General features: G+C 43.0%; 8 protein-coding genes and 1 long non-coding RNA gene across 20 annotated transcripts; 6 read left to right on the forward strand and 3 right to left on the reverse strand.

Annotated features, from left to right (window-relative positions):
* Positions 1-6,234: 6,234 nt before the first annotated feature.
* Positions 6,235-16,199, reverse strand: LOC118399038 (adaptin ear-binding coat-associated protein 1-like). The gene is made up of 8 exons (XM_035794798.2): positions 15,923-16,199; positions 14,970-15,070; positions 13,137-13,241; positions 11,506-11,587; positions 11,159-11,267; positions 10,845-10,992; positions 9,307-9,403; positions 6,235-9,171 (listed from the first exon to the last, which is right to left on the reverse strand). The coding sequence occupies exons 1-8, from the start codon at positions 16,015-16,017 to the stop codon at positions 9,117-9,119; spliced, it is 792 nt and encodes a 263-aa protein (XP_035650691.1). The 5' UTR covers positions 16,018-16,199; the 3' UTR covers positions 6,235-9,116.
* Positions 16,200-16,522: 323 nt separating this feature from the next.
* Positions 16,523-30,111, forward strand: LOC118399260 (epsin-1-like). Of its 3 annotated transcripts, none has more exons than XM_035795188.2 (11): positions 16,523-16,573; positions 17,243-17,388; positions 17,556-17,657; positions 18,501-18,656; positions 21,894-22,022; positions 23,054-23,174; positions 23,358-23,539; positions 23,693-24,743; positions 26,159-26,311; positions 26,793-26,930; positions 28,275-30,111. In XM_035795188.2, the coding sequence occupies exons 3-11, from the start codon at positions 17,589-17,591 to the stop codon at positions 28,706-28,708; spliced, it is 2,433 nt and encodes an 810-aa protein (XP_035651081.2). In that variant the 5' UTR covers positions 16,523-16,573; positions 17,243-17,388; positions 17,556-17,588; the 3' UTR covers positions 28,709-30,111. The 3 variants fall into 3 exon arrangements, with proteins under 3 accessions (XP_035651081.2, XP_035651084.2, XP_035651085.2); XM_035795191.2 differs by having other exon boundaries at positions 17,264-17,388; XM_035795192.2 differs by lacking the exon at positions 28,275-30,111 and adding an exon at positions 26,473-26,494 and having other exon boundaries at positions 26,793-26,926.
* A 600-nt stretch (positions 30,112-30,711) lies between these two features.
* Positions 30,712-42,216, forward strand: LOC118399039 (germ cell-specific gene 1-like protein). Of its 3 annotated transcripts, none has more exons than XM_035794799.2 (7): positions 30,712-31,081; positions 34,426-34,990; positions 35,832-36,026; positions 37,239-37,286; positions 37,440-37,598; positions 37,758-37,869; positions 39,789-42,216. In XM_035794799.2, exons 2-7 carry the CDS (start codon positions 34,795-34,797, stop codon positions 40,198-40,200), a joined length of 1,122 nt encoding a protein of 373 aa, XP_035650692.1. In that variant the 5' UTR covers positions 30,712-31,081; positions 34,426-34,794; the 3' UTR covers positions 40,201-42,216. The 3 variants fall into 3 exon arrangements, with proteins under 3 accessions (XP_035650692.1, XP_035650694.1, XP_052327955.1); XM_052471995.1 differs by lacking the exon at positions 30,712-31,081 and adding an exon at positions 31,465-32,957; XM_035794801.2 differs by lacking the exon at positions 34,426-34,990.
* A 59-nt stretch (positions 42,217-42,275) lies between these two features.
* Positions 42,276-52,516, reverse strand: LOC118399041 (visinin-like). The gene is made up of 4 exons (XM_035794803.2): positions 52,092-52,516; positions 49,829-50,393; positions 45,348-45,459; positions 42,276-45,233 (listed from the first exon to the last, which is right to left on the reverse strand). Exons 2-4 carry the CDS (start codon positions 50,207-50,209, stop codon positions 45,145-45,147), a joined length of 582 nt encoding a protein of 193 aa, XP_035650696.1. The 5' UTR covers positions 50,210-50,393; positions 52,092-52,516; the 3' UTR covers positions 42,276-45,144.
* Positions 52,517-62,771: 10,255 nt separating this feature from the next.
* LOC118399261 (transmembrane protein 238-like) lies at positions 62,772-64,984 on the reverse strand. 4 transcript variants are annotated; one of them, XM_035795193.2, is made up of 3 exons: positions 64,803-64,984; positions 63,420-63,772; positions 62,772-63,194 (listed from the first exon to the last, which is right to left on the reverse strand). In XM_035795193.2, the coding sequence occupies exons 1-2, from the start codon at positions 64,894-64,896 to the stop codon at positions 63,447-63,449; spliced, it is 420 nt and encodes a 139-aa protein (XP_035651086.1). In that variant the 5' UTR covers positions 64,897-64,984; the 3' UTR covers positions 62,772-63,194; positions 63,420-63,446. The 4 variants fall into 4 exon arrangements, with proteins under 4 accessions (XP_035651086.1, XP_052327960.1, XP_052327959.1 ...); XM_052472000.1 differs by lacking the exon at positions 64,803-64,984 and adding an exon at positions 64,487-64,580; XM_052471999.1 differs by lacking the exon at positions 64,803-64,984 and adding an exon at positions 64,181-64,293.
* A 1,944-nt stretch (positions 64,985-66,928) lies between these two features.
* Positions 66,929-80,069, forward strand: LOC118398942 (splicing factor U2AF 65 kDa subunit-like). Its single transcript, XM_052471833.1, has 9 exons — positions 66,929-66,974; positions 67,556-67,685; positions 67,840-67,875; positions 68,094-68,203; positions 75,767-75,921; positions 76,053-76,175; positions 78,344-78,430; positions 78,896-79,117; positions 79,499-80,069. The coding sequence occupies exons 1-9, from the start codon at positions 66,929-66,931 to the stop codon at positions 79,631-79,633; spliced, it is 1,044 nt and encodes a 347-aa protein (XP_052327793.1). The 3' UTR covers positions 79,634-80,069.
* A 3,347-nt stretch (positions 80,070-83,416) lies between these two features.
* Positions 83,417-100,279, forward strand: LOC118399262 (CCR4-NOT transcription complex subunit 3-like). 4 transcript variants are annotated; one of them, XM_035795195.2, is made up of 18 exons: positions 83,417-83,581; positions 86,534-86,600; positions 87,223-87,290; positions 87,900-87,974; positions 88,359-88,448; positions 91,747-91,875; positions 92,411-92,506; positions 93,937-94,156; positions 94,600-94,772; positions 95,134-95,190; positions 95,294-96,245; positions 96,454-96,559; positions 96,683-96,824; positions 96,997-97,093; positions 97,432-97,633; positions 97,864-97,996; positions 98,197-98,322; positions 98,584-100,279. In XM_035795195.2, exons 2-18 carry the CDS (start codon positions 86,576-86,578, stop codon positions 98,680-98,682), a joined length of 2,790 nt encoding a protein of 929 aa, XP_035651088.2. In that variant the 5' UTR covers positions 83,417-83,581; positions 86,534-86,575; the 3' UTR covers positions 98,683-100,279. The 4 variants fall into 4 exon arrangements, with proteins under 4 accessions (XP_035651088.2, XP_035651090.2, XP_035651089.2 ...); XM_035795197.2 differs by having other exon boundaries at positions 94,645-94,772; XM_035795196.2 differs by having other exon boundaries at positions 93,943-94,156.
* Positions 100,280-103,256: 2,977 nt separating this feature from the next.
* LOC118399265 (uncharacterized) lies at positions 103,257-107,531 on the forward strand. The gene is made up of 3 exons (XR_004828800.2): positions 103,257-103,616; positions 104,014-104,096; positions 107,374-107,531. It is a non-coding gene; the product is annotated as an uncharacterized LOC118399265 (long non-coding RNA).
* A 58-nt stretch (positions 107,532-107,589) lies between these two features.
* LOC118399264 (protein shisa-7-like) lies at positions 107,590-117,802 on the forward strand. 2 transcript variants are annotated; one of them, XM_035795199.2, is made up of 5 exons: positions 107,590-111,195; positions 111,495-111,649; positions 111,979-112,044; positions 112,790-112,981; positions 113,504-117,802. In XM_035795199.2, exons 1-5 carry the CDS (start codon positions 110,462-110,464, stop codon positions 114,358-114,360), a joined length of 2,004 nt encoding a protein of 667 aa, XP_035651092.1. In that variant the 5' UTR covers positions 107,590-110,461; the 3' UTR covers positions 114,361-117,802. The 2 variants fall into 2 exon arrangements, with proteins under 2 accessions (XP_035651092.1, XP_035651093.1); XM_035795200.2 differs by lacking the exon at positions 111,979-112,044.
* Positions 117,803-124,320: the final 6,518 nt, after the last annotated feature.

Consider the following 124,320-nt stretch of genomic DNA (forward strand, 5'->3'; position numbering starts at 1 on the left):
TTAACAAAAAGCTGCGAATTTTCGCAGCTTCCCTAAGAGGTTTTAAGGGAAAGGCGTGCTGCTCTGTTTTGAGCCAGCTGCAGCTTTGCTAGGTCTTTCTTTGTTGCACTTGACCATATTACTGGTAGGATAATATCACCGTGTAGGTTACTATGTGTGTTATGCACTCGGATTGGTTGAACTTCTTTTTATTATTTCAGATGATTGGAGCAAAATCGTTGTGCAATATTCACCACTTTCTCAACTTAGAAAACAGTACAGAAATTCAACAGCTATGGGTTTGAGTGATCTTGACTCAGTACATCCCAAAGAGCAGTACAGCAGTACAGTACATCCCAAAGATGTACTGTCCTTACAAACAACTGATTTCATGATCAACCTTCCCAAGTCCTCCCATGTCACCCTGCTCCTCAGCACACTCCACTGGCATCCAGTCGAAGAACACAGCCACAACAAACTGAAAAATGTATTTTTTATTTTTACATTTTTTTTTCTTCTTCAAATTTTCAAACAGACCATTTATATTTTCCAACGGGGCTATACATTTGGGGTTTTTTCTCGCCTGAGTAGCCTCGTTTCACTGCCAAAAATTAAATTAAACCACTTTGTGAAATACAGGTAGCCTAGTCAAATAATTAACATCCAATCACATTAACCGTTACTCTCTCACTGGAATTCCACTAATATTACTAGTATGTAGCCAAATGTAGCTTCTGCTCATGTTGGCGCAAAAGCCATGACAGGGAGACATAGTGGAGTGGTAAACGCGCGTGCAAGCAGTTGCTCTCGACACCACTTGGGTACACTGCAGCATCCACCTAGAGGCCCTTGCTGCCAAGGGAATGCCTGACAGCTTGAATGACGTTTTGGATACTACAGTGAAAATGGTTAACTTTGTTACAGCAAGGCCCCTGAACTCTCGTGTATTTTCTGCACTATGCAATGATATGGGAAGCGACCATGTAACACTTTTACAACATACAGAAGTGGAGTTATGTGCATCCTTTCAAGCACACCCTTCTCATTAACCTGTGGTTATTCACAATTTACGAACAAAAAGGTTTTATACATAAGATGGTTAAATAAAGATTATTTTTATATTATTATTTGTGCCATGGTCCTATAAGAGCTCTTTGTCACTTCCCACGAGCCGGATTGTGACAAAAACGCACACCCATTCTTACGTTTAATAAATGTATCGTATAGTGTGTGTGTGACAGACTTACAATGATGGCAAAAAAACAACATTTGAGAGTGCGCTGACCCTGGTGCTAGAGGCGGTACACAGCTGGAGGTTGAATGTTTAATGCGGTACGGGACTATAAAAAAATTGGGAACCACTGCACTACAAGACCATGATACTTGCCTACGGAGCAGCAAGAACCTCCCCTCCCTACCTTCAGGCTATGCTCAAACCCAACACCCCAGCCTCAGCACTCCGTTCTGCCACCTCTAGTCTCTTGGTCGTCCCACCCCTACGGGGGTCAGCTCCCACTCAGACCAGTCAAATCTCTTCAATGGTGGAGTGAGCTTCTCCCTTAAACTAGGACAGCAGAGTCTATGCCCGTCTTCTGAATATTATTATTATTACAACTGAAACCCTACTTCTTCAAAGAGTATCTCAAATAAGTCTTTTTTATGCAGTTGTCAATTTCCTACGAGCACTGACTTTGCGGATTACTTCCATATTGGAGGCAAAATGTACTTACTACAGCTGTGATATGTGGTTTTTATCCCCTAGCTATCTTCAGATGAATGCACTTACTGTAAGTTGCTTTGGATAAAAACGTCTGCTAAATGACAAAAATGTCCAAGTGTTAAGTTCTGGGCCACAACACCTGATCCCCTTGTAAAACACTGAGGTTGAAGCCCCCAATGCCCGATAGTCCTAAAAATCACCACAGTGCAGCCCAGATGGGTAAACTTATGTGTAAAATGAACGCTATGTAGGTCACCCTACATGGGTTGTCCTTTGCGTGAATCCAAGAGTAAAAACCCCGGCTTTAGGAGCAAAACAAGGGGCCGAAAATGGCGTCAGGAAAGGGGCACCAGCCAGTAACCAATATATATGGACGGATAAAATACTCATCATCTGGCAGGCTAACAGCACCAGGTTATAACCCACTTGGCCAAAACTCGTCAAACTCGTTAATAATGTCTCGTTAACGGCTCGGCAGTTTAATTAGGGTATTACATGTGAGAAGGAGAGGGGGCTGGGTTGGAGGGGGGGGGCGAGAAGGATCGCTGCACAGCTCCAATACACTATTCCAACCGCGGCGCACTCCTGACATTTCACCTGATACGGAGTCATTAATGGTGTGTGCTGTATGCTGAATTATGTGTGTGTCAGAGTGAGAGGGGGGAGGTGCAAGAAAGAAATGCATTTTTAGGTACATTGAAAATGTATTTTCTCGTGGCCACAACATCAGATCCCATGCTAACTAAATTAAAACCGATCGGACTCGTTTTTTGGCTCAGAGTTTCATTAATAGACATGTATTAAATGTTGACATACAATTTTACAAGACACATAAGGCGTCAGCCTCTCATGGGCAAGTTAATATTAGCATCCAGTAACTACAAGCCTGTTAATGGACCTAGCACAAGACTAGTGCAGCCTGGCACTCTGTGGCCTGATACCTGAACCACCGACTGCCTTCGACCAGACCTGTGTTTGTGAGCAAACTTCAAAAATGATGGATGGAGGAGAAGAGAGAATTGGAATCAGAACTAGAATCTCATGTGCTTGTGTGGCACATGGGGAAGCATGAAACGTAGTCCTCAGCCTGAAGTGGCCCCACTTGCACTCGGGAATAGCTAGCTATTCGAGTGGTGCTGATTGCTAAGACACTTCAAGAGGGTGGTCACGTGTGCTAGCAAGGCAGAAGTCCCGAGTTCGTGCCAGGTATGGGCCAAATAGGGAGGAAGTGGTACTTGCTAGGCAAGTAATGTGATGTCCTTTACACTTGTATAAAAATGCAAAAACTCTCAAATATAATTTGAAATAAAAGGATGATGTAATAAAGCTACTTTTCAAAAAATGCTACGCAGTCATGTCCTCCTGAAAGAGACTTTTATAATGTGTGTCAAATGTGTTTCAAAGATATTCTCAGAATAAATGGGGCTCTGAAAACACCTACATCAAACGCCTAAAGCGAAATACCGCACATTTATCCCAAAACTGTTTTGCGAAATAGACTACGACCTAGGTAAGTGGAATTGTGTTTTAAGAGGGCAATATCCTCTGTCACAACTAACCACTGCCACCAACCACTAACATTACAACTTTATATAATGTAGGTCGGCGTAAGTCCCCAGTTAGCATGCTTCAAATTTGATGTCCAAATAAATCGCTGAAGTTCAATTCAAATTAAGTGACTTTTTGATGATTTGTGCATGAACTGTAAAGCATGCTAACTGGGGAACATGGACTTACATGGCTTTTGGTTACAAAATGCTAATATCAGCCATTGGTGGCAGTGGCTAGTTTAACAAAACCAAAGTATGGATTGCAGTCATTTCTTGTGCATACAGACAGTGGACAAAGTTAACAGATATGCTACATTTCCAATTTGGCTGAATTATCCCTTGAAATGTGAAAACTGTACAGATATTTGACACTGAGCATCCAGACCCTCTTGGTATTTTCGGAATATGTCATCTTCAAAGCATTGACAGACTAATAGCATAGCAAGCCCCATTCCTCAGAACTAGGAGCACATGTGTATGAGCCACGTGTTGCCAATTGATCCGTGGGAACAATCTCCAGGGACGGGTGGGGGAATGGAGACAGATGGATGAGGGTCAGTGGAAGACTGTACCTGTTCTCCTTTTTCCATCTCTCTCATTAGTCGTGTTATCCATCCATATCCGTCTATCGTTTGCTCTGTCAGCTAAAAGCGACCAGCCATGGAGAGATGATGCCCCACCCTCTGCCTGGGTCACATCAAGGCGGCAGGTAGCCGAGCGGTTAAGAGCATTGGGCCAGTAACCGGAAGGTCGCTGGTTTGACATACTTTTTCCCTGTCAAGGGATATAGGAACGTAAATGTACAACTTTAAATATGAAATGTCCTCATTTTTGTCCTTTATTTTGGGAAGCCATGTTTACCAACACCTTTGACATACAGCCCACACCTTGAAGGTAAAACATTGTCTTCATTTGAATGAACAGGCGAAACAACAAAATACAAATCTAACTTTCAAACATCACATTTTGAGATTTAAAAATGGTCAAACTATAAACACAATCCCGGAGCCATCTAGGTGAAAAGTCTGTCGCTGTGCCCTTGAGCAAGGCACTTAACCCTAATTGCTCCTTAAAGTTTCTCTGGATGAGAGCATCTGCTAAATGACTCAAATGTAATGTAAAAAATGTATATGTAATCCTGTTTGGCCCTGTCCGGGGGTGTCCTCGGATGGGGCCACAGTGTCTCCTGACCCCTCCTGTCTCAGCCTCCAGTATTTATGCTGCAGTAGTTTATGTGTCGGGGGGCTAGGGTCAGTTTGTTATATCTGGAGTACTTCTCCTGTCCTATTCGGTGTCCTGTGTGAATCTAAGTGTGCGTTCTCTAATTCTCTCCTTCTCTCTTTCTTTCTCTCTCTCGGAGGACCTGAGCCCTAGGACCATGCCCCAGGACTACCTGACATGATGACTCCTTGCTGTCCCCAGTCCACCTGGCCATGCTGCTGCTCCAGTTTCAACTGGCCTGGGCCCTAGGACCATGTCCCAGGACTACCTGACATGATGACTCCTTGCTGTCCCCAGTCCACCTGGCCATGCTGCTGCTCCAGTTTCAACTGTTCTGCCTTACTATTATTCAACCATGCTGGTCATTTATGAACATTTGAACATCTTGGCCACGTTCTGTTATAATCTCCACCCGGCACAGCCAGAAGAGGACTGGCCACCCCACATATGCTCTCTCTAATTCTCTCTTTCTTTCTCTCTCTCGGAGGACCTGAGCCCTAGGACCGTGCCCCAGGACTACCTGACATGATGGCTCCTTGCTGTCCCCAGTCCACCTGACTGTGCTGCTGCTCCAGTTTCAACTGTTCTGCCTTATTATTATTCGACCATGCTGGTCATTTATGAACATCTTGGTCATGTTCTGTTATAATCTCTACCCGGCACAGCCAGAAGAGGACTGGCCACCCCACATAGCCCGGTTCCTCTCTAGGTTTCTTCCTAGGTTTTGGCCTTTCTAGGGAGTTTTTCCTAGCCACCGTGCTTTTACACCTGCATTGTTTGCTGTTTGGGGTTTCTGTAGCTCAGTTTAGAGCATGGCGCTTGTGCCAGGGTAGTGGGTTTTCCCGGGATCACCCATACGTGAATGTATGCACACATGACTGTAAGTCGCTTTGGATAAAAGCGTCTGCTAAATGGCATATATTATTATTATTATATTAGGCTGGGTTTCTGTACAGCACTTTGAGATATCAGCTGATGTACGAAGGGCTATATAAATACATTTGATTTGAAATTTGATTTGATATATCACCAGCAGCCAGTCATGGAGTCACGCTGACCCCCTTTCTCTCTACCACTTCTCTCTCTCTCGCTCTCACACTCGCTCTCTTCATTTACTTCCTGCCTCTGCCTGGCTCGTGTCAGTCTTATCTGTCTGTCCACGGTGTTCTTCACGTTATGTCCCCTTTGCCCATGTCCCCCTGACCCGGTTGTGTCAACTTGGTATTTGTGACGAATGTGTCGGGTCTGTTAACTTATCAACCTCGTGCTTCAGATAATGTCAGGTCGTTTTACGTGGGGATCGGCGTCTGCCTGTGTTTGCCTTCAAGTCCCTGGTACAGTATGTAGGTGTGAGTAGATGTACTGAGGCTGGGGTGTCAGGTTAAAAAGCAGAGCATGGGAAAAAAGCAGTTGAATGTGGCTCCGTGGTGGTCAGCGTTGGGCTGTCCCCCTAGTGGTAGAAGTTGAGAGTTACACTAACTATTTACACTTCATGTAAATGTACAACTTCCAAATTTTAATGTCCTAATTTTTGGAATGTCTTTTGTATTTTTGGAAGACATGTTTTTCGAACACCGTTGACATACATAAAAGGCAAAACACTGTCTACACTCTCATGAAGAGCGGAAATAACAAAATACAAAAGTCGTATTTTGAGATTGAAAAAAATGACTAACGCAATTACTTTAGTTTTTTGACCCTCTTCATCAAAGTATAACCTTTTCTACCATGCATCATCCATATGAAGGCACAAAGACGCACGACTCCCGTTGAAGGTTTTTATTGCCACTTTCAGACGTCATGAGTAATGACGACTGAGGCAATAAATCATAATTACGCGTCTGGTGAAATTACAGTAGCTGTGGAATGACAGAGCCATCTGAAACCGTATTATGGGGAAGGTAAACAAACACTTTTGACATGAGGCAACGTATTCAATCACAGCAGCGTTCATCGATGTACAACACAGCACATCCTCGACAACAATAGTTGCAGTTGTTACACATTCATATTACTCTGTGTTAGACAATCATCACTTCACAGCCTGGTTGCCAGATTGGAGGAGTAGGCGGACACAGATCTGGCATCGCAGGCTACTTCTTTAAAACTCATACAAATTAAACATTGAAAAGCACTTTTGCGAATATCATTAGTTTTACACCTACAGTTGAAGTCGGAGGTTCACATACACTTAGGTTGGAGTCATTAAAACTTGTTTTTCAACTCCACAAATTTCTTGTTAACAAACTATAGTTTTGGCAAGTCGGTTAGGACATCTACTTTGTGCATGACACAAGTCATTTTTCCAGGCAGATGATTTCACTTATACTTCACTGTATCACAATCCCAGTGGGTCAGACGTTTACATACACTAATTTGACTGTGCCTTTAAACAGCTTGGAAAATTCCTGAAAATTATGTCATGGCTTTAGAAGCTTCTGATGGGCTAATTGACATCATTTCAGTCACTTTGAGGTGAATGGATTTCAAGGCCTATCTTGACATTTCAAGTGCTTCTTTGCTTGACATCATGGGAAAATCAAAAGAAATCAGCCAAGACCTCAGAAAAAGAATTGTAGACCTCCACAAGTCTGGTTCATCCTTGGGAACAATTTCCAAACGCCTGAAAGTACCACGTTCATCTGTATCAACAATAGTACGCAAGTATAAACACCATGGAGTCACGCAACTGTTATACCGCTCAGGAAGGAGACGCGTTCTGTCTCCTAGAAATGAACGTACTTTGGCGCGAAAAGTGCAAATCAATCCCAGAACAACAGCAAAGGACCTTGTGAAGATGCTGGAGGAAACAGGTACAAAAGTGTCTATATCCACAGTAAAACAAGTCCTATATCGACATAACCTGAAAGGCCGATCAGCAAGGAAGAAGCCACTGCTCCAAAACCGCCATAAAAAAGCCAGACTACGGTTTGCAACTGCACATGGGGACAAAGCTCATATTTTTTGGAGAAATGACCTCTGCTCTGATGAAACAAAAATAGATCTGTTTGGCCATAATGACCATTGTTATGTTTGGAGGAAAAAGGGGGAGGCTTGCAAGCCAAAGAACACCATCCCAACCGTGAAGCATGGTGGTGGCAGCATCATGTTGTGTGGGTGCTTTGCTGCAGAAGGGACTGGTGCACTTCACAAAATAGATGGCATCATGATGAAAGAAAATTATGTGGATATATTGAAGCAACACCTCAAGATATCAGTCAGGAAGTTAAAGCTTGGTTGCAAATGGTTCTTCCAAATGGACAATGACCCCAAGCATACTTCTAAAGTTGTGGCAAAATGGCTTAAGGACAACAAAGTCAAGGTATTGGAGTGGCCATCACAAAGCCATGACCTCAATCCTATAGACAATATGTGGGCAGAACTGAAAAAGCGTGTGCAAGCAAGGAGGCCTACAAACCTGACTCAGTTACAGTAGCTCTGTCAAGAAGAATGGGCCAAAATTCACCCAACTTATTGTGGGAAGCTTGTGGAAAGCTACCCGAAACGTTTGACCCAAGTAAAAAACTTTAAAGGCAACAAAACCAAATACTAATTGAGTGTATGTAAACTTCTGACTCACTGGGAATGTGATGAAAGAAATAAAAGCTGAAATAAATAATTATCTACTATTATACTGACATTTCACATTCTTCAAATAAAGTGGTGATCCTAACTGACCTAAGACAGGGAATTTTTACAAGGAGTAAATGTCAGGAATTGTGAAAAACTGAGTTTAAATGTATTTGGCTAAGGTGTATGTAAACATCCGACTTCAACTGTATGTTCTTTTCATTACAAGTAGGGATTTTTACCCATTTCCATCCAAAGTACACTACATCACAACTACCTACTTACAAATGGACTGTAGAGGGCTGTGTCAAGTCCTCTGCAGCAAAGTTAACAAGAATACATGCTCTTCCGTCTTTAAAACAGGCCAAGTGTGAGGCAGTCAGTACAATGGAAACAGATAAGTTCATCAATATGAGCCCTATTCCAGTTCTTCCCCTTCTCCCAAAAAAAGCCTATAGTTTGCATGCAATCACAAGGAATATGATCGATTCCCTCCAGCCAATGCATACGCTCATCCAATGCTTTAAAATCATTGAGGGGGAGTGAACGATTGCACACTGAGGAGAACGGGGGCGGGGGAAAAAATTGGGCGAGTGTCTGAGCCATTCCTTTTCACAATTATTTACTACGAATGTCGTTCCCTATTATGATCAGAGGCAAACCCTATGGGAAAGATTGTCGTTCCCTATGGGTTCCCCTCTCTAAGAATCAAGTATGTAGGGATGTTTAGGTAAACACTAACAAGAGGTTACCGGGTAAAAAACAGTACTGTAAAATTGCTGCTACTGAAGATCCTATCATCATAGCCCTTAGGATATATTGCAGACCTACCATAAAGCTCATATGACCAAATATTGAATATTTGCATTATTATCCCGAATATTACTTCATTATTATTATTTTTTGTTACTTTGGGAGGAGATTGTAGTGTACGTCCATTCTTAGATTTGATGAAGACTTTCTAGACGTACATGGTGTTCTTCGTCTCTTGCTCTTTGCTTTGACTGTGTTTGTAGCGACGGAGGGAGGCGTTGCGTTCAGCGGTGGAGACCAAGGAGAAAGGCGATGATGTGGACTCAAAACCGGCCCCAATTCGGCGTGTGCTCTTGTCGCGATGTTGGAGGGAGCGAACTGAAGATAAAGAGACTATTTTTACAGTCTGATTGACTCATAGCAATGCTGGTATGACAGTATATCAGTATGTCGTAGCATAACAAGACAAAAAAGATCAAATAAGCTCCGTCACAGACAGTTCTAACAAGTTACCTTGCAGGGGAGGAGAAGTCTCCCCAAAGATCACTGCTGGGGTTGGATGATTGGACCACAGTGTTGGAGTTACTACTGTCCAGATCTAGCAAACAGCCTAGAGAAAGAGAGAGAGAGAGAGAGAAAAACTTCTGAAATGTTTGTGTTTATGTTTATGTTCATTTGTGATTGCCAAAGCAAGTGAAATAAACAATGGTAACATGTTTTCCATGCCAATAAAGTCCCTTTGAATTGAGAGAGAGAGACACACGACAGAGAGAGACAGAGAGAGAAAATTAACAATCAAAGCTACACTACATGGCCAAAAGCTATACTACAGGTACACTACATGCTCGTCAGACATCTCATTTCAAAATCATGGGCATTAATATGGATTTTGTCTGCTATAACAGCCTCCACTCTTCTGGGAAGGCTTCCCACTAGATGTTGGAACATTGCTGTGGAGACTTGCTTCCATTGAGCAACGATAGCATTAGTGAGGTCGGGCACTGATGTTGGGCGATTATAGGCCTGGCTCGCAGTCGGTGTTCCAATTCATCCCAAAAGGTGTTCAATGGAGTTGAGGTCAGGGCTCTGTGCAGGCCAGTCAAGTTCTTCCACACCGATTTCAACAAACCATTTCCGTATGGATCTCACTTTGTGCACAGGGGCATTGTCATGCTGAAACAGAAAAGGGCCTTCCCCAACCTGTTGCCACAAAGTAGGAAGCACAGAATCGTCTAGAATACCATTGTATGCTGTAGCGTTAAGATTTCCCTTCACTGGAACTAAGGGGCCTAGCCCGGACCGTGAAAAGCAGCCCCAGATCATTATTACTCCTCCACTATGCATTGGGGCAGGTAGTGTTCTCCTGGCATCCGCTATAACTCAGATTTGTCCGTCGGACTGCCAGATGGTGAAGCGTGATTCATCACCCCAGAGAATGCCTTTCCACTGCTTCAATTCTGTCCAGTTTTAAACCACTGCAGCTGACACTGGGTATTGCGCATGGTGATATTAGGCTTTTGTGAGGCAGCTCGGCCATGGAAACCCCTTTCATGAAGCTCCCCATGAACAGTTCTTGTGCTAACGTTGCTTCCAGGAGGCGGTTTGGAACTTGGTAGCGAGTGTTGCAACCGAGGACAGACGATTTTTATGTGCTAGGTGGTTCAGCACTCGGCGGTCCCGTTCTGTGAGCTTGTGTGGTTTACCACCTCGCGGATGAGCCGGTTTTGCTCCTAGACGTTTCCACTTCACAATAATAGCACTTACAGTTGACCGGGGCAGCTCTAGCAGGGCAGAAATTTGACCAACTGACTTGTTGGTAAGGTGGCATCCTTTGAAGGTGCTACGTTGAAAGTCATACTGCGGGTCAATCTACTGCCAATGATTGTCTATGGAGATTGTATGGCTGTGTGATCGATTTTATACACCTGTCAGCAATGGGAGTGGCTGAAATAGCCGAATCCACTAATGTGGCCATGTAGTTTACCAATCAAAGCTTTATTTAGCTATAGAGAAGTTTATCAAGGCTTTATTGACTGTTTTAACTGGTGTACCCGTATCTGAGCCTCCTGTTTGAGGCACAGTGTTGTGATTGGAGAAGGCAGAGGAAGGAGGAGGAGCCATCTTTCCTTTTCGTGGCGGCGGTAGGAGACCGAGCCCACCTGCCCCCTGTGGGCGTGGCTTATCCCTCTTTTTGCCTTGCTTGAAGAGAAAGGATGAGAGAGAAAAAAATATTGGAATTCTGAAGGAATATTGGTGTTGGGGAAAAGCCAAATGGCAATCCCAAACAGACCCCAGCGGCAAAGGCTAGGATTTTGTTATACAATTTCTACAAGAATGATCTAGTTCAATTGTGCTAGGTCTTTACCCCAATATTAAGGGTGATGGTTTGTCCGTCTTTAAATCCCAAGTCCAGCTTTGGTCCCAAAGCTGCACCCTGAGGGTTTTTGCTGATCTCATTCTCTTGTTTCACCCACCTGTAACACACACAATATTGACTGCACTGACACAGGAAAAAGCACTGTAACATCAGCTGTTTTGAAAACTGCAGCATCTGGAACAAGCGAACTCAATGACACGTTGTTTTGGCTGGCAACTTCTGCTGCAGACAGACCACAGTACGTGTGTTTGTTATTAGTGGGAGATGGTGATGCAGCAATGTGTGAGTGCCTTGATAGTCACACTGTCCCTGGAGTGACCCCTTCCATCACTTACTTAAAGTGGTCCTGCAAAGACACGTTGAAGTCAAAAGAGTCCCCTCTGTCCGCGAATCCAACGCCAATAAAAGCACTGCGGCCTGGGAGAGTAGGTTGACATAGCTGTATGAGTTCACTGACATCGAGCTGAAGTGCAGGACCAGTCAAAAGTTTAGACACACCTTCTCATTCCAGGGTTTCCTTTATTTTGACTATTTTCTACATTGTAGAATAATAGTGAAGACATCAAAACTATGAAATAACACATATGGAATCATGTAGTAACCAAAAAAAGTGTTTAAACAAATCAAAATATATTTTATATTTGAGATTCTTCAAAGTAGCCACCCTTTGCCTTGATGACAGCTTTGCACACTATTGGCATTCTCTCATGCTTTTCAATTAACAGGTGTGCCTTGTTAAAAGTTAATTTGTGGAATTTCGTTCCTCCTTAATGCGTTTGAGAAGATAGCCCTATTTGGTATACAGAAGATATCCCTAGTTGGTGAAAGACCAAGTCCATACAGCTCAAAGAGAAACGACAGTCCATCATTACTTTAAGACCTGGTCAGTCAATCTGGAACATTTCAAGAACTTTGAAAGTTTCTTCAAGAGCAGTCGCAAAAAAACCATCAAGCGCTATGATGAAACTTGCTCTCATGAGGACCACCACAGGAAAGGATGATCCAAAGTTATCTCTGCTGCAGAGGATAAGTTCATTAGAGTTACCAGCCTCAGATATTGCAGCCCAACTAAATGCTTCACAAGAGTTCAAGTAACAGACACATCTCCACATCAATTGTCCAGAGGAGACTGCGTGAATCAGACCTTCATGGTCGAATTGCTGCAAAGAAACCACTACTAAAAGGACACCAATAATAAGAAGAGACCTGCTTGGGCCAAGAAACACAAGTAATGGACATTAGACCGGTGGAAATCTGTCCTTGATTAATCCGAATTTGAGAATTTCTGTTCCAACTGCTGTGTCTTTGTGAGACGCAGAGTAGGTGAACGGATGATCTCTGCCTGTGTTGTTCCCACCGTGAAGCATGGAAGAGGAGGTGTGATGGTGCTTTGCTGGTGACACTGTTTGTGATTTATTTAGAATTCAAGGCACACTTAACCAGCATGGCTACCACAGTAGGAAAAGCAGCCAACAAGTGTTCAGCATATGTGGTAACTCCTTCAAGAATAAAAGAAAAGCATTCCAGGTGAAGGTGGTTGAAAGCCAAGAGTGTGCAAAGCTGTCACCAAGGCAAAGGCTGACTACTGAAGAATCTCAAATATAAAAATATCTTTGGATTTGTTTAACACTTTTTTGGTTACTACATGATTCCATATGTGTTATGTCATCGTTTTTGAAGACTTCACTTTTATTCTACATGATAGAAATGGTCAAAATAAAGAAAAACCCTTGAATGAGTTGGCGTGTGCAGACTTTTGACTGGTACTGTAAGTGTAGAGTAAATTTACATTTGAGGAGAGCTGACAAACTCTATGAACGCACTGTGATCAGAAAGAATATGTTGACATAGACTGATGAGAGTACTAAAACCTGATAGAGGAGGCTGACATAACACTATATGACTTGTGTAAAAGGCTGACATAGCTATGAACACACAGTGAGGAGTTTTTCACTCATACACACACCATTGTCATCCTGTATTCGCAAGACAAAGTAGCGACTGGAGTCGCTTACGGTTTCAACTGCGATGCCGGGATACTCAGTGACAGGGGCCTGAGCAAACAGCTCCCCTGCAGGATGGCAGGAGAAACACATAATCATAATAATAAACCACACAGATATGCTGTATGAAGTTAATTTGACTAGCTACACTGGGGAGAACAAGTATTTGATACACTGCCGATTTTGCAGGTTTTCCTACTTACAAAGCATGTAGAGGTCTGTAATTTTTATCATAGGTACACTTCAACTGTGAGAGACGGTATACAAAAATCCAGAAAATCACATTGTATGATTTTTAGTAATTAATTTGCATTTTATTGCATGACATAAGTATTTGATACATCAGAAAAGCAGAACTTAATATTTGGTACAGAAACCTTTGTTTGCAGTTACAGAGATCATACGTTTCCTGTAGTTCTTGACCAGGTTTGCACACACTGCAGCAGGGATTTTGGCCCACTCCTCCATACAGACCTTCTCCAGATCCTTCAGGTTTCAGGTTTCACTCCAGGACCTTGAGATGCTTCTTACGGGGCCACTCCTTAGTTGCCCTGGCTGTGTGTTTTGGGTCGTTGTCATGCTGGAAGACCCAGCCACGACCCATCTTCAATGCTCTTTCTGAGGGAAGGAGGTTGTTGGCCAAGATCTCACGATACATGGCCCCATCCATCATCCCCTCAATACAGTGCAGTCGTCCTGTCCCCTTTGCAGAAAAGCATCCCCAAAGAATGATGTTTCCACCTCCATGCTTCACGGTTGGGATGGTGTTCTTGGGGTTGTACTCATCCTTCTTCTTCCTCCAAACACGGCGAGTGGAGTTTACACCAAAAAGCTCTATTTTTGTCTCATCAGACCACATGACCTCCCATTCCTCCTCCGGATCATCCAGATGGTCATTGGCAAACTTCAGATGGGCCTGGACATGCGCTGGCTTGAGCAGGGGGACCTTGCGTGCGCTGCAGTATTTTAATCCATGACGGCGTAGTGTGTTACTAATGGTTTTCTATGAGACTGTAGTCCCAGCTCTCTTCAGGTCATTGACCAGGTCCTGCTGTGTAGTTCTGGGCTGATCCCTCACCTTCCTCATGATCATTGATGCCCCACGAGGTGAGATCTTGCATGAATCCCCAGACCGAAGGTGATTGACCGTCATCTTGAACTTATTCCATTTTCTAATAATTGCGCCAACAGTTGTTGCCTTCTCACCAAGCTGCTTGCCTATTGTCCTGCAGCCCATCCCAGCCTTGTGCAGGTCTACAATTTTATCCCTGATGTCCTTACACAGCTCTCTGGTCTTGACCATTGTGGAGAGGTTGGAGTCTGTTTGATTGAGTGTGTGGACAGGTGTCTTTTCTACAGGTAATGAGTTCCAACAGGTGCAGTTAATACAGGTAATGAGTGGAGAACAGGAGGGATTCTTAAAGAAAAACTAACAGGTCTGTGAGAGCCGGATTTCTTACTGGTTGGTAGGTGATCAAATACTTATGTGATTTTCTGTATTTGTTTTTCAACTTCACAGTTGAAGTGTACCTATGATAAAAATTACAGACCTCTACATGCTTTGTAAGTTGGGAAACCTGCAAAATCGGCAGTGTATCAAATACTTGTTCTCCCCACTGTACATTGAAAGGACCCTGATGAGCAATGTTGGGACAAAGGGGCACCTGTGCCACACACACACACACACACACACACACACACACACACACACACACACACACACACACACACACACACACACACACACACACACACACACACACACACACACACACACGGTTTCATGACTCTCACACCTGAGACTTTGTCTTCCAGTTTGATGTAGGCCACTTTCCCCTTCGCCGTTATCCGCATGCGCCCTGACCAATCGGGAACATCCAGCTTCCAGTCTGCTGCCCTACAGGAAATACCCAGGTCAGAGGTAGCCAATAACAAGGCAAAACAGGGAGTAGGTCAGAAGGTCAGTAAACAGTGCCTATTCCAACTGTTCTCAGACCAGCTGTTGTAACAAATAGTACTGTACAATATGGAGAGAATTCTGAATTGACCCAATTGTCTTGCTCTTATAGTTCCTGAAGGTGGAAGCAAGACTATTATGAAGATCACAAACCCCAATTAATAGCATATCAGATAAGGTTCGGTTTTAGAGAATTTCAATTCAAACCATTTGGCCTACAGTTAACTGGGCCACACACATAACCAGACTGAAAACAGTAGTCTGCTGAAACTACTCTACTTTCTCTCTCGCAGCTGGCACTCTTCGCTTGAGATGCCATTAATATACATTGGTTTCATTATTTGAGCTATTCTGTAATCAATTTTACTATCATAATAGGACTGGTGTATAATGATCGAGAGCCTTGTATTATAGGCCCAATGATATCAGGCTATTTATCACCTAATATACATCCATATAACATTTGCTGTCAATACATTTTATGGTTAAACTATGCTGATAAACAGCACACGCAAATACACATATCATGCCCATTCACTGTCGATTCATCCGCACTGATAGTGCCAGCCTTGCGAGAGTAACATCAATATTACCAATGGAGCGGAATAATTAGAGAGTCGTAGGCCTACGCAAAACAAATATTAAACACACGTCGACTCCTGTTAACATCCACTTAGCGCTCAGACAGATAGGCGCACACACACGATGCAGCACTATGACCACAGATAGAACCACCGGCACCGCGGTTTTTTGTCCATCACCCCAAATATCGGCCAACCCTTTATATTTTACCTGTATCCACGATTTGTAGCCCTCGGTGGTATTCGATAAACGTTGACGTCGGGTTTAACGCAAAGGATCGACTCGTATTCGCCCTCGGTCGACATCTTGATGTAAATTCAATTGATGTGTGGCTTATTTATAGTTCCTTTCGGTTTTTGCGAGTGGCCTATATACTCACAATACGGCGATGACGTGATGGGGATTCCAGAGCGGAGTTTGTGCTCCATCAATGGGTGCATTGACCCTGCGCACATCCCCCAATGTTTTAAGGCAGCATCCCTCTTCCAATAAGATGTATAATAGGCTAGATGTGTAAGCATCCAATAGATGGCATTGGTAAATATGTCAAACAGCTGTTCATGTATACTTTTGAGACCCAGAAAATGCTCAATAAACACATACTTTATGAGAAACAGGCAAGACTGCTCCCAAGAATAATCAGTACATTTGTGGACAAAACAAAGAAGCAAACATAGTATTTGTTTCAGTCTCAATAGAGACAATGTTACATCATTGCCACGTTGTTTAATTTTATTGACAACAATGTAACGTTCTCGTGATTATTAAGTAGGGGGAGTGCTCTTTTAGACAGGTCAGGTGCGGATTGCAGACGGAAGCGGAAATTGTAGTTCTTTGCAGATCCCTGAAAGCATCCCGAAGGTTCGTATTCCTTTCAAATACACGCAAAATCATATGAAAAATGGATACCCAATGGAAGCATGTTATTTTAAAGGTGTCCGTTGTCCTTAGAAGTTTACCAAAGCTATATTTTCCAAGCTGTCGTTGTTATTGGGCGGCTGTCATTGATAGCGCTAACTGGTTAGATTGCTTGCTACGCTAAAGCTTGGAGGAAAACAATATTCGACAGCCATGAAGATGCACTGACGTTGGCTAGCTACGGTAGCTGTCCATGGTTCTGAATCGTGATGCAGACACTAGCTTGGTTGATCTATCGCAATTACTGTTCTTCAATAAGAATATTGCCAAGTAGCATGCTAAATCGACAGTAGCCTACTCGGGTGCATAGCTAATCTGTGGCACTGTAGATCCTGGATTTGGTCGGCATTACATTGGCGTTGCATGAAGCTAGCTAGCCTCTAAGCTAGTTTAGCCTTTTTGCTAACGTGAATGGTGTTGATTTGGTTACAATCATGACGATGTCTAGTTACTAGGCTACCTTTGGCATTTTTCTGTTTGGTATTTACATTTAAAAACACAAAGCTAACCATTGCATAACTGGGTGGTACAATTTGTGGCATGCCACTGGGCAAATGTGAAGTTGCTTCTTCAATAGCCTATAGCTGTGTCATTGCTTTGCTCCCTTTTTAGGATATTTCCCCCCCCCCCCAGATCTGTGTGTGCTGGGACCCAATGTTGTCGTGGAGAGAGACGAACAGAATGAGCATCCAGTGAGAGCAGATCGAAAGAGAGACCCACTTCTTTGACATCACCCCCAGTCAGTTGTATTTCAATAGGTAAGCAGAGGTATAAGCAGCATGATTTGGGTTAAGTGCCAAGCAGCTTCTCCTGTGTTACAGATGCGTACATGTCTGGTGTTACGCGAGGCAAGACAGAAGCGTCATGGTTAATATTTGAGTGAAAGGTGTGTGTACATGCTCTTACTAGTCTTTATGCTGACTAGGTCCTTGTGGTTTGAGACACCCCATCAGGCACCATGACGTCCTCTATGCTACGCCGGCAATTGAAGAACCTCGTTCAGAACTTCTCTGAGGCTGAGGTCAAGGTAAAGGATATGATTTACTTTCCACCTCGTCTTTCCCCATTTTCCTTTACCCTTCACTCTCTCTTTTCTTGCTCTCTGTCCTTTGTTCTCAGACTTCCTCTTGATTTGTCTCATCTTCCTCTCACACTACTACCTTTCGTACTTCCCTTCATCTTCACTCTATCCCTCTCTTTCTCTACTCTAAATGCTGTACCACGGGTGGGTCGTTTTACCTTGCAAGGGCCAGTGTGGGTTCAGGCTTTTGTGCCAGCCAATTAGTAGCACACATTCAGTCCTGGATCAAGGCTTTAATTTAGTAGAATCAAGCTAGTACTGCTTGGCTCGGGCAAAAGCCTGCATCCACACTGGCCCGTGTAGGGTAAGAATGGCCACTCCTGCTGTTCAATTGACACTGTCAGCATTCTGAAGTGCCTTTGCAGCATCGTTCTGAAATAAGACACACCCTCTGTAGCAGAGCATGGGTAAGTCCTCCATCTGCTACCCCTGTCTGTAACACCAGTGACTCTATCACCAGTCTTTTCCTACAATTATATAGTACAAGTTTGGTGCCAGAAGGCCTGGATGGTATTTGGTATTTTATAAGGATCCCCATTAGCTGTTGCAAAAGCAGCAGCTACTCTTCCTGGGGTCCACACAAAATATGAAACATATTACAGAATGACATTATACAGAACATCATTAGACAAGAACAGCTCAAGGACAGAACTATATAAAAAAAAAAAATGTAAAGGCACACGTAGCCTACATATCGATGCATACACACAAACTATCTAGGTCAAGTAGGGGAGCCTTTGTTCTCCGTCTGGAAAATAATCTGTGTTAACACTGCTGTATGCCTGTCAGGTGAGGGAGGCCACCTCCAATGACCCCTGGGGCCCCTCCAGCTCGCAGATGGCCGACATCTCGGACCTCACCTACAATGTGGTGGCCTGCAACGAGATCATGACCATGCTGTGGAAACGCCTCAAAGACGACAAGAACTGGAGGCACATCTACAAGGTGAGGCCAAAAGGGGTATGATCACACATATTTATAGTTCGAAAGATTTAGATAGATTGTGTATACAAGAATTTAATCTACAGATTAGTACATCTACTCATCATAACGTCAAAGTTGTTCGTACTGTATGGCTCACTGGCTGTATGCATACTTTACTCTTTATTCTGAAACTTTATTCTGAATAATTGATGCGCTATCCTGCTGAACAGCTCAGTTCATCAACCAGTGCTGGATAGAACCCCACCTCTCTCTTTTTCCGTCACATCAAATGATTTATTTATCTTGTCTTTGGTGGGGTGGATTGCTATGACGCATTGAGTTTGAGTTACTGATATCAATCACTTCAGTGTGGGTACCTTTCAGAGATGACAATGTCGATATCAAGCCTTTGTATATGAATTGTGCGTTTATATTTCTGTTCAGTCCATGTTTCCTGTAATATAATGTTCTCTTATTCAAGTAGGTTGGTGGTTTTTGTTGTTGAGAGCTTTGTAAAATGTAGCCGATATATATTTTAAAAAAAAAACATTATTCCTCTTACTGTGAAAATATTATTTTATATTATTTGACACTTTCTTCTTCATTTTTGTTTCTTTTGCCACAAATCAGATACAAATACATTTCGTCTACAGTATTTATATTGGCATCGGACATACACGGTACCAGTCAAGGGTTTTTCATTATTTTGACTATTTTCTACATTGTAGAATAATACGGAAGATATATAAACTATGAAATAACACATAATGAATCATATAGTAACAAAAATAAGTGTTAAACAAATCTAAAACATATTTTGATTCTTCAAAGTAGCCAGCCTTTGCCTTGATGACAGCTTTGCACATTCTTGGCATTCTCTCAACCAGCTTTATGAGGAATGCTTTTCCAACAGTCTTGAAGCAGTTCCCACATATGCTGAGCACTTGATGGATGCTTTTCCTTCACTCTGTGGTCCAACTCATCCCAAACCATCTCAATTGGGTTGAGGTCGGATGATTTTGGAGGCCAGGTCATCTGATGCATCACACTCCTTGGTAAAATAGCCTTTACACAGCCTGGTGGTGTGTTTAGGGTCATTGTCCTATTGAGAAACAAATGACAATCCCACTAAGCGCATACCAGATGGGATGGTGTATCGCTGCAAAATGCAGTTTAAAGAGTAGTTTAAAGTCCGGGTACAGGAGGTCGCTTGGGTCGAAAATGATTTTTTGAGCCTTGCGGAGGGCCCTGACCTTAAAGATCTCATCCAGGCCTGTCTGTTTGACTCCAAGTACCATATTTCTCTGGCTGACAGTGGCATTGCCAAACCAACAAACAATACAAAAAGTAAAATACTCTCAATGAAATATTTGTAAAACAGAGTCAGTATAGTACAATTAACATTAAAAGATCTCAGCTTTTTGAGAAAGTACAGTCTCTGTTGACTCTTTTTGTAGATCAGGTCTGTACATTTACTCCACTGAAGCTTATTGTCCAAGAGGACACACAGATATTTGTATTCCTCTACAATCTCTATGTTCTGACCTCTGATAGATGTTGCAGAGGTAGGTGTTGTATGCTTCCTGAAGTCTATGCACATCTCTTTGGTCTTATTGGTATTGAGGACCATGTGTGAGTGGTCACACCACTCACACATGTCATTTAGGACCGGGCCATGGTGCTCCTCGTCATCATGCAACAGGCTGATCAAGGCAGTGTCATCAGCAAACTTAACGAGGTGTCTGTCAGGATGGGAACTAGTACAAATATGTACAAGATGTACAGGAGTGGGGACAAAACACATCCCTGAGGAGAGCCTGTGTTGGTGGTGCGTATGTCCCACACGTGGGGATCCATCTTGACCCGCTGTGACCGTTGGCTCAGGATGTCCAACAGCCACAAAACCAGCCCCCCATCTAAGGAGAAGTCCCAAATGTGTCTCTGCCAGAATGTAAGGCTGGAGGCAGAAGAAAAGCCAACAAACAAAACCCTGACATGTGATTTGGCATCCTGTCGATGTCTGTAGACCATGTTGAGGAGTGTAAGAATGGCATCATCTGCTGGGCTGACAGGCAAACTGAAATGGGTCGAGGAGCTTCTGGGTGACGCTGAGAATATGACTTTTCACAATTTTCTTAACGCATTTCATTGCTAAGGATGTCAAGGAGACAAGACGGTAGTCATTCAGCACAGAGGGATTAGATGCTTTAGGAATTGTTCTATTTATTGAGTTTTTCCACAATACTGGTACGTGTTGCTGGTCAAGCAACTCCGCTTCTCACAAAGACACAACGGTTGGAACCAAAATTCTTAACTTTGGACTCATCAGACCAAAGGACAGATTTCCACCAGTCTAATGTCCATTGCTATTGTTTCTTGGCCCATGCAAGTCTCTTCTTCTTATTGGTGTCCTTTTAGTAGTGGTTTCTTTGCAGAAAATAGACCATGAAGGCCGGATTCACGCAGTCTCCTCTGAACAGTTGATGTTGAGATGTGTCTGTTACTTGAACTCTGTGAAGCATTTATTTGGGCTGCAATGTCTAAAGCTGGTAACACTAATGAACATATCCCCTGCAGCAGAGGTAACTCTGGGTCTTCCTTTCCTGTGGCGGTCCTCATGAGAGCCAGTTCCGTCTTGATGATTTTTGCGACTGCACTTTCGAAGTTCTTGAAATTTCCCAGATTGACTAACCTTCATGTCTTAAAAAAATGATGGGCTGTTGTTTCTCTCTTCTTATTTGAGCTGTTCTTGCAATAATATGGATTTGATCTTTTACCAAATAGGGCTATCTTCTGTATGCCACCCCTACCTTGTCACAACACAACTGATTGCCTCAAACGCATTAAAAAGGAAAGAAATTACACAAATTACACTTTTTTTGGTTACTACATGATTTCATGTTTTATTTCATCGTTTTGATTTCTTCACTATTATTCTACAATGTAAAAAATAAAGAAAAACCCTGCAATGAGTGGGTGTGTCCAAACTTTTGACTGGTACTGTATGTTTTGTCATCTTTCTCAACTTTTACAATCCGCTTGTAATTTCATACAAACACTCCCCTCTTCGCCATATCTTTCTGGCACATCTTGGCTTTCACTATGGTGCATTTTAATGGATGATTGTATTTATTTTCCTGCTGACGATTGCTCCATGCAGGGATCAAGTTTCAGAGAGTGTTTTTAAAGGAGTAGGGGATGATCGTCTTGATTCCCTATTTATTTTTTTATTTTTTTACTCCCATCCCCCAACTGCAGTCGTTGACCCTGCTGGAGAACCTGTTAAAGACGGGCTCAGACCGCGTTCTGAATACGATGAAGGACAACATCTACATTGTGAAAGCGCTAACAGAGTTCCGTTTCCAGGACAAGGATGGGAAAGATCAGGTACTAAAGCTAAATGCATGTTTGTCCCACCAACTCCTCTGATATGCAGTTTCCATCTCCAAGGTATTACTTTTGAAGCTTCCCCACTTGAGAAATGAACTGTGAGCGAATTTACGTATTCATAATTACCATTGGCATACCTTTTATCTCCAGATTGTCTCTTCATTGCTCTAACCGAACGGATAATGTTAAAATGCATCAGAATCTCTCGTGGCTTCACGTTAAAAACAAATTACTATCTAGTCTTCTGATTTTCTTAAGGAATGCTATATTTAAAATACAAAAAACACAGTATTTCTCAGTCCAATTAGTACATACTAGCAACACACGCATAACCACCAAACCAGACAGGCAAATTCAGCGCAGCTTAAACAACTCAAGCCAAGGACAAATCGTCTTAAATCTACAGTTTTATGTAGCGCTATAGCTAAATGGAACTTTTTATCAATCCATATTTCTCAGGCAAAGTAAATCCACCTTCAAGAAAAAAATAAAAGAACATCGAATGTGATAGACCATATCACTGGACAGGAAGTAGAAAGTATCAACTGAATGTTAAATGTGTTTCCTGTCAGGTATTTTAATTATCTGTATTGTCTACTTGTTGAATGTTTGTGAAGTCTTGATTTGTGGTTGTTTGTAATGTCTTGTTAATTGGTGTTGGACCCCAGGAAGATTAGCTAGCGTTGTGGCGTTAGCTAATGGGGATCCTAATAAAAATGACAAAACTAGCATAACATTTATGATTAGTACATTCAGAAAATCTCCAGTGAAAGTGCTTTGTCGAACAGGAATAGGTGTAAACTGGCCCGGGGGAAACCAGTCCAATAAGTGAGTGAGGCTTGGAAGTATCTGGCTCTACTAACATCTAAGCTAACACAGTGCTTTGCCATTCATACACTGACCACTTCTTTTCTGATATTGAGCTTTCCCATACTAATTTGGCACAGTTACACTTAGGGAGCCCCGTGCTCCGGAAAGAGAGCTGTCTAGCGGTACGTACTAATGTCTGCTCATGCTATCTTTCACAGGGGGTGAACGTGAGGGAGAAGGCCAAGGTAGTACTGGTTCTTATGGAGGACGACGAGAAACTAAAGGAAGAGCGAGAGTCTGCGCTCAAGACCAGAGACAAGATCTCAAAGAACGCCACTGGTGAGCATTAGAGAGCACAGACTCCACATTAGAGAGACTTCATTTGATTAATTTCTCTTAAAAACATTCCCGGAGAATCTCACAGGAAGCAATTTCTTCAATTGAAACCTGAATTGACCCCCAACCCTGCTTGACATAATAATGTATTTTATCATGCTATATCTTATCGTGCTCTTCCCACAGCCTCCTCGGACGACCCCAACGACCCCAAGGACCCCAACTACAAGCCAGTGTATGTCCCAGGAGCCACCGGGCTCCCCTCCCTGGCCAACATACCGTCTGTGGCTGATCTCGCCGCCAGCTTTGAGGCCAAGAAGCAAGAAAAACTGAGACTAGAGGCCCAGAAAAAAGAGGAGGAACGAAGGGTTAGTTTTACACTTCAATAGTCTGATTTCTCCCTTTATTTGGACTCAAAGACGCCTTCAGTAAATGATTGTACACTTAGGACAATTTTGGATCATCGACCAAATAAATGTGTGTTTGACATCATGATTGTCCAATCACTTATGTAATTGCAGTCAAAGATGACCAAGGAAGAGCTTGATTGGGAGGATGCCGCCAAAGCAGGAAAAGTTGCTGATTCCTTTTGCGGGGCAGATGCGCCATCAGAGGAGGATGCATGGGGTGCAGCAGCAAAGACACCCGCTCCTGATCCTTGGGGGGTGGCGTCCAAAGCTCCATCCGAGGATGCATGGGGCGGATCATCCAAAGCTCCATCCGAGGATGCATGGGGTGCACCATCTAATGCTACAACAGAAGAAGCAGATCCTTTTGCGGCACCAGCCAGTGCCCCAACAGAAGGTTCAGATCCTTTTGCGGCTACAATAGATGGTTCGGATCCATTTTCTGCACCATCCAATGCATCATCTAAAGTTGAAGCTGATCCGTTTGGGGCACCAAAAGATGATCCCTTTTCAGCACCATCCAATACACCAAAAGATGGTTCCGATCTGTTTGGGGCACCAAAAGATGATCCCTTTTCAGCACCATCCAATACACCAAAAGATGGTTCCGATCTGTTTGGGGCACCAAAAGATGATCCCTTTTCAGCACCATCCAATACACCAAAAGGTGGTTCTGATCTGTTTGGGGCACCAAAAGATGATCCCTTTTCAGCACCATCCAATACACCAAAAGGTGGATCTGATCCGTTTGGGGGACCAAAAGATGATCCCTTTTCAGCACCATCCAATACACCAAAAGGTGGTCCTGATCCGTTTGGGGCACCAAAAGATGATCCCTTTTCAGGACCATCTAATATGTCTAAAGATGGAGCCGATCCATTTGGGGCACCAACAGAGGATCCATTTTCGGCACCATCCAATATGCCAAAAGACAATTCCGATCCTTTTGGGGCCCCATTGAATACCCCAACGAAAGGTGCTGATCCTTTTAGGGCACCATCCAGTCCACCAACCGAGGCTTCAGATGCATGGGGTGCTCCATCCAATCCACCGTCCGAAAAGAAGGCTGATCCCTGGGGAGACGAGGGAACCACAGCTGCCTCTCCCCCCGCAGATCCATTTGGCGATAGCCCGAAGGCTGATGATGACGCATGGGGACCACCAGGTAAGGAGTAATGTTATTTTTTTTGTAATGTTTATTTCACCTTTATTTAACCAGGTAAGCTAGTTGAGAACAAGTTCTCATTTACAACTGCGACCTGGCCAAGATGAAGCAAAGCAGTGCGACAGAAACAACAACACTGACAACACAGAGTTACATGGAATAAACAAGCGTACAGTCAACACAATAGGAAAAAAAGAAAGTCTATATACATTGTGTGCAAATGGCATGAGAAGGTATGGCAATAAATAGGCCATAGTAGCAAAGTAGCAGATTAACACTGGAGTGATAGATGAGCAGATGATGGTGTGTAAGTAGTGATACTGGTGTGCAAAAGAGCAGCAAAGTAAATAAAAACTATGGGGATGAGGTAGGTAGATTTTGGTGGGCTATTTACAGATGGACTATGTACAGCTGCAGCGATCGGTTAGCTGCTCAGATAGCTGATGTTTAAATTTAGTGAGGGAAATGTAAGTCTCCAGCTTCAGCGATTTTTGCAATTCGTTCCAGTCACTGGCAGCAGAGAACTGGAAGGAAAGGCGGCCAAATGTGGTGTTGACTTTGGGGATGACCAGTGAGATATACCTGCTGGAGCGCGTGGTACGACTGGGTGTTGTTATCGTGACCAGTGAGCTAAAATAAGGCGGAGCTTTACCTAGCATAGACTTGTAGATGACCTGGAGCCAGTGGGTCTGGCGACAAATATGTAGCAAGGGCCAGCCGACTAGAGCATACAGGTCGCAATGGTGTGTGGTATAAGGCGCTTTGGTAACAAAACGGATGGCACTGTGATAGACTGCATCCAATTTGCTGAGTAGAGTATTGGAAGCTATTTTGTAGATGGCTATTTTGATTTTGGATTGGAGATGTTTGATATGAGTCTGGAATGAGAGTTTACAGTCTAGCCAGACACCTAGGTATTTGTAGTTGTCCACGTATTCTAGGTCAGAACTGCCAGAGTAGTGATGCTAGTCGGGCGGGCAGGCGGGTGCGGTCAGTGAACGGTTGAAAAGCATGCATTTGGTTTTGCTAGCATTTAAGAGCATTTGGAGGCCACGGAAGGAGTGTTGTATGGCATTGAAGCTCGGTTGGAGGTTAGTTAACAGTGTCCAAAGAAGGGCCAGATGTATACAGAATGGTGTCGTCTGCATAGAGGTGGATCAGGGAATCACTCGCAGCAAGAGCGACATTGTTAATATATACAGAGAAAAGAGTCGGTCCGAGAATTGAACCCTGTGGGACCCCCATAGACTGCCAGAGGTCAGGACAACAGGCCCTCCGATTTTACACAGAGAACTCTGTCTGAGTAGTAGTTGGTGAACTACTGGTAACGGTTATAACCTTGTGACATCATCACACATGCTCTTAATACAGATTTTGGCTCAATCCTAAAGTTAACCCCTTCCCCTTTCCTCCAGCATCGACTCCGCCCACCGCCAGTGACCCTTGGGGTGCAACTGCTGCTCCCACAGACACAGCATCGACAAGTGACCCCTGGGGAGATGGAGGAGCTTCCACCACTACAGACACTATGAACTCTGACCCATGGGGAGCTCCAAGTAATGGCACAGGTAATGTACTGTAGTAATGTATGCTTCCTAAAGGCCTCCAAGCTCTGAGGAAGGCGTCTGAAACACGCCGCAATGTAAGCCTGTCTTTTTGTCCTGGCAATAAGCCTCAAACATCCTTGCATGCAGATATCTGAGTGCTCCTTTTTCTTTCTCTGGGCTAGTCGGCAATTGATGTGTCCTGGGGTAAGATGTTTTTTTTGGATTCCTAAGTCCCTTAGTTAAACGCTGTATTCCCTTTTTCAGTCAAGCATGTTCGGTTACGCTCACAGATTCCATTCATGTTTTTCTTTGTGTGCTAGCACTCCATCCGTCTTCCCTCTGTCTGTCTCCAACAACTATACTTAACACATCCTTGTCTGGTGAAACCCATCCTTGCTCATATTTATACTTCCCACCCATAGGCAATGATTCCTCTAGGGTTTGGCGAAATCTTCAAGGTCTCTTATTGTATATCACAATAATATTTGCTCTCTCTCTACAGACAATGGAGCCGCCGCAGACGAAAACAACAAATCGCCAGCTTCGTTCCTTGGCGCAGGAGCTTCACTCGTGAACATGGACTCACTCCTCTCCTCCGAACCCAAACAACCCCCCCTCAACGTCCTTGCCAAGCAACAAAGTAAGGACGGGTAAACGAAAGAGAGACCAGGGGAGAGAGAGAGGGAATATATATTTATCCATTCATTTAAAGCAGTGCTTGTGATTCAGTGTTTTGACTAGGTCTTCCTACCCCTATAGTGGATAACTGTTGTGTGGGTCAGCATCGGTAGTTGTAGTCACTTACAGTACCAGTCAAAAGTTTGGACACACCTACTCATTCAAGGGTTTTTCTTTATTTTTACTATTTTCTACATTGTAGAATAATAGTGAAGACATCAAAACTATGAAATAACACATATAGAAGAATCATGTAGTAACCCAAAAAAAGTGATAGGCAAATCAAAATATATGATATATTTTAGATTTTTCAAAGTAGCCACCCTTTGCCTTGATGACAGCTTTGCACTCTCTTGGCATTCTCTCAACCAGCTTCACCTGGAATGCTTTTCTAACAGTCTTGAAGGAGTTCCCACATATGTTGAGGACTTGTTGGCTGCTTTTCCTTCACTCTGTGGTCCAACTCATCCCAAACCATCTCAATTGGGTTGAGGTTGTGTGATTTGTTGAGGCCAGGTCATCTGATGCAGCACTCCATCACTCTTCTTCTTGGTCAAATAGCCCTTACACAGCCTGAGGTGTGTTGGTTCATTGTCCTATTGAAAAGCAAATGATAGTACCCCTAAACGCAAACCAGATGGGATGGCGTATCACAGCAGAATGCTGTGGTAGCCATGCTGGTAAAGTGTGCCTTGAATTCTAAATAAATCACTGACAGTGTCACCAGCAAAGCACCCCCACACCTGTGACTGTCCTCATGAGAGCCAGTTTCATCATTGCACTTGATGGTTTTTTGCGACTGCACTTGAAGAAACTTTCAAAGTTCTTGACACAACACAGCTGATTGGCTCAAACACATTAAGAAGAAAAGAAATGCCACAAAATAACTTTGATCAAGGCACACCTGTTAATTTAAATGCATTCCAGGTGACTACCTCATGAAGCTGGTTGAGAGAATGCCAAGAGTATACAAAGCTGTCAAGGCAAAGCGTGGCTACTTTGAAGAATCTCAAATATAAAATATATTTTGATTTGTTTAACCCTTGTTTTTGGTTACTACATGTTTCCATATGTATTATTTCATAGTTTTGATGTCTTCACTATTATTCTACAATGTAGAAAATAGTCAAGTAAAGAAAAATCCTGGAATGAGTAGGTGTGTCAACTTGACTGGGACTGTATATATTTTAAATATGTAACCTTTTCACTCCTCCCTCTGTTCTACACTCTCTTGGAATGTTTTGTACTGTGTATCCCTCCTCCTCCCTCTCTTGCCACATTTCTTTTGCCTTTCCTAATTTCCCAGGCGTTTTACAAGGCCCAGGCCCTATGGGCAGAGTCACGTCCATTGCTGGCGTGTCTCGTACTACAATCCCCCCAAACTCCAGCCTTTTTGGTTCCACCGCTATGTCCTACGGTGTTACCCACCCCAGCTTTCGGTCCCCCAACCCCATGCTGGGGACTCCTTTATCCCAGCTATCATCCCATTCCCTGGGCATGCCTCGTCCTGGCCTGGCTATGCCTGCAATGGGTCCTCAGATGGCACCCCCTTGTTTTGGAGCTGTGATGGTACAACCCAATTGTCTGGGGGTGATTCCTCCGTCAGGTCACTCTGCAGTGGCCCACTTGGGAGCTTCCACTCCTCCAATGGGACGCGGGGTCCCTTTGCAGCCACACATGGTTTTGGACACCGGGATGGGAGAGCCTCTTCAACAGAACAACAATCCTTTCCTTTTTTGAAAAGCTACAACCTGCCCAGCTCACCCTCCTCAACCCCAATATCTACAATGGTTAATATAATGTACATGTCCAATTTAGGTGTATGCAACAATATGTAAGAAATTAAGCAAGGCAAAATATAAGTATTTTGAAATTATTTTTCATGGAAAAACATTCCATTTTGGTTGATTCGATTTTCATTTAGGTTCTTTCAAGAGTGGGGAACTTAGCGGGGATCGTAGGAGTTAGATCCATTTAGGTCTTGTGTGATTTTGCTCTTGTGCTGTTCGTTTTCAGTTACGCTGACCAGGTTATTATCAATGCTCGCGTTCTTTATGCTTGACTCAAAAGGCTCTGAGAGGGATGGACGGAGGGTTAAGAAGACCTGATAGCAATATTTGTACAATCATTACAAAAGCCTACAGTGGGACACGTACCCATAAAGAACAGGATGCTAGTAGAGACGCTTTCAGGAAGTGTGTGTGTGTGTGTGTGTGTGTGTGAGCGGGCATGTTTTGTGTGAAGATGAGGTGAGGTCCTTCAGCAAAAGTAACCATAGCAACAGTAACTTTTTAAAGTTCTATTGTATTTTTTAAATTAATTTATTATCCTATTTCTTGTATTTATTTATTTATTTATTAAACGATTTGTTTGTTTCTTGAACACTTGGCCTCCAACAGACACTTTCGAAAAACAAACTAGAGTCATATTCAAATTCATTCATATGACATTACTGACAGCAAACACCAAAGTTGTCATTTTCCCCTGGGTTTCTTGAGTTGAACAGTGACTTTGGTTGGAAAAGGTCAAATCCAATTGGATAGAACCCTAATCATCCACATTATCATCCAATAACCAATAGTGGCTTTATTTCCCTTTTATCATTTTATACACATGTATATGTCTACTTATTTTCTTGTGTTCGGGAACAAACACATTGTATACAAATGAAAGCTGGATTTGTCATCCTTTTTTTCTGTCCTGCGAAGCTATCTGTCAGTTGAAAGTTTTTTTTTTTTGTCAAATATTTGTATTGAAAGACAACATTCCATGCATACAGTACTGTTAATGTATATCTATTCAGTGAGTTTTCATCGTAAGACCCATTTGGATGCTTGTCATTCTGTATTTTTGCATTCCTTCTTTGGCCTCAAACGAAACGGTCGAAGTACAACAAGACGGCGCACAACGTGAAGCGAAATGAAAGTGGGACTGGAAGTCAAACAAATGAATTTATCTGAATCGTAGTGCAAGTGTATTAGTATAGCTACGATAAATGTTATCATAGCTACTATTATAATTACATTTTTGTATGATCAATCTTTATTTTATTGTGTATGTCAAGGCTGTGATGTAAACTGTGACAGTACACATTTGAGAAATAAAATGATTCAATTCCTGAGAGCTCAGCTCTGACTACAGTATCTGCAAATTCTCTCTTTGTTGGCATTGCTTATGTTTTAAGGCGACTCCATCAATCAATGCCTGTTATCTCTTTGAATGAGGTGTATGGTCTATGCGCAATCAACACTTGTCTCAATCCGTATCATAGTGATGGTAGTTATTACAAATGGCCACAAGAGGGCTGGCGACACATCTGTAACTCCAGTACAGTGAGTCTGTGTTATATACCGTATATATATTTTTAGTTTGCACATACATGCTTGTGCGCCACTAGACTAAAACCCAAATAAATAAAAAATTCATTCGCCCACTTCACTCTTCCAGCCCCTCCGAAATCGGGATGATTCAAACTAATTGGTGGACATCATTTGCGGAACTGCTGTTTGATGGGGAGTGAGCTAAACGGAGTGGAGATTGCTGGGTTGAAGGGACATTGGGTGGATCAGAGTTGATGAGGGGCTGAGTGGTGAGTGCATACTGTAAATTCTCTAATTCTACTCCTCATTCAGAATATGGGCATGTCCCAAAGGAAAGTTTGCGTGTTGACTCATCATCCGGGTCACGATGGGGATTCCCCAGAGGGGAACAGACTGTGTGAAATCTCATGTAATCAGAGGGGTCAGAGCAGTACAGCACATCAGTACAGTACAACAAGTGACACAGTGGGTTCACGTCTAAAGCCATAACGTTAATCATTATGTAGTGAACTGCTAAGTATGATAATGGATTTGCCTAAAGTGGAGTGGAAGAAGGGGACGGAGAGGGAGGGAGGGAGAGAGAATGTGAGGGATGGATGGATGGATAGATATAGGGAGCAAAGAGAGAGAAAGTAACAGATGGGCGCGTGAGGATTAAGTCAAATCTGGGTGTATTTCTGTTAGAAACTCACCCAAGAAAGACGAGCGAGGGAGGGAGAAAAGGTGAAGAAAGTGAATATGGTAGAGAGGACAAAGGAGCGTAGAGAGTCGATGTCTCTGAAGGCCTTATACGGTAAGTTGTTTTCTTTAATTCGTTCATTCACAAACATCTGTTCGGTAACTTTCATGCATGCGTTGTACAACCGTAATGGGTGGACAAGGACTCAATGGAAAGCCCGCTATTATGCAGTACATAGGGAAAATACAATGGGTACGGCAATTGGAAATCATATCTAGGCACAGGTATTACAAGAAATTAAACCTATCTACCTATGATAGCCGACAAGTAGCCCACAGGAAGTGTGGAAAGTAGATTTTATCTTGGGGAGCTAGTTTTCTACAGCTTCATATGTACTGTAGCACCATCTGAATTACATGGGAAGGAAAAGTGGTACTGCGTGTGTGATTGTGTGCCGGCTGTGTCATATTTAATCATATTGTTGGACAATGGGGATAGGAGATTTTCTTTGGTTTACCCGTTAAATTTATGCAGTCCCTGGACTGCCCCAAATCTTTTACAGTTTCGAGCGAAGCAATACAATAGTGTCAGAGTATCTGGAGTGTATATGTATGAGACTCTTCGAAAGGACCGATTGATTGACAGTTTGAAAAAATAAATAGTTGAAATGCTTACAGATTTAAATAATTTGAAAATTGAAGGGCTTGTAATTTGATATTTCGGGGGTAAATTGACCAAGTTTGAAGGATATTCCAAATGTTGGAATATTTTGGTATCACGATGGGATAAATTAAATGCATTACTTTTCTGGATGAACTTCCAAATGCCTTATATGGGTGTCACGAGGGAGCAGTCTGACAAACTCCCGGTCTTACTGTCACGAGGAATCATCTCTTGTCATTATTTTGTGTTGCAATTGACAAACCAATCTGGCAAAAGGATTCCAAATAGGTTATTCGGGTTGTCCTCATAGGAGAACCCTTTTTGGTTACATTTTTGTAATATAGCATACGCTCTTATAGAGAGCGATTTACAGTCGTGACTGCATACATTTTCATACTTTTTTTTGTACTGGTCCCCTGTGGGAATCAAACCCACAACCCTAGCATTGCAAGCGCCATGCTCTTGTAACGGATGTGAAACGGCTAGCTTAGTTAGCGGTGCGCGCTAAATAGCGTTTCAATCGGTTACCTCACTTGCTCTGAGACCTTGAAGTAGTAGTTCCCCTTGCTCTGCAAGGGCCGCGTCTTTTGTGGAGCGATGGGTAACGATGCTTCGAGGGTGACTGTTGTCGATGTGTGCAGAGGGTTCCTGGTTCGCGCCCGGGTATGGGCGAGGGGGACGGACGTAAAGTTATTATGTTACACTCTACCAACTGAGTCACCCAGGGAGAAACTTTTTTTTGGTTCTTTGTGGAAAGGGACCTCCATTGAACCAAAAAGGGCTTCTTCAAAGGGTTCTCCTATGGGGACAACTGAAGAAGCATTTGAGCTTCTAGATTGCACTTTTTCCCCCCTATGTGTGTATAGTGGTAATGTGTGCAGATGGACTGATGCAGATGTTGCCAGATGAAATAAAAAAAACATACAAGCATCACATCTGTGATTCTGCTATCTTTGTCAGACTGCTATTCTACATAAAGACCATATCAACACAGATGGATGGATCTTTCGATTACTATTCTCTGAGGTGACCAATAATGATTCATGGAAATGAGACAGGCATCATTAAACCATCCCTATATTATGATGATGATGATTGTGATGATGCCGAAGATTGTGATTATCGAGATTGCTATGAGGATGACCACGGTGACGATGATAGGACGATGATTCTGTGGGTGATTGTGATGATTGCAAAAGATTGTGACGATGAAGAGAAATGACAAAGATTGCTGTGGCGATGATGATGATGACGATGATGATCATGGTGTCACGTTCTTTCAAAATCGAACCCAGAAGCAAACCAGGACAAGGAGAGTAGGAAGAAGGTGAGTATTTATTTACAAGTGAATGTGAATGGGTAGATATATCCAGGTTGGCGTAGCGGGCAGCGGTGGTGAGTTGATGGGAGTAAATAGGTGGATCCAATGGGGTAGCGGAATACTCCGACGACCAGGCGGGAATGGGGTAAATGATCCGGGTGAGTAACTGAAGACAGAACAAACGGAGGTAAGTTTAAGGCAAGCAATACGTAAAAAACAACAAAACAAATTCTATCCAATTTGAGGCGGATACTATGGCACAACATACTGTTCATGGCTAACGATCCGGCAGGGAATGGATGTCAGGTCAGAGCTTTTGAAGGGGAGAGGTGATGATCAGGACAGGTGTGCAGATTACTGATGGGATACAGGTGCGGGTGAACATTGATCTCCCAACAAGCTAATTCGCCCGGCAACCAGACAGGGTGCGTTCCAGGACACCGGAAACACACTCCAGGACAGAAACACAGGCAAACACAGACTCAGGAAGCGGGATTCGTGACACATGGACTGTTGACAAAGTCCACATAGTCCAAAGTATGTGTGTAATCTCAAACTTTTCTGACTATATGGATTACATCGTTGTCTAAACCTATTGCCATGTAATGTGAAATGTTTCTATATAAAGGAGATTACAGTGAACAGTGATTCCTGACAGATTCTGCTGTAGTTTGTTGCCCCTTAATTACTCCTCCCAATACTAATCCAAATTATTTGTCTTGCTCTATAGCTGTTTGGACAGACGTTACGATCGTGAGGTCGAATGGGATTACCCAGATTTACAGGGAGATTAACACAGATTACGGGCCAACAGAGAGGTAGATTGAGAGATTGGACTAATCATTACATCAAATCACAATCTTCCTAAGAAAGCCGAGATGCACGGGAAGAACAGAATATGTCCTGAGAAAGAGGAGACAGGAGAGAAGGATTGGGGGTTGTATAAAACGTGGTGAAATTGAAGCGTTTATCTTCCAGGACACAACTGTATAACAGCGAACACATGACAATTCCACGTCATGAAACTGGAAACATGGGATGTAGCATTCAGACGAAAAAAATAAGAAAATGTAAGAAAAATGCATTCATTCAATTTTTTTCTTCCCAAATCCAAAGATGAAAAGCTCTCTGCCTGATTGCCTCAGTTCAATGACTGCTTTGATTTACCTCGTTAATCATCACAAGTCGTTATCGAGGGACCACCGCTGGATCAGCCTGTAAAGGGTGGAGGAATATCGAGAGGACTCGTTAGAGTAGAGCATGACAGAGGCTAGAGGCTAGCTAGCCCTCATCCGCATCCAATCCATCTGTCTCGCTCAACCGCAAGTAAATCTTGTAAATTTCATTGTCCCCTGATCCTGTGTTTTATCTATTTCTTCTTCCTCTTTTCTTCTTCTTCATTCCCTCCCTTTATCCTGCCTCTGCCTAATCTCCTCTTCTCCTCTCATCCCTCCATCCCATCATTTGCTCACAGTTTCTTAATCCCACTCCCCAAAACCATCCCTCTGTCAATCCCCGTCCCCACTCCCATTTCTCCACTCTATATCTCTCCATTCCATTCCCCTCATTGAGTCCCCCCCCCCACAGTTCCCTCCTCAGCATTGTCAATGCCCTCACTCTAGCTGGTCTCTCCTCAGTCCTCTGTCATCCCTGCGTCCGTCCTCTAACCAGCACCCTCACCCTCCTTCGTTTCACCATCCTTCGTCTCAAGCTCCTCTTGAGACACCCCGTCTCTCCCCGTCTCTCGCTTCTCTTTCCAGCCTGTCTCCCACCTCTCTGTCTCTCTATAGGAGGGGCATCATTTCTTCTCGCAGTGGCCCTCGCTCCACTCCCATAAGCCACCATGCTGGAGAGCATGTCACGATGCAACCGCTCCCTGCTCTCCCTTTCCCTGACCTCGCTGGCCCTGGCACTGTCCATCCTGGCCTTCTGCACCTCGTACTGGTGCGAGGGGACCCACAAGGTTGTCAAACCCCTCTGCCTCTCCCCGGTCAAGTTGAAGAACTGCGGGCAGAACAACAGCCAGCCCTACACCACAGGTGGGGAACTAATTCACCTCTTCGCCCTGTGCCAGAACGAATCTGGAGCCCAGTGACTAATGATTTGTTTCCCTCACTCTATACTTGAGGACTCGCCCCTGTTGAACCTCCCCTGTTGAACATGAATCCTGAAACTGACAATTATGAGTTTTTAGATTTGTCAGGGGAACCCTTAGCAAAAAAAAAGTCCACCTATCCCTTTTTCGCCATCGCTCTCTGAGCAATCTACTGTATATCAACAGAAAGCAACCAGAGGTCTGTTGACATAGTCTACATAGTCCAATGTATCTATGTAATCTCAAACTTTGTTGACTGCCTGGATTACATCGTTGTCTAAGCCTATTGCCATGTAAATGTGCAATTTTTCTACATAAGGGAGATTACGTCAAGAGCAGTGATTTCTGACGGATTTTGATGTAGATTGTTGCCCCTTCATTCCATTGACACTAGGGAGCACTTTTGACCTCTGTCCCTGCAGAATATTAAATGGTGGTCTTGCTATGCCTTTGAGGAACATGGCTGGAAGATGTGTGTTTCTGGAGTTTATTGTACGGCGTGTAGACTAGACACATACAGTACCAGTCAAAAGATTGGACATACCTACTCATTCAATGTTTTTTTTCATTTTTCATTTTCACAACTATGAAATAACACATATGGAATCACGTAGTAACCGATAAAGTGTTAAACAAATCTATATATGTGTTATAGGTGAGATTCTTGGCATTCTCTTAAGAAGCAGCGTCACCTGGAATGCTTCTCCAACAGGTACTCTATATCTCACCTAAAACTGTCAAAATATTCCTGTCCCAACTATCCCCTTTCCCTCTGTTGTCCTCAGAGAGTCCCACTCTGGACCCCAAGAAGCCGGCAAACAACGTCACCTTGTCGCCCCAGGAAAAGGAAGAGCAGGCGAGGCGTCGGAAAAAGGCCCTCGCCAACGCGGTGCACTACATCTGGGAGACGGGCGAGGACAAGTACATGCTGCGCTACTTCCACACAGGTTTCTGGTTGTCCTGCGAGGCACACAATGAGGGTGAGCATTGGGCTAGACATTGAGGTCTTTATCCAGACCGTTGTTTGAATATGCTTTACACTTATAGAAAGAGGGGTTAAGTAGGCTTCATCCCAAGAACCTAATGATGCCTGGTCCTTGTTATGTAAGATCCAATCTCCTCAATGAATGCACTTGTTACGACTGTGATACAATATGTGATATGTGGTTGTTTCACCTTGCTATAAGGAATGCATGCACTAATTGTAAGTCTCTCTGGATAAGAGCGTCTTCTAAATGACTAAAATGTCAAATGTAAATGTAAATGAATCCCTCGCCTTAGCCAGTAGTTGTTTGACACAGAGAACTTGATTGGAACAGTGAATAAAACACGAGATAGCTCTTGTTTTAGGCTGTTGATCTACAGAACCTTCATTCGAGTCCAGTCTTAGGGTCGGACCTAGGACTGAGCCTTGTGGAACCCTAATAATGACCGGACACTAGTGATTAGAATGCACTATAACGTTGATATATCTATCAGCAATTGCCATTGTGCCTTTGAATATGGCTGTTTTGCTATTCCACTATCAATCTCTGCAAGTCTGGTTGCTTTAAGACCATACTCATCCACTGATCTGGGATTGTCCCTCATTTTTATTTTTATTTTTTATTTTACCTTTATTTAACTAGGCAAGTCGGTTAAGAACAAATTCTTATTTTCAATGACGGCCTCGGAACAGTGGGTTAACTGCCTGTTCAGGGGCGTTGGACTAGCAACCTTCCGGTTACTAGTCCAACGCTCTAACCACTAGGCTACCCTGCCGCCCCTCATCAGCCGAGGCTATGAAGAAGTAAATAATCAGGAGCGGGTGCTTTGTTAATAACTGAATCGTCTTTAATGTCAGCCATGTAAAGTCAAGTGTCAGTGAAGGCTAACTTAAAAGGAATATCTTCCCATATCACCTCAGGAATCATTTGCTAGATCACTGTAGAGAGAGGAGAGTTAAGAGCTTTGGTCTTGACCCTAAGATAGAAAACATCTGGTGGATTTCTCTCTCTCTTCTCAATGTGGCTTATTTTACTTCCCGAAAGCCCATGCCAATTGGAGCACTGTCTTAAGATCTCAGAACAGCCACTCAAGGGATCTCTTGTTAAATCAGTACGTCCATTTTCTTGACAAGGCCCTAAAAGATACATTTGAATATACTAAATTAAATTGGATTTGTAACTAATCACATTCTATTTGTCCTATAGAGGAGAGGTGCCGAAGCTTCATTGAATTGACTCCAGGAGAGACGCAAGGTTTGTGCTCGTTCAAAGTACATATACTGTAGGTGCTGCTTATACGCCAACATTACATTTCAAATAAGAACTGTAATGCCAACTTTTTATCTCTCTACCTCTGTCCAATCTTAATTCTCTCTCTCTCTCTCTCTTTCGCTCTCTCTCTGACAGGGGTGCTGTGGCTGTCAGTAGTATCAGAGTTTGCGTACATAGGCCTGTTGGCCATGGGCTTTCTCCTCATGTGGGTGGAGGTGCTGTGTCTCTGTGCCCGTAAGGAGATGTACGCTCTCAAGATCAACGCATTTGCCGCTATATGCACGGTCCTTTCAGGTGAGACTGCCACCACTGGCAGAACTTTCTCTTATCACCAAAATGATACATGCCAAGGCTATGAATACTCTGTAAACATACCCAAAAGATAAAGCATTGATTATTCGATGTTAGTCTAATAAAATCGGGGATTGTCAGCAAATACCTTTTCTCTCTTAGGTCTGATGGGAATGGTGGCTCATATGATGTACACCACAGTGTTCCAGTTGACTGTAAGCATTGGGCCAAAAGATTGGAGACCACAAACCTGGGACTACGGCTGGTCATTTGCGTAAGTATCTCCTTAGGCATCGTTCACCCAAGTGACAAAATTGCTTATTTGTTCCCTTAACCCTGAAAGCAGTCTTTGGACATGGAGAGACTGCAATCCATGGTTTGGTTTGTTTGTCTTGGCACGGTCTCCATTTTCGAACCACTAATCAATGGAAAACAGTGGGTCCAGAAGGATTGGAACTCTTGATAAAGAGGAGCAAAAAAAGCCTGTATAAAATAAATACATATACTGAGCTATATTTTATGCTATTTTTATTTTTTAAATCATTTATATTTTATACTAACACAATTTCTCAGAGAAAGAGATGTTGTTTAACTAGTAAAATATCTCAAAAACATAGGAGTCAAAATGATTGGATCCACTGTTTTCAATACTCCAGCATCCTACACCTTGCAAAGATGACACTGAAACTAAGGATACTGAAGATAATGACACTGAGATGTTTTTATAAAATGTTTTTATGAGATTGGAGAACACATCGGGAGGGATCTTAGACCATTCCTCCATACACAATCTTCCCAGATCCATGATATCCTTTGTCTACACTTATGCACTACCCTCACCAATTCAAACAGCAGGTTTTCAATGGGTTTTAAATCGGGAGACCGAGATGACCATTGCGAAATTATGATTTTGTGGTCAATGAACCTTTTCTTTGTGGATTTTGATGTGTGCGTGGCCAAATACCTTTATTTTCGTGTCATTTGACCATAGCACCGGTTCCAATCTAATTGCCAATAGCATTTAGCAAACTCCAGTAGGTGCTGTGGTCAGATGACATTAAAATAGAGCTCTTTGGCCATGCACACTGTCACGATTGTCGTATGGAGTAGACCAAAGTGGTTAGAATACATTCTTCTTTATTTAATGAAGAACACGAAGAACACGAAGAACAAAAAAACGATTAAGACGACCGTGACCGCTATATAAACACTGTGCTAACATATAACATAGACAATAACCCACAAAATACCCAAAGAAGATGGTTCCCAATCAGAGACAACGATAAACACCTGCCTCTAATTGAGAACCAATCTAGGAAACCATAGACCTATATCAACACCTAGATAGAAACAACCCCATAAATCAACAAAACCCCTAGACAGTATAAACACCCTAGATGAGACAAAAACACACTCGTCACACCCTGACCTAACCAAAATCTATAAAGAAAACAAAGAATACTCAGGTCAGGGCGTGACACACACCAATGGTGAGTTTGGCCCTCGAAAAACAATGCATGCAGAAAATACCTGATTCTCACTGTAAAATATGGTGGTGTATCTTTGATAATATGGGGCTATTTTGCTTCCACTGGTCCTGGGGCCCTTGTTAAGGTCAACGGCATCATGAACTTTACCAAGTACCAGATATTTTAGCCAAAAACCCGTCTCTGCTAGGAGGCTGAATCTTGGCCACAAGTGGATCTTCCAGCAAGACAATAACCCCAAGCACACATCGAAATCCACAAAGAAATGGCTAAAAAAATCAACATTTTGCAATGGCCATCTCAGTTTCTGGACTTGAACTGCATTGAAAATGTGTGGTTTGAATTGAAGAGGGAAGTCCAATTGTACTGTACAGACAATATCAAGGATCTGAAAATATTCTGTACGTAGGAAGGGTCTTCTCCAATCTAAAAAAAAACATTTTAGAAAAAGGGGAGGGTGCTGGAGTATTGAAAACAATATATTTGTTTCATTACTTGTTAAACAAAATATTTTTCTCTGCTCAATTGTATTAGTATAAAATAATTGTGTTTGTACAAAATAATGGATCCCTTTATCAAGGACCTTCCGGACCTCACTGTATGTATCCGATATTAGCATCTTTTAAACTTCCTAGGCCATATTTACAGCCTATCTATAACCAATGACCACTACAGCCCTACCATCCTTTCTCTCTTTTACCTCCAGTCTGGCCTGGATCTCCTTCAGCTGCTGCATGGCGGCAGCTGTCTTCACCCTCAACTCCTACACCAAGACGCTGATAGAGATGAAGCACCGCGCCCGTGTTCGTCTGGAGGAGGCCCGGGCGGCCATCCAGGCACCCTCCTATGACGAGGTGCTGCAGGCGGACGGCGGCATCTACTCAGTCAGCAGCCTGCTCCAGCACTGCCATCAGGGGGCGTTGAACGACCCCATGTGTGGGGGAAGGGGGCCGCTGGTGGGCCCGGGGGTTCCAGACCCCAGAGGGCTGGTAGTGATGGCTGGTGGCTGTGGGACAGAGGGGTGCGAGGACTGCGAGAGGGAGATGGACGAGATTGAGGACGCCCTAGACAGGGAAGAGAGGGAGGAGATGGAGAGAGAGGACTGTGAGAGGTGCTGAGGGAAGGGAGGAGGAGGCGTTAAAAAGAGGTTCTGGCCATCTGAAACTTGTTTTTTCTTTTTTAAAACTGTGAAATGGACTGTTCTTGATTTCAGTAATTTCAGTGATAACTATTTCAGTACCTCCATCCATGCATTAAATCTGAGTAGCTAAAGCTCTGTAAAACCAAACACAGAGAGCGAAATGTATTGTCCGGGTAGAGGTCAATATAGACAATCACTAAGAAATGCCTGGCATTGGTCACATTTAACATGTACAATATAGCTCACTTTTATTCTATGTCTTTATGTTAACCCTGTTATTACTATCATGATATTGATCGTAACTGTTCATCATTGGCGGCAGCGTAGCCTAGTGGTTAGAGTGTTGGACTAGTAACCGAAAGGTTGCAAGATTGAATCCCCGAGCTGACAAAGGTACACAATCTGTCGTTCTGCCCCTGAACAAGGCAGTTAAACCACTGTTCCTAGGCCGTCATTGAAAATTAGAATTGGTTCTTAACTGACTTGCCTAGTTAAATAAAGGTAAAATAAAATAAGTAAAAATCATGTCAGTTTTCATGTCATGTCAGTTCTTCTAAATAAAGTGGACAGATCCTGGGAATTGTCTGTTGGGACAACTGTCTCAATATCTCCAGTTGATGTCCAAAAATAGAGGATTTTATCTTGTAGTTAAATGAAGAGTGATTCAAAGATTACATTCAAAAACACAGGGAGCTTTGGAGGTTAAGACAGATGCTTTCAAATGCAGAAGATTATGTCAATAATCTCCCCAGTCACAGGTGCAAGAGAGATAGAGAGATAGAGAGATAGAGTCTATGCCTTCGCCATGGTGAATCACTAAAACAATAAAGAAATACACTACGGAAAAGAAGGAGCAGCGCGTCAGAAAACAGCTCAATGTAATTGAAGAATCCATAGACTCTAACCACTTCTGGGAAAATTGTTATCTAAAATTGTTATCTTGGCCCTATAACAAAGAACAAACAGCAAAAAAACATATACATGATCAAATACAAATCTTAGAATCAACTATTAAAGACTACCAGAACCCACTGGATTCTCCAATTACATTGAATGAACTACAAAATACAAACCCTCCAACTCAAAAAGGCCTGTGGTGTTGATGGTATGAAAACGAAATGAAAGAATATACAGAACAAATTCCAATTGACTATACTTTAACATCATCCTTCGCTCTGGCGTCTTCCCCAATATTTGGAACCAAGGACTGATCACCCCAATCCACGAAAGTGGAGACAAATTTGAACCCAATAACTGCCGTGGGATATGCACCAACAGCAACCTTGGAAAGATCCTCTGTATTATCAGTAACAGAGGAGGGCCTACAGCAGCACCTAGACCTACTGCACAGATTCTGTCAGACCTGGGCCCTGACAGTAAATCTCCGTAAGACAAAAATAATGCTGGTCCAAAAAAAGGTCCAGTCGCCACAAATCCAAATTCCATCTAGACGCCGTTGCCCTAGAGCACACAAAAAACTATACGTACCTCGGCCTAAACATCAGCGCCACAGGTAACTTCCACAAAGCTGTGAACGAGCTGAGACAAGGCAAGGAGGGCCTTCTATGCCATCAAATGAAACATACAATTTGACTCTGTTCACAAACACAAATAGCCCCACGACAGCAACACAATTAAACCAACCAAATCATGAGAAAGCAAAAATATAATTATTTGACACATTGGAAAGAATTTACAAAACAGAGCATGCTAGAATGCTATTTGGCCCTAAGCAGAGAGTACACAGTGGCAGAATACCTGACCACCATGACTGACCCAAACTTAAGGAAAACTTTGACTATGTACAGACTCAATGAGCATAGCCTTGCTATTGAGAAAGGCCACCGTAGGCAGACCTGGCTCTCAAGAGAAGACAGGCTTTATTTTCCCTTTTGTACTTTAACTATTTGCACATCGTTACAACACTGTAGACATATGACATTTGAACTTTTGTTTATTATCTACTTCACTTGCTTTGGTAATGTTAACATGTGTTTCCCAACTTAAGGAAAACTTTGACTATGTACAGACTAGGCAGACCTGGCTCTCAAGAGAAGACAGGCTTTATTTTCCCTTTTGTACTTTAACTATTTGCACATCGTTACAACACTGTAGACATATGACATTTGAACTTTTGTTTATTATCTACTTCACTTGCTTTGGTAATGTTAACATATGTTTCCCAACTTAAGGAAAACTTTGACTATGTACAGACTCAATGAGCATAGCCTTGCTATTGAGAAAGGCCACCGTAGGCAGACCTGGCTCTCAAGAGAAGACAGGCTTTATTTTCCCTTTTGTACTTTAACTATTTGCACATCGTTACAACACTGTAGACATATGACATTTGAACTTTTGTTTATTATCTACTTCACTTGCTTTGGTAATGTTAACATATGTTTCCCATGACAATAAAGCCCTTGAATTGAATTGTGAGAAAGAAAGAAAGAAAGAAAGAAAGAAAGAAAGAAAGAAAGAAAGAAAGAGCGGTTGGAACTAAGGAAGGATGGATTGATGAATGTGACAGCCATCTCTTCAAGCATGTAGGATTATTCAGATGTATGTGGTAAATGATAGAGCATTTAAATTAAAACAAAATGGTAGCCTATAAGATCGTGACAATACTGTGTGGAATGTCTTTGGCAAGAGTTTACATTTTGTATGGATTGATTTTAAATGTAATGTTGACATTTCCAACCAGAAAATAGACATTTCTATGAATAATGTATCAAACATAAAAAACAACAACATTTTCTTGAAGTGGAATGCTTTATTTCACAATACTACTTTTTGAATCAAAACAGCAAAACAAATTGTGTACAAAAACAGAGGGGGGAAGCACAAATCACACAAATAATCAAAAACAAAGAACACAATCATCTGATAGACAGATTTGATGTTGTCTTGCTACACAACCTATCTTTCTAAGAACTATTAAAAGGGCAATTTTTATCTAATGAAACTTGAAGGTAATGGAATCTAAAGTTTATGACAACTCTTTCATAAAGTCAGTATCTTATCAAAATAAAAGGTATGTGTATTAAATGAGTGAGACTTCAAATGCTGCTAGAACCGTTCTCAAAAGACAGAGTAAACACTAGTGATCTTCCTGTCCGGGTTGGCGCCCCCCCCTTGGGTTTGTGCCGTGGGGGAGATCTTCGTGGGCTATACTCAGCCTTGTCTCAGGATGGTAAGTTGGTGGTTGAAGTATCCCTCTGGTGGTGTGGGGGCTGTGCTTTGGCAAAGTGTGTGTGTGTGTATGGGGGGGTTATATCCTGCCTGTTTGGCCCTGTCTGGGGCTATCATCAGACAGGGTCACAGTGTCTCCCGACTCCTCCTATGTCAGCCTCCAGTATTTAAGCTGCAATAGTTTATGTGTCGGGGGTGTCAGTCTGTTATATCTGGAGTATTTTTCCTGTCTTATCCTGTGTCCTGTGTGAATTTAGGTATGCTCTCTCTAATTGTCTCCCTCTTTCTTTCTCTTTCTTTCTCTCAGAGTATCTGGGCCCTAGGACCATGCCTCAGGACTACCTGGCCTGATGACTCCTTGCTGTCCCCAGTCCACCTGGTCGTGCTGTTGCTCCAGTCTCAACTGTTCTGCCTGCGGCTATGGAACCCTTACCTGTTCACCGGACGTGCTACATGTCCCAGACCTGTCTCCACCCGGCACAGCCAGAAGAGGACTGGCCACCCCTCATAGCCTGGTTCCTCTCTAGGTTTCTTCCTAGGTTATGGCCATTCTAGGGAGTTTTTCCTAGCCACCGTGCTTCTACATCTGCAATGCTTGATGTTTGGGGTTTTAGGCTGGGTTTCTGTACAGCACTTTGTAACATCAGCTGATGTAAGAAGGGCTTTATGATTGATTGATTGATAGTTCAGCAATAATTTCAGTGCAAGCATTAGCACTTTGATAACGTTTGTGTCTATCATTTTCAGAGGATAATATTAAGACAAAGAAACAAATTGAAACTCACAATCCTTAACCTTCAATAACAGGGGCAAACTCTGAGTGAAGTATTTTAAAAAGTTTACTTCGAAAAGAGGAGATTTCATGAGGTAAATGCCATAAAGAATTGTATCATAGTTGGCATTGTGTGAGTCTACAGTATTTAGCCCTTGACCTTTATATTAGATTGTGTCTGTCGGTATCAAGATCAAGGTCTTTCTGTCAACAGGGACCAAGTTACATTTTAAACACAATCTCTAAAAGGTCCTAAAACATTATCCTAAGTTTGCACTACCTTTGCTATTATTGCTTTATTGGTACACATATCAAAATATTTAACAAATTATTAGCTAATGAGTAGCACGTCTGGTATGAAGTATTATCAACAGATTACTCATTGCTTGCTTTCATTTTCTAAACCCCTCTTAATACTCTTTACCCTTTCTCAAAACATTCCAAAGCTAAACATCAAGTCCCAAAAATATACAGTATATAGTAAAAACAATACCAGTATATAGTAAAAACAATACCAGTATATAGTAAAAACAGTACCAGTATACAGTATATCGTAAAAACAGTACCAGTATACAGTAAAAACAGTACCAGCATACAGTATATTGTAAGAACAATACCAGTATACAGTATGTAGTAAAAAGTAATGTACCGTGTAGCTCAGTTGGTAGAGCATAGTGCTTGCAACGCCAGGGTTGCGGGTTCATTGTATGTTTTTAGAATCACGCGCAGCTAAAGTATTTGGAGGAAAACATACTATTTGAACCGAAGTCCGATAAACATTGAAGTTAGACTGGGATTAAAACAAAATACTTTCTGCATTATGATGGGTAAGTTGAGGATAGGGGTGGGGAATGTGGAATGTAGGAGCCTGATCCCAGATCTGTTTGTGCTGTCTTGTCAACTCCTATGGTCAACTCTTACGGTCATGTCCTATGACCATAGGACTTTATTAGCAGAGGGTTACTTGTTGGCAGGTTCATATTGAATGAGGCGAAGCGCATCCTCATTGTCCATCACACCCTTGATGAACTCTCCTTCTGCAACTCGCTCTGAGGTGGAGAGAGAGAGCAAGAGGAAGAAACAGATAGGAATCATCCTCATCATCAGGTTTATATTACAGTTCAAATGTCAAATCACATTAAACAAGACGTTCTTCTCCTCACCATTGTCTTCTTTCTCAAAGAATGTCCAGAGTTTGTTGGCCCTCTTCTCCGGTGTGTTCTCGTCATTGGGCAGCTCAGCTTGTTCATCCTTGGGAATTAGCTTGAAAATAGCCTGTTGGGTACATAAAAATGGCATACCTTCAATCCCTGAATCTCTTATTAGAGACATGCTTCTATTTGAGCCAGGTGTTTATTTCCTTTATACTCAATAAAATGTTGAAAAGACTACCACACTGTTTATTGTGACAAGTAGGACCCGTATAAACATTGTAATAACAAATCCGCCGCAGATCAGACTTGCAACGACTAGACTGCCTATCATATGCACCCCATTTCGCGTTTCAACCCCATGGAGAACGGTACCGGTGATATTGCATTTTCTTTTTGGTGGCACAATGGCTAGCAACAATGACAGAATTTTGTACACATTTTTTTTAATGACCATGGGAATATCGGAGCTGTGTCCATGCTAATCTCGTAAACAATTCATTTCAACCTGGTGTTTATTTGAAGCAGGTGTTCAATTGCTGAAATGTGTTTTCGATGCCCGGCTATTTAAAAAAGGGACAGACGGCTATTTGAGATTCAACGTTTAATTGAAGTTTTATATGTCACTTTCATCGGCTATTCTGTAACACGGGAGATTCACTGACAAATATGTAAAGCAAATTTCTGCCGACTACGCCAAAATGTCAAGTTCAATCATGTTGTCCAACACAAATAACTACTATTATGGAACCATTTTTATCCACATTCACTTTAGGAACTAATAGGGGTGGGGAATGTGGCGTGCGGCGTGTTGGTGTGAAGTGTTTGTGAAAGGATGCCATGGATATTCTCTCACCCTATATAAACTACAAACACCAGATCACTGCAGTGAGAATATATCCTTAGAACACCCCAATCCTGTTCTTTCTAATCTTCTCATGAAATCATATTCCAGGGCTGATTATTTTAAACAGGCGATTACTGTGGAACATTGATGTTTGTACTACGAAAATGATCCAATGATAATCTGTAATGTAAGGCTAAAGAAAATGTATCGCTCCGAAGCAGTCAAAAACACATACTGAACACATACTTTCCTGAACGATGTAAATGTATGAAATACTCAGGTACCATTCACATAGAAATAAACATGTATTTGCGTTCTGTGAATATACAGTGCCTTCGGAAAGTATTCAGACCGTTTGACTTTTCCACATTTTGTTATGTTACAGCCTAGTTCTAAAATTGATTAAATAAAACCATTTCCTCAGTAATTTACCCACAACACCCCGTAATAAAAAACAGAAATACCTTATTTACATATGTATTCAGACCCTTTGCTATAAGACTCGAAATTGAGCTCAGATGCATCCTGTTTCCATTGATCATCCTTGAGATGTTTCTACAACTCGACTCCACAAATCCAAATTCAATTGATTAGATATGATTTGGAAAGGCACACACCTGTCTATATAAGGTCCCACAGTTGACAGTGCATGTCAGAGCAGAAACCAAGCCATGAGGTCGAACAAATTGTCCGTAGAGTTCCGAGATAGGGTTGTGTTGAGGCACAAATGTCTGCAGCATTGAAGGTCCCGAAGAACACAGTGGCCTCCATCATTCTTAAATGGAAGAAGTTTGGAACCACCAAGACTCTTCCTAGAGCTGGCCGCCAGGCCACACTGAGCAATCGGGGGAGAAGGGCGTTGGTCAGGGATGTGACCAAGAACCCGAGGGTCACTCTGACACAGCTCTAGAGTTCCTCTGTGGAGATGGGAGAACCTTCCAGAACCATCTCTGCAGCACTCCACCAATCTGGCCTTTATAGTAGAGTGGCCAGACAGAAGCCACTCCTCAGTAAAAGGCACATGAAAGCCCGCTTGGAGTTTGCCAAAAGGCACCTAAAGACTCTCAGACTATGAGAAACAAGATTTGCTGGTCTGATGGAACCAAGATTGAACTCTTTGGCCTGAATGCCAAGCCTCTCGTCTGGAGGAAACCTGCCACTATCACTACGGTGAAACATGGTGGTGGCAGCATCATGCTGTGGGGATGTTTTTCAGCAGCAGGGACTAGGAAATAGTCAGAATCGAAGCAAAGATGAAGGGAGCAAAGTACAGAGAGCTCCTCAATGAAAACCTGCTCCAGAGCACTCAGGACCTCAGAATGGGGTGAAGGTTCACCTTCAAACAGGAAAACAACCCTAAGCACACGGCCAAGACAATGCAGGAGTGGCTTTGAGACAAGTCTCTGAACATCCTTGAGTAGATTGGTTTTGAGGGATTTCAAATGTTAGCATCCACCATTTATAAATATTCTTCTTATCTGAAACTTAGTTTTGATTAAATCGCATTGTGTTCCCATGGCTTGTAAGAAAATCAAAATAACATTTTGGAGAGAAAAACGGTGGTACAAAAAACACTAAATCACATTTTAGTGTTTCAACTGTAAACAGGGAGCTTAAATAAGATTAGAGCCTAAGGACTGGTGTGAACTGACAGATCAGCAGCAGCTTGTTCTCATTTACAGTTCACATAGACTCAGTTTGTTTAGAAGGATTTTTTTCTGTCTATATATACACAAACAAAAATATAAACGCAAAATGGTCCCATGTTGGTCCCATGTTTCATGAGCTGAAATAAAAGATCCCAGAAATGTTCCACATGCACAATAAGCTTATTTCTCTCAAATTCTGTGCACAAATGTGATTAAATCCCTGTTGGTAAGCATTTCCCCTTTGCCAAGATAATCCATCCACCTGACAGGTGTGGAATATCAAGTAGCTGATTAAACAGCATGATCATTGCACAGGTGCACCTTGTGCTGTGGACAATAAAAGGCCACTCTAAAATGTGCATTTTTGTCTCACAACACAATGCCATATTTTTTGATAGGGCGTGCAATTGGCATGCTGACTGCAGGAAAGTCCACCAGTGTGCATCGAAATCGGCCTATGCTTCGTGGCCTGCGCTCCACGCTCTGGAGTCAGAACGTTGAATAAGATTAAATTATTGTTCGTTCCATGTATGCATGGTGTTGAAACAAACACAATTGCATTTTATAGATGTCAATTTGAATGCCCATTGGGAGGCCCATTTTTTTTAAAGGCATCTGTGACCAACAGATGAACATCTGTATTCAAAGTCATGAGAAATCCATAGATTAGGGCCTAATGAATTTATTTCAATTGACTGATTTCCTTATATGAACTGTTACTCAGTAAAATCAATGAAATTGTTGCATGTTGCGTTAATTTTTTTGTTGAGTAACCACTACTACCCCAAGCAAAATACATTATATGGTGTTTGCCATTGGTCACGTTTACATGGCAAAGCACTGACTGTTCAGTTATTGGTTGGCAATATTGCATGCTTCATCATGATCGCTATAGGGTGGGGCACTCACTGTCATTCTTTAGCATTTTTCAGGCTCGAAGGGCCATATATGAAATGATAGGTTGAAAAAAATGTTTTAATTTGGACTAAAACGTTATTCACAATTTTAGTATTCAACCTGCTTTGAATGTTTGAACAAGTCATACATTTACTTTCAGACAGCCATGGGAGATAATCACACAGTGAGTGTCACATACTGTACATCTTGACCTGCAGCCTAGTGTAACCGGTGTTAAATGTCTAGCTAGTTAGCGGTGCGCGTCAGTAGCGTTTCAATCAGTGACGTCACTCGCTCTGAGACCTTGAAGTAGTTGTTTCCTTTGCTCAGCAAGGACTGCGGCTTTTGTGGAATGATAAGGTAACGATGCTTCGAAGGTGATTGTTGTCGATGTGTGCAGAGGGTCACTGGTTCAAGCCCAGGATGGGACGAGGAGAGGGACGGAAGCAATTCTGTTACACCAGGACACAGCGAGATGTGTCTTTAAATCTTAAACACTGTATAATCTCAGTCCCCATTCTCTCCTAACCTACATTTATCCCTCCTTCCCTAATTCCCTCCTACACCCTTTCAATTTAACCTCAGGGCCCAGGGAATACGGTCAGAAGTTGTAGTGGAGTGGTATCAGTGCTTGAATTCATCTGCACCAGCAGGGACAATAACACTGAGGCAAAACAATGTATCCCTGCCTCCAGGTCACGATAGTGCTTTATCCTATGGTTGAGCGCCATTGATGTCAGCCTCGCCCATTTCTGGGTAAAAGGTTTGTGGGTAGAAGTATGTAGAAGTATCAGGGGTCAAGTATTACATCTTAGAAGATCAAACAGAGCTTGAGGCTTATCCCTCCTCCATACTGCCTGAGACCCTAACCACAGCCCCTCCCCCATCTCTGTCAATCACCAAGTAGCACATCCATGTGACACTTGATGACCAGAATCAACCTCACACGGCTTTAAACCCCCCTCAATGCCAATACAGAGGCCTAGATTAAGGCTGGTTTGAATTTAGATGACACGCATCAGTTAACATGCATGTCATCTCTATTGATCTGTCTATCCACCCACCCATCCACTCCCCGCTTCTCCTCCCCCACTACTTACGCTGCAGATCTCGGTCACTTCCGACTTGGTGATGTATCCGTTCTTGTCCACGTCGAACAGGGAGAAGGCCCACTCCAGCTTTCTGGTGGTCTTGCCCGTGGACGTCAGGTGCAGCGCAATTATGTACTCCTTGAAGTCCAGAGTGCCGTCGTCGTTGGTGTCGAAGGAACGGAAGACGTGCTGCGCGTACGTCTGGGCGTTGCTCTCGGGGAAGAAGCGGCTGTAGATGACCTCGAACTCCTTGGGCGTGATACGTCCAGAGGGACACGACTTCTGGAAGCTCTCGTACCACTGGGTGATCTCCGTCTCAGTGAACTTGGTGCTGAGCTTCAGGTCTTCCAGGATCTCCTTGGAGACGGCGCTGCTCTTGGCGTTCCCCATGTTATGTTTTCAGGTGAAAGAAATAGCCCCGTTGTGTCTTTTAAAAGGCAAATGTATATCAACACGGACTGTGATGTGTGTGTTTTTTTTGTACGTCTTGACAATGTACGATATCCAGAAGATGGGAGGCTGGGTCCGTTTCTCTGTAAAGCAGGCTTTTCGCTTGACCCCTTGAAAAGCAACTCTAAATGAAAATATAAATGAAGTCATTTAATAAGGTTATTCCAGTCTAACAAATCGCAGAGTGGAGTCCAATGTCTTTAATATTTACATGTTTCATCAAGAGAAGTATCTTGGCACAACCGGCCATCCATAACTAATTGCAGTAGTGTATCCAGCATGTGACGGGATGACAGTTATCGTAGACATGATAACCATAATCTGTGCTCTGTGATCTCCGTCTAGTAGGCATAAAATACCCATTCCTAATTATCGGGTCTAGGATAAAGGCTACAGTCAGCTAATGAGTTTACACACACAAACACACACACACACACAAACACACACACACACACACACACACACACACACACACACACACACACACACACACACACACACACACACACACACACACACACACACACACACACACACACACACACACACACACACACACACACACACACACCTGAACAACATCCAGGCTTCTTAAAGAAAAACTAACAGGTCTGTAAGAGCCGGAATTCTTACTGGTTGGTAGGTGATCAAATACTTATGTCATGCAATGAAATGCAAATTAATTACTTAAAAATCAAACAATGTGATTTTCTGGATTTTTCTTTTAGATTCCGTCTCTCACTGAAGTGTACCTATGATTTTAAAAAATACAGACCTCTACATGCTTTGTAAGTCGGAAAACCTGCAAAATCGGCAGTGTATCACATACTTGTTCTCACCACTGTATATATATAAAACCTCCCAGTAATTTATTGGGTAAAAAAATGTTTCAGAATTCATTTGCCTTCTTCAGGGTAATGTCATGAATGCTTGGGCCAGGTTATGTAGACAAACAGTGCAATTAATGCAACAAATGACAATAGTAAGGGTTGTGTCGTAATTGCTAGGTTGATCATATTGAATTGAGCTAAACTGTTTAAAGACAATAGCCCACAGCATATTGAATATATTCTGCCATAACAATTATTCAATAAATTACTGGGAGGTTATATATATGGAGTGTGTGACTCTCTTTGTTTTTTATTTTTTATAGCTTATTCACCATTAGCCAGCACCTCAACACTAAACATTTTTCTCTGGGTGTGTGCCAGCTCATGCTTTTTTATTGGAATGGAATAAATGAAACGGAGTCAAATGTGGTTTCCATACGTTTGACTCCGTTCCATGAATTCCATTCCAGCCATTACAAAGAGCCCGTCCTCCTATAGCTCCTCCCACCAGCCTCCACAAATCACTGTGCTAACACACATAGGCGACTAAAAACATCATGCTGAAAACCTGTGGTTATTCCTTTGATCTATGACTCAAATATGGACTAGCATACTTTCATGATAATACAACTTTAAAACGGCTGTAATGTGTAGTACAGAAAAGGTGTACATGAGACCATTAGAAGCTTCAAAAGTACTAAAACAGAAGTTAAAACTATAGCTGAAATGAGTACAGTATGTTGAGTAGATACCAAAAAACGAGAAAGTCCATATTAACCTAATGCTTTCAGAAAGGAGTTCCAATCCTTCAATTTAGAAAGAAAACTGAAATCTCAAAATCAATTCCAATCTTCCACATAAATTTGAAGGGGATTTAACCCATCCCTGGCTCCAAAAAAATGAATTTCCTTGGAGTACAGCTAGAACTATAGACAGAAACAATTAAGGAAAGACATAAATAGACATAAATAAAGATGAATTCAAACGCTTACCTGTGTGAGTGACTCAGAGGAGACAAGTCAAGATGAAAGTGATATTCATGGTCAGCGGAGAGCAAAGTGGGATCCTGCTACACCTGCCGGTTGGGCTAAGTCAATTATACAGGATCGTTAAGGCGCTAAGCCACAAACACACCCAAATGAACTTCTCATCTTCTTCTTTTTGTTTCTCGATCATTCCATGCCTACACGTTAGCACACACTAAAACATATTTTATGTCATGTCCGTGTAACGTCATAATATGTCCTTGTTTTTTCTATTGCCCTGTCTCAACAAGCAAAGTTCAAACAACTTTAAACAATTCAATTATTTTAAATATTTCGCCATGAGCGTTTTATCCACATAGGTTGCTGTGTAGTTATTGACTCTAGCTTTTACCTTCTTCACTAAGACTTGTTGTCCGTTATCAACGCTTGAGTTGAATAAGAACAAAACAACAACGGTCTTATAGGCATTAGCTGTTTTTTATAGATGTCAGAGGTTAGTGTATAGGGGCCATGCAACCATTTCTCAACACATTGTTAGCAGGTCCTAGATAGCCAACCGTAGGTCCGTTTTTATGGTTTAGGTGCTTTAGTCAGTTACGATCCCACTTAAGTAGAGGGTTTGGTCAAACATGTTCAACTATGTACACCAACATAGAAACAAATGAATGTCTGCTCGCTGTTTCGTTGTTCCCAGATGAGGTGATTTAATAAAGCTTCAAGCTTTATTCATATCGCCTTCAAGGTAAATGACCACATTAGCGTTATTAAATCACCATGTTTGGGAGCAGCATAACAGTGAGCAAAGATTCCTTTTTTGATGTAGATCTTCGACTTTGAGCATGGTCTGGGAGAGACTTGGTGGGGAAAAGAAGACGGAAGCGGACGATGAAGTGGATTCTGAATCGAATGGCGGTAGACCCGAGGAGAATTAGTGTAGCAAAAGTAGTGTACAGTGATGAGTGTCCCTTCGTATCTAGTAGAAGTACCGTATCTTAATGAGGAGCAGCTGAGCAGATTACCAATCTTGAAGAAACCATTTGAGATATCCAAACTGGCGGAGAGAGTGCTGGGTAAAGTGGAGGCTGTGAGGGTCACGAGAGGCGGGCTTGTTTCAAATTTTTTTGTGCTTCTGCGGATCGGAAGAAATGTGCGTCTCTCCAAATTTGATAAGTTTGAAGTGTCATGTCTGTCTCATCGTAACAGGGCACACCTCAAGGGGGTTATATCTGGAGTCTCGTGGGAAGTCGATTTTGAAGAGATGAAAAATGTTCCTGGAGTGATTGATGCACGTCGGATGAATCGTGTGGTGAATGAAGAAGAAGTCTATCTGTTTTGGTCATTTTTCAAGTGTTTGCAGGAGGGAGAAGCAGAGATGTACAAGTTGTAGAAAATATCATATCATGTCTTATAAGGTGAGGAAAATGTGACATGTTGCAATTGTGGTGGGAACCATGAAGCAACGTCTTTGGAATGCCCGACAAGGGTGAAAGAGAATGAGGTGGTGAAAGAGAATGAGGTGGTGAAAGAGAATGAGGTGGTGAAGAGAATGAGGTGGTGAAAGAGAATGAGGTGGTGGAAGAGAATGAGGTGGTGAAAGAGAATGAGGTGGTGGAAGAGAATGAGGTGGTGAAAGAGAATGAGGTGGTGAAAGAGAATGAGGTGGTGAAAGAGAATGAGGTGGTGGAAGAGAATGAGGTGGTGAAAGAGAATGAGGTGGTGAAAGAGAATGAGGTGGTGAAAGAGAATGAGGTGGTGAAAGAGAATGAGGTGGTGAAAGAGAATGAGGTGGTGAAAGAGAATGAGGTGGTGAAAGAGAATGAGGTGGCCAAAGTCGGTGCTGTCCAGAGCATTTCATATGCAGCAGCTGTTAAAAGGTTTGAGGGTTTGAATGGTGCTCCTGAAGAGTCCGTGGCGGTGGATAGACCTTCACTGCATGCTGCAGGGGTTGCCTTTCAACAGCAGGGACCCAGACATTTTAAAGGTTAAGACGGTAGACTTTGTGGCCTTTATAGCTATAGTGATTACTGGCACTGCCAAGGTGGAGAGGAGGTCCAGGAAGATGGATATCATTGTGGATGTGGCGGAGTGGTTCTTGGCGGAGGAGTTACATGAAATATTGTCACAAGCCGTACCACCATCTGAGGCCCTAGAGCCCGAGAAGGGAGGTATGGAGATTTGAAAGAAGGAAGAAGTGGTAGTTCTGATTTGGTTTTGTCAATGTACTAGTTCTATTTGGGTGGATTAAGTTGGTTTCCCTATCACCTATGGATTTTCTTTTGACCTTGTTTTGGTTTTTCAACCCGTCCAGTTGGTGGCGGCAATACACCTTTTTGGGTTGTAATTCCGCTATAAAACCCACAGAAGAATAATAATAAGATGTAGATATTTTTGTCGAGCTCCTGTTACTATTTAAGATGTGCATAAACCCCCTCTTTCCATCATGTACACAACTTTTGAGACAGAAACAGACAAAATAGTAAAGGGTGGTCTCACAAACAAAGAGATTCAGTATGTCAATAACACACAGGTAACCTATTCTTCCCCTGTAATTAGAAAGGGCGAAACCTTCAGGTTCTTGGGTCTTACAGACCTAAGACAAGTTAGTGATAATTGACCCCCCTGTCTTTGATCCAGGGGACTTAAGTGCACTTACCTGACCTATGACCCATAAGCCGTAGTCCACCACCTGCTGAGGTGAAACTGCCTGAAAGAAAATGTGCATTATATTTTTGGTAGAATCCTCATCCTTTAGCCTGTTATTTATTTATGTATGTATGTATGTATGTATGTATGTATGTATGTATGTATGTATGTGAGGGTTTGAATGTGTGTGTGTGTGTGTGTGTGTGTGTGTGTGTGTGTGTGTGTGTGTGTGTGTGTGTGTGTGTGTGTGTGTGTGTGTGTGTGTGTGTGTGTGTGTGTGTGTGTGTGTGTGTGTGTGTGTTGTGTGTGTTGTGTGTGTGTGTGAATGTATGTATGTGTGTATGTATTATGTATGTATGTGATGTATGACACCCCCCTCCCCCGTGTGTGTCAGGAAGTTGTTGGAGTTTGGCCCCTTTAAATGTAAAAGATGCAGATTTATTTTTATTTTGGAACTTTTTTCCGTTTCTGTTCTGGTACCGTATATATATATATATATATATGAAATATTGGCAAAAAAGTATTTAGTCAGCCACCATTCTGCAAAGGCCCTTAAAAAGATGAGAGAGGCCTGTAATTTTCATCATAGGTACACTTCAACTTGACAGACAAAATGAGAGAAGAAAATCCAGAAAATCACATTTAGGATTTTAATGTTTATTTGCAAATTTTGGTGGAAAATAAGTATTTGGTCACCTACAAACAAGGAAGATTTTTCTCACAGACCTGTAACTTCTTCTTTAAGAGGCTCCTCTGTCCTCCACTCGTTACCTGTATTAATGGCACCTGTTTGAACTTGTTATCAGTATAAAATACACCTACAGTCACACTCCAAACTCCACTATGGCCAAGACCAAAGAGCTGTCAAAGGACACCAGAAACAAAATTGTAGACCTGCACCAGGCTGGGAAGACTGAATCTGCAATAAGTTTTGGTTTGAAGAAATCAACTGTGGGAGCAATTATTAGGAAATGGAAGACATACAAGACCACTGATAATCTCCCTCGATCTGGGGCTCATGTAGATCTCACCCCGTGGGGTCAAAATGATCACAAGAACGGTGAGCAAAAATCCCAGAACCACACGGGGGGACCTAGTGAATGACCTGCAGAGAGCTGGGACCAAAGTAACAAAGCCTACCATCAGTAACACACTACGCCGCCAGGACTCAAATCCTGCAGTGCCAGATGTGTCCCCCTGCTTAAGCCAGTACATGTCCAGGCCCGTCTGAAGTTTGCTAGAGAGCATTTGGATGATCCAGAAGAAGATTGGGAGATTGTCATATGGTCAGATGAAACCAAAATAGAACTTTTTGTAAAAACTCAGGACAAAGAATGCTGAGTTGCATCCAAAGAACACCATACCTACTGTGAAGCATGGGGGTGGAAACATCACTTTGGGGCTGTTTTTCTGCAAAGGGACCAGGACGACTGATCAGTGTAAAGGAAAGAATGAATGGGCCATTATGAGATTTTGAGTGAAAACCTCCTTCCATCAGCAAGGGCATTGAAGATGAAACGTGGCTGGGTCTTTCAGCATGACAATGATCCCAAACACACCGTCCGGGCATAAGAAGCATTTCACGGTCCTGGAGTGGCCTAGCCAGTCTCCAGATCTCAACCCCATAGAAAATCTTTGGAGGGAGTTGAAAGTCCGTGTTGCCCAGCAACAGCCCCAAAACATCACTGCTCTAGAGGAGATCTGCATGGAGGAATGGGCCAAAATACCAGCAACAGTGTGTGAAAACCTTGTGAAGACTTACAGAAAACGTTTGACCTCTGTCATTGCCAACAAAGGGTATATAACAAAGTATTGAGAAACTTTTGTTATTAACCAAATACTTATTTTCCACCATAATTTGCAAATAAATTAATTAAAAATCCTACAATGTGATTTTCTGGATTTTTTCTTTTCATTTTCTCTGTCGTAGCTGAAGTGTACCTATGATGAAAATTACAGGCCTCTCTCATCTTTTTAAGTGGGAGAACTTGCCACAATTGGTGGCTGACTAAATACTTTTTGTATATATATATATATATATATATATATATATATATATATATATATATATATATATATATATATATATATATATTATATAGCTAAACAGGTGTGGCCATCACTGGGTATAAGTATAATGACTGGGTATAAGTATAATGTGTGGCCGCCACTGGTTGACACTAGTTGACAACCATGACAGCCATACATAAAAGAAGGATGGGCCTTAATAGCTGGAGGTTTCGCCACCTCTGTCTACCTCTGTTTATCACTAGGACCAGAGGGGTTTACAACAAAGCAGGATCAATGTGTTAGCAATCGAACTTTGCATAAACATTCTGAATTAACTTTTTTTTTTTTATATATATATGCTTGAAATGCATATAGTCTAATTGAGTCGACAACCAAAAACACATACCTAAGTTTAATGAACCAGAAAATCAATAGTTATTTCTGGTTGTTTATCAAAGTTGGCTAACTCATTATTCCTGCTTTGTATTATACCCCTCTGGAGGGGCCACGTTTTTATTGACTTGGTTAACCAGTTTTCTCTTTCTCCCTCATTTTCTCTGGCCTTTTCTATACTCCACCTGTAATGCTTAGTGTTATTGGTTGATTGTCTGACACAATGTTCATTTTCAAAACCCACAGTGTGTCATAGGGACCCAACACTGTGAAGTGGTCAATTTATCAACATCTTGAAAAAGATGGTCCTATATACAGTATGAGAGTTTGGATTTCAACACTGTGTTTAGAATCTAATACAGAAAGGCTGTGTTTACACAGGTAACGAGTGGAGGACAGAGGAGCCTCTTAACAGGTCTGTGAGAGCCAGAAATCTTGCTTGTTTGTAGGTGACCAAATACTTATTTTCCACCATAATCTGCAAATAAATTCATTAAAAATCCTACAATGTGATTTTCTGGATTTTTTTCTAATTTTGTCTGTCATAGTTGAAGTGTACCTATGATGAAAATTACAGGCCTCTCTCATCTTTTTAAGTGGGAGAACTTGCACAATTGGTGACTGACTAAATACGTTTTTGCCCCACTGTACATGTAACCAATTTTCAGTGAGTTCCTCTGGTGCAGTTTTAGGGGGGTTAGGTGCCTTTCTCAAAGGCACAACAATAGGAGGTAGCATCAAGGATACTGATTATGTTTCTTGTCTATTTCTTGTCTATTTATTGTCTATGTGCTTGATTGTTGTATGTGTGAAGCAACACCATACCTTTAACCTGATAACCTGGATTCCATTTGATCAACCACATGAAGAGAGACGTCTGGATCGACTGGCACCAAGACGTGTGTGTTACCATCAGTCCCCGAATTCACCTGTAAATGAAGTCAAACTACTTAAACGTTCAAATGGCCAGAACACCCATGGACAAGAGGCACAGATCGCCTTAAAACAGGGCGGCATAGTACCACTCTTAAGCTACAGTCTTGTCCTCACTTTCCACTTTGTCCACACGCACTTTATCCATTGTGATCCCCCTGGCCTGACACACACCCTCCCCCCACTTGTTTTGTCCATCCATCTATTTTAAAGAGGGGATTTTCCCCTCGGCTAGAAATATACTTTGCCAAGAGCCCCTGGTTATTGGATTAAGTGTGTTTGACGCCCCCCTCAATTCTCTGAGCCAGTAAAGCTGCTGCCCCGAGACCAATCTAACCTTTGCTCTAAATCAAGGTTTAGGCTGAGTGGATGGCGGGCCAGCCGCGCTAGTGAAGGGATCTTTTGATTGACGGAGAGATAGACAGAGGAGAGGCTATGGAGGCTTAGGAGGTGATGGTTTATGTCAAGAAAGAGTGGTGCCAAAGTGATTGAATGGCCATGCCATCCATCCTATTAGTCTGTTTGTCAAATATACAGTGGGGCAAAAAAGTATTTAGTCAGCCACCAATTGTGCAAGTTCTCCCACTTAAAAAGATGAGAGAGGCCTGTAATTTTCATCATAGGTACACTTCAACTATGACAGACAAAATGAGAACAAAAAATCCAGAAAATCACATTGTAGGATTTTTAATGAATTTATTTGCAAATTATGGTGGAAAATAAGTATTTGGTCAATAACAAAAGTTTATCTCAATACTTTGTTATATACCCTTTGTTGGCAATGAAAGAGGTCAAACGTTTTCTGTAAGTATTCACAAGGTTTTCACACACTGTTGCTGGTATTTTGGCCCATTCCTCCATGCAGATCTCCTCTAGAGCAGTGATGTTTTGGGGCTGTTGCTGGGCAACACGGACTTTCAACTCCCTCCAAAGATTTTCTATGGGGTTGAGATCTGGAGACTGGCTAGGCCACTTCAGGACCTTGAAATGCTTCTTACGAAGCCACTCCTTCGTTGCCCGGGTGGTGTGTTTGGGATAATTGTCATGCTGAAAGACCCAGTCACGTTTCATCTTCAATGCCCTTACTGATGGAAGGAGGTTTTCACTCAAAATCTCACGATACATGGCCCCATTCATTCTTTCCTTTACACGGATCAGTCGTCCTGGTCCCTTTGCAGAAAAACAGCCCCAAAGCATGATGTTTCCACCCCCATGCTTCACAGTAGGTATGGTGTTCTTTGGATGCAACTCAGCATTCTTGGTCCTCCAAACACGACGAGTTGAGTTTTTACCAAAAAGTTATATTTTGGTTTCATCTGACCATATGACATTCTCCCAATCTTCTTCTGGATCATCCAAATGCTCTCTAGCAAACTTCAGACGGGCCTGGACATGTACTGGCTTAAGCAGGGGGACACGTCTGACACTGCAGGATTTGAGTCCCTGGCGGCGTAGTGTGTTACTGATGGTAGGCTTTGTTACTTTGGTCCCAGCTCTCTGCAGGTCATTCACTAGGTCCCCCCGTGTGGTTCTGGGATTTTTGCTCACCGTTCTTGTGATCATTTTGACCCCAGGGGGTGAGATCTTGCGTGGAGCCCCAGATCGAGGGAGATTATCAGTGGTCTTGTATGTCTTCCATTTCCTAATAATTGCTCCCACAGTTGATTTCTTCAAACCAAGCTGCTTACCTATTGCAGATTCAGTCTTTCCAGCCTGGTGCAGGTCTACAATTTTGTTTCTGGTGTCCTTTGACAGCTCTTTGGTCTTGGCCATAGTGGAGTTTGGAGTGTGACTGTTTGAGGTTGTGGACAGGTGTCTTTTATACTGATAACAAGTTCAAACAGGTGCCCTTAATACAGGTAACGAGTGGAGGACAGAAGAGCCTCTTCAAGAAGAAGTTACAGGTCTGTGAGAGCCAGAAATCTTGCTTGTTTGTAGGTGACCAAATACTTATTTTCCACCATAATTTGCAAATAAATTCATGAAAAATCCTACAATGTGATTTTCTGGATTTTATTTCTCATTTTATCTGTCATAGTTGAAGTGTACCTAGGATGAAAATTACAGGCCTCTCTAATCTTTTTAAGTGGGAGAACTTGCACAATTGGTGGCTGACTAAATACTTTTTTTGCCCCACTGTACATGCTATGGTAAATATAGCTAGGGTTATAAAAATAGCTGGCAATTGGATCACAACAATGGAACGTGGAACGAACTAGCCAGGGCAGGACAGGTTATATAGGCAACTCCATTCCTGACCTCAGACTGGGCAGGCTTTAGGTACAGCCCTTTTGTTACAGCCCAGCTCTTAAATACCGGATTAGACTAATCATGATCTTCATTTAAGGCCATGATTAAATTGAAGACCATAATTCATTAATTAACCGCTTCTACAGACAGTGAGTAACGTGGCCGTGGCAGGCACCCAGCGATCGAGGCCTTCAGTTACTGTTCGATTGAATGTTAAAAGGGCAAAACGAGTGACCGAAGCGACTTTGTGCGTGGTATGATCATAGGTGCCAGGTGCGCCGGATCTAGTATCTCAGAAATGGCCACCCTCCTGGGCTTTTCACACACGACAGTGTCTGGTCCGACAAAACTCAGTTCCTTTTGCGTCATGCTGATGGCAGAGCCAGGCTTTGGCGTAAGCAGCATGTGTCCATGGACTGACCCATCCTGTCTGCTGTCAAAGGTACAGGCTGGTGAGGAATGTTTTCCGGGCACACGTTAGGTCCCCCAATTGAGCAACGATTGAACGCCACAGGGTATCTGAACATTGTTGCTGAACAAACCCAATAGATCATCTTTAGGATGAGATGAAACGGGCTGTACGCAGAATGAGTGTACCGCCGTCCAATCTGCAGGAACTGCGTGTTGCCATGTCGTCAGGATGGACCCACATCCCTTTGGAACGTTTCTGACACCTTGTAGTGTCCAAGCCCCAAAGAATGCAGGCTGTTCTGGAGGCAAAAGGCGGGTCCGACCCGGTTCCTGTACCTAATAAACTGGCCGGTGAGTGTATATTTTTGGTTGCTGACTCTTATGGATCAGTAGAATCTACCCATACTATTGTGTAGATTTGTCATTTAGGTGAACTATCCACTTAAGTGTTAATCCAGACAAAGCAGAACACTGATCTCAGATTCATATATGTACTAGCCCAGATATGCACTTCTAATATAGGTAGCCTAGTGGTTAGAGTGTCGGGCCAGCTGGGCCAGTAACCGAAAGTTTGCTAGATCAAATCCCCGGAGCTGACAAGGTAAAAATCTGTCGTTCGGCCCCTGAACAAGGCCGTTTAACCCACTGTTCCTAGGCTGTCATTGTAAATAAGAATTTGTTCTCAACTGACTTGCCTAGTTACATTTTTTTTTAATTAGGTCACCCAGCATACATCTATGAGGTACAGAACATGCTTGAGAGTACATGATGATTATCTGCTACACCAACTCATTACCCAGCTTATGAGGAAACACCCTCTAGTAGACCACAAGTCAAAGACCCCTCTAAATTTGGCAGGACATAACTATTTTCTCTTCTTCCAGGAGCAGTGGAGGGTGCTGAGGGGAAAATGGCTCATAATAATGGCATCAAACCATTGTGTTTCATACCATTCCACATATTCTGCTCCAGCCATTACCACCAGCCCATCCTCCCCAAATAAAGTGCCACCAACCTCCTATGTCCAGGATAGTCCATTTTCTCTCCCCTGCCTTCCGTTAAGCCCGTTGTTGTTTTGAATATAATACTTCAGGTTTACAGGATATCAGTTGTTGGACGGTATCCTCTGAATAACATAGCAATACACTTCATTTGAGCCCCCTCAATATATAGCTAATTCATTTTTGTTTAAGTAGTAAAACAAAAGCTCCCATTTTTTATCTTATTGGCAAACCAAATTGTGGTCATACACAGGACATAGAAGCTAGAGTACAATTATGAATATCTACCTCCGCATAGTGGTAGGGATAGTATATATAATATGACATTTGTAATGTCTTTATTGTTTTGAAACTTCTGTATGTGTAATGTTTACTGTTAATTTGTATTGTTTTATTTCACTTTTGTATAATATCTACCTCCCTTGCTTTGGCAATGTTAACACATGTTTCCCATGCCAATAAAGCCCCTTGAATTGAATAGTAGTCGTCATAGATACTGCTGTGTCTCTACGATGGAATATGCATTGTGTGCATGTAGGTTCTGAAGTGTGCTTAAAATGTATGCTGTGCGATTTGGTTGAATAAGAATGTCAGTCCAAACAGGTCTAATGGTACATAATGTACATCACAAGAGGTTGGTGGCACACACCTTAACTGGGGAGGACGGGCTCATAGCCATGGCTGGAATGGACTAAATGGAATGGTAATCGAACTTATCAAACATATGGTTTCTTGTGCATTTTGATACCATTCCATTACAGCCATTATTATGAGCTGTCCTCCCCTCTGTAGCCTTCTGTGATGTACACACTGTACACTCCTTGTGGGGACCTGAGAGTAAAATCTGTTTGTCTCCATCTACAGTTCACAATAGGAACTGTCCCAAGATAAGAGGGAATGTGGTTGGAGAGACTGAAAATACTACAATTACGCCTCCCAGAAATGTAAAATTCAATGGATCAAATTCACGCTGCAGGGCTACCATTCTAAACGATTTACATTACTAGTAAACCTATAGACATTTCCAAAATTCAAAGAGCCTGAAGAAGTTCACAAGGAAACATTTATTAGCAAAATAACTAAATGAAAATGATTGAGTGTAAGGCCATTTTTCTAAATGAAATCACACCACACGAGAAATGTTAAATCACATCCACTACGCCAGATGTAACATATGAGCAAATGCATTATTCTTTTTAATAAAAAAAATGTTTTAAAAACTTTGGACATGAATAGTTTGTAATATACAGGGGACATAACATGCTAGGTGAGTGCATTTCAACTGCTTGGCATTAAACAGTGCTAATTACCCATCACACATTAATACTGCTGGATACAAGTCTCAGAATAAAATGTAAAATAATGCACTAGCACAAGAACTATAGAAGTTGTTCAATGTGAGGGGAGATTGGGGGTGATTGATCCAATACATGTCTGGCATCCACCCACCAATGTGTAGATGGAAAGCCTATTGAGAGAAGAGGTGGAGAGAGCGAGGGGTTACAAATCAATTAATTATTTTAGATCCTGCCGAGTAGATGCATCACAAATAGCATGTCTGGTGGCGTGTTTATTTTATGTAAGGGAGTCATGCTGTGAACAAGGTCTCTTTCACAGATGAGCCCTGTAAGTATAATGTAGGAAATGTTTTGTCCTATAACTCATTATTCAAGTCCCTAGTAACGTAACTTACCTGCTTTTGTGGCCAGTTGCCACAGCCCTAAGGCCCCCTGTGGCGATGGATATGCATCTTGCGGCTGAGGGTGCGGGCCAGCCGGTCCACGGTGGTGCCGATGTGGCCAAGCTCTTTGCTGGAGACGAGGCCATCAATGTTTCCGCTGTACCACAGCACCCAGCCCCCCAGGGACATGAGCACGAACAGTGCTCCTGTGTACACCAGGAGGTCCCCAAAGTCCCTGCCTTTGATATTCAGAGGGACAAAGACTCCCACCAGCAAGGCGGTGCCACCCAGCAAGTCCATCAGCACTGCAAAGGCCAGGGCCAGTTTACAGTGGGACAAGCCATCACAGAGCCCCATGGTCACACCTGAGAACGAAGGAATCAGAAATCTGACCTGGGGTGCTGCAAGTTGACACAAAAAAACCTGGGTAAAGAAAGATTAAGTGCATAAAATAAATTCTAGGGAATATGAAAGGCTACATATAATTTATCATCTACATGAGCTAGATATAAAAGTGGTTGGTATTAGGTTACAAAGATTTAAACGTTTGTATGGGACAAACATGAACCCACTGGTCAAAACGGATTAAATCAACGATGTTTCCACGACATTTCGACCAAAACAATCAATGTAATGAACTTAAATCAACGTGGAAAACTAATTGGATTTCCAAAAGGGATCAAGGTAAGAGAATCTCGTTTCTTTTTCACCCAACCTTTTAACCTAAATCCATTGACAGGATGACATTTTTGGATGATTTCACGTTAACTCACAACTCAACCAAATGGAGCCTAAATCAACTGAACGTTGAACTTGAGAGCGCATCAGTGGGAAGGCAATATTTTAGAACATCAAAATAGCCTAACTAATTACATGTTCACTCCAAAGGAACAAAGAAAATAGTTAGGCTAGGGAGGCTACATTGTTTTCAAACCATTGGCTTGCCATAGTCGGTAGCGTACAAGTTGCCCTTTGTCTGGAATATGTGTCATGTTTTTTACTTTGACCTGGTGAAACTGATGTCGAATCCGACATTGTTGAATGTCTTTTTTTTATTATTATCAAAAATAGTTATCTACCTGGATACGTTGTGTAATCTTCCGGAATTCGATCCCACCTTTTCACTTTTTTGCGTTTTTCTCAACGACCACTTTACCCCTCCCACAATTTCACCTGCGCCCCGCCCACAAACAGTATGCAAAAATTGTATAAGACATGGTAGGCTAATAAGGCTTGAAGATACAAATACAGTAGTTGATGTATGTGAAAACACGATGAAGTAGGCATAAAGTTAGTTTCCCTGTAATTCTTATACATTTTCATTAGCCATCAGGAAGTCCGAAGCGTTACAAGTCGTAAGCATGTGCCCTTGAGGAGAAAAGCTGACGAATGTACCTGATGGGGAGCGGATGGGTATTAACTTGCGTCTTTCTTTTTTTTTCTGCAGAACGAGGTAACAACTAAGGCAAACGATTCGATGACGTTTCATGCGAAAACATGTATCTTCAGTTGGCTTCCTTTAGCTACATTTCAGCTTTGTGCGACCGATTTTGGAGCAGGTGAACTTACTAGATACAACTCATATCGAAATTGCATTTGAATATTAAAGTTATTTGTTTTACAGCTGGTGACGTCACCGTGTCGAAGGACTAATGACTGTTTTAACACTTTCAGTACAATGTATGATCCATGATGGTGCTTATTATAATGCTACAATGTTGCCATGTGTAGCCTATCACAGATTTGCAAAACAACACTCAGCCCATGAAAGATGACTGATTCTCGGACAAGCACGAGGAATGCAACAGACACTAACTTGTCTTCCTCCTCCTGTCTAATTGTTATTTTACTGAGTTACTGCATTTACTATAGAAATGTATAAAAGCATGGTTAGCCTACTCTATAGGCACTTCTATTTAAAGACCCGCTCCTCCCTTTCTAGTTTATCAAACGACATAATTGTTAATTATGTGTCACTCGTGTCACTACCATTTACTGTGGTCCCTAAAGGTCTGTATAATGTTGTGGATGGATGTGAAGTCTCCTTCCCCTTTGAGGAGAACATACAGAATACTAGTGAGTTAAGCAATCCCTTATAAATATGTTCTCTTATCATGAAATGTCAGATAGTTCCGGGCTACTCGAACACAAGCAACATGATCTGCAGTTTATTGATTCATGTCACTAATTGGCTAGAAGTTCCACAGACCTGGAGGGTGAGGTAATTAAACTATCATCCCTCATGAATAGGGCTCTACATAATCACCTCTTGATACCTTCATCAACTCAATTCATAATGTAATTATGGTTTCATAGGTCAAGTGGTCAATAACTTTTCAGTGCACACCACCTGCTTCTGCCCATCACCTACAGGTTTAGAAACGAATGGAGGTTCCCTTCCTCCTATAAGTGTCGACATCAAGGGATAGGAATGTAGACGAGAAGTTATTGACCTTCATGGGGATTTACTTACCAAAAGCTATAAGGCTTTGGTCACAGCCATTTGGCTCTAGCTTCAGAATGGTTTCCCCCACCCCTACATTAGCTCTGTAAGTATCTTGTTCATTGTTCAAAGTGAAGATTGTGGTTGAATAATTTTCTAACAGAGACTAATTGCAGGATTACTGCATTGGGGGCTCTGAGAGGAGTTATTTTTTTGTTTACAGAGAGATTTCTGTTCACCCAACCTAATTTTTAGAAGAGATGTGTAAGAAAGGTTTGTAGTCTGTCAGTGTATTAACTAAAAGCCACATTTTGTGATGTAGCCTATTACAGCAGTTACATAGGAAAATAGTGTTGGCTCCCACCCTGAGTCATCCACTGGTTGGGCATGCTGTTTATGGTAATTGGATTATGTTTTGATAGCCATGAATCAAATACTATCTATCTTTCATTCAGTCAGATGGCGCAGCAGAATGATGATTTGAGGTGTTGCTGCATGATTCATGGATGGGAGAAGCACTGACACAAGCACATATTGCAGACACCGCATTCCTCCGTTTGAGAAGGAAATGTGAATAATCTGAGCACATATTGTTGTTTTGATGGTAGAGAAAGTTCATGGACAGGCACACCGTTCTGAGCCGTGGGTTTAAAGAAACTCCACCTGTACATGTTTTATTTGTTTTCATTGTTGAACCATTTGTTAATTAATACCTGAATATTTTTTGATGTTTATTTTTTTCATTTTCTTGCCACGTTTTGATAGGTCAGTTACTGATAAGGTCAGTAACCCATCTGCTGTACAATAAAACAATATAATTTGTGCAAAATGTAGTTATGGGTTTTTTGTAGTTGGTATCTGTCTTCCTAGATATTAAATTGATCAGAAATGTGCTTGTGTTTATTACTCTGAACAATTGTCGGGAATTCCTCTGCTCAACACACACACAAGATTAGCGTTATTCCATGCCGACAGAGGGCATCCTAATTCCTTGTGTCCAGTCTTGATTCAAACAGATGTTTATTTGTAGCCTTGGTCGCTAAACTAACAAGATCAAGTCATTAAATCGAGGTCCATAATGTCGGATTTTGATGAATTCGAGAGACTGACTGAAAATAAGAAAGGTGAGTGTTATTGCACATTCATCCTATAGTAACGGTTAATTTGACCATCGACAGTAGCTCCAATAGATTAAACTAGGTATCATACCCTGTCACTGCATTGCTGCTAACTAGCTTGCACAAGGCCTATAAGGTGTTTACCAAAACAATATTATGACAAGAGACTCACATGCTTGCTTGCACCTCTGCTGGCAATGTATAACAAAAAGGGTACTGTTTGACAGCTAGCTATACCTGAATAGCTGCAGGATTGACTAGTGACATTTTTTAATTGCGACCTGTCCATTACTTTTTGACTTATAGTTTATCTAAAGGGTACTGTACATTTATGCAATGTAGAATGAGGGAGTAGTGTTACAGATATGCCCACATATCGTGCTTTCTCTGCATGTTGATGGAGTGAATTTTGAATTGCTTTTAACTCCTCTAACGTTAGCTATAACAGGAGTAGCAGCGTATGACAGTTTTTTTCTTTCTCCGGTAGTATGCATAAGGCCTTTTCTCTCCTGCTGCGACTAAGGGATCCTGTGTCTTTGTCAGTGACTCAGCCCTACTCGCTTATACTTCCTCCCTCCCCTTTTTAGAGCGGGACAAGGAGAATCGGCACGGTCGGCGCACGCTGTCCCGCAGCCGAGAGAGGAAGAAGAGGAGCTGGGAAAGGAGGAAGAGCAGGGCAAGCCGTAGCGACAGCAAGGACCATCAACACAGGCGCAGGTGGATACCGCTGTTCAAGTATTTGAGATGAGATCCATTCCCATTTTGTGCGAATAGTTGTCAGCTTTGTGGACCATTGGCTTGTTTCAACTATTTCTTTCCCCACCTTTATGCAATAGTAAACAGAATACCCATGTTTTAACTGTCATTTCAGCACACAGACTCAAAAACAATCCCCAGAGACTGTTGTGAGTTACAGCAATACAGCGGACAGTGACTTGCATGACACCTTCAAAGTATAACTGCTAATAATGAGTCAGCTGTCCATCTGTTGGTTAAGTACTGTACTTGGTGGTTATGTGTACTAATGTTAGAATTGCTTCTTAATACAATTTCAAGGTAAGGGGTGACGACTTGGATCTGTAGCTGTCCATCTCTCCTGTCCTGTCCCCTACTGTTTCTCTCCTGCAGTCGCTCTCCAGCTCTGCACAGAGTGAAGAAGAAAGTGAGGAAGTACTGGGATGTTCCGGCACCAGGCTTCGAGCATATCACCCCCCTGCAGTACAAGGCTATGCAGGGTCAGTTTGGCAATACTTGTCAGCTCTCACTATAATAGTGTCACATCACAGTCCGTATTATGTCTGCTCAAAAGCAAAGGCCGTTGATGTGATATTGTATGAAAGTATTCAACTCAGTCCCTCTCTCACTTCATACATATACAGTACAAGTCAAACATTTGGACACACCTACTCATTCAATGGTCTTTCTTTATTTTTTCTATTTTCTACATTGTAGAATAATAGCGAAGACATCAAAACTATGAAACAACACTAATGGAATCATGTAGTAACCAAAAAAGTGTTACACAAATAAAAATATATTTTATATTCTTCAAAGTAGCCACCCTTTGCCTCAGCGCAAACCAGATGGGACAGTGTATCGCTGCAGAATGCTGTGGTAGCCATGCTGGTTAAGTGTGCCTTGAATCATAAATAAATCACCAACAGTGTCACCAGTAAAGCACCATCACACCTCCTCTTCACGATGGGAACCACACATGCGGAGATCATCCGTTCACCTACTCTGCATCTCACAAAGACACAGTTTGTCACCAAATTTGAACTCATCAGACCAAAGGACAGATTTCCCCCGGTCTAATGTCCATTGCTTGTGTTTCTTGGCCCAAGCAGGTCTCTTCTTCTTATTAGTGTCCTTTAGTAGTGGTTTCTTTGTAGCAATTTGACCACGAGACCTGATTCACAGTCTCCTCTGAACAGTTGATGTTGACATGTGTCTGTTACTTGAACTCTGTGAAGCATTTATTTGGGCTGCAATTTCTGATGCTGGTAACTCTAATAAACTTCTCCTCTGCAGCAGAGGTATCTCTGGGTCTTCCTTTCCTGTGGCGTTCCTCATGAGAGCCAGTTTGATCATAGCGCTTGATGTTTTTTTGCGACTGCACTAGAAGAAACTTTCAAAGTTCTTGACACAACACAACTGATTGGCTCAAACACATTAAGAAGAAAAGAAATGCCACAAAATAACTTTGATCAAGGCACACCTGTTAATTGAAATGCATTCCAGGTGACTACCTCATGAAGCTGGTTGAGAGAAAGCCAAGAGTGTGCAAAGCTGTCATCAAGGTTAAGGGTGGCTACTTTGAAGAATCTCAAATATAAATATATTTTGATGTGTTAACCCTTTTTTTGGTTACTACATGATTCCATATGTGTTATGTCATAGTTTTCATGTCTTCACTATCATTTTACAATGTAGAAAATAGTACAAATAAAGAAAAACCCTTGAATGAGTAAGTGTGTCCAAACTTTTGACTGGTGCTGTACATAAATATATAGTCATACAAAGTCATACAAAACATTAAAGAACAGCTTCCTAATGTTGAGTTGCACCCCCCATGCCCTCAGAACAGCCTCAATTTGCCAGGGCATGGACTCTACAAGGTGTCGAAAGCATTCCACAGGGATAATGACCCATGTTGACTCCAATGCTTCCCACAGTCAGGGGCGCAACTTTCACTGGGGTCAGGGACATGAACCGCCCCCCCCACACATTCTGAATGAACAGTTTTATAATTGCACTGTGATACAAAATGTGGCTCCGGTGTGCTTTAGGACCATGTGGACGCCTCAGAGCGGTCGGATAGGCTGTTTTCCGGTTTCAGCCAGCTGGATTTAGGATCGCACGGACACCACAGAACGTGCGGACAGACTGTGTGAAGGCAAAGCTTCTGAAAGGCTGGCATATAGGACCAGCAAGGGAGAGATGATTAGAGGCAGCTGCTGTCTGTGTTGCGCTTTTCCCAGAGTTGTAAAAGCAAGCAGAACATAAACTGTCTACTCTAGCTGATCTAGCTGGCAAGGTAACTGCTGTTTGACAGAATTTGTTTATTTTTATTCCAAATGCCGAGCTAGTAGTGTAACTGACATGTTACGTTAACCAATGTGTCATCCCCTCTCGACTGAAATAAATGAACTTCTAGCAGCGAGTTCATTGTAAAATTAATAAAACGAAACTAGATCATCAAATTTTAAAATGTTCAGGAGAGAATTCCAGGACCACGGAGCTCAGTAACTAAAACAATTTCTACCATGACCTGTTCTAATTTTTGGTACTATTAGAAGAAAATGAAAATGGGACCGTAATTGATATTTATTTACCGACCTGACTAAAAAAGAAGAGAGAAAATGGCATTTTACCCAATATGGCCTTATAAATCTGTGTATACCAGTGTTTAAGCCTACGCAAGGTCAATGACGGCCAGCCAACAGCGTTGTAGAGATCACAATGATGTGGTAGATGTTTTATTTACACAAAATAATATATATCACATTTACATAAGTATTCAGACCCGTTACACAGTACTTTGTTGAAGCACCTTTGTCAGCAATTAGAGCCTTGAGTCTTCTTGGGTATGATGCTACAAGCTTGGCACACCTGTATTTGGGGAGTTTCTCCCATTCATCTCCTTAGATATTCTCAAGCTCTGTCAGGTTGGATGGGGAGTGTCGCTGCTATTTTCAGGCCTCTCCAGAGATGTTCGATCGGGTTCAAGTTCGGGCTCTGGCTGGGCCACTCAAGGACATTAAGAGACTTGTCCTGAAATCATGCCTGTGCTGTTTTCGCTGTGTGCTTAGGGTCTATGTCATGTTGGAAAGTGAACCTTCATCCTAATCTGAGGTCTTGAGTGCTATGGAGCAGGTTTTCATCAAGCATCTCTCTGTACTTTGCTCCATTCACCACCATGCTTCACCGTAGGATGGTATTGGACAGGCGATGAGCGGTGCCTGGTCTCCGCCAGACGTGACGCTTGGCATTCAGGTAAATGAGTTCACTCTTAGTTTCATCAGACCAGACAATCTTGTTTCTCATGGTCTGAGAGTCCTTTAGGTGCCTTTTGGCAAATTCCAAACAGGCTGTCATGTGCCTTTTACCCAGGAGTGGCTTCCATCTGGCCACTCTACCATAAAAGCCTAACTGGTGGAGTGCTGCAGAGATGGTTGTCCTTCTGGAAGGTTCTCCCATCTCCACAGAGGATCTCTGGAGCTCTGTCAGAGTGATCATCGGGTTCCTGGTCACTTCCCTGACCAAGGCCCTTCTCTGCCGATTGCTCAGTTTGGATGGGCGGCCAGCTCTAGGAAGAGTCTTGGTGGTTCCAAACTTCTTCCATTTAAAGAATGATGGAGGCCACTGTGTTCTTGGGGACCTTCAATGCTGCTGAAATGTTTTGGTACCCTTCCCCAGATCTGTGCCTCGACACAATCCTGTCTTGGAGCTCTACGGACAATTCCTTCGACCTCATAGCTTGTTTTTTTTCTGACATGCACTGTCAACTGTGGGACCTTATTTAGACAGGTGTGTGCCTTTTCCATATCATGTCCAATCAATATAATTTACCACAGGTGGACTCCAATTAAGTTGTAAAAACATCTCAAGGATGATCAATGGAAACAGGATGCACCTGAGCTCAAATTCGAGACTCATAGCAAAGGGTCTGAATACTTATGTAAATAAGGTGTATATATATATTTTTTCTTATACATTTGCAGAAATAGCTAAAAACCTGTTTTCACTTTGTCATTATGGGGTATTGTGTGTAGATTAATTAGGAAAACAAAATATTTGATACATTTTAGAACTAGGCTGTAACATAACAAAATGTGGAAAAAGTCAAGGGGTTTGAATACTTTCCGAATGCACTGTATATAAAAAAAGTATGTCGACGCCCCTTCAAATTAGTAGATTTGGCTATTTCAGCCACATCCTTTGATGACAGGTGTATAAAATCGAGCACATGGCCATGCAATCTCCATAGACAAACACTGACTGTAGAATGGCCTTATTGAAGAGCTCAGTGCACTAGCTGCCTCGGTCAACTAACGTCTAGGAGCAACAACAGCTCATTCACGAAGTGGTAGGCCACACAAGCTCATAGAACGGGACCTCCGAGAGTGCTGAAAAGCGTAATAATCATCTGTCCTGGGTTGCATCACTCATTACCGAATTCCAAACTGCCTCTGCAGCACAATAACTGTTCCTTCACGAAATGGCTGAGGATCCGCTAAGATCACCATGCGCAATGCCAAGCGTCGGCTGGTGTGGTGTAAAGCTTGCCACCATTGGACTCTGGAGCAGAACTGTTTGGTGGTGGAGAAATAATGATCTGGGGCTGTTTGTCATAGTTTGAGGTAGGTCTCTTAGTTCCAGTGAAGGGAAATCTTAAGGCTACAATATACAATGACATTCTAGCGGATTCGGTGCTTCCAACTTTGTGGCAGAGCCCTGACCTCGACCCCATTGAACACCTTTGGGATGAATTGGACTGCGAGCCAGGCCTAATAGCACAACATCAGTGATCGACCTCACTAATGCTGTTGTGGCTGAATGGAAGCAAGTCCCCGCAGCAATGTTCCAACACCTAGTGGAAAGCCTACCCAGAAGAGTGGAGGCTGTTATAGCAGCAAAGGGCAGACCAACTCCATATTAATGCCCATGATTTTGGAATGAGATATTCGATGAGCAGGTGTCCACATGCTTTTGGTCATTTAGTGTACCTACCATAGTCAGTTCAGCTCTAGCTAGCCTCTAGCTATCTGCCAGGTAGCAGTATCTAACAGCTTTTGTGTGTATGGAAATGTTTTGTGGCCTTTGTTTTGTCCCGTTTTAACAGAAGTAAATTTGAACCATTGTATCATTAGCTAGAGCTAGCCAAAAGTTGGGTAACGTTAGCTAGCTCGCTCACTAACTTTTGCTATTATTTTTTGCCTCAATCACACTAGACATGAATCAAATGATTAAACCAGCAGCCAAAAGATTGAAGGCCAATATATTCTGAAATTTCTTCAGTGTAATGTGAGTTTTTATTTGTCAGTAAAGCAATGTAACGTTATTCAACTGTTAGTTTCTCTAGTTAATTCCCTACTTTTCACGGTGACACATTATAAACAGCTCTACAGGCTACACTGCCATGGTGTACAGTCCGTACACAACACTATGCTCATCATATCCCAGCAGGGTCAGGCAGCCAGGGAAGACCAGTCTACGGAGCGTAGGTGAATTTTGCAATCAGTGAATGGATACAATGAATGGTGAGTGAATGGATACAAATTCCATCTTGAGTTGATGGGTAGGCTACAATCTGGGAATCGTGGTCATTTCAATTATTGAACCATTGATTCTATTCTTGGATAATATAATGTATAAATGTACACCAAGGTAATTCTTTGTCATGCTTGCTTGAGCAGGATCAGATGGTGACAGGGGTCATGGTCAGGCAGCCAGGGAAGACCAGTCTGTGACAGTGCTGAGGAGAAGTTTTGCAGATGCAACACTTTATTCTCTCTGTGCAGCAAACACCGGACAAGTAAGAAGCTTCAAAGATTGAAACTATTTTAAGGCAGTCTGACAAACATTTCCAAACGGTGTCAATGGTTTTTCCCGATGATCCAAAACAACAGGTCAAACAAAACATTTGAGGAAGACCTGGGAGACACTATTGATGATGATGAATGGATACAGATGTGTTAGAATGCCCAGTCATGTTCATATCATCTCAGACATAAATTATTGCAGTTTATGATCATCCATATAACATATTATTTGCCAGTTAAATGGAATATCATGCACTCAGAAATGTCATTCTTCTGCTGGAGGTGTAAATCACAAACGGGGGCATATTTGCATAATTCATGGTCTTGTGAAGGCTGGCTGAATTCTGTCAAAGAGTATGTTCTTTTATCTCCGCATGTCTACCGATTATTTCTGTATTTGTTTGCTTATAAATGTTGATACTGGAGACGGTTATCAGACAAAATTGTAACCGAGCATTTATAGAGGCTAAGACATGCATTGCCATTAATTGGAAGGTTGGTTATCCTTCGATAATGTCACATTGGAAGTTCTGCATCACTAGATGTGATTTATTTCAAGATCAAGGGTATACTGTGCAACTTTCATAAGGTATGGATTCCTTATGGAATACTGTACAACAAAAGGAGTGTATTGAAAACCTATTTCGGCGATCCCTAGCTGCTGGTCTGCTCAGTCCTGGCCCTGGGGGTCTGCCGTACTGTTGGTTGTCACTCTGGCCTTGGCCTAACACACCTGAAACCAGTAATGAATGTTGGGTGTGTTGGGTTGAGGTGCTGCAGGGCCGTGGACACCTAGGGGCAGGAAGAGGTGACCCAGCTATATTGTGTGTATATTGTGTAAAAATAGCTCTACAGTAGTATTAAGCCTATGATATGAAATGATATGGAGGATGTACTGTTTCTGTGTGAATGTGTAGGAGGTGTATGTGTGTTTTTATTAAATGTTCGATTTCCAAACCTTTCCCTTGAGACATAAAAGATGGGAAGGAGGTTGTGTTGGGGAGAGAGTTGAGTTATTGATTAGACTGGTGAGGGTTGGGGGTGCAGGGGACCGGGCTGGCTGTGTGGTCCGGCTGAAATTTGATATAGAGGATATTTTAATAAAAAGTATTTTGTACTTTATTTGTAAGAATTTGTTAGGCTATTGGTCAAAGATGCAACACAACGTTGATTATTGAATTATCATTGACCTATATTGAACAAAAATATCAATGCAACATGTGAAGTGTTGGTCCCATGAAATAAAAGATTCCAGAAATGTTCCATACTGTCACGACTTCTGCCGAAGTTGATGCCTCTCCTTGTTCGGGCGGCGTTCGGCGGTCGTCGTCACCGGCTTTCTAGCTGCCAACTATCCACCATTTGTTATGTCTTGATTGTACAGACCTGGTTCCCATTATGTTATTATTATTTCCCTGTTGAACCCACTGGTTCTCATTATGTTTCGTGCGTGATTGTTCCTGGTCTTGTGTTAGTCTTTTGTGTTAGGGTTTGTTATTCCCTGCGTGGATTTATTTTGGCTGATTTATTTTTTCGAGTAAAGTACGTTGTTTTACTCAGCTCTGTGTCCTGCGCCTGACTCCGTCCTCACCTCTGCACAACTGACACTTGACACATACGCACCAAAAGCGTATTGCTCTAAAATGTTGTGCACAAATTTGTTTCCATCCCTGTTAGTGAGCATTTCAACTTTTCCAAGATAATCCATCCACCTGACAGGTGTGACATATCAAGAAGCTGATTAAACAGCATGATCATTACACAGTTGCACCTTGTACTGGGGCCAATAAAAAGACACTCTAAAATGTGCAGTTTTGTCACAAGTTGTGCCCTTGCCCACAGTTGTGTCAAGTTGGCTGGATGTCCTTTGGATGGTAGACCATTCTTGATACACATGGGAACCTGTTGAGCGTGAAAACCCACCAGCTTTGCAGTTCTTGACACAAACCAGTGCGCCTGGCACCTACTACCATACCTCGTTCAAAGGCACTTAAATCTTTTGTCTTGCCCATTCACCCTCTAAATGGCACACATACACAATCCATGCCTCAAGGCTTAAAAATCCTTCTTTAACCTGTCTCCTCCCCTTCATTAACACTGATTGAAATGGATTTAACAAGTGACATCCATAAGGGATCATAGCTTTCACCCTGGATTCACCTGATCAGTCTATGCCATGGAAAGAGCAGGTGTTCAGTATTTCTTCTCCATTGGGAGTCATATCTATAACTTGAGTCCATGTTCCTTTCTCAGCTGCTGGCCAGATCCCAGCCACGGCCCTACTGCCCACCATGGTAACTCCAGAGGGGCTGGCCTCCACCCACACTTCTGTACCTGTGGTGGGCAGCCAAATGACCAGGCAGACCAGGAGGCTCTACGTAGGCAACATACCTTTCGGTATCACAGAGGTAGGTAATAGAGAACTGCTACCCGTTCCACACTACTGAGTTGTACATAAGGCCTAAAATACAGTTAAAGACTACTGCTACTGATAGAGCAATCAGTTTTCCTGTCTTCACACCCTGCCTTCGTCCCCTAGGTAAAAGAGCTATTGATCTCCTTTGGCCCTCTGAAGGCCTTCAACCTGGTCAAAGACAGCGCCACGGGCCTCTCCAAGGGCTACGCCTTTTGTGAATATGTGGACGTCAATTTGAATGACCAAGTCAGTGTCAGATATTGTACCTGTATTGCTGTACGCAATCTTGTTATAGACTTGAGGTTAACATAAGGTCATAGACTCTTGGGCTGCATGTCAATAGTCCAAAGTGGCTACCCTGTGTTTCTTCTTTCGTCTGCACTGATCTGATCTACCTGGCCAAGTGAAAGCAAATTTCACAATAGTCTTCTGCCATATTTCTTTCTCCTATGCAGCCTTTGCAGATCAGTGCTGTTGTAGGAAAGGAGGTGAGAATAGGAAGCACATTTTGAGTGGAAAGATGGCAGCAAATCCCAAACTCCTTCAATAATTAAAATGTCAATATTGCCAAGAATGAACTTTTATACTTCCATGATCCCTCTTTCACCACCAGCAGGATACTGGGATAGGCTACATTCTTTACTTGCTCAATTTATTTGTAAGAGTAAAGGCTAGTCAGTTGTACACCTGAATGCATTCAACTGAAATGTGTCTTCCGCATTTAACCCCTCTGAACACCCTCGTATTATGTTTTCTACACTTCAGCGTGAAAAATGTGCCGGTTGCCAAAATCTCCCAAATGTCTAATCATATTTTTTGGCTTTGATTTTACGCCCTCTGTACTCATGGTTAAATCCTGCTACAGCTGTATCTTGGCGCCCCCTGGAGGAAAAACAAGTTGCCCCTCACAGACTCCAAGACATAATCAATTCTGATATCCCGCTCAAACATTGCAAACTCAAAGTTGGCCCTATCATCTCACAACTTATTTCAGTCTGGCGCCTGGTTGGTAAACATACCAAAACCAACCTCACGATCCTCACCTTCCTTTATTAAACATACCAAAACCAACCTCACAATCCTCACCTTCCTTTATTAAACATACCAAAGCCAACCTCACAATCCTCACCTTCCTTTATTAAACATACCAAAACCAACCTCACGATCCTCACCTCCCTTTATTAAACATACCAAAACCAACCTCACGATCCTCACCTTCCTTTATTAAACATACCAAAACCAACCTCACGATCCTCACCTCCCTTTATTAAACATACCAAAACCAACCTCACGATCCTCACCTTCCTTTATTAAACATACCAAAACCAACCTCACGATCCTCACCTTCCTTTATTAAACATACCAAAACCAACCTCACGATCCTCACCTTCCTTTATTTGACAACCATGCTCTCCACCTGGGTGGTCGTCTTTTCATCTATGGTCTGAAAGAGGGATTCCTACTATCTCAAATATCACTGAAGGCTACTATCTGTGTGCATTTCAAGACCTCCAGAAGCAATAACTTACCTGATACTTCCTTTTTCGTTTACTTGCAACACCGTTCTGCTTTGCATGCATATGTTCCCTTGGGAGGCAAGAATGGTCTGTCCACCTTATTCACAAATTATTTATTCATATTTGTACACAGGGACTGGTCTCTAAATGACATTCTCTGCTACTTAAAATGACTCACAAACCAATCCCTTCCCTAGCATCATGGAAGAAAGACCTTTCCGTATGTAGTACTGTGACTAATTGGACTAAAGTTTGGTTCAACATATACATTTCATCAAGAAACCCCAACCATCAAATTATACATTACAATTTTGCCCATAGAACTTACTGTACACCATGCAAACTATTTCAGATGAAAGCTAGACAAACCCCAAATTGCTCTTTGTGCCCTCCGGGGGCTCCTGGCAAATTTTCATATGGTTTGGGAGTGCCCAGGGGTTTTACATTTCTGGAGTTGTGTTTCATCCTGTCTTTCTGACATAATGACTAGAAATGTACCATGTTCACTATTTTATTGTTAAATGATGACACTAGACCTATCTGTCGAACAGCAATGTATTTGGCTGGCTGGATTAACAGCAGGCCAAACAATTTGCCTCACGTTGGCAGCCTCCTCATTCTTTAAACAGACAGCAGTGGCTGCTATCATTCATGGCTATTATTGACATGGAAATATTTGTAGGACTGTAGGCATGCATGGGGCGAGTGAAAGAAACATATTTGCTCTTTCATCAACGTATGACTCTGTAAAAAGACTGCTATCTAACTTTGAGTTCGGGAAGTCCTGTGGATGGGGGGACGGGACTGTTTGTCTTGTCACTTGTTCTTCTGTCCATGTGTACCTTCTTACAAAAAAAAAACATTTGATCACTGTTCTAACTCTGTTTGCTGTTTCAGGCCATTGCAGGGTTGAATGGGATGCAGCTGGGGGACAAGAAGCTCCTGGTCCAGAGAGCCAGTGTTGGGGCCAAGAACGTAGCTCTGGTGAGTACCAGAGATGATAGACTACAGAGAGAGGCACACTTTACAAATGGATGCTGTTCAATATAAGACAGAGATGAGGAAAAAAGGAGTGATATTTTGGGGTAAGTTAGGACCTAACTATCCCCTCTGTTTCAGATGTTCTCTCCTGTTTTGTGCCTTACTGAACACAAGCCTTCTTCGATCCACCTCCACTGACCTAAAACATCAAGCTCGGTTTCATAACTTAATCAGGACAATCCAGAGCTGATTAAGGAATTAACTAACCGTATGCACCACTGCAAAGTAGACAGTATTATTACAAAAACAAGTTGGCAAATGAATAATAACGGTTTCATATTTTTTTCTTTGTTTTTTTCTTTCATTTACTTCGTTTTTACACCATAAACATTCTAAAACGTTTTCTAAAAGTATCTCATGTTCTTTCAACCTTCCCAATAACCAAAACCTCTCCCCTCCCCTCACCAGACAGGTATGAACCAGACCCCGGTGACCCTCCAAGTGCCAGGACTGATGCCCACCTCCATGGCCTTGTTGGGTGGCCTGCCCTCTGAGGTGCTCTGCCTGATGAACATGGCGGTTGTGGAGGAGCTGCTGGATGACGAGGGTGAGTGCAGCAAGTACGGCCAGGTGAAGAGCATCGAGATCCCCCGACCTGTGGATGGCCTGGAAGTCCAAGGCACTGGGAAGGTGAGGACGGGGAGGGGAATAGGGGTACCTGGGTATTAGGATGGGATAGGACAGGGCATAGGGTGTTTGTTGCAGTGTTTTGAGGAGAGTTTGGGTTGTTGTTTCAAAGTGAATTTGTTCAGTTCAGGTGAAATTATTGAATCTCCTTGGGGAAATGTGTCTTTCACCTCCCATCAAACAAGCATAGCAAGTCATAACTTATTTGCCTAGGTTTTTTGGTAATAGTTTCCAATGCAATAATAAATAAATCCCTTTGTGTGTGTAAACATGAATCATAGTTTTTTGCTGTAGAATTACATTTAACATGGTTGTCTGGTTCCATACAGAATGGCCATACACCCACTTTCCTATCCTTTCTTTCCCTCTCTCTCCCTCCTTCAGATCTTTGTGGAGTTCATGACCCTGTTTGACTCCCAGAAGGCCATGCAGGCGCTGACAGGCAGGAAGTTTGCCAACAAGATGGTGGTGACCAAGTACTGTGACCCAGACGCCTACCACCGCCGAGACTTCTGGTAGACCTGAGAACCAGCGAGAGGGAGAGAAGCAGAGTTTCATGTTATTTATGTAATGATATGAATATTTATGAGCATCACAACAACTCAACTTTTTGCACTTTTTTGAAGAGGAGGCGTAGAAAGTTCATTTAAGGCCACTTATCACTGTGAAATCAGCAGAATCGGTTGAAGTATTACTTTTGTCCTCGTCGCTTATAATTATATGATTTCATTCAATGAATCAAGTTCAATCATGATTTTAACCATTTATTTTGTCCATGCCTGAGCCTCAGGTACCAGTTGTTTATTGTTACACCAACTGACCAACAGTATGTGAACACCTGCTCATCGAACATCTCATTCCAAAATCATGGGCATTAATATGGAGTTGTTCCCCCCTTTTCTGCAATAACAACCACCACTCTTCTGGGAAGGCTTTCCACTAGATGTTGGAACATTGCTGCGGGGACTTGTCCAAGAGCATTAGTGAGGTCAAGGCACTGATGTTGGGCGATTAGGCCTGGCTCGCACTTGGCGTTTCAATTAATCTCAAAGGTGTTCAATGAGGTTAATGTCAGGGCTCTGTGTAGGCCAGTCAAGTTCTTCCGCACCGATCTCGACAAACCATTTCTGTATGGACCTTGCTTTGTGCATAGGGGCATTGTCATGCTGAAACAGAAAAACGCCTTCCCAAACTGTTGCCACAAAGTTGGAATCGTCTAGAATGTCATTGTATGCTGTAGCGTTAAGATTTACCTTCACTGGAACTAAGGGGCCTACCCCGAACCATGAAAAACAGCCCCAGATCATTATTCCTCCTTGCATTATGCATTGGGGCAGGTAGCGTTCTCCTGGCATCCGCCAAACCCAGATACATCCGTCAGACTGCTAGATGGTGAAGCGTGATTCATTACTCCAGAGAACGCCTTTCCACTGCTCCAGAGTCCAATGGTGGCAAGCTTTACACCACTCCAGCCGACGCTTGGCATTGTGCATGGTGATCTTAGGCTTGTGTGTGACTGCTCAGCCATGGAAACCCATTTCATGAAGCTCCCGACAAACAGTTCTTGTTCTGACGTTGCTTCCAGAGGCAGTTTGGAACTCGGAATTGAGTGTTGCGACCGAGGACAGACGATCTTTACGCACTACCCGCTTCAGCACTCGGCAGTACCATTCTGTCAGCTTGTGTGGCCTACCACTTTGCGGGTGAGCAGTTGTTGCTCCTAAACGTTTCCATTTCACAATAACAGCACTTACAGTTGACCGGGGCAGCTCTAGCAGGGCAGAAATTTGATTAACTGACTTGTTGGAAAGGTGGCATCCTATGACGGTGCCCCATTGAAAGTCACTGAGCTCTTCAGTAAGGCCATTCTTCTGCCAATGTTTGTCTATGGAGATTTCATGGCTGTGTGCTTGATTGTATACACTTGTCAGCAACTGGTGTGGCTTAAATAACCAAATCCACTCATTTGAAGGGGTGTCCACATATATATATATATATATACCATTTTCAGAACATCAACTTATTGTGAGTTCTGACTCATGTCTGAGGGGACACGCAAATACTGTAAGTGTGTGTGTCTACATTTAACTTATCATCACCACCCTCTTTTGATAACAAAATGTCTGAAAATTATGTAATGTTTTGACTTTGTGGCTCTGGCACCAATTCTCAGTGGGCAACCCCCATTCCACAAAAAACTATATAGTATATTAACAGGAAGTACCTGATGAACCAGTCCAGATTCTGTAATAGAAGGCTCTCACCCAATCAGAGGTACTGTGACAGCCTCTGAAATTGATACAGCTGGGTAGTGTTCATTAGGGCATACCGTAGCAAAACGTTTTGCAACAGAAAACAAATGTGTATTTCTTATTGGAAAAGTTCAGATCTCTCTGTTTTCTTCAGTTTGGTGCCTAATGAACACGACCCTGAACTCTCCCCGTCCACACCTTCCCTCTCTCTCCTTAGACAATCTGCTATACAGCTGAAAGACTTCAGAGTTATCACTGCCCTGCCTCAATCCTTGATTGGTTTTGTAAAACATTATTGACATTGACTTACACTCACTAGGTAATATTATTTATTATTTCACTGTAAAATCATATCTGCTGTATTTTTGTATTATGCTTTTATATGTTTCAATTGTAAGTTCCTATTTAACCCCAGTAGAGCTCTCATGGCTTTGCCTCAAAGTGAGATCTCTTTAGGACCCAAAGAGGCATGTGGATCTGCACGTGTGAGGCTTTCTGATGGGTGACATGAATTCAGGTTTATGACAGGCGAGACAATATCAAAGTGAAGATAATGTAGATAATTTGTAGGTGTGGGTAGGCTCTATGATACAATATGAACCAATTACATACCCCCTTCTTCCCCTTCCACTCCTCTTTCCTATTTAATCGTTTTCATTGTCTATACTACAAGCACCACACTTGGAGGAACCTGTCTGACATTATTTTTCGTTCTATTCCCATCCCTGTCTCCAAGACCTTCCGTTGCTTCGAATTACATAATGGATATTTCTTTTGACAGGTTTTGCGCTCCAAATGCTGGTAGTCTCCTGAGGATCTTTCGATGATTTGCATTACCGAACCATTTCCACATCTAAGACTGTTTGTTGTTTTCCTAAAACAGGTTGAAAGATTATGTAAAGAAATGTATTTGTCTCTGTCCTTATACTCTCAACAGGTTAGCATGTGGGAATTTTTGCACTCTGTCACTTCCCTCAACATTGTACGGTTGTCTTTTTTTATTTACAGAAGGTCAGAGTGATCACATTAAAACAGATTTAATGTACTCTGATGCCTGTCTGATCTGTTTAATGTTTACAGGATATTGAATCAGAATTTTAGTGTGCGTGTGGCTCGTCCTTGGTATTTTATGGAGCCAACTATTTGGGTTCTGCTCCAAGGAGGAATATTCTTTATGGTGAATGGAAAAGGGGATCAAAAGGTGTGATAGAACAGTGTCCAAAGACACCATATAAAACCAACGTGTATCAATGAGGCTCCAGAGTGGCGCAGTGGTCTAAGGCACTGCATTTCAGTGCAAGAGGTGTAACTACAGTCCCTGGTTCAAATCCAGGCTGTATCACATCTGGCCATGATTGGGAGTCACATAGGGTGGAGCACAATTAGCCTAGCGTTGGCCGGGGTAGGCCGTCATTGTAAATAAGAATTTGTTCTTAACTGACTTGCCTAGTTAAATAAAAGGTTAAAAAAATATAAATAAAATCTAGAGTTGTGTTAACTCCAAGCTAAAGTTACTGCTGAATTGCTGTCAAGTGTTCACCAAATGGGCAAAGGCTTGAATGAATCTGTCTTTAATTTCCCCATGCCTTCCAGTGGGGTTGGAAAAAAAGACAATGCCAGCCCAGAGTTCTATTCAGTGAGTTTTGAAAACTATAGATTGTAATATTGCTTTAGACTGATGGCATCATCTTTTATTTCAGTCATGTAGGCCATTTGATTAATGAAAGACAGCATTCATATTGCACTGTAATTAATAATCTACACATGGCAGTCTACACTTGGACTATTTACAGTTCATAGCATCAATAGATGTTCTGTCGACTCAGTTTATCAGTGTTACTGGTTAGGGACATGGATCAAAACATAAGGGGGGCGAGGTTTGAGAACTCATGTTTACCTTTCACCTTTCAAAGTTAACCAATCATAGTGCGACCTGTGCGGAAGTTGTAAATCTGTCCCACTAGACGGGCAGACAGTCTAGCCAGTGGAAGGCAAAAATGAGGATGAAGATCCAATCGCTTGCAAGGGAGGCGGGCCTCCAGTCCATCAGGGCAAAAGCGGAGGAGGTGTTCCTGGTAGCCATCTTGGATGTGCGGAGTAATTGTTTGGCGAAAATAATTCATACAATTTAGAAAAATAGCGTGAGGACTTGGGAAAATACGATTTAAAAGAGTGGGGTCAACTAATAAAAGAAAAGCTTAATCGGAAAATCCAGGTAAATGAATCGTACACTAAAACAGAACTAGTTTATATGCCATTTTTTTCTCCCCTCCAATTTGTCTTACACTAATAGCTTAGCCGGTGGTTCTCCATTAGCTGGCTATCATATCCGCTACAGAGACAAATTGACATGGGTTCGGCTGATATGTTTTCCAAGGAAATTCAAGCTTTGCAATAATGCACGGCAATTTTGTAGCCGACAAGTTCTTGTTACTCAGGTGTTGAAGTGGTCTACTTGTTTGCTTATCTCTGACAAATAGAAACAGCTTAAAGTAATCTATGTTGCTTGTAAACATGTGTTTCTTTAATGCTCACGTTTTTAAATAAGCGATCGTTGCCCCCCAAGCCAGATGTGGAGACTAGCCTAGCTCACTTGCTAGATTTGTTAATTAAGAAAGTCTAGTGTGGGTAAGATTTTGGCGAATGTACTTCAAATACACCCTCAACTCACTGGCTGAAGTGATGGTAAAATTGCCTTATCGAACCGTAGTTGCGCGGAGCTGCGTGGACGTTTAACATTGTCGCAAAAAAAAGTAGCAAGTGATGCTCAGCAAAGTAACCTCCCTCGCCCATTACATATTTGAACTCACGTGCACTGTCTGAATGTCAAAGTATCCAGACGCCACTCAGTGGCTACAATTCATGTAGCTAGGCTAGCTAAATCAGTTAGCTGCAATCTACTGCCACTTGTGATATTTATTCTTGTGTTATGGTATCGATTGACAGACACATTCAACACGAGTCTTGTACTGTACAATAAAACAAACATACACTGAACAAAAATATAAACGCAACATGCAACAATTTCAAGGAAATCAGTCAATTGAAATCAATTCATTAGGCCCTACTCTATGGATTTCACATTACTGGGAATACAGATATGCATCTTTTGGTCACATACCTTAAAAGAAAAAGGTAGGGGCATCAATCATAAAAACTAGTCAGTATCTGGTGTGACCACCATGTCTCATGCAGAGACACATCTCCTTCGGATAGAGTTGATCAGGCTGTTGATAGTGGCCTGTGGAATGTTGTCCCACTTCTCTTCAATGGCTGTGTGAAGTTGTTGGTTATTGGGGAAACTGGAACCCGCTGTCATACGTTGATCCAGAACATCCTAAACATGCTCAATGGGTGACATGGCTGGTGATTATGCAGGCCATGGAAGTACTGGGACATTTTCAGCTTCCAGGAATTGTGTACAGATCCTTGCTATATGGGGCTGTGCATTATCATGCTGAAACATGAGGTGATGGTGGCAGATGAATGGCACAACAATGGGCAGCAGGATCTCACAGTATCTCTGTGCGTTCAAATTGCCATTGATAAAATGCAATTGTGTTTGTTGTCTGTAGCTTATGCCATCCCATAGTCCGTAGCTTATGCCTGCCCATACCATAACCCCACCTCCACCATGGGGCACTCTGTTCAAACCGTTGACATCAGCAAACTGCTCGCCCACACGACACCATACACGCTGTCTGCCATCTGCCAAGTAAAGTTGAAACTGGGATTCATGCGTGAAGAGCACACTTCTCCAGCGTGCCAGTGGCCATCGAAGGTGAGCATTTGCCCATTGAAGTCCGTTACGACGCCAAACTGCAGTCAGGTCAAGACCCTGGTGAGGATGACGAGCACGCAGATGAACTTCCCTGACAGGTTCTGAACGTTTGTACAGAAATTCTTCAGTTGTGCAAACCCACAGTTTCATCAGTTGGCTGGTCTCAGACCGTACCGCAGGTGAAGAAGCCGGATGTGGAGGTCCTGGGCTGGTGTGGTTACACGTTGTCTGCGGTTGTGAGGTCGTTTGGAGCGTACTGCCAAATTCTCTAAAATGACGGAGATGGCTCATGGTAGAGAAATGAACTGTAGATTATCTGGCAACAACTCTGGTTTACATTCCTGCAGTCAGCATGGCCAATTGCGTGCTCCCCTAAATCTTGTGACATCTGTGGCATTGTGTTGTGTGACAAAACTGCACATTTCAGAGTGGCCTTTTATTGTCCCCAGCACAAGGTGCACCTGTGTAATGATCATGCTGTTTAATCAGCTTCTCGATATGCCACACCTCTCAGGTGAATGGATTACCTTGGTAATGAGAAATGTTTACTAACAGGGATGGAACATTTGAGAGAAATAATATTTTTGTGCGTATGGAACATTTGAAGTCTTTTATTTCAGCTCATGAAACATGGGACCAACACTTCACATGTTGCGTTTTATATTTTTGTTCAGTATATGTTTCTGTGAGGGCCCCCTCAGTCATTTTCCCTTTCTTGGAATGGTCAGAAATGCCTTGTTAAAGGACCCATGTCTAATCCCAATTACATGCACCATTCAACCAGGAGATGACAATGTGTAAGATGTCAACAAGTCAGACTGTCAACTATGGTCTATCTACTAAGCCTTAATAACTAGACACTTTGATACAATGTAATGGTGATGCCCCCAGGGTGTACATCAGTGTGTCTCATTCAAAATGCTTTTTAATGTATTTAACTTGAGTTGAAAGTCGAATACTGTACCATTAGAAATTAATCTGAGTTATCAAAACTTCGTTCTGCATGCTGGCCGTTTTGAAGCGGTAGCCTAATGTGAAAACCATGTACCTGCGCCGTGCATGCTCTCACTATACATCTTCATCACATTGAGACGTGAGAAACATTCTCCCCGGGTGGAAAGCTGGGTCGTATTCATTAGGCAGCAAACGGTAGAAAGCGGATCGAAACAGGCAGGTCTACCTGAACTTGTCCAATAACAAACGCTCTTTTTAATTTTCTGTTGCTAAACGTTTCACTGTGGTGTGCCTGTGTCCTAACGAATACGACCCAGGATTTCACACTGCTAACTTCACTGCCGAGTTAACATGCTATGAAAATGTAATGTAGTGTATATGGGTTGCCAGAGATGACTGTAATCACACCGTAAGACTTCTTTTTCTCTACAGTGAAAGAAGTAAGGCATGAAGAAAGCATCCTAGTCAACAGTCATGGCTGATAAAAGGAAACTTCAAGGTGAGGTTACCAAATGGTCGATCAGAATGGTACCACCTGCCAATCACCCACCACCCAGTCCATCACTACATTCCCTCCCTGCATGCATGTCCTCTCTATGAAGCAAGTCTAGCCAACAAATGAAATGTCACTTTTAATCTCTATCCATTCAGGTAGAGATTTACCTCTTCATTCTAAACCTGTCACTCTACAACGCAGTATAGTGCACTCTGCTTAATGTGATCGCCGTAAGAAAAGTGCTGCACTGTATTACTGAAAAGGGTTGTGACGCCAAAAATAAGAAGCCAGAAGCAACGTTTAGGAGCAAGGCTGCGCAAGGCCAAAGTCAGACTTACTCTGCGAAGACAACCTTCTTAAATGAAGACTACCGTGGCCAGTGCCTGTGGCACTGCATTTTTAACCAGGTTTGGGGTGACACATGTAGCTTTTACTGCATCTATCATTGATGAGCCCGCCAGCCATAGTTGTAAAAGCCGTGTTGCTTTATGGGGAGAGGGAGAGCTTCGCTTTTTGGACTTTACATTATTCATCCTGACGTGATGCGTCGTGAAGTATTTTTTATTTTTTTGAAGCCGTGGCTCTCTTTCCCAAACCCTCCCTGTTATTCTATGCCCTTCCCCAGGTGAAATAGATCGATGTTTGAAAAAAGTTACGGAAGGCGTGGAACAGTTTGAAGACATTTGGCAAAAGGTAACTGCCATATCTCATTTTGAATTTTGAAAGAATGTTTGTGTGATGATCTGAAAATGTGTGCTAACTTGGGCACAGATATGGAAGTTGAGCTCTACCTCCCCGGGCGCTTTGCTTGTTGGAATGTTTTGTGCTGACCGTACGAAGGTCCACCAAATTATTCAACGTTTAACATCCATTGTATATTCAGGGCCTTAAATACTGCATCACGCCTCGTTTGGTAGGGTTGTAGACATTGTTCACGGGCCGCGGGGACAGAGAAGTAACAGTTTGTTAGTGTGTAAAGCAAAAGAAGAACACGGTTTAACGCCACACTCCTGAGTCGGGTGTTTCGGCCCAGTGGCAACCCCGCCACTTGAATTGGTGTAAAGTTGAGGGATGATGGGACTGGAAGGGAATGTAGACTAGTCACTAAAATGTATAGACAGAGGGCTAAGCTATGGATGCTAGGCTCGACACTCCATGAGATTGAATTTGCCATGCTAGTTTTATACATATTGTGAAGCTATAGGCTATATTGTTTACAAAGACTTGATATGAAATATGTTTGGGAAGAGATACTGTTTTGTCTGAGTGTACTCTGTGTGACTGTGCCCCTCCAAACAACAGCTTCACAATGCAGCCAATGCTAACCAGAAGGAGAAGTATGAAGCCGACCTCAAGAAAGAGATTAAAAAACTACAGGTGGGACACAGACAACGCTAGAGTTCTCAACTGTTATGTGGCTTGAGGACACATGGGTTTTGGGATGTTCCTCAAATGTCAAAACAATGTTTACTCGTGTTATATGGTTCAGCCTGCCCACAGGTGTGTGTGTGTGTGTGTGTGTGCACACGTGGGTGCGTGCAGACATGCATGTGTTGATTACATCTGATGAGGGTCAGCTCTCCTTAAAACCAAGCGAAAGCATCTGGGTGTCCACTTTGTGTTTTTGTTTCTGAACGTGTCCATGTGGACCAAACTTATGTGCGTGCGTGTCAACCATACTTGATCTCACAGGGCAAGCCACAGCATGCTTTCACTAAGATAACTTATGTCTCTTTCTCTCCCGCTCTGTCCTCCCCCCAGCGTCTTCGAGACCAAATCAAGACGTGGGTGGCCTCCAACGAGATCAAAGACAAAAGGCAGCTAGTGGAGAATCGCAAACTCATTGAGACGGTGAGTGTGTGGAACACATGTTCATTAGCCGCATACTGTGGAAACCCTTGGTATAAACACCTGTGCTTAGCACGGCCTACCAAACCACAATGCATTGATGAGGTTATTCAGACATGCTTCAATGACCGCACCTGCTAACACAATGAGATGTGTCATCTTAACCTCTGGATCTAGAGTCTTGTATCGAAGTGTGTGAGCATCTGAGGTTTTGGTTGACCTGAAATGTGGTGCTACTAAGGCAACAAAAATATACATGCGATGGTGTTGAAAAGGACACTTGTATCAGGACTCTTGATGTGACCTTTGTATTGTGGTGATCAGCCAATACAAACTGACAAACAATGGTGACTTTTGATAATATTACCTTTGTGTATGTATTCAAAGCCATGTTCATTGTGAATACTAGATCTCTGTTAGCAGTAATGTTTATCAGAGGAAGGCAACTAGATTCAGGCGCGAGGGGCGATTTATGTCAGAGCGGGTGGTCAGGAACATAATTATTAGAATTTGTACACTGCAAATTGACCACAACTAAGCCCCAAAAGATTTGATATTTGATTTGAAAATAACAATTTCATACCTTGATTACATTGAGACACGGTCACATTAAAAAAAAATGTCTTTGTGTGAATACTTGGGAACAGACCCCCCCCCCCCAAAACGTTTTTCTTTGGAGGGCCAAGTAAAATGACTTGCGGGACGGTCTAGGCCCGCTGGCCACCTGTTGCCGTCCCCTGGTTTATATTGAGTCTACTGCAGATCTTTAATCATCTGCATTTCGCACCGGTGACACTTTGTTTAGCCGAGGGCAATTCCACAGTAACAGATTTACACCACCCCCCCCCCTTTAAAATGTATGCCAAACAAAAAAACATTGATATCCAAGTTTAACAAACCATACACCTCTATGCACAAGGACTACTTTGAACAATTTCCACTGAAAAATCTCAGGTTATGCAACCACATTTTCCAAAAACTCTTAATATACCTGCTCCGAATTAAGATTCAAAGATGTCTGCAAAAAGAATGGGGTGTCAGCTATGCCATTGAACTACAGTAAGTGAAGTGGCTTTACACCCGGTAACTGAATCACATCATGGGTCCTTGTACTACACAGAAATGCATAATTATGGATATGAATGTCATTCTCTTCATGTTTTACAAGTTTGGACAGCACAATAGAGCGGAATTCAGTACAGTACAATACACTGCAGGCTACTTCTCTTTACTGCATTTTACTGTACTGTCCAAACTTGTTAAACGTAAATCTATGATGGGTTCAGATTTGGTCCAGTCCATCTGTAGACTTTAACATCAAGGCCAGGGTGGACTGATCAAATTTCAACTACTTTTTAGACGTTCCGGTATTGGCTGATGCTCAGTGGGTAAGGATGCTGGTTAAAGTCAATGGAAAGAGGGGGCTCGTCGGTAGGTGTCAGTAAGATCTGGGAGAGGTGAAATGAACCTGGAGAGGGAGGGGTTGTCTAGGCTTAGACTGTTTTAACCACCAGCCAATAGAGACAGAAAACAGTTATGAGCTGAACATAATTTCATTAAAGATTTTTTGGGGGTTAATTCCGTTACCAATTTGGTAACAGAATGAGTTTTAATCACTTAATTCATAAACAAAAGGGATTTCAGTAAAATGACTATACAAAAATGGGTAGGTCTACCATTAAAGGTTACTTCTGTGAACTTTATCTTCACTCGTGAAAATATCTTTAAGAAATTAGTATGTGGTAACATTTCTTAAACTTACAGATGGTAAACAATTTCTCCCAAACAAAAATATAGACTCTTTGTTTTCATTTGACATGCTGTTATGCAGGGTTGGGGTCAATCTAATTAGAATTCTAGGTAGAAATGTTCCTAATTGAAGAGAATTGGAATCAGTGTACTTCCTGAATTGACTCCAACCCTGCTATGAATTTCACATGTTGGCGCTCATGGGTCCTTTGATGGAAATGCCTCTAAGCATAATGTGCTTCTGTTCCCCCCCCCCTCAACTTCTAGTCTCAGACAATTGCTACATCGCTTTAACAAAACTAAACTGATCAGTCTTAGTCAAAGCTATGTCATCACCATATCCCAGTTTATGGTCCACAGATATGATAAACGAACAAAGTTGCCCCATTGAAGCCCCAGCTGCTCTTGTTCGTCTTTCAATACGTATTGTAGTATTGAGGTAGGATCCTACTGTAGGTACTTACTGTAATGGGGCGACACCTGTTCAAGGCAGGCAGTTTGCCCCCTTTGTCTCGATCCCAAATGACAATGGTGTACTATTTAGAATGTCCCCGTCAGGTTCCAGTTCCACAGAGCCCTACCCTGATCTATTTGAAGGCTTCGTCAGTCCACTCTAGAGCTGAGGTGGATTAAATAACCAGGCGGAGATTTCATCCACAGCCAGGCCCCCCTCAGGAGAACAGTTAGCCACATAAATAACATTTAGCAAATAGTCACCGCTCTGCTAAGCATTCACAGGCTTCATGCCAGGGTTTTAATTTAGCTTCTTGTTATACTGTTAACAGATTAACACAGGGGGGCTATCAATCTTATATACAAAGGTGCTGCTGGCATGCTCTTGTGTGGATGACGCATATTACTACACTTACTGGGGCTGCTGACTTCTAGGGAAATGCATGGAAGCAATGTTTCCGTGTTAGGCTGGGTTTACGCGCCTCCAAGCATTCTCCTTAGCCAAAACGTCATACAAATTCTGCACCGAACTCTGCTTGTGGAAGTCAGAGGTTGTGGATGGAGTCTCTTCTGAGAACACCTAGTGGAGAATATCCAGCATTACTGATCAAGGAAAGCACACAGGTGTCAAAACTTAGTAATCACTGGTCTAATTGGGAGATCTGTACACCTGCTGCAGTCACTCTGAACCATTCTATTGGAGGATGGCTTTAATTGGTGAGGACTCTGTGTTAATCTCCACCCACAGTGCCCAGCAGGCACATGTTCAGTAGGTCTGAAACTGCAAGGTATTATCTGAACTTGCCCCCCCCAAAAAAAAAAAAAAAAAAAAAAAAAATGCTTCCTTTGGGTGTCCGTTGAATAGCATTTCAAAAAGTTTTGCAATGGTATGCCCTAACACGACCTTATTTTGCTCGCCAACTAGTCCAATGCTTTGACGTGAGCAGTTGGAAACATCTGCTTTCACAAGCCAATATTTTTTTTATTTTTTTTATTTTTATCTTTGGCATAGCTAGCATGTGGTATGCTAATGGATCCTCAAAGAGAACTTATCACCTGTAGTGATTTATAAACCATTTCCTGCTATCGCCCCCTTTAGCAAATGGAGCGGTTCAAGATCGTGGAACGAGAGACCAAGACAAAGGCTTACTCGAAGGAGGGGCTGGGCCTGGCACAGAAGGTGGACCCGGCCCAAAGGGAGAAGGAGGAGGTTGGCAATTGGCTAACGGTGAGCATTACTTTTGATTGAAAACCTTTGTTTCACGAAACATGAGCTAAATTCTATTGCCGTTAATATGGTCTGATGAAATGACATTAATGACTTGGATTTCATCATGCAATCTATGCCTATTCATTGCAGTGCACTTGGATTTCAAAGTACATAAGACTTGTTAAATGTCCAAATCTGAATTTGCTTTACTGCGTAATTTCTAGGGCCAGGACGGTACCAGTATTCTAATATTTTCTCTATGGCAAAAATGAAAACACCAAGCAGACCAAACTCTTTAGTTCTTTAAAACTTGCTTTATGTAAAATAGTGTGCTTTTAGCTTGGGAAATGTCTGTTTCCCTAAAGAACTTAAATCCGCTTTGTGTTTTGTTTCCTTGCCATGGTAGTGGTATCGTCCCAGCCCTAATAGTTTCACCTATGAATTAGGTTTTGGTGTTTTTTGAAGTGTTTGCATAGACCACACTGCATAACGACTGGTTCTGGTGTGATCATGTTTAAATCATTTGAATGATGTCACGCCTGTCGTCCATCAGAATACGATAGACACTCTGAACATGCAGGTGGATCAGTTTGAGAGCGAAGTGGAGTCCCTCTCAGTCCAGACTCGAAAGAAGAAGGGAGACAAAGAGGTCAGTAGTCGCAGCATATGTTATCTACACTACATGACCAAAAGTATGTGGACACTGCTCGTCAAACATCTCATTCCAAAATCATGGGATATTTAATATGGAATTGGTCCCCCTTTTGCTGCTATACTCTTCTGGGAAGGCTTTCCACTAGATGTAGGAACATTGCTGCTATAACAGCCTCCACTCTTCTGGGAAGGCTTTCCACTAGATGTAGGAACATTGCTGCTATAACAGCCTCCACTCTTCTGGGAAGGCTTTCCACTAGATGTTGGAACATTTAGCTGCAGGGACTTGCTTCCATTCAGCCACAACAGCATTAGTGAGGTCAGGAACTGATTTTGGGCGATTAGGCCTGGCTCGCAGTCAGCTTTCCAATTCAGCCCAAAGGTGTTCAATGGGGTTGAGGTCAAGGCTCTGTGCAGGCCAGTCATGTTCTTTCACACCGATCTCGACAAACCATTTCTGTATGGACCTCGCTTTGATCATAGGGGCATTGTCATGCTGAAACAGGAAAAAGCCTTTCACAAAGTTGGAAGCACAGAATTGGCTAGAATGTCATTGTACGCTGTAGCATTAAGATTCCTAGCCCGAACCACGAAAACAGCCCAGACTATTGTTCCTCCACCACTAAACTTTACAGTTGACACTATGCATTGGGGCAGGTAGTATTCTCCTTGCAAACCTAGATTTGTCGTCGGACTGCCAGATGGTGACACATCACTCTAGAGAACACGTTTCTACTGCGCCAGAGTCCAATTGCTGCGAGTTTTACACCACTCCAGCCGACGCTTGGCATTGGCAATCCCGTTCTGTGAGCTTGTGTAGCCTACCACTTATCGGCTGACTCGTTTTTGCTCCTAGGCGTTTCCACTTCACAATAACAGCATTTATAGTTGCCCGGGGCAGCTCTAGCAGGGCAAAAAATTTGACGTACTGACTTGTTGGAAAGGTGGCGTCTCATGAAGGTGCCATGTTGAAAGTCACAGAGTTCTTCAGTAAGGCCATTCTACTGCCAACGTTTGTCTATGGAGATTGCATGGCTTTGTGCTTAATGTTCTACACCTGTCAGCATTTGGTGTGGCTGAAATAGCCCCCCTCCACTCATTTGAAGGGGTGTCCACATACTTTTGTGTGTCTATAGTGCACCTTCTCCTCCATATCTTCCCCTCCATCTCTCCCTCTCTCTCTATTTTCTTCCATACCAAAGTAATTTCTCGTTAGATGATGCCATTCTAACTCTAAATTCATCTCTCATCCTATATATGTCTCTTATTTTCTCGGCACGCTGCATTACCCAATGCACCTAATGTAAAGTAGGTACCATCTGTTTTCCACTTCCATGCCTCCACACATGCATATAGCACATTCTGCGCTGAATGCGTACAAGTTTGAGTTTGAGGCATCAACTTACATGCGCATCTCTGCTATAGAAACAGGATCGCATCGAAGAGCTGAAGCGCTTCATCGAGAAGCACCGGTACCACATCCGGATGCTGGAGACCATCCTGCGCATGCTGGACAACGACACCTTGCCGGTGGACTCCATCCGCAAAATCAAGGACGACGTGGAGTACTACATGGACTCGTCGCAGGACCCCGACTTCGAGGAGAACGAGTTCCTCTACGACGACCTGGATCTGGAGGAGCTCCGTAAGTGCTGCTTCGCGGTGGTGTTGTCGCGACACTCAGTATCACGCTAATGATAACGACAAAAGGACGGTAATCACGGCAAGGAAACAAAACAGGAAGCAGACAATTTCCTGAGGAAACAGTCCTGAAACGGCCACCCCAATGTCACATTTTGTAGAAAAATACAAATCTATAGCACACACTATTTTACCTAAAGCCGTTAAAGGACCATAGAGTATTTCCATGGCAAAAGCCATGGAAAGAGTATCGATACTGTGTCAAGACATCACTATTCCATGTATGTGACTATTCCTGAGTGTGCTTGTGTACTGCAATGTACTATAATTTACGATGGCTTGGTTATTGCAATACTGTACGTTCAATCATTTCTGTACCTGTTGTCTCTGTATAACTGCCCACTTAACGTTTTTCCTTATGCAACTTTTGTTTTTGTTTTTATGTAGCTACCTCTCCCTCTGTCTCCCCCCATCCATCTCTTGTGTCTCTAGCCGGGTCGCTGGTGGCCACGTCCCCGCCGGGCCAATCGCTCCTGGACGACGATCTCTTCCATCAGATCTCCAGCGGCACGCCTACCTCCACCACTTCCTCCTCGCCCATTCCCGCCACGTACACTACGGTGAGGAAACCCCTGGTTCTGTCTACTTCTCACCTCAGTCTCCGTTGTGTCCCCTACTTGCTCGCCCATTCTTTAGAACCGCCCACTCTCATGCTGTACTGTTAGAGGATAGTAATTAGGTGTTGTGAATGTTGACTTGTTCCTGGGTTGGAGTGGGTGCTCCGTGGTCCCTCGCTCTCAGATCAGAGGGGGTTTAGAGAAACAAGGATGAAAGCGAGCAGATGATGAAGTTTGTATTGAGCCTCAATATGAACAGCACTTGATTTAATTTAGTTACAAAACGTGTTTTGCGCTGAATTAGAACCGGTGGTCATGGCTCGGTGCTGATTGGGAGATCTTTTGGGGGTTTTTTTTTCTCCAGGAGAACTCTGAAGATGACAAGAAAAGGGGACGTTCGACAGACAGTGAAATCAGTCAGGTAAGATGCATTGCAAAGTAAACCGTGCTGTCTGAGTCACTTTCTTTTTGTTGCTGTGCTGCACCAGAAGTGGTTTTGAAGTATGTATTTTACTCCATTTCAGTCACCTGTCAAGAATGGCAACCCCTCTTCGTCGTTGTCTTCATCGTCCTCATCCTCCTCGTCCTCCTCTTCATCATCTGCCTCTGGCGCCTCCTCGGGAGCAGCCTCTTCCTCGCTGGTCTCTATGGTGAACATCGCCGGAGGTGGCCAGGCCAACGCTGTGGGCAACAACAACAGCCTTCTGGGCAACATGGGGGGTCTCCTCTCCAACTCTGGCAGCTACAGCGACGCTACCCAGCAGCAACTTCAGCAGCATCACCAAACGCAGCAGGCCAGAAACTCAATCCTCTCCTCCAGCCCGTCGAACAACATCCTTCTCCCCAGCCCCTCTGCCTCCTCGCCCGCCATCTCTAGCACAGCCCTCACACCAAACACCCAGCCGCAGGCTCCGTCAAGGCCCTCTCCGGGCTCCACCTTGGGGCTCGGGTTGGGCTTGGGCCTTGGTAAAGGCGGCATGAGTGGGTCACCGGCTGTCAGCCAGATGTCGGGCCTTGGCCTGTCAGGGATGCCGGCGTCCTTAAACACCATGGCCGGACTCCTGGCGGGCTCCACTTCGGCCCCCTACGCCATGGCAGCAGCAGGCTCCGGGACCATAGGAAGCCCCCTTGCAGGGAAAATCAGCAGCCTGAGCACTAGCAGCACTAACTCCAGCGCAGTGGGACCGGTGAGCGGATTCAGCGACAGGTCCACGGGCCTTTTGGGCTCTGTGCCCGGTGCAGTTGGTGTCAGTGGTGGGATCCTAGGCCTTGGCTCAGGACAGTCGACAGTCCAGGGCCCTCCACTGGTGTCCCCCAGTCCCATAGGAGGGGGCCTGGCCCCTGGAAGCAGCCTGGGAGCTATAGGAAGCATTGGAGGGAACTCTGGATCAGGAGCGCCAAACAGCTTGGGCATCGGAGGAGGAAATGCAGCGATCGCAAGGCCACCCAGTGGACAGAAGCAGAATGGTAGCACTAGTAAGCTTGAATTACCATTCGCTTATATTGTTGTTGCTCGGTTATATCCATCCATGGCATTTTTTTGTAAATTGTTTGTTTATAGTTGTTCAACCCAGAATTGGGTTGTACAGATTATAAGGTCGACCAAATGAATATCGCCTATGTACAGTATTGTCAGAGTTCTGTTTTAGTTTGAGAGGGAGGTTTACAATCTCCTCTGTCCCAGGTTACAGTGCTGTAGTAGCAGACAGCACACCAGATTCTGCCCTCAACATTGCCAGCCAATTACAAAGCAGCCAACCCTCGTCTTTGATCTCCACCACCAATCAGCTGTGAGTAAATTATACTTTTTTTGAAGTCCTATGGTATCTTGTATTGTGAATCTCACTGTATGGTCATAATTTATTCAAACTCACTTAAAAGCATATCAACCAATGTCTCTCTTACCCACCCAGTAAAGACAGTGGCCCCAGCCTTTTAGGGTCCATGACCCTACCCACCAGCACTCCCTCGCCATCCTACATTGAGAGTAAACCTTCAGGCAGCAGTATGCTCAACGGGCCGCTCTCCTACACACAGGCCTCTGAAAGCATGAAGGTGAGAAACACAAGGAGCTTCGTGTAACAAAATGACCCTGGCCGTAGACATTGATCTAGGATCAACCCCAAATACTAAACTGAGCCATAACGGGGAGGACTTCTTGGGACTCACCCGATGTCAGATTTCCTGATCTCTCACCCAGTTGGTTTAACTCCTTTCGCACTTTCAGCCCCAGGAGCCTCTGAGCACTGTGAAGTCCATGGCCGAACAAGCGGCACTGGGCTCAGCAATGGAGGGAGAGTTGCCCCCTCTGCACCTCACCACAGGTGAGCAACAAACGGGACATCATGTAGTGTTTCAAGTGTTGCTGACTGGGAGACTTTCTTAACACCTTTCAATTATTTATGGTATTGTTACTGGGCGGCAGGTAGCCTAGTGGTTAGAGCGTTGGGCCAGTAACCGAAAGGTCGCTGGCTCAAATACCCGAGCCGACAAGGTGAAAAATCTGTCTTCCCTTGAGCAATTTGGTTCCCGGGGCTCCTACTACGGCTGACCCTGTAAAACAACACATTTCACTGCACCTATGTAACAGTAAAGCAACTTTTTTGCCTTCAGACCAGACTCCTTTTTTTTCAAATTCTCTTTTCTCTCTCTGTGGCTTCAGACATTTTCCCCAGCACTACAGCGCCTCCAGGGCCTCCCTCGGCCCCCCAGCAGCCCTCGCTCTCGGAGGTCAGCATCCCCCCATCGCTGGGTGTGTGCCCGCTGGGGCCCGTACCCCTGTCCAAAGACCAGCTGTACCAGCAGGCCATGCAGGAGTCGGCCTGGACGCACATGCCCCACCCCTCCGACTCAGAGCGGATCAGGTACGAACATGGAGGCAATCTGAAGCCACAAAGATTCTCCAGGGTTGAATCTCAAGTCTTCTTGCTTCCCCCTCACATTTTGGAGAGGACATGAGTACTCAAGGAAAATACTTTTGAGATTCACCCCAGGCTTACATTTTGGGGGATATCTGTATCACTTCTCTGCACTGTTGCTTTGGAGACTAAAGGCATGTATTTAATCCCCTATTGTGATTGTTTTGGTACTCCAGGCAGTACCTGATGAGGAACCCGTGTCCCACCCTGCCTTTCCACAACCAGGTGCCACCCCCCCACTCCGACTCTGTGGAGTTCTACCAGAGACTGTCCACGGAGACACTGTTCTTCATATTCTACTACCTAGAGGTGTGTGTGTGTGTGTGTGTGTGTACACATGTGACAAAACCAAGCTTTACTGTGTGACTGAGACGCTGATTATTTTTGATGGTTTTACTTTTGATGAGAAAGATGTAACGACACACACCGCCAATCTTCAGGCTGTGTCATGTTTTGGACATGGTTGTGTACATAAAAGTAGCATATTCCCTTCTGTGTTCTCTCCGCAGGGCACCAAGGCCCAGTATCTGGCAGCCAAGGCCTTGAAGAAGCAGTCGTGGCGGTTCCACACCAAGTACATGATGTGGTTCCAGAGGCACGAGGAGCCCAAGACCATCACAGATGAGTTTGAGCAGGTGAGCTCGCCCCCCCCCTCCACACACGGCAGACTCCTTGGATTGCAATCTTTGTCGTGTTCATTGGGCACCAAACGGAAGAAAACTGATTCAAACAGGAAGAGACTACCTTGACTTGTCCAGCAATGAACACTTACTTGTGTTTTCTGTTGCATGCCCTGTCGAAATATAACCATTATTTAAAGTTTAAGATTTTTGTCAAATTTGAAAGATTAAGGATTTTCACCAACATTGCTGTGCTTTTTCCAATGTCTTTTAAAGGGGACGTACATTTACTTCGACTACGAGAAGTGGGGACAACGGAAGAAGGAAGGATTCACGTTTGAGTACAGGTACCTTGAAGACCGAGACCTCCAGTGACATAAGGCGAATAAAAGAAGGGTGGACTACTGTCGACATTCCTGGATTGAACTGAACACACTGGGAAGAGGGACGGATGCAGACGCGAGACTGAGCCAGTCTGAGAACAACATAATGCATTTGGAGCTCCTCCCTCTTTGCCTTGCGACGCCACACCCCTACAGTGATAAACCCCTCCCTCTTTTCCCATCAGGCCGTTTTTGATTTAGAAGCTTTTAATCTCTTACCTGAACTGGATCCTTTTCTTTTTTTTGGCAGATAAGAAATCATGATTTCATATGTTTGGTTGATAACGCACTCTGTATTGTTTTTTTGTTTGTTTTTCTTCTTCAAAACTCACCTACCACTCATTGACAACCAAAGATGATTGGTCAAATCCGTCTTAATTCTCAGCAGTATGGCAGTCCAATTTAATTAATAAATAAATAAATAAAAATGTTTAAAACAAAGTGACAAGGCACAGAGAAAGGCCAATCAAATGAGCCCTTGGGGGATGTTGGGTCCGGGGTGGTTCCAAAGCGTTTCACAGCAGTCAGGTCATCGCTGGGTTGTACACAAGCTAAAGACTAGATGGGGAAATGGTAGCATTTCCATGGGGTGACTCCATGTTTTATCCCAAATGAATACTCTCTTCAGGGTCACCAGCCCCGCCCTAATACTAAACTAATAGCTGCCTCTTGGGTACACCCAGCATTGACCACACTGCCATAAAGACTGCTGTAGTACAACATGGTAACCAATTCATTCTTGTCCCACATTACAACATTACGTTTATATTGCTGTGGTCAACGGCAACAGAAACCACACCAGCACTGAAGTGTCTCGTCTGTAGAGAAAGTTTACAGGTGTTTTTCCACCCCAGAGGCGGGCTTTTACAATAAAACGCAAGACTGCCCTAGTAATAACAAGTCATTATTTTTGTTCCTGTCACTTTGATGATAATGTACAAATCAATTGTGATTGCACTTCCAAATTCACTTCAACCACCAGGTAGATATTTCCTTTTCTCAGGAAGTGTTTGATGGATCATTATGTGAGGAAATATACCGCGTCAGAAGCTCCATCATAGCAGCACAAAAAAAAAACACAAATCAGACTGACACCTCCGGGCAATTTTGTTTTATCTGCCCCAATAAGGCTTTCTATTCCCATTTAATGGCCATTTGTTTCATTTCTATAAGGCTTTTTAAAAATAGTATCCTCCAATGTTTGGAGTGCAATCTTAAGTTTGTCATTTTCATTTGCCTGTGTCATCTCAGAGATGGAAAGCGTTTAAATTCTAAGGAGTTGAGACCCTTTTATTTTATTTTTTTAAAGAAAATAACTTGTCGGAGCACCATTCACTGACAAGCCTGCTGTTTTTAATGTTATCTTTACCTATTGGGTGAGCGGAAGGGAAGTCATCCAGAGGTGAAATGTGAATCTCTCCCCCTCTGAAAGGGTGTTGTATAGACTGTCACGTTCATCCTTTCCGTTTTGTCGTTGTCTTCTGGACAGCATGACACTTGCAAAGTGGAGCTGAGAAAATTAAGTAAATATGAAGCATAACCATGAATAAAGGATTGTAAAATATTAATAAAATAATTACTTTTCAGAAGTATTGTTTTTTTAAAATCCTGTTCCTCCATAAACCTTTTGAGCGCCTTAACTTTGGGTAGCAGACAAGTACAATGCGTTATTACTTGTTTATAACAGTACAGTTTTACTACAGTAACACAGTTCCTTTTTAGGACCGTACATAGTCTTAAGTGTACTGTACACTGAATACTACATGGGATTTACATTTACCACATGCAAATATTTTTGGGGCAAACAATAACAAAGCGGTTTCCACGCCACTTTTTGCCCCACAGCTGAGGGGTGGGGCTGGAAAGATTGAGCCACTCTCAAATTCCTAGAACAATTGATGCCAGAATTGACGAGCCATGAGATCAAACGTATAGTTCTGACCATGTTTGTTTACAATTACATTGTTCACAAACAGAGTAAAACAAGCTTGTATTTTGGGTTCTGGTGGAACAGGACCGAACTAAACTCGATGAGTCATAAGTTACATTCATATGCAATGGGTAGATAAGTACAAAAACGGATGGAGCAACTGCAGTTTGCCCCGTTTAAAGAGCTTGTTCTTACAAGGTAGTGTGAGTTAAGTGCATGAGCCTAGCGTTAGCATGTCGTGTTCCTACGTCTGGAACAGCAGGTAACTGATCCATGCACACTTATAAGTCTTTCAATGCATTATAACTGCACCATAACGCATCATACCTGCTGGTTTTAAGTCAAATGTTACCACTTTGACCATATCATTTTGTCTGGCCCCTCCCTTTCGTTGTGTTTACGTTGCACCGTTGAGTGCCTACATTTTCCTCTCCCTGTCTCTACATACCTTATGGTATACGCAGCACAACAACACATGGTTGCTAATGTGTTCAACAACAAGATGGCCGCTGAGGCTCTCTCGGGAGACTGGCTCTGCGTATGCTACTTGATGAAACTATTTCACCTGGTCATGGACTACCGACTAGAGATGTTTGGGAGCCAGAGGTGCTTGGCCCTGTGTATCTGAAGGTGCTGTGTGTCAAAGTGTGTGTGTGTGTGTTTGTGACGCACACCGACTCCATCCTGGCCAGAGGACACTTTGAGTCATCCTGCACTGTTGACTGAGTAGAGGTCTGGCAGGTCTACTACTGAGGCCTGCATAGCGATTGCGACAATGCTTCTCTTTTGCCCCTCAAGACATGGAATGGAGGAAGTGACGCAAATGGCGAGGAAAGGCTCCTCATGCCTTAACTTTCTCCCACGTGCGCACACACACGCACGTCACATCTGGGAGCTTGTCGTTATCGCTGTCGTCATGTGACCCAGATTTGATCCTCGAATGCTAATTTGTTCAACAGTTCATATTGGGGCTGCAGGTAGCCTAGTGGTTTAGAGCATTGGACCTGTAATCAAAATAGTTGCTAGATTGAATCCCCAAGCTGACAAGGTAAATAAAATATGTTCTGCCCCTGAGCAAGTCAGTTAACCCACTGTTCCTAGGCCGTCATTGTAAATAAGAATGTGTTCTTTAACTGACTTGCCTAGTGAAATAAAGATACGAAAAATATACTGTATACATCCATATGCTTTGTAGTTATGCCATAAAAGGGGATGGGGCCAAAGCCCCTTGAATAATAGGTAAGCCATTATTATCTTCCATTACAATACCTTTTTGACCAACATACTCATTATATCAGTATGTTTTGGCGTAGCCACCAACAGGCTTGTAATGCCCTCATGGACTTGCCGAACATTTCTCTTTCTTTGGATCTAAGACTACCAGACAACACATATTAAGAAATTGCCCAAAGTCTACACATTGTCATTGCGAGGTGCAGTCCCGCAACACCGGACACCCTGTCTACTTCATGTGGGTGGACTTACCCATTGACTATAGATACCCCTGAGAATTCTCCATTTCCTGTTCAGGGGGGAGTATTTCCTGTGGCTGGTTCACAAGGGTTCTCTTTTAGCCTGTCCTCAAATGGCTATTATGGAGTGAAATGTGAGTCTCTGGACATTTCATTCAGATGCAATTTCAGAGTTTTCATTTGCGAAGCGTCCGGTCAGCACTTACCTTTGAGGTTAAAATGACTATTGCCATGTTTGTTAGCCTCCTGGAGACAATATTGATCATGTGTTTGGTTAATTCATTGATATATTGACGTTCAGAGTAATCACTGGTGAGAAGTGATGATTTGGACAGTTGTCTAACCGTGGCTCTAAGGGCCACCGTGTACCAAGTTATAGAAGACCATCTGTGGGGCCACAGACCCCATACAGTCCTTCAGTGTGCCTCTGTTCTGCTACACTAATCAATATTGCTGCCCCTGTCACATAATAATGCTTCCACCAATGGTGGACTTTATGGTAGAGTTTGATGCATATTATTTTCTATTCTGCTCTGTTCGGTTCTATTTTATGTAGCCTACAGTGTACTGTAATGTATCTGTCACTGAGGGAAGGCATGCCTGAGAGGATTTGGGAACAGTTTGTGCAACGAATTTAAGTTTTTTTATTTTATATATTTGCATATTTCCTTTTTTCTTGTGATGACGTCATTTAGTGAATGGGGCAGTGACTGGGACGAAGGAAACAAGCATCTACTAATTTCCATCAAATTCATAATTAGCTGAAATACATGGACATTGTTGTCAAGGCAACTAATGACACTGCATTATCCTAGACTCTTCCCTCTCTATCTATTTACCCATGAAACGCTGTAAAGCAGTGTCAATTGTCCACCATCACTTTGCTAGTGTTTTAGATGTTTGCATTCCACTGTTATTTGCAGTGAGCTTTGTTGTTTACATAGAACAGAAACATTTTGCTTTTTTGAAGGCGTATGCGTGTTCGCTCCTGGTGCATGCGTTTAAACCATTCCATTCCATCCCCGTTTGTAAACCAATGTTTCCGCGAAAGAGATAGCTCATTGGGAATAAAGCGTGTCACCGATTGGTAGATACTTTTGCTCATTTAACAAATGGAAACGTGAACAAGTAGGCCTACCATATTGTCCTATCAATGAGTGAGCATCGAGTGTGGCGGACCTTTGTGAAAGCAATTACTTTTTATGAATTTCATCAACGCGGTGGAACCTCTATAGCAAAGGGGGGAGCGCAGTGAGGATTATAGTCGCCGCTAAAAGGAAATAGCAATATGTGATTGAAAATATATGTTCTGATATAATTTAGTTAGACGACCTCCCCCTCGTTTAAAAAAAAATGTTTTATTATTGTGCGATTTTCTATGTCTATTCGGAGAGAAACATGTCATTCGAGACAAATTCATTTCATCCTCACCTGGAATTACAATGGAAAATGTAGGCATGATCAGTTATTTTCCGGGAATCACAATTAAGATCCAATGTTGGTGAATGGACTACTATACATCCGGTAAAGCTACCTTTTGAACACTTTTTAATGAACAAAATCTGATTAATGTTCTCCTGTTTGCATAACTTCAAAAGCTTGAAAACGGATTTCCACAGCCTCATTCGAGTGGATAGATAAACACGACTCTCTCAATTTAGGATGGAAGTTAATTATTAATTGAGTGCTGATTTTTATATTTTTCTAACAATTATTTTTGACCATATGACACACACACAATTTTGGGGTAGTTATTTAATATTTGGAAGAGACCAGCGCATCCGCGTGTGAACTCCAATCTATGGGCTTTCGTTGTGATGTGGCATAGTGTAGGGCCATTTTTTACTCAATTTATATTGGAATTATTGTATTGGCAACAATTGATGTGCTACAATATTTTCCCTCCTTGTTTAATTTCAAGGAGACATGGTGACGGGCCTGACGACCGCATCTAAAAATGGACCATCATCTTATTGCCCTTTGAATACAATCAGCGACACGCAGGTAAGTCGTTCCTTCATTTTGTTTCTGTTTAGTGCTGCAACGTTGCCTAACGAAACGCGCACGTGAACAGGTCTCGCTCTTTGCGCCTCGACCACGATAACTACCCTCCCATTTTGTGTCTATCTTGTCCGTTTCCCCCCCACAAACGAAGTCATCTAGCAGCAATAGAAAATGGAAGTGTGTGAATTGGCCTAGGCACACAATGACTGTATGACTTGTTCCCGACATGAGCAACGCCACATCAATGCAAATGTCGACACACCAACCGTGCCATCATGCTCATGGCCAGCAAGCCTGCCTAACTTCAATGTGTATGGATATGGTTTTGCTTTGATAACATTGTCACGTAGAGGCACCTGTTTGCTGCCCAAAAACTCAGCCGCGGGAGGCTTATCGATATATAATCTCCCACAAAGAGCCTATAGACTAAGCTCAATGAATGCTACATGATATGGCACATTAAGAAACAGCCACAATAGTTCAATAATGGTCCAAAATACTACAGCGTTTCCCAGTATTAAAGGTAATTCATCGTTAACTTATCAAGGGAGTCGGTAATGGGTCTACAGTAATTAAGTTGCTTCCATAATTCATGATGCCTCTTCTTCGGAGGCCTATGCACGCTGACACCTAATTACAAAGGGCGCTGTTGCTCACTGTCCTAGTGCACTACCTTTTGAACCAGCATGCCTCAGTCCAGAGAGAGATGGGGAGAAAAGGTGGGGTAGGGTGGACGAACAAGAGGAGCGGTGGGGTGGACAAACATCTGACACTGAGCCGCATGGGAGGAGAGCGAAATGGAGAGATCCTTGGGAAAGGAGGAGAGGTGACACAAAGCCCATTGCACAACGGAGGGCATCGATAAGACAATGGATAGACGGATATGTGTTGATATGGGAGGTGGAGGACGGTGTTGCTCCTTCCCTTTCGTTCCCTCTCTCACTCTTCCTCTCGTTCGATGCTGCAGTGCTATTCTGAGAGAGCCTGCTCCAGCCCACTCACTGGCAGAGAGAGAGAGAGCGGGAGGGAGGTGGGGGTCGGTGTAGCGCTAACACGCTGTGTGCCAGCATGTGCGCTGTCTCTTTAAGACCTGTGTGCTCGCGGTAGGGGCCAGGCATATGCAGATGCTCAGACAGCGTACATGTTCGGAATTCTCTGTTCCATATGGAGCCGAACAGACTCATAACATCTCCATATTTGTGGCCAGGCCGAGTGGTGTGTCTGTCGAAACCGATGGGTCTGCCTAGAAAGCATCACATTAGAGGAGATCAGCTGTTGTCAATACCTTCTTAATTGCTGCATCCAGGAAACGGAATGCAAATGGACCCCCCAGGGCAGTCAGTGATTTTAAAGGCACCCTTAACTTTTCAGCACAAGAGACTCCACTGTTCGGGCCTCCAACCCAGATTTGCCCCCTCCCATTTCGGAAGGATACTCCCATTCCGGGCAACCCCCCACTCTGCTCACATCTGTGGCTTCTCCCCTCCTTTCTCTCCTCTGGAGGCCCAGTCTTCACTATGAGACCTACTCTTCTCCCCTGACACTCGTCTCTCGGTGTCAGTACTGTCCATATGGTGTGTCTCATCACCATGTCCCATCTAGCTGTTTTTTTTGTTGTTGAAGTCAAAACATGTCTATTCTCTCGAAGTTGATGTTAACGTAGTGTGATCGTGCAGGTCCTTACCTAACGAAGGACTATAGGAGACTGTAGTCCTCGGGAGTCTATGACTGTGACATTCAAGGTCTGGTGTGAAAGGATGAGCTTTTCCGAATTGTGCTTCATGTTACAGATTTGCTGACCGTATGATGATTAGATTCAATTAAATCGTTGCTTTTAAATGAATGCAACATGCATTGTCATTTTTACACCGTGGATATCACCCAATCTGAAATATGAATCGATTCAGCCAAACAGAGTGAATGTATGCACTTGTTAATTACTGCTTATACCAGTCATTAGCCAACTGTTTATGTAGGAGTAATCATGCATGCTTGTTAAGTGCAAAACATTAAGGACACCTTCCTAATATTGAGTTGTACCCCCCCACTTTTGCCCTCAGAACAGCCTAATTTTGTATGGGCATGGACTCTACAAGGTGTCAAATCAAATCAAATTGTATTTGTCACATACACATGGTTAGCAGATGTTAATGCGAGTGTAGCGAAATGCTTGTGCTTCTAGTTCCGACAATGCAGTAATAACCAACAAGTAATCTAACTAACAATTCCAAAACTACTGTCTTATACACAGTGTAAGGGGATAAAGAATATGTACATAAGGATATATGAATGAGTGATGGTACAGAGCAGCATAGGCAAGATACAGTAGATGGTGTCGAGTACAGTATATACATATGAGATGGGTATGTAAACAAAGTGGCATAGTTAAAGTGGCTAGTGATACATGTATTACATAAGGATGCAGTCGATGATATAGAGTACAGTATATACGTATGCATATGAGATGAATAATGTAGGGTAAGTAACATTATATAAGGTAGCATTGTTTAAAGTGGCTAGTGATATATTTACATCATTTCCCATCAATTCCCATTATTAAAGTGGCTGGAGTTGAGTCAGTGTCAGTGTGTTGGCAGCAGCCACTCAATGTTAGTGGTGGCTGTTTAACAGTCTGATGGCCTTGAGATAGAAGCTGTTTTTCAGTCTCTCGGTCCCAGCTTTGATGCACCTGTACTGACCTCGCCTTCTGGATGATAGCGGGGTGAACAGGCAGTGGCTCGGGTGGTTGTTGTCCTTGATGATGGTCAAAAGCGTTCCACAGTGATGCTGGCCCATGTTGACTCCAATGCTTCCCACAGTTGTGTCAAATTGGCTGGATGTCCTTTGGGTGGTGGACCATTCTTGATACACACAGGAAACGGTTGAACATGAAAAACCCAGCAGCGCCTGGCACCTACCATACCCCTTTCATAGGCACTTAAATATTTTGTCTTTCACATTCACCCTCTGAATGGCACACGTACACAATCCATGACTTAAAAATCCTTCTTTAACCTGTCTCCCCCCCTTCATCTACACTGATTTTTTTAAAGTGGATTTAACAAGTGACATCAATAAGGGATCATAGCTTTCACCTGGATTCACCTGGTCAGTCTATGTCATGGAAAAAGCAGGTGTCCTTAATGTTTTGCACACTCAGTTTACGTCTTGTACCTAAACTCTCCTAGAATAGAAACACGATGGCTAAACTGTGGACGAGGAAAAGGTCATCCATTGATCAACATGCTGTCTTCTTCTTTTTGCACTGTCAATTTAGAATAAGTAAAGACGTAGAAGTTTGAAGAAAACCTGGATTACGTCATCATCACTGTCTTGGCCAGGTGGAACAACTAAGGGGACGTCCCCCCCCCCTCTTTAGATCCAGAGGCTGTTTGCTAATTACAACGGACTTTCTACATCCATTTTTTATTTTCTCAGTATTTTCTTTTTTTTGTGGGGGGGTGGGGTGGGGTGGGGGGGATTTTGGACCTTAATTTGCACTGGCTGTTTTTCTTTCTTCCCCCGTTTTGTTTCGAGCGAGACCTAAACCAGTGCCATACGAACTGTGCAAGAAAAAAGAAAAAGAACGACAACAACGAAGCTACCAAAGTCACGCTTACCATTCATACCTCATGTTTCACTTAGTGTTACCTTGAGTTCACACAGCGTTCAGATTCAATATCAGAATAGTCGTTTTTTTATTTTGTCTCCCTAACACATAAAATACACATTTCATATCCTTTTTACGTCAAAATTGCATTGAAGCTCAAAGCGTACATAAAGTTATAACATTCTATCAATCAAAAAGTAGTTAGAACCACATTGTGGAGAGTTAGCCTAATGCCTGTAGTTAAATGTACATTTACTGTCCTTCGTCAGTTAAAAAAATATATATAATTTTCTGCTCCTAAAATCTTTCAGATTTGGATGAATAGTGCATTATTGGTTCATTCAACTAATCTTTAATGGTGACCTGTATTTGTTTGTAGTACATTAGTTGGAGAGTGGTAAGCAGTGATAACTCACAAACTTGCTCAGGCTCTGAAAGCTCGGCCCCAGATCGATCAATCGAACTAGGCGTTGACTGACTGAAGGGCAAGACAGGTCACATATAACGTGATACATTGACCTCGCTGCTATTTTGTCGCTACTTTGCTCATCTCCCTCAATTATATACCTCACATTTTTCTTCTTCTTCTTCTCTCTCTCAGCTTCCCTCTAGCATTCTCGCATACAGCACATGTAGGCACACCACATTTAACCATCTGAAAATCCTCAGTTTCCTTTTAACCCGGATGATATTCAAACCCTCGTTTCTTCCTCTCCAAACATGCAACACAGCCCCCCTCAGTGTATTGATGGTGTCTGTCAAAGGAGATAACACTTCAACACATAAAGCCGTATCACACCAGCCATACTATGACCCAACATTTACATCTACCATCTTACCCTGTTTTAACACTTCTTTGCATCAACAACATCTCGTATAGTCACTTTCAAATATAGGCGCGCTCAAACATCCAGGGATACAGTGAAGAGCTTATATGACACTAGGATACCATTTCCCATCATTCATTTTCAGAAGAAAATAGCTTAGAAAGCTATTCATATTAGATTGTTCTACTTTTTCCGTTTAGGTCCCAATGACCATGTATCTGTAGTCATCAGCCCAGGTTAGGTTAGGCTGTAAAGGGACCATATCATAGTGTACATTTTCTCCACATATTCTGCATTGAACCAATGAATCCAGACATTTTCATGTCTGTTCTGTGGGCGGAGCCGCGCTGTCCTGCCAGAACCGGGCCCAAGCCCACCTTCGTTCTATTCTGTTGGGCCGAGTTAAACTCAGAGCAGAGACACTCCCGCAAGGGGATCAAACGCACATAGATCCTTAGCCTCCTTTCGTCCCTCCACCTCCCATTCACCAGTCCCTTCTTCCCTCTCTCACCTTTTCCTAATTCACCAACAAACAGAAATTACTATCTCTGGCTGCCTTTATTCATTTGGTCCATCACTCGCTGTGTTACATCTTAGTTTTCCCTTTCTCACTAAGTTAGGCGTGAATTGTGTGGTCCCAGTTTGTCTCAACTATATATGCTGCTTGGTACATTTCTTCAGTACCCATTTTCACCGGACCTTGTTGACAAGCTTTTGTGATTGGTCCTTTTCTCAAAGCGCAAACTTTTTTTGTGTGTGTGTGGCTTTTCCAACCACTGCATTTAAGTCCGAAATGTAGAATCCCAAGTCTCTCTGAAGGATATTTCCTCAATTGACCACCCCACCTCTATTTCCTTTCTCTCAATATTGAAAGTTTGTGAACAAATAGAACATTCAGTGCAGAATGACACTATCAAGTTAATACTGATAATAAACCAATCTGTTCGAGCACATGTATGGACATGGGGAATTAGAGGCACCTAAAGCTGCCAACACCATTGTTTACAATTCACACAAAGTTTTACATTAAGATTTGCGGGTCAAACGCAGAAAACGGAAGTGCCAATTCCAAGTGATAATATAATTAAGCATAGGTGGAAAAGTACTCAAATAAAGAAAATGAAGTTTACATGCAACCCTTAATGTTTACAGACTACACCTGCCCTTCAAATAGGATTCGCTTGCTACCTTATCCATAACTTCGTAGGACAGTTCAAAAGAGTCCGACGGGTACGAAACGTTTACACATTGATTTTGTTTACAAGATAATACTGCCTCTCATAAAGAAAGACAACCCACACTTGCCATTTTAGTGAGGTCTGCACAGTAGAGACCACAAACATTATCATTACTCTTACCATTCCATTAAATAACACTTTATTGACTGATGTTTACAATATATACATTTTCCAGCATCCTCCTCATCTATTTTGTTTTTGTGTGCTAAGTTGAAGTTGTCGAGACAAACTTCAAATGGTCCTTTTCACAAGTATAGCCATAATATAGGCCAGTACATGCTAAGGTCTAGAACGTAGAAATATAGGAATATATAAAACCTTAACGTTTACATGAGCTGCTTACGAACGAGAATAGATTTGTATTGACAGCTTGAGAGAGATGTTTACATAAATACATACAAGTTACACGCCACACGCATTGCTTGAACAAGCAAAAACAAAAATCACTTTTAAACAACGTAAAAACACCCACCCTAGTGTGTGTTCTGTACACGGAAGCAGCAACAAAGGATTAGTTCATCGTATTCCAATTGAAACCTTTTGAGTAGAAGCTTTTTATATTTTTTAGACTTACACGCCAGTGAAATTCAAAGACACTTTCCCTCTTGGAAGAGGACCTCGATATTTGAACACCCGGCGGGGGCCTTTAAAAAATAAAACTTTGGCTCAGAAACGCTGAAACGTTGAAAAATGAGGCCAAGAACCTACAGAAGGATGTTCAGCAACTCCCTCATATTTTCCCTTGTGTCCGGCCTCGTCCTTTCCACCGTCACCATCACCACAGAGCGCCGCTCATCCAACGGCGGCAGCACCCTGTTCCTCCTCACCGGCTTTGGGAACAAACCGATGCCGCCGCCCCCGGGGGGGGCGAAGGTGGCGCCCAAAGCGGCTGAGATGGAGGACGCTCACGACGGCGAGCCGAAAGAACCCGAAACGCTCCCCAAGCCCCTCCCTCAGATCAAGCTCCCTCAGAACATGACGGCGGCGGACGCCCTCAAGCCCCCTCTGGGTGCTGCCCAGGTGGCTCCGCCCCCCCGGCGCCTGGTGGATGTGGACGTGTGTCGGGCCTACTACGACGTCATGGGCCAGTTAGACAGCACTTTCAACTGCTCCAAGGGCACCTACATCTACTGCTGCGGCACCTGCCACTACCGCTACTGTTGTGATCACCAGCGTAGCCGCTTGGACCAGGAGTCGTGCAACAACTACAACTCGCCCGGTTGGCTCGACACACCGCAGACGAACCCCCCGCTGTCGGGGAACCGGGGTGACCCAGACTCGGAGCAGCTGCAGCAGCAGAGCAACAGCACGGCGTACGTGATCGGAGGGGTGATCTCCGTCACCCTGGTGGTGGCCGTGGGCATCAAGGTGGCCTTCCACAAGATGTCCCGACGACCCCGGAACAGAGACATCAACATGCCCAGGTGAGAAAGGAACGGAGAATTGTCTTTGAGCAAACGACCAGTAAACACTGTCTGAATAAATGGCCGTGTGGGTGTATGTGGGTCTGTCAGTGGGTTTTAGTCTTTTTTTAAATCCATTGAGGCCACAAGCCACAGGGGTGATGAAACTGAACCACGATCAATGAACAAGTAGCACATTTACGTTGGTGGCCAGCTAAGTCGAATGCTCTACTTTTGAACGGAAAGTAGTTTGTTCTACTCTCTCGCCCTTGTCCATGATTTTTTCCCGCTCCCCTCCCCTTCTCTCCTCCTTCTCCCAGAGCCCTGGTGGACATCCTACGCAGCCAGGCCAGCCCGGTCCAACAGGGGGAGAGGAACGACAGCAGCGTCCTGACCAACGCCACCGTAGGAGACGGCCTCGGTCGTCCCCCCAAGGGCCTCTACACCCCGGTGCTCCAGAGCAAAGACAACCGCAGTGAGTGACGCAACAGAACGCATTTGGACAACACTGTCATAGCAATGTTAGTGTCATGACACTAACGCTGTTATTACATTGTAATAACACAGTAATAGCCTGTTTTCAGATGCACACGAACCCTTACAGTGATGATCGCGGACAGCGGAGGTGGACGCAGTAGCCTGGTAACGCTGACTGTATGGAGTCGCGCTCAACAATGCTTGCACTCTAAACACGCTCACGTAACCCCACTGCACACACTCCACCACACACGCAAACAATGCTCATGATTCACGCGTACACGCACGAGTGGCTGTACCGTCAGTGTTCGCTGTGCTCTCTTGCAGTTGGCAACTTGCACCACAATTTTATCCAGGTGTCTGGTTCCAGTCCCAAACGCTCGGCTGCTAAGGGTAAGCCTAACTAGCTGACACAGGCGGCGGGGGTGTGTGAGTTGGCCTCGTGACCCGTCTGTCTGGTGTTGTACATGTCCCATCGGGTGTTTTTCCCCTCAGCACAGTCACTGTTTCCTTAACCCTGTGTGTGCGTCTCCCTTGTAAGTGTCTCAGTATGCGCTGTATACATACTGTATCCGTTTGTGGTGTAAGTGTGCTTACTTACACTATGGGCCTTGGCTTGAGTGAAGTCAGTGACCTGAAGCCTGCACGTGTTACTCCACAGTGGTCAATGTCTCCCGTGTGCTCCCTCAGTGGTTATAAAGATATTCTTGGCTGTTATTGCCCATTATTGTACATGGTCAATGGCCAAAGTGTCAGACAATCATATTGGCTTGTTTTATACGTTACCTCATACTAGTCGCCTTAGAATGACTTGAAAATGTACAAATGACAAATGGCAGCAATTCTCTAAGACTAGTAATTTGTAAGGAATTGGCACGTTTCGTCAATGTATATGTACCTTTAAGTTAATTTTAAATACATGTTGGCCCGTTATAAATGTAGCTACCCACCATATAGGTGTTAGGTCCTTATAAATATATATGTGTGTATATTAGGTCCTTATAAACGTACTCATACGGTATATATTATGTTAATAAACGTGCTAGGTCATTCTAAATGTATCCCTGTGTGTTAGGGCCCTGATTAATGCTCCCGTGTGTGTCGGGTCTTTGAAAATGTCTTCCTCTTCCTCCTCCAGAGCGCGTGCCCCGCATGAACAACGCCCAGCTGGCCTCCACGGGGACCCTCCTCACCGGCAAGCACAGCAGCTCCGGCCTGCACCCGCAACCCCCTTTCTCGCACTCCTTCCACAACCTGGCCCAGCTTCCCCCCTCCTACGAGGCGGCCATGAAACCTGAGATCAGCCGCTACAGCTCCCTGAAGAGGCTCGGTGAGGAGGGGAGCAGTGGGGGAGGGGCTGGAGTGAGGTCTGGGTGGCAGCCGCTGTTGGGGGGGGGAGATTGTTAGAGAGAGAGCTCCAGAGATATGTGTGTGGAAGAAGCAATGATAGGCGAGATGCAGCCGGCCGACGGTGTGTGTCAGACGTATTCCCTTTTGTTGTGCCTTTAATGTAGGCTGTTAGTCTATAGAATGGGAGTTGATAAAAGCTTGTTCGTTCAGAGTAGGTGCCCCAGAAAAACTATGTAATAGGGAGGATGTATAGGTGGATTGTAGAATACATAGAGAGAGAGAGAGAGAGAGAGAGAGAGGAACCAACGGTTGGCTAATGGTCACATTTCAGTTTGCTTTCAAGGAGCTCAGTCCAGGGAAAGTCTTTAAAGATGAAAGACTTCTTAGGACGAGGACTTTGTTTCACCCGATAATGAATGAATTTCACTAACTGTTATTTCTACATTTGTTTCTTTCATCAACTTTCTTTAAAAACTCAAACCCCCTCCCTCAAAAAAAACAGAGAAAGATTTGGAGGACTACTCTGGCTACTACTCATCGAAGCGACGACCTAACAACGCCCCTCTGTCGTTCCACTCCTCCCAGCACCACCTCCACTGGGGCGGTGACTACACTCTCGGAGCCAGGGGTACCCTCCCCCTCCACTCCTCCCGGACACATATCCACGTGCCCACATCCACCCCCAACCCCTACCCTCTGCCAGCCCAGTCGTCGGGGTACCAGGCTGCCTTCGACAAGGCCCCGCGGAGGGTCATGTCCCAGGACCAGCTCCTAGCGCTTGGCGAGGGCAACACCCTCTCCAGACTCTCCAAGAACCAGCAGCACCAGTACTACAAGGCCATGACCACCAGCAAGAGCTCCACCTCACAGACGCTTCGCAAGTCCCACGAGAGACTCCTAGTCTCGCCTGACTGTCTGGAGGAGAGGATGGTGGGCATGGGCATGCCAGGGGTAGGCGGTATGGTGGGTATGAGCGGGATGGGGGAATTTGGGGGGATGGGCGTCCCGACAATGGGATGCCTCAGCCACAAGGCCCAATCACAGCAGAACATCTGCGTCACACCCTCGCTGGACCGCCATCACATGATCAAGATGAACTCCCACCCCACATCGGGCCACGAGCTGGAGATGAGTGTGGCGGGCCACCCGGTAGGAAGCTGGGGGGACCCTCATGGACACGGACCAGGGGCCGGGGTAGGGCAAGGGAGCGGGGCGGGGACCATCGGGGGCCACAACGTGCGGAGGATGGCATTCGCCGCCAAGAGGCAGAACACCATCGAACAGCTCCAATATATCCCTGGTGGCGGAGGAGGGGGCCAGACATTGAGGACGGCTAGTAAGAACGAGGTGACCGTGTGAGAGAGTAAAGCCAACAGTAAAGGAGAGATGAAGGTCGTGTTGAGAATGTTCAAGCTGAACGTATTCACGCAGAAAGCAAAGGGAGAGGAAGAGAAGGTCAATTGGGGCATGATGGAAAGATAGATGAATAGAAGAAGAAACAAGAGAGGCAAGGGCAAGCTGATGAGAGAGAGAGAAGGATATGACGGGGATACTACGTCCCAACAAGAATGAAAGATGTGAGAGAAGAGTGGATGCCATTGTTACCTGTTGCCAGGAAACACAGAAAAGGGCAATGATAGAAAGAAACCTTTGAGAAAATTGAATTATTAGAGGGAATTTTGAATGAAGCCTATTGATTTGATTCATGTTATTGTGAGTCTTGGGAAAGAGAATATTCAACCATATTGTTGAGGAGGGAGAAAGAAAAAGGGCCATGTATAGAGCAAAAAAGGAACAATTTCACTAAGTTTTTTGTGCTATTGAAACATTATCCGAGCACATGATGACTTTTACTAGTGGATTAAATGGTTATTGGGTTTCTTGTTGCTCTGACAGAGAGAACGAAACTGTCTTTGAATCGGAACAGACACAGATGGAATGCAGAACAATGTGATGGCGGTTTAACTTTTGTAAAAAAAAAAAATACAAGACTGTAAATTGTTGTTTTTCGTAAAGGAATAAAGCCCTGTTACAGTATGTGTATTCTGGGGGGGTATCACACAGCTATAGCCTGATGACTTAATGGCTGACAATGAGTGGACATTTGAGTTGCCCAGTGTCACTGTCCTAATTTTTGATTGGACGACTTGAAAATAGACACATTTGGAGTACTGTTGCTAGCTACCACAATCTCACACTACAGCCATAACTTAGTCTGCAGACGTCTTGTATAAGGTCATGTAAGGGTTGAACCTCTTGATTATGGCTGGATTTCTTCAGTTATTATTAGCATGATTTGACACAAATATAACTTTGCTGCATGACCTTTGCACCCTGATTGGCTGGCTGGTCGACGTGATGGCTGTCATTCCCATAGAGACCCAAGTCTCAAATGAGGTCAGTTTCCAAACTGTGGAGCGCTGATTCCAGTTATGTTTTATAGTCACACAGAAATGCTTTGACACTGTTATTCCATACACAATGTCAGTCACGTTTTTTTAAGGAGTTAAAGACCACCTGAAAGGGGGAAAAAATAAACAAAATGGTTGACCACATGAGAATGAATGCTCAGTGAAGATGTGTTCATTTTGAGGGACACTGCCATGCAGAGGATTTATCTCGTGGCTAATGCAAGGGCTTTGTTTAGCCATACCTGCCCATGGGTCTGTCCCTTAAAACAGTCTCCAAGACCAGTCAAGCTCCTGCTCCATTGATAATCCTTTCTGAGCTGTTTACCAGGATCGTGAGGTAAAACATCGATTTGTTAGTAGTTAATATACCAATCACTACTCCGACTTCGCTGAATTCCACATGACTGTTTCTGAAACTCAAGCCGTTCACAATATTTGGAGGAATGGAGGGAAAGGGAGAACAGAAGACAATGGACACAACACCAAGGGCTATTCTGAAAACTCTTTATGTGTGTCTGTGGTCTGTACTATGTTGGCTTTTTCTGTGTCAATATTGGAGAAGGTTTGTGCAACACTGCAGAAATGACTGACACATTTTGTAAGTGTGAAGAAAACCGAGTCAATGCTGCAAAGCTACTTTGTGCCCTCGTGAGGTTGACATTGAGTGTGACAAAAAGCCATCATACTATTGTCTTTTTTACATTGCAGGGGCGGGGGTGGACCTAATGTCGTATTTTGTACATTTACAAAAGTTTATTTTTTTGTGGGTTTGACAGATTATAAAATGGAAGATGTGGTCATTTTTGGCCAATTTTGAAAGGGTTGAACTCTCAACTTTGACTGAAGGGATAATGAGACCATAGTATTTACAAAATCTTTGTATAGTATTTTGGCTCGCCCCTTTAACTGTGACTGGATGAAGACAAAAATGTGTTACTTTCAGCCAGACAATGTTTTTAAAGCTCTATGATATGTGTTTGTGTTTATGGTCATGATTATGATTACTATAGATTTACTCTTTGATTATTATTATCATCATCACCATGATTATTAGTTCCCTTATTATTATTTATTCTCTGTGAAGCTCAATGTTTCCTGGATTTTGAATATTCATCTTTCTAGTGGATTTTAACCTTTTTGTATTCTTGATTTAAAAATTTTAAAAAGCAGATGCAATCAAAGTGAAAAGACAAGCCGCATGAAGATGTCAAAGCCAGTGTTTGCGATGTCATAGTGCTGACTTATGATGTCATGGCGTGTATGTGTAATGTACATGCGTCTGTATTTGTGTGCCCGGGTGGGTATTTTAATTTATTTTCAGGAATACTGAATCTCACATTTGATCTGACTTGGGATATGGCAAGTAAGACAATTTTGTGTTTCTCAGAGAATCCACAAACTATTTCAAACCCAAAGCTATGATATTATTATTCATATTGGCTTTTTGGATTCAAAAGCCTAGTATCAGAAAGGACATCAATCAAAGCTGTCCTTGTAAAGTGACATTCACCAAAGCAAATGTAACTAAATCTACTTTTCTCACATTTCAAGGTGTAGAGCAAAAGCTATACAATTCCATTGTTTACATTTTTTTGTGAAAATTTGTGCATTTCATTATAAGATTACATTTGTGTGACCGGAATCTTTACTATTTATTGTAAAGAATGAGGATTTTGCTAGAATAGTTTGGAGAATGTATTGTGACTTGCCTTGTTGTCTAACATGATTATGGATCACCAATTATAGCACTAGAATGGTCCAATGATTTTTACAGCAAGAACTTCAGATTCCATAATTGGAATCTTGTTAAACTTAAACGAAGAGAGGCAAAACATATTTATGTCACAGGAAGATTCAGTTATTTTAAATGTATGTTTTTATTGTACTTTGAGGTATACTGATGTTGTGATTATGTTTTTGTTGAGTACGCCCTCATTAATCTGTGTGCCTGTAAATGTACTGTTGATTAATGTGTGTGTGTGTGTGCCTGCATGCGTGTGTGTGTGGTCTGAGGAAATGATTCCAGGTGTGTGTGTGGGTGGAGGTAAGAGGGAGGTTGTGGTATAAAATGGTTGTTTTGGTGTGTGGCTCGTGGGGTGACATTTAGTGGCGTGAGGTTTTCCAGATAGAAGGAAGTGGAAGTAAACATGAAATAGCTTTATTGGCCCCTAATTGTATTGCGGGACAATGAGGCAGGGGTGTACTCTATTACCTCAGAAAAATGTATAGGGATTAATCTAATAGATAAACCCCATATCTGTTTCCAAGACTATTAAGTGAAGATCTCACAAGCGTGCAACCCTTATTTTGGTTATTGGTGAATTCTCGCATTTGTAGAATCATACTGTTCAATTGATAATAACAATAATAAAAATCCCAACAATTACAAATGTTTTCTTTCACTGGGTTATTGGTGTTCATCAGATCAACACAAATTATGATTGTGATTATTCTATGTAAATCACTTTGGCTCATTGTTTTATGGGTGGACTGACTGATCAATTATGGATAGGAAACTGTCATTCACTTGTCCCGAATTTAGGTCAGAAATCACGTGAGAGAATGCATTTTCAACATAATTTTTTATTCATTTTATGTATCTATTGTTTCTTAAATAATACAATTTATCAGATGAATTGACCAGCCAACAATTGACTTACCCCATCATAACCAAAAATACAAATGTTGTACTCTGTGTTTTGTATCAATGACTTTTTTTTAAACAAGCATGTATTGCTTAAAAATATGTTGATTTCATGGCCTGTAAAAGTTTGCATCCATATCTCCATGAATTTGACAGTGGTTACACTTCTCCAGCCCAATCCCTCAGCATTATAGCAAATCAAGTGGCGGGGCTGCCATTTGGATGAAAAATGTATTGTGCTTTTGAACTCACTTAGGTAATACCTTTGATGATACAGTGGTAGCAATACATGGTTATAAAATCTACAGAAAATACAGAAATGCCAATGGTGGAGGTGCTGCTGTTTATATCAAGAACCACATTCCTGTAAAGCTTAGAGATGATCTCATGTTAAATACATTTGAAGTAATATGGCTACAGGTTCCTCTGCCTCACCTAAAGCCTTTTCTTGTGGGAAGCTCTTTTTCTTGTGGGAAGCTGCTATGGACCACCAAGTGCTAACAGTCAGTATCTGGATAATGTGTGAAATGCTTGATAATGTATGCGATATCAACAGAGAGGTATATTTTCTGGGTGATTTAAATATTGACTGGCTTTCATCAAGCTGCCCACTCAAGAAAAAGCTTCAAACTGTAACTAGTGCCTGCAACCTGGCTCAGGTTATCAGTCAACCTACCAGCGTAGTTAAAAACAGCACAGGAATGATATCATCAACATGTATTAGTCAAATCTTTACTAATGCTGCAGAAATTCTCTTTAAAGCAGTATCCAAATACCTCGGCTGTAGTGATCACAATATACTAGCCATATCTAGGAAAAGTTCCAGTGGTCACACAAGAATTATGTTTTGTTGTGATTCCTATGTTGTTGATGTAAAGAATATTTTTTGCCCTGTGGTGTGTAATGAGGTGCAACCAGGGGCTGCACTTGACACATTAATGAAATAGCTTATTCCAGTTACTAATAAGCTTGCACCCATGAAGAAAATGTCTGCAAAAACGGTTAAATCCACGTGGATTGATGGGGAGGCAAAAGGAATGGAAAATAAGTCTGCCTGCACAACCGATTGGCAAACGTACTGCAAATTGAGAAATCATGTGACTAAACTGAATAAAAAGAAGAAGAAACTATACAATGGAACAAAGAGAAATGACATGAAGAATGATAGTAAGAAGCTTTGGAACACCTTAAATGATATTTGGTGCAAAAGGGTCGACTCAGCTCCATCATTCATTGAATCAGATGGCTCATTCATCACAAAACCCACTGATATTGCCAATTACTTTAATGATTTTTTCGTTGGCAAGATTAGCAAATTTAGGCATGACAGCAACAAATGCTGACACTAAACATCCAAGCATAACTGATCAAATTATGAAAGACAAGCATTGTGATTTTGAAATCTGTAAAGTGAGAGTGGATGAGGTGAAAATAAATATTGTTGTCTATCAATAATGACAAGCCACTGAGGTCTGACAACTTGGATGGAAAATGACTGAGGATAACAGTGCGACTCCTATTTGCCATATTTTCAATCAAAGCCTACTAGAAAGTGTGTTCCCTCAGGCCTGGAGGGAAGCAAAAGTCATTTCACCACCCAAGAATAGTAAAGCACCCTTTACTGGCTCAAATAGTCAACCAATCAGCCTGTTACCAACCCTTAGTAAACGTTTGGCAAAAATTGTGCTTGACCAGATTCAATGCTATTTTACTGTAAACAAATTAACCAGAGACTTTCAGCATGCTTATAGGGAAGGAAATTCAACAAGCATGGCACTTACACAAATGACTGATGGTTGGCTGAGAGAAATTGATGATAAAAAGATTGTGGGAGCTTTTTTGTTAGACTTCAGTGTGGCTTTTGACGTTATTGATCGTAGTCTGCTGATGGAAAAACCTAAATGTTATGCAGTGGTGTAAAGTACTTAAGTAAAAATACTTGAATGTACTACTTAAGTAGTTGTTTGGGGTATCTGTACTTTACTATTTATATTTTTGACAGCTTTTACTTTTACTTCACTACATTCCTAAAGAAAATAATGTACGTTTTTCTCCATACATTTTCTCTGACACACAAAAGTACTTGTTACATTTAGACAGGAAAATGGTCAAATTAACACACTTATCAAGAGAGCATCCCTGGTCATCCCTACTGCCGCTGATCTGGCGGACTTAGATCAGTGCATTACAGTGCATTCGAAAAGTATTCAAACCCCTTGACTTTTTACACATTTTATAATGCTACAGCCTTATCCTAAAATGGATTAAATCGTTTTTTCCCCTCATCAATCTATACACAATAACCAATAATGTCAAAGAAAAACAGGTTTTTATACATTTTTGCAAATGTATAAAAAATGTACAACTATCAAAATATCACATTTACACAAGTATTCAGACCCTTTGCTCAGTACTTTGTTGAAGCACCTTTGGCAGCGATTACAACCTCGAGTCTCCTTGGATGTGAAGCTACAAAATTGGCACACCTGTATTTGGGGAGTTTCTCCCATTCTTCTCTGTAGATCCTCTCAAGCTCTGTCAGGTTGGATGGGGAGCGTTGCAGCACAGCTATTGTCAGGTCTCTCCAGAGATGCTTGATCGAGTTCAAGTCTGTGCTCTGGCTGGGCCACTCAAGCACATTCAGAGACTTGTCCCGAAGGCCCTCCTGACTAGTCTCCATGCCTCTGAAAAACATCCCCACAGCAGGATGCTGCCACCACCATGCTTCACCAACATACCTGCTCCTAACTTACCTGCCCCTGATACATGCCAACATACCTGCTCCTAACTTACCTGCCCCTGATACATGCCAACATACCTGCTCCTAACTTACCTGCCCCTGATACATGCCAACATACCTACTCCTAAATTACCTGCCCCTGATACATGCCAACATACCTGCTCCTAACTTACCTGCCCCTGATACATGCCAATATACCTGCTCCTAACTTACCTGCCCCTGATACATGCCAATATACCTGCTCCTAAATTACCTGCCCCTGATACATGCCAACATACCTGCTCCTAACTTACCTGCCCCTGATACATGCCAATATACCTGCTCCAAACTTACCTGCCCCTGATACATGCCAATATACCTGCTCCTAACTTACCTGCCCCTGATACATGCCAACATACCTGCTCCTAACTTACCTGCCCCTGATACATGCCAATATACCTGCTCCTAACTTACCTGCCCCTGATACATGCCAATATACCTGCTCCAAACTTACCTGCCCCTGATACATGCCAACATACCTACCTCCTGAACTTGCCAACATACCTGCCCCTGATACATGCCAACATACCCGCTCCTAACTTACCTGCCCCTGATACATGCCAACATACCTGCTCCTAACTTACCTGCCCCTGATACATGCCAATATACCTGCTCCAAACTTACCTGCACCTGATACATGCCAATATACCTGCTCCAAACTTACCTGCACCTGATACATGCCAACATACCTGCTCCTAACTTACCTGCCCCTGATACATGCCAACATCCCTGCACCTAACTTACCTGCCCCTGATACATGCCAACATACCTGCTCCTAACTTACCTGCCCCTGATACATGCCAATATACCTGCTCCAAACTTACCTGCACCTGATACATGCCAATATACCTGCTCCTAACTTACCTGCCCCTGATACATGCCAACATACCTGCTCCTAAATTACCTGCCCCTGATGCATGCCAACATACCTGCTCCTAACTTACCTGCCCCTGATACATGCCAACATACCTGCTCCTAACTTACCTGCCCCTGATACATGCCAATATACCTGCTCCAAACTTACCTGCCGCTGATGCATGCCAACATACCTGCTCCTAACTTACCTGCCCCTGATACATGCCAACATACCTGCTCCTAACTTACCTGCCCCTGATACATGCCAACATACCTGCTCCTAACTTACCTGCCGCTGATGCATGCCAACATACCTGCTCCTAACTTACCTGCACCTGATACATGCCAACATACCTGCTCCTAACTTACCTGCCGCTGATGCATGCCAATATACCTGCTCCTAACTTACCTGCCCCTGATACATGCCAACATACCTGCTCCTAACTTACCTGCCGCTGATGCATGCCAATATACCTGCTCCTAACTTACCTGCACCTGATACATGCCAACATACCTGCTCCTAACTTACCTGCACCTGATACATGCCAACATACCTGCTCCTAACTTACTTGCCCCTGATGCATGCCAACATACCTGCCAACATCCTAACTTACTTGCCCCTGATGCATGCCAACATACCTGCTCCTAACTTACCTGCCCCTGATGCATGCCAACATACCTGCTCCTAACTTACCTGCACCTGATACATGCCAACATACCTGCTCCTAACTTACTTGCCCCTGATGCATGCCAACATACCTGCTCCTAACTTACTTGCCCCTGATGCATGCCAACATACCTGCTCCTAACTTACCTGCCGCTGATGCATGCCAATATACCTGCTCCTAACTTACCTGCACCTGATACATGCCAACATACCTGCTCCTAACTTACTTGCCCCTGATGCATGCCAACATACCTGCTCCTAACTTACTTGCCCCTGATGCATGCCAACATACCTGCTCCTAACTTACCTGCCGCTGATGCATGCCAATATACCTGCTCCTAACTTACCTGCCCCTGATACATGCCAACATACCTGCTCCTAACTTACTTGCCCCTGATGCATGCCAACATACCTGCTCCTAACTTACCTGCCCCTGATGCATGCCAACATACCTGCTCCTAACTTACCTGCCCCTGATGCATGCCAACATACCTGCTCCTAACTTACCTGCCCCTGATACATGCCAACATACCTGCTCCTAACTTACCTGCCCCTGATGCATGCCAACATACCTGCTCCTAACTTACCTGCCCCTGATACATGCCAACATACCTGCTCCTAACTTACCTGCCCCTGATACATGCCAACATACCTGCTCCTAACTTACCTGCCCCTGATACATGCCAACATACCTGCTCCTAACTTACCTGCCCCTGATACATGCCAACATACCTGCTCCTAACTTACCTGCCCCTGATACATGCCAACATCCCTGCTCCTAACTTACCTGCCCCTGATACATGCCAACATACCTGCTCCTAACTTACCTGCCCCTGATACATGCCAACATACCTGCTCCTAACTTACCTGCCCCTGATACATGCCAACATACCTGCTCCTAACTTACCTGCCCCTGATACATGCCAACATACCTGCTCCTAACTTACCTGCCCCTGATACATGCCAACATACCTGCTCCTAACTTACCTGCCCCTGATACATGCCAACATACCTGCTCCTAACTTACCTGCCCCTGATACATGCCAACATACCTGCTCCTAACTTACCTGCCCCTGATACATGCCAACATACCTGCTCCTAACTTACCTGCCCCTGATACATGCCAACATACCTGCTCCTAACTTACCTGCCCCTGATACATGCCAACATACCTGCTCCTAACTTACCTGCCCCTGATACATGCCAACATACCTGCTCCTAACTTACCTGCCCCTGATACATGCCAACATACCTGCTCCTAACTTACCTGCCCCTGATACATGCCAACATACCTGCTCCTAACTTACCTGCCCCTGATACATGCCAACATACCTGCTCCTAACTTACCTGCCCCTGATACATGCCAACATACCTGCTCCTAACTTACCTGCCCCTGATACATGCCAACATACCTGCTCCTAACTTACCTGCCCCTGATACATGCCAACATACCTGCTCCTAACTTACCTGCCCCTGATACATGCCAACATACCTGCTCCTAACTTACCTGCCCCTGATACATGCCAACATACCTGCTCCTAACTTACCTGCCCCTGATACATGCCAACATACCTGCTCCTAACTTACCTGCCCCTGATACATGCCAACATACCTGCTCCTAACTTACCTGCCCCTGATACATGCCAACATACCTGCTCCTAACTTACCTGCCCCTGATACATGCCAACATACCTGCTCCTAACTTACCTGCACCTGATACATGCCAACATACCTGCTCCTAACTTACCTGCCCCTGATGCATGCCAACATACCTGCTCCTAACTTACCTGCCCCTGATACATGCCAACATACCTGCTCCTAACTTACCTGCCGCTGATGCATGCCAACATACCTGCTCCTAACTTACTTGCCCCTGATGCATGCCAACATACCTGCTCCTAACTTACCTGCCCTGATACATGCCAACATACCTGCTCCTAACTTACTTGCCCCTGATGCATGC

This window comes from Oncorhynchus keta, chromosome 20 (assembly GCF_023373465.1).
Source record: "Oncorhynchus keta strain PuntledgeMale-10-30-2019 chromosome 20, Oket_V2, whole genome shotgun sequence".
NCBI lineage: Eukaryota > Metazoa > Chordata > Actinopteri > Salmoniformes > Salmonidae > Oncorhynchus > Oncorhynchus keta.

Coding starts and splice junctions, on each gene's coding strand:
- LOC118399038 (XM_035794798.2), bottom strand. CDS start 16,017: ATGTCGACCGAGGGCGAATACGAGTCGATCCTTTGCGTTAAACCCGAC. Junction 11,588..13,136: donor GCGAATACAGGATGACAATG/GTGTGTGTATGA, acceptor CTACTCTCCCAG/GCCGCAGTGCTTTTATTGGC. Junction 9,172..9,306: donor GACTTCTCCTCCCCTGCAAG/GTAACTTGTTAG, acceptor CTTTATCTTCAG/TTCGCTCCCTCCAACATCGC.
- LOC118399260 (XM_035795188.2), top strand. CDS start 17,589: ATGACGTCCTCTATGCTACGCCGGCAATTGAAGAACCTCGTTCAGAAC. Junction 23,175..23,357: donor GATCTCAAAGAACGCCACTG/GTGAGCATTAGA, acceptor CTCTTCCCACAG/CCTCCTCGGACGACCCCAAC. Junction 24,744..26,158: donor TGACGCATGGGGACCACCAG/GTAAGGAGTAAT, acceptor CCTTTCCTCCAG/CATCGACTCCGCCCACCGCC.
- LOC118399039 (XM_035794799.2), top strand. CDS start 34,795: ATGCTGGAGAGCATGTCACGATGCAACCGCTCCCTGCTCTCCCTTTCC. Junction 36,027..37,238: donor CTGCGAGGCACACAATGAGG/GTGAGCATTGGG, acceptor TTTGTCCTATAG/AGGAGAGGTGCCGAAGCTTC. Junction 37,287..37,439: donor GACTCCAGGAGAGACGCAAG/GTTTGTGCTCGT, acceptor TCTCTCTGACAG/GGGTGCTGTGGCTGTCAGTA.
- LOC118399041 (XM_035794803.2), bottom strand. CDS start 50,209: ATGGGGAACGCCAAGAGCAGCGCCGTCTCCAAGGAGATCCTGGAAGAC. Junction 45,460..49,828: donor AAGTGACCGAGATCTGCAGC/GTAAGTAGTGGG, acceptor TGTACCCAACAG/GCTATTTTCAAGCTAATTCC. Junction 45,234..45,347: donor CTTTGAGAAAGAAGACAATG/GTGAGGAGAAGA, acceptor TCTCCACCTCAG/AGCGAGTTGCAGAAGGAGAG.
- LOC118399261 (XM_035795193.2), bottom strand. CDS start 64,896: ATGAAACGTCATCGAATCGTTTGCCTTAGTTGTTACCTCGTTCTGCAG. Junction 63,773..64,802: donor ACCCATCCGCTCCCCATCAG/GTACATTCGTCA, acceptor CTTCGTTCTCAG/GTGTGACCATGGGGCTCTGT.
- LOC118398942 (XM_052471833.1), top strand. CDS start 66,929: ATGTCGGATTTTGATGAATTCGAGAGACTGACTGAAAATAAGAAAG. Junction 67,876..68,093: donor CAATCCCCAGAGACTGTTGT/GAGTTACAGCAA, acceptor GTTTCTCTCCTG/CAGTCGCTCTCCAGCTCTGC. Junction 79,118..79,498: donor AAGTCCAAGGCACTGGGAAG/GTGAGGACGGGG, acceptor TCCCTCCTTCAG/ATCTTTGTGGAGTTCATGAC.
- LOC118399262 (XM_035795195.2), top strand. CDS start 86,576: ATGGCTGATAAAAGGAAACTTCAAG. Junction 96,246..96,453: donor GAAGCAGAATGGTAGCACTA/GTAAGCTTGAAT, acceptor CCTCTGTCCCAG/GTTACAGTGCTGTAGTAGCA. Junction 97,997..98,196: donor TCATATTCTACTACCTAGAG/GTGTGTGTGTGT, acceptor TTCTCTCCGCAG/GGCACCAAGGCCCAGTATCT.
- LOC118399264 (XM_035795199.2), top strand. CDS start 110,462: ATGAGGCCAAGAACCTACAGAAGGATGTTCAGCAACTCCCTCATATTT. Junction 111,650..111,978: donor CCAGAGCAAAGACAACCGCA/GTGAGTGACGCA, acceptor GCTCTCTTGCAG/TTGGCAACTTGCACCACAAT. Junction 112,982..113,503: donor CAGCTCCCTGAAGAGGCTCG/GTGAGGAGGGGA, acceptor CAAAAAAAACAG/AGAAAGATTTGGAGGACTAC.